Source organism: Sycon ciliatum, chromosome 4 (genome assembly GCF_964019385.1).
Source record: "Sycon ciliatum chromosome 4, ocSycCili1.1, whole genome shotgun sequence".
Taxonomy (NCBI): Eukaryota; Metazoa; Porifera; class Calcarea; order Leucosolenida; family Sycettidae; genus Sycon; species Sycon ciliatum.
This window is the reverse complement of record NC_088646.1, coordinates 28,558,715-28,678,387: the sequence shown is the minus strand read 5'-3', so window position 1 is coordinate 28,678,387 and position 119,673 is coordinate 28,558,715. Positions and strand designations below refer to the sequence as shown.

Sequence of the window (119,673 nt, the reverse complement as noted above, 5' to 3'; positions counted from 1 at the left end):
CTTACACATCAGAAGTAACTCGTACAGCAGACTCCCCTTTCACTGTTTGAACAGGTTCAGAAAAGAATGAATCCACTATCCTGTGAGTGTGAGCGTCCATCTGCCTCTACTGGCTCTACCTCTCTGAGTCTCAGTCTCACCTTCATCACTTCGGTCATAGTGAAACTGGGTGTGCATCGGTGCCAGTTTTCGCACCCTTCACGAGTCCTCCACCATGTACCACCACATGAGCTGAGTGATGTGGCAAAGCGGGGGGCAAGTGTCACGATGACCTTGCGCAGTTGCCTATCACCACACTCGGCGGGACCACAGTTGCTGTAAAGACGTGCAGGCTGCTCAGTGGCAGTGCAACTAACTTACTTGTAGTAACATTGACGGCTTACTGTATCTGTGTGGACAGAGAGCCTGGGGGGTATCCCTGTAATTTAGTGTAAAGGCTATACTAGCTACTTTCAAGTGGCGAGCAGCTCACTCCTTCCGGTCACAACGCTACATTTACTGGTATGCCTGTTCAATAATGGTGAAGGAAAACAACAACACCCCCGACCAGTGTGTCGTTAGCGCTATGTTTGTAGTTGTAGCACTCGATTGTATCCAGAAGCACAGGAATAGGCATCTCAACTTCTCAAGCCATGACACGTCTGTATGCAGCTTATCATATCAAAGCACAAGAACAATAATGTAGCCGCTACTATTACTAGTATTAGGCTTCGTGCTGCAGAAGTTCATTTTTTTATAACACATCGCACTCTTGCAGTCTTGGAGAGCGGTAAACTACTACTGTACTACTAGTATCTTGTCTCACACTCACAGCCGCGGAGCAGATACTGGTATCCTGGCACATGTATGACTCTGACAGTATGAGGTGTGATTGAGATTTGAGGAGACTGTAGACTGTAGATTTACACTCCCTATCCAGGGCAGGGTCCTTTCAGTTTCACACTGTCTGGCACGCAACGCGGTTGGTGTGACTTGGTGTGACTGTGTAGACCATGGCAGACGCCTCGTCCGTGTTTGTACTCGACTCGTACTGCGCTACATAGCTACATCAAGTACATACTCATTGTAGATCTACATCGGTGTTAGCATGTTGCATCGATGATAATGATGATTATACGAGTACAATCATAATGTCCAGAGGTAAGGCAGATGTAGCGTTTCCGGATGATGTCGAGACTTCTGAAGTAACTAATACTTAGTTACTCCCTCGGTTACCCGGTGCGTTTCCTCCCGGATATTGTTTGTTGCTACTGTAGCTAACTTCATCCACACTACTCGATATCCGGTACGTGCGTCTACTAGCATGCCAAGGGTGTTGGGAGGTTCTTGTAGGTAGCGGTATCACCATGTTTGAATGGCCTTGGAAGCACCCCGACTAATGTTGACATGGGCGGATGACAGATTGACCGTTGCCACTGCATTCCTCTCTCTTGTTTGACGCACTTGGAGTCGACTCGGCTGCTGAGACTTTGAGCAGCAGCCTTGTATCCGCCTGGCCGCTACCCGCCCCCTAGCTAGAATAAGAAAATCTTTCGAACACACCTTGACTTTGAGTTGTCACAGGCAGGACCAACTACTACAGACTCTGTGTTATGTAGCAGATCAAGCTTGCGCGTGCGGGCCCACCACGTGCATTTTCCGAGACTGCATGCGAGAGGTGCGTCTGCTACGTTCTATGCCAATGGTGAATGGGCTTGCGTTTGTTGCGCGCCGAGTGTCCTTGCAGCACGCTTTGCAGTGGCGTTCTTTGCCACGCGGGACAAGCTGCGAGCGCAGTTGTAGAGAGTGGTTGCAAATAATTCTTCTCTGCTGGTAATCTCCGCTCCGTGTTTTTCGTCGTGATCTGGTGACTCCGGAGTACTGCAGGTAAGGACATTTTTAGGGATTATGGTTTTCAATCATGAATGGGTAGATAATGTGCAGAAAGACTGGCGGGCATTCGCCTGGTCGTGTACTATAAAATAGTATTATAATGTTGCTAAGTATATAGCGTGCCTATGTAGCATTGCCCGCTAGCCTTTAGTGAAATGCTAAGCGTGATGGAATTGGCTGAAATGTATGTTTGCCGCTCATGTACTAGTGACGGTACATGTACATGCACCGCATTTATACTGTGCCGCGTGCGTTGTAATTCTAAGGGGCTGTTCTGCTGTGAGTTGAGGTACCGACGAAAGTCAGAAGTTCGATCATTGTCATCGTGTGGCTGTGTACTGTTCGCACTCAGTAATTGTACATGAGTCATTCACTAATGCCGTAATGATTGCTGTAGAGGAGAAGGCAACCACAAAGCTGTAACAGAATGAAATGATTGTGTCATGAACAGATATGAGGATTGAGGACCTTGCACTGTGTCAATGATGCCTACATTGTATTCTAAGGGATTTATGTGTGTCTGTCTGTGTACATGTGTGTTTGTGCATGCATACATCTCCGTGTATGCTTGTCTTTCTCGGTCTGTCTATCTGCACATGTAACTCCGTGTGTATCTGTGTGTGTGTGCGAGTGTGTGTGTGTGTGTGTGTGTGTGTGTGTGAATTTATGTACGTGACTGCAACCACCAAGTAGGCCACATTGGCTGGTGGCCTCACTCCGTGATTCGTCATGGTGGACATCGTGGAAACCGACGCGGCTGGTCAGGCGCTAGCGCAGACGGCACGCATCGACGACTACCTCACACTATTCTGTGACGATGGGCCGGGATTTGTGTTTGCGCAAGTCACCAGGTAATAACAACATCGGCAGAAGACATTGCCGCACTCTTTAAACACACATGCACAGACACGAACACATACACGCACTCGGTGTTTGACGTGTTTTCACATTGTTCCCGCGTAGTTGTGGTCGTGAATCAAACTACCGTGATCACGGTCAGTGTAATCCGAGCACTGTGATACAGCTAACTTTAGTACCAGGTGCTGTGCAGTCCCAGGCCTACCAGCACTGGGCTGTTCATGATCCTGGATATCATTGTGCACAAATGCACTGTAGGAAACGAGCGTCAAGGAGAATGTTGGTAACCCAACACATAGTGTGTACCAGGTACCTAGGCTCTGATATTCACTGCGCATTGCTCAAGATCACTTTTTCCAGTGTGGAGTTGAGAATACTATATCCTCTAGGCTTATGCGGCTGTGCCTCAGGTCTTATCCGGCCTTGACTTGTGCCTTTGAAAACCTCGCATCATTGTGCTGTGTAGAAGTCCATCTACTGTGGCACAAGTAACGTTAGGTAAGCACATCACTATGTGGCATACCGAATGAATTGACATGGCCGTTGTGTTTTGTTGTGTACCTTGCAGTAAAGCTCATGCCAAATTGTCGGTGGCCCGGCAAGGTGACAAGGATGTTCAGAATGCTAACCTACCCGACATCCATGGTCAGTGCTGGCGATACTTCATTGTTAGATATAATGTTTACTCTCTCTCTCTCTCTCTCTCTCTCTCTCTCTCTCTCTCTCTCTCTCTCTCTCTCTCTCTCTCTCTCTCTCTCTCTCTCTCTCTCTCTCTCTCTCTCTCTCTCTCTCTCTCTATTTCTCTCTCTCTCTCCATCTCTCTCTCTCTCTCTCTCTCTCTCTCTCTCTCTCTCTCTCTCTCTCTCTCTCTCTCTATTTCTCTCTCTCTCTCCATCTCTCTCTCTCTCTCTCTCTCTCTCTCTCTCTCTCTCTCTCTCTCTCTCTCCCCCTCTATCCGGTCCATCTCAGTGTAACTTTGTTGTTGTAGCTGGACTAGTCACTTGAGTGGAATGGTTGAGTTTTAGTCCATCAAAAGAGCAGCGCTATTCATTGTGTTCTCACGTCTCAGAGGTGTTTGGAACAGTGGCATCGTGGAGTATCAAGAAGGCGGAAAATTCCTTCTTAGATCACTCATGAGTCATTACACTCTAGGATCAGTAAAACCACTAGAAGTAGATCTGCCAGGATTTTTTGTTGATTTTACCGGTTTCCTATTTTGCTTACAGCTGCTACTTTTCAGGTCATGGGACCAACCAAGTACAAGGCTATCAAGAGTCTTCGCAAGGTCCAAAAGAAGCTGAGGTAAGCTCACCATTCCTTTACCAAAACTGGTCCTCCCCTTCAATGGCGTAGCTCGTTCACCTGTTAGAGGGTGCACAGCTGATTCTTGAATCAGTTGAAATGATATTGTACTGATGAGCAGTACAATAGTAGGTTTATTAGTAACCAGGGGCGTCGGAAGGTATTCAACATTGGCACGGCTATGAAAAGGTGTGGAGGGGGGGGGGGCTCCACCCGGTGATTTTTTTAAACTGGGTCCGAATAGCCCATATTTCTTTGCTTCAAAAATCACGAAATGAAATTATTGGCGGCGGCTTTGGCCGCGCCTGTCTCATCGGTAACCCTGGTAACGTAGTCTACATTATCTTACTGCTGTTATTCTTTCCGCAGTAAGAAGCCTGCAGATGAGTACACACCAGAGGAACACAAGGCATTGGCAAAGGAAGTGGTAAGTACCAGTGGGCATATGGCGTCATCTCCTAGCCCGGCGGCAACTGACCAACCAAACATGTTAGTTTCATGTCTTACTAGAGTAGCGTTGGATATGTTAGTTTGTCCATGGTGGGTTCCTAGAAGAATATGATGATTGCATTACATTGTCAAACATTAGTATAATTGGGGGCATTGGCTATGTTGAAGTATGTCCTTTGATCTTCATTCTGTTCCAGCAACGCTTGCGCATAGAGACAGAAGAGAACAAACAGGAGAGGGCGCGACAGAGTGGAAAAGCGATCGTCTATGGACAAATCATTCAGGTGAGACCCGGCAATGTTTACTACGTGCACGTGTGCCGTTTGAATAGTGGTTACCATAAGGCTTGAGCACACACTATGTGTGCATATACTTTCATCCGATGGAGAGTTTGTATTATGGTATCACGGTCTCACTGTGGCAGTGCACATCATCATTGCACTGCAGAATCCCATGCAATGCATGGTGGTAAGCCACACATCAACAATACGAAACAGTGAAACCTGTCTAAGACGACCGCTCAAGGGACCGTCAAAACGTGGTCTCCATTACCAGGTGGTCTCCTTATCCAGGGTCATTTGACTGGAAATAGCATTCCTTGATCCTGGTTTCAGTGGTCTTCTAGGACAGGTGGTCGTCTTATCCGAGTGGTTGCCTTGCCGGGTTTTACTGTATATTTTATTCCCACACCCCGGCACTAATACCATTCACTGGCTGGAGGGAAAGCCCCACACCCCACTAATACCATTCACTGGCTGGAGGGAAAGATGCAAATGGGAAAAGTCTGACGAAGAAAAAACCACTTATAACATTCATGCTTTGACCCAGCCTACACTCGGAGTACCCTAAATATAATAGAACCCTCTGCACAATTGCTTACTCAGTATCTCAAACCAACGTTCTTCCCTATTTTGTCTTGCATCTCAATCCGTAGATGCAACACACACTGTCAAAGTGCTTTCTGGCAGTGAGCACCACGCAAACATCTACGCTAGAGCCGTCCAACATGCAGGTAAGTGCAGAATGATAGCATTACAATGCTAAATATTGATCTCTGGCAGTTCAGTTCAGGGTTTTAGGGTGTTTACATCTATACTGCATACTAGTAGGTGAGGATCAATATCACCTAAACTAGTCACACAGCCTCCACCTGCTTCAGTGAAGGTGTTGACTGTAGCCTGATTGCAACCAACATTGAACCACTGCTCCTGTGCTCTGTGCATTCAACCCTAGCTCGACCTTGCCGAAGACGTCAGTCGCAAGAGCCAGTTTCGAGTATTGCCGCGCTACAAGGTGCGATCTGTCGGCGATCAAGTTCGCGTCGGTGATCAGATCCAGCTGGAAAGTGTGAAAACCGAAGGCCAGTTCCTTCACTGCAGCCGAAGCAGCTTTGGTGCGCAGTACGTGGAGAGTAACAGGTAAGATGTTTGTTGCAGCGGATGATGGTTCGTGGATCTTGCCTATGTTGTCATCACATTGTTTTCTGCCACCATACGGCTGATGAAATCGACCTGACAACCTACGTTGAGGATTCACTCTTCTCAGAATCGGAATCCATTCCACTTTATCTCCGGAATGGGAAGAATCGTTTCCAACCCCATTCCATTTTGAATGAAATATAAAGTGTTGAAGCATGGTCAGAAGGGAGAACCAATGCTCGTCAGATTCCCAATTACGGCTATGGAATGGCACTGAACGAACACAACCAAAGATAGGTGTCCTTCTTGCAAAATCTCTATTTCCACATCTTTCTGCAGCCGTGAACTGAACTTGTCAGCCACGCAGTCGGCACTAACCATCCACATGCAATTCTCACCGTTTGGAAAGGTCAATGTTGAGCGTATGCTGCGGGTAAGTTGTTTAATAGAACGTTCCAAACTTCCATCAGGTATCCACGAAAACTGCACACATAGACCCATTACGATGGGAGGTGATAATCCGTGAGTCTTTGTAGCAGATAAGCCTTAGCCGCACTCAACTTTAAGAGTCACGGTGCATGGGTACACATCCTGGTTTTGGCCGTTATACACGGGTACCTGCACAATAGAAGTGATTGTATCAGATGGTATGATTATATGCCTGGTGTATGCCTGGTGTCTCGGGCCTATTATGTATTGATGCTTCAATACAGGGAGGTTCAGTGATCCGTCTGTTCCACCGTGAACTGGAAGCCTACCTGACTGCGGAAGGATCTTTTTACTTGGACGAGCCAACGCAAGATGGTATGTCATGAGTGGCTAGGCCAGTGTGCGATGGTCGCAAGTACATGTTCTGTGTCCGTTACTATTGTTGTAATTCTCTGCACTGTCGGGACAGTCATGAACTGATAATGCATTATGATGGAACAAATATGTGACGCAGAAACAGTAATTTAATTTTTAAGGTTCTGAATAAGATGAGATGTGCCGTCATCACCAAACACGCATCACAAGGAAGCGCACCGTAGTGTATCAGAATGTTTTCTCGTGAACATCTTCAGTAGTTTCCATCACAAGGATCATCTCATTTTTGTCTCCTTTTTCTTCCCTTGCAGTTCACCTGCGTGTTCGGCCACAAGTTCAAGAGCGACCTCGCTCTCTGGAACCACCATCTTCTGGCATAACTTACTGGCAGGTGGAACTGGATGAGAACCCAACCAGTGGTGAGTGCCGAGTGTATCCTTGGTATAGCCTGTACATGTCTGATGGTCTGAACTCCAACAGCGTGCTATTCGGATGTACAAGTACATGTATAACAGTTCCCACACCAGGCCCATTCTATTAAACTTTTGTATGTACATGTACATGTTGTTACTGTGCTGACAACCAACTCGTAATGTATTCAGGGGCATTGGTGGGGATGCATTCGAAGTGATTACAGGCTATCTAGACTTCACACACATGCACCGGCTATCAGCCCTGCACACTAGTTAAACACTGTGCTCCGTCAATCTTGTTCCTGGGCATGTCATGAAACAGCCTGCCAATATCCATGTGTATGGTGTGGTATGGGGTTGTCACTTGTCACATTGAAAAACTCTGCACAGTTGTTCTCTGCTTGTTCACATTGAAAAACTCCCGCGTACATAGTGGTATGGCAAATTGCTTGCACTGCTTTCGAGTATGCAACCCGCATGGCCCTGACATCTGTTTTCTCTTGGTTTTCTAAAAGGTTCTCTGATCCAGTGGGGACAGCGTGTTCGCTTGAAGCACATGGCAACGCGCAAGTACCTCGGCCTTGTAACCCTGGAAAGCGAACCAGGCACAAAAGAGCGTTATCAGGTATGGTGGAATACAAGTTTGTCCCTTTCTTGCAGCCGTGACCTTGTCATTGTACCAACTATAAATTTCATTTTTTGAATTTTTCACTTTATGCCTCCATGGGTTTGAATCCCATCTTCGTCACCATTTGTTATGTAGTATCCAAAACCAACCTACTAGTATGCATGACATTCACCAGACACGAAATACCGTGTTGTTACTCATGCGCAATATGAAAGAGAATAGCAAACGAGTGACTTAGTCGTAATAGTATAGCTACATATTACTTCAGTGAACATGGCGAAATGCATATACATAAGTCACATGTAGCTGCATGTTCTTATCCTGAGCTGTGATTTTGATGTAATGTGCTGTGTGGTGCTTTTGTCTTCAGCTAACTCTCTCCGACTGCGAGACCAAAACTGAACGTCTTCAATCGGCGTTTCGCCTGCATCCCGTCATTCAGGTCAGATCCGTGATCAACATTACCAGAATGCTGCATTATAAAATACCATGCGTGACTATGTGGAATACGTACACGGGAAAATACAGGGTTTGAACGCCATTGCCACTACAGTACATGCAGCGTGCACACTCATGTACCCTGTTGTGATGCCCATTATCGCTATGGCAACCATGTTGCAGGGCAGGGAGTGCCCACATGCATGCCAGCATGGGCAGATGTCCTTAGCACCTCTTTGTATTGTAGTGGAGTATTAGCATGCCACTATAGCAAAAAGCCCTGCAGTAAGATCGGATGCCGAAGACGGGGGATGGGGTCTCCAGTCCAGGCTAGCGATTTCCTATTTTCGAGTTTTCAGCAGTTCTTTACCCATTCCGTTCTTGCACATTCACACAGTGCAGGTACACTGTGCATGCACTGCATGTGTGCCGTGTGTGTGTGTGTTCCTAATTGTTTGCTTCCAACTTGGCACTTTCTAACATTTTGGTGACTTTCTAGCCGGGATATTCTTCGGTGCCCAATGTTACTAAAGAGACGCAGTCAGACTTCGGTATTTATCTCAGAATGTACCGATCTTGTCATGTTTGTATTTTACTGTGACCACTGGGGTTAACACGTGTGTGCAATGGATGTGTTCATTTAACAGGAGGCTGGTGCAGTCAAGCTCGAGTCTTACTGTCGCATTGATCATCCACGCAGCAAACAATGGCTGCATGCATTGCCTGGTAAGAGAGGGAGAAAGGGAGAGACAGACAACGAGAGAGAGAGACTGCTTTGCCTTTATAACGTGCTATAAATTTTACATCATACAGATGTTGTATGTTGGACACTGCAAGAAGCAGGACTACTGATATCACGTGACGTGGCTAAGGATTAGCTAGTATGGCCTCTGCTGGCAGGTGACGGTGAAAGTGTATGCTCTTGAGATTGTTATGTATTTATGTATTGTCCACCTGTTGCTGAACAGACAGTGCACCGGACAGTGAGGTGCGGCGCACGGAAAGCAAAGCTAGCTCTCAAACTGACAGCATGTCCTTGACAGGCCTACAGTGGGACAAGGCGAAGCTGAGAAAGGTACTAGCGACTGTACTAATCAGCTCTGTAATGATTCATGTCCTCCTCTTTGATGGATGAGATCAAGTAATCACAACGCCCCCCCCCCCCTACCTACACACATATGCGCAAACTATCCCCTCCACTGCCTTCGTTGTCACAGTGGAAACTGGTATTGTCAGTTTCAAAATGTCGTGTGATTACTGTATGTGTTGTTTCCTTTGCGGATCAGATCCATGTGTCAGAGGAGATGAACTACAACGATGCATTCACTTTGCAGGAGGTAAGTTTATTTTAAGTCACGCTTACCGGTACATGTTTCACCAAAAGTCATCTTCGAAGTCCTTTCACTATGTTTTTGAGATATTGTTTATCCTACGCAAGGCACGCCTTGATGGCATTTGCACTACTGTTGGCTTGCAGATGCATTCAATCAGCCTACCTTTCCATGAGTTTCATTTCTATAGTTCCATGTTTCAAATGGTGCTATTTTGCCCTCCAGGTAACGCCAGATTTTGCTGACAAGTTCAACTTTGTCGCTGGCATGGTTCCCATCATCAGAGATTTCCGAGACAAGGTGAGCAAGCTTCCGATGGGCTTCGACTGGCATGTTCTGAGCTTTCCCTTTAGCAGACTGTCACGATCTTTGCATGAATTATATGCTGAGAAAATCCGGAAGCAATCATCATCATCCTCAGCCTTTTCGCGTTGACATCGCCAAGCAAGCTTGGCTAGTCTTCACTTAGGCCAAATCACACTGGCTATATAGGGCAGTTAGAGAAAATGGCAGGCTATTTGGCAGTGCACATTTTCCTCTTTGGGCCTCCCTGCCGGCTGCAGAGAAGTGTACTTACTAGGCACTGATTGTGCACAATGCATGGTGTGTGTGTTTGCCCTATGGTTTGTTGCAGCTGAGGAAAGGAGTGCAACTGAATGCCAAAGTTTCAGATCGCTTCAAGAAGGTAAGCATGGCCTATTCTAGCATGAATACACACACACACACACACGCGCACGCGCGCACACACACGCGCGTGCACACACACACGCGCGCGCACACACACACACACACACACACGTGCGCGCGCACACGCTCACGCACACACATACACACACACACACATACACACACACACACACATACACACACACACACATACACACACAGGGTGAATACTATATGCTCCAAGAAAATGCACACTATGTACACCATCACGTTACAGATGAGCATAACATGTCGATGTGAAATTGACCACCTGACAATATTCTTCTATTCTGTACTACCCGCCTGCAGTTGTTGGAGCAGCTCTCCAACTTTCAGGTCGTGAATGGTGAGCCGGTGAAAGACCATCAGAAATTGCTGCGCAACCTCCAGGTAAGAATGCCTTGTGCAGATCAACGCCACCATCATGTTCAAACCTCATTGTCAGTATGTGGTGCTTGCATAGGTTATAACTGGCATGCAAGGTGTTTACCACATATGCTGTGCAGCAGCCCAATGACGCTAACAGCTAGCTCCTACAATCCACACAGTTCTTCTGCCCACTGGGATGCTCCAACTTCTAGGCTTTTTATTATAATTTTAAGTTCTTAAAACCCATACATAGCCTATCAAAAATGACAGCCACCAGTCCAGAAATGTTGACTCCCAGCCACTCAGTTCTCCAGCCTTGGTACTGAGTGCCCAGGCACTGAATAATCCCCAGTGTGGTATGCCGTGTGTTTCCATGGTGTCCGTCAGGTCATTGATATTCTGGTGGAAATCCTCAAGCTGCATGGAATGTCCTTCATCGTCCAGGCTGGTGGCAAAGAGTAAGTGACTCCTGTGCCCTGCTCTAGATGTGATTGCTATGAATATCTACGTCAGTCTGAGGACATGACTGTACTCTCTGTTCACATTGCATGTATTGTATGCGATTATGTTACCAGGGATATCGATGATTCGAATGATTTTGATAAGCAGCTCATTCGATGAACCAGTGTTTTATATAGACTATGTAAGGGCATCTAATGCCACCTATGTTATGACTGTGGAAGAGTTCGACCACAACATGTATTGACTGGCATTAAAATACCCTTGAAAGTGTTGTGCAATCCTCTCATCTCTGACCTTGGTAAATACATGTACATGTACATGTACATGCATGTGTGTAGCGCAGCCAGCATACGGAGTTGTATTTCAAAAATAATGAAACTGATCAAGTTAGTTGGCTGTCAAGGCGTTATTGTTGACTTCACCTGCCTGTCTTCAAAGTATATGCATGTAAGAAGTCTGAACTCAATAACCGTTGTGATTCTGGTGTTTACCATGTGTTTGCCTCGCAGTCACTTGGGTGACGTGTGTGCAGAGATCTACAACTGTCTGGAGACCTATTTGCTCGGAAATAGCAGGTCAGTCGCCCAGTTCATGCACAATGTACATGCAAGCTTGCGTCATATTATGCGGTTTTTGTTCCTCCTCCTCCTCCTCTTCCTCCTCCTCCTCCTCCTCTTCCTCCTCCTCCTCCTACTCCTCCTCTTCCTCCTCCTCCTCCTCCTCCTCCTACTCCTCCTCTTCCTCCTCCTCCTCCTCCTCCTCCTCCTCCTCTTCCTCCTCCTCTTCCTCCTCCTCCTCCTCCTCCTCCTCCTCCTCCTCCTCCTCCTCCTCCTTCTCCTCCTTCTCCTCCTTCTCCTCCTTCTCCTCCTTCTCCTCCTTCTCCTCCTTCTCCTCCTTCTCCTCTTCCTCCTCTTTCTCCTCCTTCTCCTCTTTCTCCTCCTTCTCCTCCTTCTCCTCCTTCTCCTCCTTCTCCTCTTTCTCCTCTTTCTCCTCCTTCTCCTCCTTCTCCTCCTCCTGCTACTTCTGCTACTTCTGCTCCGCCTCTTCAGTGAAATGATTTCTCCACCTGTTGTGTGTTTGCTTTGTTTGGGTACAGAAAGAATGAGTTGTATGCTGCCGGCTATATCCCATTTTTCCAAAGCCAGGTAAGTTTTAGAATTGTGTGTTCTCACTACTCTTTGGTCGTTTGATTTCTATATTTTGCCTGTGCTGTGTGTGCAACAACATGACATTTCGCAGTGTGTACAGTCAAACTACAGCGTGACAGGGTCATATCACCTGTCAAAAAGGTCACTTCCGGGTCAACGTTGTGCTTGAACAAAGCCCCCCCCCTGTCCCTCATCTCTACTATTTAGAACATAGGTCTACTTAGCACTGCGGTGGGACACTTGTTGTTGTGAAGCCCAGTGGTGTGATCCTGCACGGGGGTCTGTGACATGCCGAAGCATTGATATACCTTTCATGGTTGCTCTATACCCTTCTGTGTAGATTGGAAAAGGTTTGAATGCAGAGAGAATGGCTATGGAGCTGGCTCGTGACAACCGGTAAGTTACTCACCCTAGCGGAAACACGCTTTTCTTGGCGGCAGTTGTTCGTAATTGAGGAGCAAGAGAAGACCAATACATCTGGCAGTGGCCAACTACCCCTCAATTTGTGTGCTGTTGCCATTGTTGTCTATGTTTCTCTGTATGCCAGTATATGCGGAGCAAGAATGCCATTAGATACATGCATGCATACATGTACAGGCCTATCCTCGTTAGTACGACACCGGTTATGTTATAGATTGCATTCATGTAATCTTAACTGTGATGTTGCACATAACATACATGTAATCTATTACAGGTTACAAGACAAACCTCATTAGTAGACAACGATTCAAAATCCCCTGACAACTAAAACACGTACACTCACGTCCGGATAGTAGATACTACTCGCCATAAGACAAACAAGTTGAACCCCCGGCGTTATCTACTAACGAGGATAGACCTGTAGTTGCATGTACAGTAAAACCTGGTTTAAGCGACCACCCCACGGTGCAAGCAAAAGCTGTCGTTAAAGCCAGGTGGTCTTTAGAACCAGGTCCCACCGTGTCCGTGTAGAGTTGTCGGTGCATGGAAAAAACGGTCGTTAAGAGCAGGTGGTCGCTAAACCCAGAGGTTGCTTACACCGGGTTTTACTGTAGTTACCATTTCGGGAAATTCCCCGGTAGTCACATGATGTACAGTCATTCTAGTATTCAGGTCTTATGTCATTCAGCACTGTCCTCTACTTTCCACTCACTCATCTATCTATTTGTGCACAGTGACATCATTGATCGGCTACCTCACAGTCAGATTGACTCATTTGTAAAATTGCTCATGGAGAGGAAGGTAAGGAGCGCTGTATGTAGTCGTTGCGCACTCAGTGCTGGCCATTTGGACATCTTGATCCAGGATTTCCTCGACATGACCGTTGCCGTTGACTCATGGAAACTATGCATTGGTCATATTGAATACAAGATAGTGGTAATGACTTCGGCAATGGTTACACAGGAAAAGTGTTCGCTCCCCACACCTGAGCTAGCGCTTTCTGCCGACTTGACTTGACACTTTACTGACTCACGAGTCACGACATATTGAATTTGGTCATATTGAGTTTCCTAATAACAGAATAGGATGTATGACATACTACCCCATCCCAATCCAATGCACTTTTTCTATGATGTTGAATCGCTGTGTGTTTTCTTTCTGGTTAACAGGATGGGCGGTACCTGGACTTTCTCGGTGTTCTTTGCGTATGTGACGGCATCGCTATTCCAGAAAACCAGGGTAAGTACGTCAATCACACATTGAGAGCATGATATTCCGGTGCTTCAACACACTCGATACAAGTGATTTGTGCGGTAACTTATGTGACTGAGGATGCCCTTTAAAACACTGACCTAGACACATAATATTCTATAGGCACATTGGGCACTCTGACCTGTCGGCTTCAAGGCTATCCTAACATGTTATTATTGCTACCATCTGCATGGAATCACCTGCCTGCCAAAAGGGCCAAATTCCCAAGAGTTCAGGCTTGCACGTCAGGCGAAATTACTGGTCAGTCGGCGACACGCATTTTTCACAAAAATTTGCGTTTCACCTGCTGGGAGAGTATGCGTGTACTCGAGTCTCATCCTGAGCACGTTTTTTTCTTCTTTTTTTCAGCTCCAGTATAGCTGTATTTTTCATTGCAAAGCCGTCCTCGATTGTTGTGTTCGTTGTTCAAACGAAGTGGACATTCAATCATGAAGGCAGAGGACATAGGAGCCTGATTGGAGTTTCTCGTGGCATAGGACGGCCACACAGAGACACTTTGGGATTTTCTGAATATAAAATACCGTACGCACGATGCTGAGATCAATTTGTGCGATATCAAATTGTTTTGTGATCTACCACATCAAGCAGAACGGGATCCAAACACAAGCTTACCGACGGTTAGGCTGCCGACCTGACTGGACAAATGATCCCTGGCTTCACCAGACGCCAGAAGTCGGACACCATGTCCTTTGCCGCGACGTCCATCTCCAAAAAGAACTCCATCTTCGTCGTGAAAAGGCTTGCAATACTCAATATTCAACCGAGATTCGCGGTCTCACCCTTTCTCAGATCGTATCATTTTTTGTTGTAGCAGTTGCAGGGCAGATCCCCGCCACTACTTCAACAGAAGATGGCTCCAAAGCATGCCTGGAACAAGCCATATCGAGGTTGCAAGCCACCCCTCTCAGCGAAAAATTCGAAGAAATTCGAAATTTCAATGGTGGAAGATATACTATGAAGAGAATTTCAAAAAGTATGTTTCGCGGAGCGATCGCTCAACCTACGTCATTCAAACTTTGCAGGATGATTCAGACGTACATGCTAGGCATGGAACCACAGAAGATGATATAGCTGACACACAGAGTCACACACACAGCAGATTCGTGTGCACAGACACTAAATTAGTGGACGTCGTCATCTTCTTCCCGCTGATCTCAAATGTACTATGACGTGCTATTTCGCCTGACGGTTGAACAGAGAGGTCATACATGTAGATTTTGCTTGAACGTAGTAGGTGTTCACAGTGTGCTAAGGAATTCAAGTTTTGCTTTGGACTTGGGAGACCCTCCAACTTTGCCGTCCAGTAAGTGTGTTAGGCATTTAGATGTTGGTATGACAACCAGTCCGGTTTGATCATCCTTGTTTGTATTGCAAGCAGTTGTCTGGTCATCTTTAGGTAATATTCATCCTTGCCCTTTGTGCATGTTTGTTCATCCTTGCAGTGTACATTTGCCAAAAGCTTCTGGAGGAGCACAAGGACTCAGTAAGTTCTATCCTAACCTCGTCTACCGTGTTTTAAACAGTTGTCTAACTTGGGAATTTCCATCCATTGTACTGGGCCTCGAATTACAACACGATCCTGTTGTAGCTACTTTGCAGTGTGTGTATGTGCACCTGCCAGGTATGCATACCAGTATGGGTCAGTTTGGCTTCAACCCACAGTCGCCTCATGTTTCCACTGTTCTCTAAGTGTTGCCATCTCTCTTGTTCTGTGATTGTGTACAGAAAATCGTGTACTTGACTGAGCCCACAAAGGACAAGAAGAGAATGGAGGTCTCAGTGGACGGTGGTGCATCATGGAAGCCGCTGGCAAAGTTTGCCTCCAAGGTAATGCGTCACCTAGTCCGAACTTATACAATGTACATGTAGCTGCCCACCCCTGTGCTAAGCGGCTTCTCAACTGTCGATATGACTGTACTGTTTCCATCCTGGTGACAAAGCATCCTTACTTGTTCTACCAGCCTTGTGGTGACTGACTGTCAGCAGTGATATTCTGCAACCAGTTATTAGCCACCCATCAAACTAACAGTGATCGTGTTTATATCCATGGGACCAAAACGGAAATGCGCTACGATTAGTTTGTACAAGCAGAAACAGCTTGGGCCAAAGAAATCCGACACCCCCACCCCTCCCGTACCATGCGGCCGCCGCATGGAAAAGGAAAAGGTGCTGATGAATGCCCTTTGTGTGGGTGTACATGTGGATTGATGCTGCATCTGGGCCTGGATACAGCGCGGTTTGCTATGAAGGTGTCGGATTTCTTAAGCCTAAACTGTAGATGGTGATGTGCATGGCACTGGATTCATTTAATACGATTCTCTTCCATGTGATCCCTGCAGGGTGGAGATGACGAAAGGAATCCGTACATTTACCTAGAGCACCAACTGGACCTATTTGGAAAGATGTGTTATGTGAGTATCGCATGTACGGTCGATGGGTGGCAGTGAGCACGATGCATCTGTACATGTACAGTGTCAGTATTTCCACCGGGCTGAATATGCCATTGTCGCTGTGCGTGAAGATGATGTCATGGTGGTGAGTCATCGGATTTGCTTATGGGCGTCAAGTGTTTAGTGGCAAGGCAGTAGTAGCGCATCGCTATGCCTTGGCCTTGCAACTTTATACTGTGCATCTCAACTGATAATGTACTTGTGTAACCTCTATTTTGAATACAAGTGTAGTGCATGCCTGTTGATTGTATTTGCTGAGAAGTTCTTCTGCTTCTTTGTGTCTACAGGGTCGCAACGAGTATGTGATCGATGTCATTACAAATGTAAGGAGTAGGCCATTTAGTCGTTTACTTTGGGCTGTTGGTTCGTCAAGGAAGCCTCCCATGCAATTGTGGATTACATGGCATTCGGAAACGAGCCAAGCCAGCTTACTTACTTATCCACCGTGGCGTTTAACATTCTCTTCTTTTCCATAGAAACTGCGCTATCTCACCTGGGCGGAAGTTTTCATTTGCCTGAAGGACGAAGACCTTCCTGACCACCTGCGAGCCAAATACTGCGAACTCATTGTTGGTAAGTCTTGCCTTTGTGTACGATACCGATCGAAGACTGGACTACTAGCGTACAAGCCCATTCTCGGCTTGCTCTTGGTGTTTGACTCAGGCGTATCATGCCTGTGTCAAGGAAGGCTATGGATTGCACTAGAGCATTGCAGCTATGAATGGTTGAGTGCGCGTGTGTGCTTGTGTTTGATACAGGAATGTGTGTGTGTGTGTGTGTATGTGTGTGTGTGTGTGTGTGTGCTTGGGTGCTCGTGTGCCCATGTGTTTGTGTGCTTGTGTGCGATGCAGGAATGTTCGTAGACGTCTCTCCAAACTACTCTGCTCTGGAGACTCTGGAGCTGTCGTTTGTAAGTGCAAGTCCTATGATATCAGCAATGCCCAGTTCTACAGTGCATGGTGCTGTCATTCCTCGTACATCAACACACTTACTTGTACAGGCGCATGTGTTAACCAGCCCTGCGACTAGAGAATAATCCACTTCTGTCATGCCTAGCACTCTTGTGAACCCAAATGTATGTATGTATGTATGTATGTATGTATGTATGTATGTATGTATGTATGTATGTATGTATGTATGTATGAACCTTGTTTTAGCACAGTATTTGTGTATGCCTCATGTTCTTCTGCCACCGCCACCCTCTAGATCTTTAACGAGGTCCGTGAAGAGCCTGCCGGTGACAGCATTCAGGTTGCTGACCAAGTAAGTGATCTTGTGTGCTGCTTACTTTACTATAAGTACATACTGCTTAGCCCCATCAACGACACACTACTTGCATGCCGGTGCTGGTCAGCACAATGGAATTATAACGGCACACGGCTCCAGAACATGTTGCTATAGCCGCAGTGCAGTTCTTTGCTGACTTGGCACTGCCAATACGAACACTATATGACCACATGCATAGCATATCTACTGGAACTGGAGTATCGTGCACACTTTAGATACCCTATTTGAGGCACTTGATTCCACTACTACTAGCATATATGTACTCGTGATGTGAAAGGCTTGTACCAAATACATATGGCTTCGATCCTATTAAAGATGGATTCAACGTTGTGTGATATGTTTTGTTTGATCAGAGCATCACTGGTGCCACTTTGCCATTCTTCCCTGAGCTGCGCAAGTGGATTGCCAGCTTCATGGCGAAGAACACAGTAAGTTCACTGCTACTGGTATTCAATAGGAGCAGGATTAATGATCATGTGCATGGCATTGGAGGCGTGCAGGAATGAACACAGTTGCGTCGTAACTTTAGGTTCCAAAGTGACTAGGCGGGGCACTGGATGTTGTTGAATATTGTCTTCCTTTTTTCAAGAGAAGACAACAAGACTTCAGGCAGTGCACAGAAGCTATCCCATGAATAAATGGAACGCCTGAGAGTCGGGACACAGTGGAAGGGGTGCGACAAATCCAGCCATTGTTTTCAATTAAGCTGACTCCCCAACACCACAGTATGCTACCTACATGACTTTCCCACCACCTACACGATAAGGGTGCGTCTGTATTAAAAGGGAACTTCAAGACATCCACGTTCACTCCGTTGAAGCTCACCAGTAGTTATAGATAGATATGTAGATGGTTTGAAGGACATGGACAATTAGCCCAGCGAGTAATATGGTTGGGTGGAGTGAGCAAGCATCGCAGTGTATTGCATACTGTGTGTATCTAAAAGGACACTTGCATCTGTTATCATTGTCTTTGCCCACTAGGACATGACAGCATCAAACATTGGCGAAAATGAGCTGCTTGGTGAAGTGTTCCGCTTGCTCTACTATCTTGTTAGCTTCGGCTATTACTCGGCAGCCACCGATATCGAGGAGTTGCTGAAGCCTCTGCTTGGTGTGCTGGATGGCCGTAATGACAAGCCATTTGACAAAGGTACAGGAGGGCAACTCCCAGCCGTTCAGTGTATATATGCACACAGCATAATGCAGTGAATACACTGTTCTGCTTTATACACTCGGTAGTAGTGCTGCTCGTTGACCAGTCAATGGTGAAATGCAGTGTAATCCCATCTTGTCTAACTTGTTGCAGATGTTCTCTTCTGTTGGTGTGCACATTATAATGAACACATCACTGAAAGACCCATCATGGCGGTGCACAAAGACAAAGCGCATAGTATGGTAGAAAGAGAACATGGCAAATCCTCGTGAAAGTGTCTGACTGTTAGCCTATGGTTTCCAGCGGCAAGGTGCCTTCGCAATGCGAAAACCGGATCTCCACTTTGCCACACAACCTGCGGGATGATGCAAAGACATTACAAAACCTTAGGTACGAGCAGGTGTACCTGTTCATATTCGTTGTCGGCTTTTGTGACTTTACCCATTTCTTTGCAGCTCGAGGCGATCCTCTAAAGGACTTCCGACAGCGCGGCCGCTATGAGCAAAGCCCCCAGAACAAAGCCATAATTGATGCCAAATTCCGGTAAGGAGAATTTAGACGAACTTGGTATGTTAATTCTCACGTGACTGCCCGGTTAGCTCAGTTGGTAGAGCATCAGACTTTTAATCTGAGGGTCAAGGGTTCAAGTCCCTTATCGGGCGTCTTCCTTTTTTCTTTTCTTTTCTCTTTTTCTTTTAGTTTTACCATCAAGATTGAAGAGCGCCCACTACATGTGATCAAGAGTACATAACCCTCAAGAGTGTGCAACTCATGCGTACCCTACCTAGCAGAATTTTATGGTGACGTCGTTTTTTATAATGCAATGCTCCTCGCGCCAGTGATTTTCGACGCTTGTACTGGGTATCGAAGCATCACACGTGTTTTCTTGCGCAAGTTGGTACAGGATCAAGTGGAGATTTTTACACCACAGGTCCAGAATACCAGTATGTCTGATAATACATTTCAAAGTGCTTTGCGGCATCGTTAAAATGTCACAGTATTGACTTGAAATTCTGCCGGGACAACACTGATCGTGGAGCTGCACAGTGTTGGGTTTTATGTACTCTTGGTTTGAGCACGCACACATGCAATGCAGAGCCTACAGTACAGAGAGACAATGCTGTGACAATCACTATACACTACACTCTTGATGTGATTGATCTGTGCTAGCGACATGGTTGGGGTTGGGGATCCTAGATCAGTGGCATTGATTTTGTTTTGCAACTACTTTTCCTGTGGCAACATGATGTGATATTTTATCCTCCTTTTTTCGGTGCTTGCAGTGCGATGGAAGTGCTGGATGTCTTTTTCAATTTTGGCTTCAACGTCCGTCTGGAGGTAAGGGAGGCCCCGTATTGGGCATGCCAGGGGATAGGCGCTGTATGATATTCCACTACCACTCAAGAATCCAGCTCCCTTTTCTGACCCACTAGGGTACTTGTCCTAAAGAATGCCATGGTGTGAAGCACAAATATTTTTTTCCTTGGCTCATGTTAGTGTCAAGCAGCCTGACTGCTTCACATCCGCCTAGGTAACAGTTACACCGCTATCTTCAACAATCTAGACACTTTTAAAACTGCTAGAAGCCAGCCAACCATTTCCGTACGTGACATATATCCATACCACTGGATCATTGCTGCAGGTGGACTGGTGCGGACGAGTTGTCTCGCAAGTGTTAGCCAATCTCTCGTGGTTACTCGTCTGAACACCTTCTCAGTGCACGCACACATCCAGAGGTACCTTGTCTGTGCAGCCTCAGCTTGGGAGTCTAGGGTTGCTTTGTAGTTGAAAGCCTTGATAGGGCTAGATTCATTCACATGGCTCTGTAACATAGTGCATGTATACGCATGGGGTCGTATGTTATGTTTGATGACTGCAGTCGCTGATCTACGAATTCAAGGCCACCGTCGAAGGAATGAACCGTGATGGGCCCTCCGGCCCAACGTCATCATTCCACCACCTGCAGAGTAAAATCAAAGGCGGATTAACCAGTGTCAGGATGGGCGGCAACGTTGGAATTGACCCGGTAATGCTCTACGGTTCCTCTCTGATCATCATTATCTGCTGTTGTGCATGGAAGGATACTTGAAAGTGTGACTGTATGTCGATGCATCATTGAAAGTGTGACTGTATGTCGATGCATCATTGAAAGTGTGACTGTATGTCGATGCATCATTGAAAGTGTGACTGTATGTCAGTGTTACCAACCGCCCGTATTTGTCCGTATTTTTACGGAAATACAGCCATTTGTCCGCAGCACGGAAGTGATCCAGATTCTCCCGGAAAATCCAAAAAAAATCGGTAGCACCAAGAACGGCAGATTCGGTAGTATACAGAGTAGAATCTGGTCCCTGGATCTACGTAACTCTCCAGAGTGCGCCGCGACTTTATCAGATCTGGGACGCGTCGATCGACGGCGCAATCCGTGATACACGTTTGACATTTTCATGATTATTTTTTGTTTTGTTTCCTCGTGGTGCGCAGGTCGATTTTCACAACAAGTAATTTTTAGTTGACTGTTGACATCAGTTGAGCGGTTCACTTCACTTTCAATGTTGGATTTCATTTGACGATTATCAAAATTATAGTGACTATGGCGGATTCTGACCCAGATTCTGCTTCTGACCCTCGGCCGCTTGTGGGGGCGAAGAAGAAACCGAAGTCCCTTGCCCAATTCAAGGCGACATGGGTGTTGCCACCTGGAATTGCTGCGAGTAAGAAGAAGGGCATTCACTTTGCTTTCTGTAAATACTGCAACATCGATTTTAGCGTCTCCCATGGTGGATTCAACGATGTCACCAGGCACGTGGATAATCAAACCCACAAAAAGAATGCTCGAGTAGTAGCTGGCAATACATGTACCAGTTTGGAATCGTTTGGCCCGGTTGTTCGAGACAGTTGGCGACGAAAGTAATTACTGCTGAGATTGCCGTGTCTCTAGGTGACCTTATAATAAGTATTACGAATATGTTATGCTGGAAATCATTCTGCCCTTGCGGCAATTCATCAAAAACTCGAACGAAAATGACCGAAAAAATGTGGAACATTTGGATGAGGGGATACCAAAAAATGGTTGGAGTACGCAACAGAGCAAAATATTCCGCAAAATGAGATCTGGTTGCACGCTTTCCAGGTAGAAGCAGTTGGTAACACTGGTATGTCGATGCATCATTGAAAGTGTGACTGTATGTCGATGCATCATTGAAAGTGTGACTGTATGTCGATGCATCATTGAAAGTGTGACTGTATGTCGATGCATCATTGAAAGTGTGACTGTATGTCGATGCATCATTGAAAGTGTGACTGTATGTCGATGCATCATTGAAAGTGTGACTGTATGTCGATGCATCATTGAAAGTGTGACTGTATGTCGATGACATCATTGAAAGTGTGGCTGTATGTCGATGACATCATTGAAAGTGTGGCTGTATGTCGATGACATTCCTGCCTGGATTGAGATGTGTGTGATTACTGATTAGGAAATCTTGACAACAGTTCATGGTTGAGGGACTGGGTGGCCTGTGTGTTCTGCCCATTCTTCATTGTACTCCTGCTTGACTCGGATTTGCTGTGAATACAGCTTATGCGAGGCGTGTGCGTGTGTGTGTGTGTTAGACTCACGTCACATCGTTGGTGCATGCTCAGGGACGTGTCACACAGTTGGAGATATGCTTTATTTGAAAGTAGTCTTAACAGGAAGCACTCATTTGTGACAACTGACGAAAGAACCGATGTCTGTCTAGAGCATGCGCTCTGCAGTTCTGCCCAACTTGCCATCCGTTTGTGGTAGCTCAACAGCGTAGTCTGATATGTGGTCCCGCCCGTTTGTGACCATGGCGTGCCTCGACTTATTCTAGGACTTTTCTGGTGTGCGCAAACAGAGATACAATGTGGCTGGAGTGGGCGACAGCAGCGATGGAATCGTGAGTTGGATCTGGCATAGTGCCTAATTGTTATTACTCACTTTAGTGTGTATACACTGGTCTTGGTCTTACCCAAGTGTGTTTGAATACTCTGATTACCCAGGTGTGTCTGCGCGCGCATGTTCACGTGAAAATACTGGCGAGGTTCAATTGCTTGCTGCATTGTTAACATTGAGTATGCATGACATCCAATCCTGCCGAGCTTGATGCTGACATTGTCTAGCCTACACTACTGGTCTCTGTCAATAGTAGATTTGCTTTGCTCTGTACACAAAGGTCTAATGTCTATTATCCTCCTGTGTGCTACTCTTTCCCCCAGGTTCAAATCCTCATGGGCAGAGCTTCTGATGAAACCATCTTCTCTAGCGATGCGTAAGTACCATCAAGAAGAGATACTGTGCGATTTGGACTGTTCAATACTGTGAAGTGGTGGCAGTGTCAGTCATTGCAAGCTGGTTTTTTTCTGAACTTTCCATCCTGTTAACTCGGCGCCATGCCAAACACATTACTGTGTTTTTGTCTAATCCAGTTTGGACTATGCCCGCTATCGGCTGCAAGAGCATGTCTTCAAGAAAGTGAGGCTGTTCCGAGGCACGAACCTGGAGAAGATTCTTCTTGTAAGCACATTTTATAAAGGTTGTTGGCCAGTCAAAACGTCCGCAGTAGCTGGAGTATAGTAGGACCTGTCCTATCCGCGCACCTCGGGTCCGAAGGGTGTCCGTATCTCAGAATCTTCCTTAACTCGGACATGAAATGTACACTACATCCATACCGGACGTGACATATTATCTTCAACAGTACCGACTGAAACTAGAGTCCCAGACTGATACCCCCGCTCCCAAGCATGCATACTAATAGCTAAGGAAAAGGATTATTGCTGGGTTGAAGTGCCGGTAGTAGTCAGCTGACTGCTATGGAAAGGAAGATCATTTCCAGAATTGACTACATGTACATGCAGGCGCGTCGCACCGACTTTGGAGGTGGGGCGGCCATGGAAGGGGGGTCGTCCCCCGGGAAAAATTTCAAAAATTGAAGCCAATTGCAAGCATTTCCGGGCATTTGGTGCCATTTCAGTGTACGGTAACTACAATGAAAGACTTTTTGATTCTGCAAAAAAAACCAAGAAGATGCTACGATCGGGGACAAACATTACCCTCCCCCGGGAAACAAATTCAAAAATTGAAGCCAATTGCAAGCATTCCCAGGCATTTGGTGCCATTTCAGTGTACATGGACTTTTGATTCTGCAACAAACCACGATCGGGGACAAGGATTTACCACGTTTGCGCTGAGATCATCGCGCTTTGTTGCAGTGTGCTCAAAAAACAAAAACAAAAAAAAACAGCCGAAAAAGTGGGGCGGCCATGCGGTTCCGACACCCTTGACATGCCCTTGACATGTATATGTCTGCAGAGGATGCCAAGCTGAGTAAGGTGTTCTGGTGTAAGAAGTCACTGAATAAGAGAGGTTCAACTGTTTTGCCAACCCTTTTAAAACTCGGGCTGTCAACTTCCATCATGTGCCGAGTATTGATGAGGTAGTTCATGTCCACCTGATTCAGATACTTTGTGTGGATAACAGAGCATGAAACGGCTGACGATTGTTGGCGTGTGAGCTTCTAACGTTACTTGACGTGGGATCTCTAACATTCTTCCTGGCCATTTGGTGTGACTAATGTGTGTCCTACTGTCAATGTGTTCTGTTCACACTGGCGCACAGGATCTTGGTGAATACCAGTATGACAAAATGGTGGTGAAGTCAGTGTACCTACTCGACCGCTACTACAGTACCCATGCAACCCTGTTCGAGAAGGCAGTCCAGGGTCAGGTATGTTGTCACCCGGTTTCTGTATGGGTGTGTGGGTGGTCGGGGGGGGGGGGGGGGGTGTTGCAGGACAGCTGAACATCAGTGTTTGTATGGGTGTGTGGGTGGTCGGAGGGGGGGGGGGGGTGTTGCAGGACAGCTGAACATCAGTGTTTGTATGGGTGTGTGGGTGGTCGGGGGGGGGGGGGGATGTTGCAGGACAGCTGAACATCAGTGTTTGTATGGGTGTGTGGGTGGTCGGGGGGGGGGGGGGGTGTTGCAGGACAGCTGAACATCAGTGTTTGTATGGGTGTGTGGGTGGTCGGGGGGGGGGGGGGGGTGTTGCAGGACAGCTGAACATCAGAAGCATCCCCGGTTTGTGGTTGCTCCAACAAATACGGTCGACTTTGCCGTTTTCTCACAACATAGACATGGTGTGGTAGGGTTCACAATCATGCATGGTCAGACCCAGGTTTTTGGTTCCTAGATGCCCAACACATGGGAGAGAGAAGTTCTCCTCTGAATTCTGAATTCATCTCAGACTCAGTGACAGCGTTCTTTCTCCGGCTTGCATTGTGTTGTAACGTTACTGGTGATGTGTGTGTGTGTGTGTGTGTGTGTGTGTGTGTGTGTGTGTATGTGTGTGTGTGTGTGTGTATGTGTGTGTGTGTGTGTGTATGTGTGTGTGTTCTTCCAGGTGCTGATTACTGACTCCTCTGTAGAAACCTTCAAGAGAGTGAGTGCAAGACCTAGTGACATTGGGCAATGTAGTCACTTGTGTGCTGACCTGTATCACACTGTGCGTGTTGTGGAGGAGACTAGCAGCTTGTCGTTTCCTAGTTGAGGCAGTGCCACTTTCCTGTTCCATTGTTATGTCAGGTAGCAGGTGGATAAAGAGAGTGGGGGTAGGAGTTATACAGCAAAGTGAACACGCATGCGTTGAGTGAAGGCAGCATGCTAGTTATTTGTAAAAGGGGGACATGTGTGTCTGTGTTTGGTGCCATGCAGGTGAGGAAACTTGTTCCTGAGCTACGGCGCTTGACAACTGCCAAGCTGACCCCAGACATGGAGGCACGCATGAGCGAGATTATCACGGTCTTGTCTAAGTGAGTCTAGCGCCACCACAGTCAAAGTATAAAGGCAACGGTGGTTGTTAGTAAGCCCTAATAAGGGGTATAGTCATCGTTTTCAAGCCCGTTTTACACTTCACTCCATGCACGGCAAACAAGTCACACGTCTGTCGTAATCCATAACACGAATCTGATAAATCACCCTAGGCTATTCGGCGCTTTTTCACCGCATTTTCACATTTAGCACGGCACAAGCTCCAGCGATTTGTCGGAATTTTGTTGGTATTGACCGCATTGAATCGGCTTTCAACTTGGCAGTGAAAGGTGTCATTTAAACTAGGGTGTGCACGGGTAGTCTGGTACTCGTGCTACCCGTGAGGACCTCGGGTAGACGGGTACCGAATAGTACCCGAAAACCCGAAGACGCAGATGACATCATGCACAGTGCACGTGTACAAATTCATGTAATACCCCGCATGTCGGTCCACCCAGTGTGTAAGGGAAGGGGTGCAGTGTGGCATTAACATGGAAACATTACCCGATCGGGTACCCGTGCTACCCGTGGAAACCTACCCGAACCCGATACCCGAAGAAAACGCTACCCGACTCAGCACTAATTTAAACCTGTCTTCTGCCAAGCGTTGAACCCCGCCAGGCATGGTTTATTGCACCGTCCTGAACTTAATCAAAACATAAAGATCACCTTGGCTGTCCTGTCATTGTATGTCACAGTTGTCACTCCACAGGCCGTGGCTGTGAGCAGAGAAGACTTTAATAGCACGAAACTTTTCATCACCTGCTCGTGTGTTGGTTTCTGTGCAGTTATTGCAGTCTGTCACGGCGCGTCAGTGGAGAGCAGACTGAGGAGCCACATCCCATGAACCAGAAGATTCTGCTGAATTTTGGTAAGGGACCATTCAAGATCGTATCTGCCTTTGCCGACCATTTCGATGTAGTCAAAGTACTTGTAGCAATGTTAGAATAGGTACTTGCTGGGACGATATTGCCAACTCTGTGTCCGTTTGCTGATAGGTATTGTGGATGACATCTTCAATGTTTTGGACAAGCGTATCGACGTGAAGTTAATTGATGTAAGCCTATACGATACACATGACTGGAGACCTTAGTGCGTGTACTCGTCCATCACCTTGGCGCTATTCATGTATTTTTGGTTTGTGCCTCCATACCTAAGCTCATTTTTGTCACTTTCTCTCTTTCCTGCTTGCTTGCTTTTTTTCTTGTGTTAATACTATCATACTTTCAAGTGTCACTAGAATTTTGTTGAATGAGGCCTCACTATTAGGTAATTGCTTTTCTTTTCCCTTGTGAAATAATTTCTTTTCCCTTGTGAAATAATTGCTTTTCCCTTGTGAAATAATTTCTTTTCCCTTGTGAAATAATTTCTTTTCCCTTGTGAAATAATTTCCGCTGCAGACTCAGTACGCTGGTCTCAGAGCTATCTTTCAGAAGTGTTTCTGCTTCTTACAAGTCATGGCGAGGTAAGTGTAGTGTGGTGTAGTGCAGTGCAGTGTAGTGTTTACAGAATTGTCCATGCTGTGCATCCGGTGTGTTGTTTGATATGTTTTACTATGCTGTTGTTTGTGCCCTCCTTTCGTTTTACAGAGCTAATGCTCCAGTTCAAGAAAGGATCTTTGAGAGAATGGACAAGCTGTTGGAGGTGCCTGGCTGTCCGCAGGAGCTTGGTATCTGCATGGCGGAAGTAAGGTTCCCTGTGCATACATATTCATGCCTGCATACATTCTGCCCAAGCTGTGGATGTATAGCTGTTGTTTGCTTTTTAACATGTGTGCTTCTGTACCTGTACAACTCAAGCAGTGTTTGGAACGATTCAATGTGATTCAGCATGTGCTCTTCATGTTATACTATGTGACGAGGATAAGTTGGTATATTGCAAGATATTGCCTGCTGGCGACTATGGCATAGCTGAAAGACAGAGGGGAGCGAGTAACATGGACTTGCAGGAACTAGAATCGCAAGTCTGATAGTGTCTTTTGTCATTCTGGGAATGTGCAAAGTGAGTTCAGGTTGCGGGAATGGAACTGGTGCAGCACATCTATCACATGACCATACACGGCAGCCATGTTGGCTCCAGTGTCCACTCAACCCGTGTATCAATGGGTCACATGATGTCGGCCATGTTGGTTCCACTGTCCACAGTACACGCTATGATCATGTGCTGCACACAATTTAGTCACATAACAAAGATGTGACACCACTTTATTCCTTACCAATGATTTCCTGCTTTCTTGCTCACGTACCATTGATTTCCTGCTTTCTTGCTTCCAGGTGTTCACTGGAAACCAGTCGCTTTGCTTGGCAATCAAACCTGCTCAAGTAAGCGGACATGGCGGCATCGGATTGTGACTGAGTTGTTTCCTAGTGATGTAATCCAGCGAGGTCATCGAATACCCGCAGGGGTGTCACAGGATAGTGGGGAGTGGCACATCCAGGGAGGGGGGGGGGGGGTGTTCCCTGGAGAAGCAAAGTTGGATTTTTTCGACCAACAGGGCGCGTTTTAGCGCTCTTTTTATTTATTGCCTTTGGACGAATTGGGCGGACCATTGATATAACCTGGATGAAAAGTGGTACGACCATGGCCGTACCGTATGTGTGATGCCCCTGAACCAAATAGTCGAATTGCTGTGCTTCAGGCATGGATCAGGCCCTTAGCTCTTGACTTGTACAATCCTGTGCATGCTCAGTGTTGGACACATGTTATTCTCACATGGCACCTCTCACTGTGCGCCCGTCCTTCCCTTGTGCTGACAGGTCAAGCATATAGTGGAGCTAGTTGCTACGCATCGCGAGGAGGGCAGTGAGCTGCTCGAAGCACTCAATGCGATTGTCAAGGTAGGTCTGGCTACACAAGTCTTTTAAGACCCTGTAACCAGCTGTGGTAGCGATACGCCTCATTGAATGTAATAATTATCATAACCACTATTTTGAACATCCTAGTTGAGATAGTGTGGAGTAATGATACTTTCCAAGGCATTCCGCAAGATATATTATATGTCCACGTGGCGGTTTAACCTGTGCGGCTTCTGTACACTGTGCAGGTCGAGGAGCTTGACTTGCCTCTGAAGCGCAACCAAGCGGCGGTCGTTACGTACATCAACCAGAACCGCTCCCGTGTTGCTTGGATATTGGAACCCGGCAAGAAGAGGGACAGGTAACAGTGCTACTTGAGGCATGACGACACATATTCCCAACGAGCTATTTCTATAAGATTATAGTTGTCAAATAAAAAGGGGTTTGTCAACTGACAACCGCTCTATTTAGTTGCTATTCACTCTTTAGATGAAAATTCTTTTATTAATGATGTTGAAAAATTATCGATGCTTCGGGCCAGTCACCCATTGTCAGAATAGTTTTCAGGCATTGTATTGTACCATTTCCCCTAGTATCCGATTCATAAAGTAAGTCGGCTGTGCACATGGCTGCCACTGTGGTAGCAAGTGTGGTTCTTAGGCTGGTAGACCACTACCCCATGTGCTGAACAGTTGCTCTAGACCACTACCCCATGTGCTGAACAGTTGCTCTAGACCACTACCCCATGTGCTGAACAGTTGCTCTGTCGGTGAAAAGGCTACATTTCAAGTGTTGATGTTGTGTGGCTTTGTTGCACGGTTTCTCTCACAGAATGGATCTTCTACATGACGGGCAGGAGAGCAATGCAATGCTGGTCTACCTGGTCAAACTTGTCGATGTGCTTGCCACTTGTGCTGAGGTATGGAGTAACTGCATCGCACAGGGTACCAAGGTGTAGGATGAATCATTGGCTAGTTTTGGGATTTTAATCTCCGAATTGCACGAGGGTTAGAGAGATTCAGGCCATGGCGTTCTCAGGGTTCTCAACATGGTGTGCTGTGATATGCTTGGTCTTGTCTGTGGCTCAGGGTGAGAATCGCTTTATTGAGTCGATGTGCCAGAACATCTTCAGCCTTGAGGAGATCATCGAGGTAGGTGTTGATACATTGTCAGGAATAAGTACTTGCTCCGTTGTTTCAGTTGGTTTGGCAATACCTGTCCTTATGCATTGGCATTATGTTTCCACATCCTGATAGTAAGTCCCTGGACATGATCTTGTTCTCTGCTCAGGTTATCAATGACGAGATGATTCCGATTTGGTGCAAGCGACCGTACCTGCGATTCTTTGTCTGGTGCTATCTGAACACGGCCGGTGGACCAATTGAGAGTGGCTGCGGTGATTTGGACCATGACGAGTTAGTAGAGAAATTTCCCCATGCATACATCCTTCTTCACACAAACTGAGTGCTTTGTTCCCAACATCTAGGTATTAGTAAATTAATGGGAGGGGGGGGGGGGTATGCTTCTTATACTTGACATCTGAGCATATGACTAAGATTTTAAGGGGAGGATTACGTTGCTAGTCAATTTATGGTACACCTGTGCCATATTGTGTGGAAGCCGCATGCACTGCCATTGGTTGTACTTGCCGGCTTCATTATCTACACCAAGCGGCAGCAGCTCTAGTGCAGCTCCTCTTTTAGTGCGATGCCAGCCATAGCGTAAACAGCTGTATGTGTTGTGAATACAGATTTGTTGGGATGAAAGCTGTGTGTTTCTTTCTGTGTGCTCCTGCAGCGAGATGTGGCGTTTCATGGCCTCGTCCCGAGACACCCTCAAGTCATTGTGCCACGGATTCAACAGCTTCAACCGTAGCCGTGCTGCAGATCTGCGACAGACCATGCAAAGGCGGCGTGGAACCACCAGTGCAAAGTAAGTCACATTGGACTGTAGCATTGGCTGATTTTTTTAAGAAACATGCTGCACTCTTGACAAGGAGCTACTGAACGGAAGGATTGCTTGTACAGTATTCCTTTAGCGCCGGTAAAGCCTGTGTTATGTGTGCAGTACAATAAGGGACCGGCCATCTCAGACTACTGACTATGTTAGCATGATTCCACCATACCTGTGCAGAAATACCACGTTTCTCTCAAGACTAACTTTAGTTTCTCTTCATAGGGGCATGATCGCAGAAGGCCCATTCCACTGTGTCGGCTACCATTCAAGCGTTCCCACCCGATTGTTGGATATCATTCAGGTCAATGCAAGCTGGTCATGGTCATCTTCTCTTCCACAATGAGCGCTAAAATCTTGTTTTAAGCCGTGCACGCTGTTATCTTCCTCTATCTCTTGCTGTGTGATCAGGTCACGAGTTGCGGCGGAAAAGTCTAAAGAGGTCACTCTAAGCACTCCTGGAGTTTTGAAGTATGTGTTTGAAGGACTTCTACCATTCCTACAGGTAAGCGCATGCCGCAACCAGTCAACCAGTCTAATCTGTTCATTGCAAACAACTTCAAGCTAGCTAGTCCGCAATGGGTGGGTGTGGATAATTCGTGTACGGTCTAGATTCTGGGCCCGTGGCGAGAGGTGTCGTTCACTGCAGGCGTTGCGTGCTACGAGGCATTGAACCGACTCGCACACATTATGTCCTATGTTCTACTATGTAGCAGTGCATGGTGCATGCTTGTTGCTGTGCTGCTGTGTGCAAGTACATTTGTATGTCTTTTATAAACAAGGAATCAGGCAAACTAAATAAACTAGTAACAATATGTTTATGTTTTTAAGTGTACATCTGTTTGTTTGGATAAGTGATAACTTGAATGACATCTGCCTTTTCTTGCTGTTCTTTTGATGTGATGTGCTCATGTCTACAGGTGTTCTACTCATCATTCTTCAAGCCAGACAGCAGGCTGTCCAAATATGACAACGAGATTCAAACGTCACAGCTGATAGCCGTCCCACTGCTGGTGAGAATCAGCATCAGCCCTGGCTACACTAGCTCTGTTCTTCATGCAGTGTGTGTGGGTGGGTGGGTGCGTGCGTGCGTGCGCGTGCGTGTGTGTGCGTGTGTGCATGTGTGTGTGTGTGTGTGTGTGTGTGTGTGTGTGTGTGTGTGTGTGTGTGTGCATGTGTGTGTGTGTGTGTGCGTGTGTGCGTGCGTGCGTGCATGTGCGTGCGAGCGTGCAGCAACCAGCGTTTGTTTCATCAGAGAAGCAGGTCCTTTTCCTGACCAAACTACATGTATTAGGTGCACTGTAATGCAGACTCCGTCAGCGTAGTGACCGGTGAGAGATAGGTGCTCTGTTCACTAGTTGTTGATGATCCGCTATTGTGTGTGTGTGTGCGTGATGAGCCTGGTCCCCCTTCCTGAATCCCTGCTCTCTGCCTTGTACAGACGCTGTATGATTCGATAACAACGGTCATCTCCAACGTCAACCAGTACACACTGCTGAAGAGCACCATTGCAACCATCATCTCCTTCACCGAGATCACTGTGCCGGAACAGGTATGTGTCTTGTAGTCTAGCATCACAATCACCCTTGTGTGTGTGTGTGTGTGTGTGTGTGTGTGTGTGTGTGTGTGTGTGTGTGTGTGTGTGTGTGTGTGTGTGTGTGTGTGTGTGTGTGTCATGGCCACAATCCTTGCTGGCATGTCATTGCCTGAACTGCCGCCATGCGTGTTAGGATGACACCACCGTTTGCAGAACAGTTTCAAGATCATTTCATTCAGCAGCCAGAGGTGTTCACAAATTATGCATACCGCCTCTCTTGTGTGATATATGCAGCTTGTGACCAAGTTCGAGAGAGATGCTTTCCAAGTCAGTCCAGACCTGCGCTCTGATGCACAGAAGGTAAGCATAGCTCAATCTTTATTCGCCATCCTAATTGAATGACTTCAAATTATACCACATTGTACTGTGAAGTACTGCCCGAGCGATCCACCTTGATGTATAGCCAGTGTGTATGACCGGGGAAAGAATAGCTGTGGCCAGGTGCAACACACAGCACGAACCTGTGTGCACCAGCGTAACACAAGCCACACACCAGCTCCCTGTTCTTGTTTGGAGCTTACTGCCGCTTGAAGGAGAAACGCATATAGATTGACTGCACGCGGCGGTGCTGTGTGCGCAGATATAATGTACATGTTGTACTGCCTACTGCCAGGACTAACTCATCCGTCCTACCTCAAAAAAACACAACCATGAAGAGGTCCATCCAGGTTGTAGGGCACAAGGTTTGCTCTTCTTTTATCAACTTGCATTTTCACTCGTCATTGGGTGGTGTGATTACCATGAGCCATCTGTTTTCCTGTCCCTTTCAGGAGTATACAGAAGATTTCTTCGAAGAGGAAGATCTGAACAGCCGGCTCAACCTGTTTGTGGGAAACTTTGAAACAGCGTATGAAGGCAGGAACACACTCAGGGAGCAGATCAATGAGCCATATGATATGGGTATGTGAGCTATGGTGTGGAGGTGATACCAGCTAGAGTTGTTGTTTTTTAATCTGCAGGTCTCATTCACAGAGTAACTAGCCGCTTCATGTTTTTACCGCATAAATAGAGCAATCTGAATTCCCTGACTCGTTTCCTCTCTTCTGTCGTGTGATGAGTTGGACCGAAAGCATTTTTCAAAGGATGTTTTGCAACAAACCCATGATCGTTATTGTGAATTTGCAAATTGCTCTACTTGTTGTGTTGATTTCTTCAAAGTTTCATGATAAAAAAATCCCCAGACCTCATCATTGTAGTCTGATGATTGTCCTAAACTGCACGGTGCACCGTAATGGGTTTGCTGTTCTGTTTCACAGCTTATTCTGAAGATGGTGGAGACGAAGATCTGCCCCGAGGCCGGGAATTTCAGCGCTTCCTTCTTCTGTTGTAAGCATGTTTGAAATGTTTATACCCGAGGTATTAGCTACATAAATTCACTGGGGTTCGCACAGTCTGTTAGGGATAAGATTGAAACTTACAGGCAACGGATACATACATGTACGTGTGATGCATACTATCTTCAACAATATGGAAGGGGGTTCTGTCGACGATGCAGATTCGTTGACTTTAGTTATTAATTGATGCACCAGTGCTGCGTTATGGTCGTTAGTGGTGCCAAAGGAACCACGTTTTGTGTGTGTGTGTGTGTGTGTGTGCTGGAGGGTGGTGGCCGTACAGTAGTTGATAGTTATCACACTACCTTAGACCTGTGTATTCAATCTGTTGGTGTATCTCGGTCTTTCCTTGCAGCCAAGATGGTGATGGAGTGTCTGAGCAACACGTGTCCAAGCTCATTGGCCACATCTAGTGAGTCGTCCATTGTCAACCTCCTTGGAGAATACACACTGGTATATGTGCAGGGCCCCGATCCAGTTGGTGTTGCTTTCAGCCAAGCAGGTTTCATTATACCATGCCAAATTATTTGTCATGCTGATGTAACCCCGACCTGGAGACTGGCAAGATCTGTAGCTGCCATGCCCATGAAGTTCGTAATCCAAGCCATCTAGGATGTGTTGCACACCTATTGCAGTTGAGGAGTATCCGAAACACACTGCCACTTTTAAAGGTACTGTCCATCAATGTGTGAGTGTGCACAATTCAGTGGTTGATCTTCTGTTGTCTTTGCTGGATGGTTGTCTGTGCACAGCATCTCGTTTCACAGTCCCGAGTATCGATCCGTGTCCTCGGTGGAACGCATTGCTCTTGACAATGTCAACGTCAAGTGCCTGCAGGTGAGTTTTGCTAGACCTTACCAGGACTAACCGCATTACCACTGAATTCTACTTTAGTCCTGATTTACTCTGGTGTACAGTCAAACTATGCTTGTTCCCACTAAGAGTTGATCATCAGCACGACTTTGAAGATTCCAAAAAGCCTTCTAGTATGCATACAGTATTGTCGGTCGCCGAAGAACTGGGGTCAGCATCCTAGCCTAGACCGTTCCTATTTTCATGTATTAACATCTATGCGCAGTTGAGTCACCGTGTATACATTGGTATGCTGTGCTTGATTAAATTCTAGCCTGGTCGTTCTTCGGCACCCGACAGTACTGTACTTCTTCAAAAAATGTTATCAGTTTAATGGGACCCACCACACTTGTTTTGATGCAGCGCTTTTGAAACTTTTTGTTGAAACCAAGACAAAGTAGGCAGGAGGACAGATCCCTCAACCAAGATTCAAGAACGCTGAAGTCTTAGGAATCATTCAAGTAGAGTGGGAAGCCGACTTTCAGTTTGTGGAGCGGCGCCTGATGATGCCAAAGGAATGTGTGTGGAGCTTGGGACATCAATGAGACAGGCACTGCCTTGCGTTCACTGGGCGCTATAATGCTCTATCGCATGTAACATTACTCTATGGTGTGTGCTCTATGGTGTGTGCTATTGCAGCTTTTACGTGCCCTGATCCACAACAAAGTGGTCACTCGCGCGGCCCTGGAGCTAACTGGTGGCACCACCGCTGCAATTCAAAGGTATGTTTTTACTGTGCCACAACCTGTTCTGTTGTCAAACATTGGTAGTGTTTTGAAGCGCACATTGCATCATATCAGAGAACCTTGCTCATTGCCATTCTAAACTTCAAGCCAGCGGATCACGAGCACGGACCTGTGTGTGTGTGTGTGTGTGCACGTGCATGCGTGTGTACGTGAGGAAGAAGGAAAGAGAAGATAAGCAGGGGTCTTGACTGTAATACTTCACACTAGAACGGCAGACACTGTCCACCTGAAGCAGATAATGTTTCTGCGGCAACTTAAGAGAGCATGTCTGAGAATACCAAAGTATGTGTGCAAGTGGATCTCTCCGATTTCGCTCAAAATTTGCAGGTAGGTTCCCTTTGGGGTGTGGATCGCTCGTGCAAAGCCCTTGAAAAAGTTTCTGAAGGGAACCTTGAAATTTGCATACCCCTCAAAAATGGCCGAAATATCACATTATTTATGGGTCTAGAAACGAGTCACGCCACAGCGTATACGAACAAGCTATGAACAAAACTCCATCAAGCCAACATTGCCTCACCTTAGAAGAGTTCCTGGAGCAGTACCGCTTAGCCACGCCAGCATCCCAGAAGACGAGGTCCATCACCCCCTGACGCCACAAATGATCGTCTTGAAAATAGCCAATTTACAAGCGCTGGCAAAACAGCCAGCTACGTCCTCAATTGGCCAGAACTATACACCGGCAGATAGTAGAACACCTCTTCTAGCGCTGAGGACATGTCCCCCATCTTCCTTTTGGGGTTTTCTTGAAATAAACTTTTTTGAATTTTTCCACTCGACCATGCTGAAATACGGCCAAAGTCATACCTGCGCAGGAAAGCTCGCCCCTCCGCGACGTCTCCTCAGCAATTTCTACTCCAACACTACTCCCAAGGCCGCAGAACAAAGTGTAGTGTTGACTCTGATAAGGAAAAGCAGCGGTGATCACTTGTCACTCCAAACGACAAGCTTCTCCTTGCGCCACCAATAAATTTTTGTGCGACTGTTGATGCAAAAGTGACTGAAGGCCTGAGCGCAGTTTTTGAATCTTATTGCAAGATGCACGATGAGATCGCGTGCTCTGTGACGTAGGATGACGCTTCCTGCATCACGATACGCGGCCATCGATCGCGAATGTGCCTGGAACGCTACTCGGAACAGACCATGGTGGCAGAGGTAAGATGAGCTTCATTTCCTGCTTGAACTGCTGAGAACCCCCACAAACTGTCCTAGGAGTGTTGCAATGGCAGCAAGCCGTTGAAATATGCCCCTCGTACAGCATGGAGAGTTATTCGTCTTTCACACTTACCTCCTGCAATCCCGAATATAGTCCAACAGTAAAGTCCCTTGTTTTCATGTCGATGCTCGACAAAAGCGGCTAGCTCGGTCCCTTTGTGTTGACTGGCACGCGAGTAGCACTGGCTGCACGCACTTGTTGCGTGAACTGCATGAGAGATTTCTTACGTCATAAAGAATGTGATATCATCATCATTTCACTGGTCTTCGACCTACATGGTCAGGGAAAGTCCCGGTTCGTAGGCCTACAACACGGTCAGCGTGTTCTTGAGCGCAGTAACAACACAAGTGTGATCACTTCCAGACCAACGGGCGTTCAAGGCGAGTAACAAGCGCACTTGACAAAGGTGACTCTGAAATCTCGTGAGCCGTGATCCACGCGACTTGGCATTCTTGCGTCACAAGGCACGTGATTTCACCGTGCATCTTGCAATAAAATTCAAAAACTGCGCTCAGGCCTTCAGTCACTTTTGCATCAACAGTCGCACAAAAATTTATTGGTGGCGCAAGGAGAAGCTTGTCGTTTGGAGTGACAAGTGATCACCGCTGCTTTTCCTTGTCAGAGTCAACACTACACTTTGTTCTGCGGCCTTGGGAGTAGTGTTGGAGTAGAAATTGCTGAGGAGACGTCGCGGAGGGGCGAGCTTTCCTGCGCAGGTATGACTTTGGCCGTAGTTCAGCATGGTCGAGTGGAAAAATTCAAAAAAGTTTATTTCAAGAAAACCCCAAAAGGAAGATGGGGGACATGTCCTCAGCGCTAGAAGAGGTGTTCTACTATCTGCCGGTGTATAGTTCTGGCCAATTGAGGACGTAGCTGGCTGTTTGCCAGCGCTTGTAAATTGGCTATTTTCAAGACGATCATTTGTGGCGTCAGGGGGTGATGGACCTCGTCTTCTGGGATGCTGGCGTGGCTAAGCGGTACTGCTCCAGGAACTCTTCTAAGGTGAGGCAATGTTGGCTTGATGGAGTTTTGTTCATAGCTTGTTCGTATACGCTGTGGCGTGACTCGTTTCTAGACCCATAAATAATGTGATATTTCGGCCATTTTTGAGGGGTATGCAAATTTCAAGGTTCCCTTCAGAAACTTTTTCAAGGGCTTTGCACGAGCGATCCACACCCCAAAGGGAACCTACCTGCAAATTTTGAGTGAAATCGGAGAGATCCACTTGCACACATACTTTGGTATTCTCAGACATGCTCTCTTAATGTTTGTTCCGCTTCTGTACTTCTAGATATGATACCATGATTGATGAAGTTCAGCGACAAATCAATGGCCACGGCACAACAGAGAAGGTAAGAGAACATGCATACGCCTTGCACACAGCATAATCTGCCAGGGGAAGTGGACATGATAATCACATGTATCCACGACTAGTAGTGTAGTGGTTTGGGCTCAGTTTATGTGCAGCAGCAGCTAACCAAAATCCTCCATTTTTAGCTGCACTCATACCTGTCAACCCTCCCTCAGTCACGTGAGTGACTGCATTAGAGTTCGGGTATGTTCCCGCAAAACGTTTGCCGATACCTGTTTTTGTTGTACTCTGCAAATGCCTGTGTACATGTGTTGTAGGTGGTTCCGATGCTCTCTCACCCGTGCGATGAAGTGGTGCGCGAGACCCTGGCATTGCTGGGACTACTGGTCTTCAACGCACAGAAAGATGTGCAGGTTAGTGACCACTAGTCCGGTTTGGACTGGCGTGATTGTGTTGCATCCTCGTTTATCAGTGCCACACTGGTGTAGTCCACGTTGTCAAGTAGAGTACTTGCTACACTCTTCCAGCGTCCGGTAAGGCAACCACTTTCTGCGGAATGTGTGCCTACCTTGACCCTGTTATGGTAGTACCTAAAACTGGAGGGGTGCTATCGATACAACATGTAGTATTCAAGTTCGTACTTGATGCGTATCGTGTCGGAGAAAGGTCTTCTGGGGTGTCGTCGAGATCTCGTTGCGACCGTGACTCCTGCTTGTCTCCCTGGCTAGGTGCTGCTTGCTTTGCTTTTGTGCGTAGTGTTTTTGATTATTGTTTACTATTGCGTATTGTTAGTGTTCGTTGTGATTTGGTACAGTACTTGTTACGAGATACGACACATTGTGTAGTGTGTGTTTGCAGCACGAAGAAGACTGCTCACCAGAACGGTTAGCTCAGGAGCTTGGGCTTACCTTGTGCAATCACAGTTCATCAGCTTGGACATTGCGCTTGGTCCCATGCGAATAACCGACTAGAATAGTAATTATTTCTTCGTTGCATTTTTGAATTGTGTTCTTGCTAGCTCGTTGATTTATTTAGTTGATGTGTTGATTTGTGTTTGATTACTTATTTATTTGATGCGCGATTTATGTGCGCTGATTGCGTGATGGCATGCAATTATGATCATGCTTGCGCCAGCTAGCTAGATGCCTGCGCCGCGCACTGATGTTGAATGAGTTAGCATGCGCCCCGCGCTGTTCATGCATATATGGTACATGGTGTGTAATGTTTGCCGCACACGCGTATAGGTGCCGCGCCTCGTACTGCTCATGTGCCTCGCGCCGTACTATTGCTGTCGCTTTGCCAAATTTAGCTTCCGCTTTCCGAGCGCTGTACGCTCTTCTGTACGCTCATGCCAAAGTTGGACGCACGTTGTGGCTGGCCAGCGCTTTACCCCTCATGCGTTGTTCTTTTCCTTGATGCTGTGGTTTGTTTTCTTTAGTGTTCTAGAGTTCTCTTTCCGATGTAGTTCGTATTTTTCCAGTCTCTTCTTCTCAATGTATTCTACTGTTCATTCATTATAGTCCGTAAAGAATTACGTGACCTTTTGTCTTGTGGCGTCTGTGCGATCCTGAAACTTTTGAGGTGTTAGTAGTGAACACAACATTTTGGCGACCACGCCAGGATAGAGACGCGTGAACATGGATGAGGTAGAAGCGAAGCTGATCGAAAATGGTCAAGCTTATGGCTACACTGGAGAGGCATTGCGTACTTACGTAGAGGAGCGTATCGAGAAGCACGAGGAGAAAGTGCGTGCAGACAGAGAGCGCGACGAACGAGCAGGAAGTAGATTGGAAAGGAAAGATGACGAGCAGCTGCTTGCGAGGATTGCAGATTTGGAGTTGCAAGTCCAGCACACACGAGAGACTCAGAGTGATGAGAGCACTTTGTTGAATACGACGAATGGCAGTTTAGGGAGCAAGAGGGCTGCCATCAAGATGCCGAAGTTCGACGGTAAGCAGACTGTTGAGACCTATCTCGAACTGTTCGAGGATGTGGCAAAGCAAAATGAGTTCAGCGACGACGAGTACCTGATCCGCTTGCGCGTGGCTGTTGCTGGCAGCAAGTTGGAAGGTGCATGCTATGGCTGCAACACCTTTGCCGAAGCGAAGCGCGAGCTGCTGATGGCGCATGGGAAGACCGCCGACAAAGCGTGGCAAGCCCTGATGGCCATACAGCAGAAAAGTGATGAGAGTTTCTACCAGTTTGTGGTACGAGTGACGCGCGAGACGGAGAAGTGGGCAAAACTCGCCAGGCCTAGCCGTACCTCTAGCCGCGGACAAATCGGTGAGCTGGACGACACTGAATTGTTCGGATGTGTCGTACGTCAAGTCCTGCTAGAAGCTGTGTCGGCAGAAACTAAGGCCTTCTTGATCGAGAAGAGATGTTACACGAAGGACTTGAAGGCGTTTGCGGAGGATGGTATGGCTTACCAAACAGCCCACGGACGTAGCAAGCTGAAGCCTGCCAAGTCTAGCACCAGCGACAAACGTATACCGTTTGCGTCGGCAGAGTGTTTGACGGTCAGCGTTGATGAGGCTAACAAGAAATTGTCAGCTATGGCGTCTGAGCACCGAAACGCGTACGTCAAGGCAGAGGGACTGTGTTTCAACTGCCTGAGACCAGGACATCGAGTGATGAATTGTCAGAACAAGGGTCGTTGCAAGCACTGCAACAAGCGACACCACAGTCTACTGCACAGAGAGGACAAACAGGTAACATCCGAACCGATAGCCGAATCGAAAGTCGGTACGTATGAATGTAGTGCAAACAGCGTGCACTTGATGACCGGCGTGGCTGAGGTACAAGGACCTAGCCGAAAGGCCAGTGTACGCATATTCATCGACCCAGGTGCGCAGGCATCGTTCATCACCGCACCACTGGTGAACTCGCTGCAACCGGCACACCTTGGATCGCAAACTGTCAGGCTGAAGGCGTTTGACGTGGAGCCGAAGTTTGAAAAGATGGACAGGTACCGTGTCACCATCAAGGGTGCAACGAAGTCCATTTCCGTCAATGCCTGGCAAAAGAAGTCGCTAGGTCTCCGATTCGATCCGCTAGCAGACAGCACAATTGCACGTTGGCAGTCACAGGGATTGCAGCTGTCTGATGACTCGACAAAGGCCGGATCAAGCGAAGTGCACATGCTGATTGGAGCTGACTACTGCAATGAGTTCCTTCTCCGCAAGGAGCAAATCAATGGAGAGACGGCCTGGCACACTGAAATAGGCTGGGTGCTGTCAGGACCGGCTAATAGTGAAACCAAGTCAGCGACCGTCAGTGTGAGTTGTATTGAACTTGACCGACTGTGGAAGATGGAAGAGGTGCCGGAAATAGCTGAGACGTTACCGGACTTCCCGATAGAACGGCAAGGCCCTCATTACCAAGTGGGATTGCTATGGCGATCTGAGAAGCGTCCGCCAGCCAACCTCAACCAAGCGATGGCAGCGGCACAATCACTGCTGAAGCAGCTACAGAGACGAGGTCAACGTCCAGCGTATGATGACGTCCTCATCACTGAGTACTTGAAGCTGGATGCCATTGAAAAGGAACCGCATCCGGAGGAAGCCGGCTATTACATGCCGCATCATGCCGTATTCCGTAGCGACGCCTCAACGACAAAGACACGGGTCGTCTTCAATGCATCCGCCGCCTGCACCGGAGCACCATCCCTAAACGACATGGTCGATCCCGGGCCATCACTCCTACCGGATCTCACTGGTATCCTCCTCAGGTTCCGTGAGTATGAATGTGCTGTACAAGCCGATATTCGCAAGGCTTTTTTTATGATCGGAATGCGTGAAGAAGATAGGCCATATCTGCGTTTTGTTTGGCCTGAGATAGGTAGCGAAGAAATGTGTATCTGGCGTTTAAAGAAGCTGCCTTTTGGAGTGAATTGTTCTCCTTTCATACTTAGTGCTGTGCTGCGCTTTCATCTCGATAGTGCATTCGAGTCTGCTTCTGCTGCTGAGCGTGATATCATAGAGCTGCTGCTGCGTAGTTTTTATGTTGATGATTGCGTTTCTAGCTTGCCATGCTGTGCGGATGCTGAAAAGCTGCAGGAGTATAGCGTTAATGTTTTGCAGGGAGCAGGCATGGAGTTGCGGAAGTGGCGAGGGAACACGATGACCTCAGACCCCGAGGCTGGTTCCAAGGCACTGGGTATTGTGTGGAACACCGAGTCAGATTGTATTTCGGTGGCTGCGCTCGGTGATGTTGAGTGTCCCAAGGAAGTGTCTGGTTGGTCTCGTCGTGCGTTGTTGCGTTGTGTTGCCGCTGTGTTCGATCCGCTAGGTTGGGCGTCACCCGCAGTTGTGCCAGGCAAGATGATGTTGCAAGAGAGTTGGAAGCTCGGCGGTGGTTGGGATGACTCATTCCCTATTGATTTGGCTGTCCGATGTGCTTCATGGTGGGGAGAGCTCGCAGCGCTTTCTTCCGTTAAAATCCCCAGATGGATCGGGTGTACTCCAGATGCTCCAGTCACGTTGCATGTATTCTCAGATGCATCCGAGAAGGGCTATGGCTGTTGTTTCTATGTTGTGTCCGGTTTGACGTCTTCTTTGTTGTGTGCGAAGGCGAAGGTTGCACCTGTTGTACGTCCCACTCTTGCGCGTCTGGAATTGTCGGCTGTGTGTCTTGGCGTGAAGATGTTGTCCTTTGTCGTCAATGAATTGAGAGTGCCAATTGAAAGGATTGTGGGGTGGACAGACAGCCTAACCACATGGCACTGGATCTCAAAGCCGTCGTATCACTGGAAGACGTATGTTGCTAATCGAGTTGCTGCAGTGCAAGAAGTTTTGCAGAAGCTGCAAGTAGAATGGCGTCACTGTCCAGGAGTTAGCAACCCTGCAGATCTTGTCTCGCGTGGTGTCTCAGTGTGTGACTTGCAGAAGGAGATGTGGCTGCATGGTCCGTCATGGTTGAGCGATGAGTCTCAGTGGCCACCAGTCATCTCGTTTCAGAGCACCAATGAGTCCGTCACCGAAGCACGCGTGTCGGCTGTGGAGGTTGACACTCCAGTTGTTTGGCCGTGGGAGAAGTTCTCCAAGTGGCAACAAGCTCGCGGTTTGGTCGCAAGTATGCTGTCATGGCGACACAAGGGTGTTTCGCGTGCAGAATTGATTCCATCTGCTGAGTCTGTGATGTTTCGCGCCATCCAAGAGCAATGCTTCCCCAAGGAGTTGTCCCAGTTGCGGAGCAAGGAGCCACTGAAGAAGGGTTCGAAGCTGTTCAAGTTGTCTCCGTTTCTGGATGAAGCTGGTTTGCTCAGAGTTCGTGGTCGTCTGCAGGAGAGCGATCTGTCCTACGAGGTTCAGCATCCGATCATCTTGGGCAGATGTCATCTAAGTGAGTTGTTTCTGCGTGATGCTCACCTTCAGCGAATGCACCAGGGTGTAGAGAGCGTGCTTGCGTTTCTACAACAGCAGTTCTGGATTCTCGGAGCTCGTCGGTTTCTTCGTAGCGTGTCGGAGAAGTGCATTGTTTGCCGCAGATTTCGCGCACAGACTGCTGCTGAGGAGATGCCGCCGTTACCCTCAGACAGGGTGAAGCACCACCAGCCATTCGGTCTCACAGGTATTGATTATGCAGGTCCGTTGTACGTGCGCAGTTCATCAAATGTTCAGAAAGTGTGGGTCGCACTCTTCGTGTGCGGTACTACTCGCGCAGTGCACCTAGAGCTCGTGGATAGCCTGTCGACAGAGGTGTTCCTGCTAGCATTGCGTCGTTTCATCGCCCGTCGTGGGAAGCCGCTGCGTATACGTTCAGATAATGCTACGACGTTCAAGTCCGCCGCAGACAAGGTGGCAATCCCGTGGTTCTTCAATCCGCCATCTGCCCCGTGGCATGGAGGGTTCTATGAGCGTCTGGTGGCATGTGTGAAAGCTCCCTTGAAGAAGGTTCTCGGTCGAGCGTCATTGAGTCGAGACGAGCTGTTCACTGTCTTGACGGAGATCGAGAGAGTCGTCAACTCTCGACCCCTCACTCCGGTTTCTACGGATGTAGCTGACAAGTCGCCGCTGACTCCAGCCATGATGTTGGGAGACATCTTTGCAACCGGTATTGCCTCGTCTGACAGACCACTCGATCCACGGCAGTTGTCCGCTCGAGTCAAGTATGTCCACACCGTCTACGAGCACCTCAACCAGCGTTGGTCGTCTGAGTATCTCATTCGTCTCAGTGAGTATCATCGGTCGAAGTCAACTCCGATTGTCGTGAACGACGTTGTGTTTATTGCCGACGACAACCGGAAGCGGCAATCATGGCGCTTGGGTAGGGTCGCAGAGCTGTATCCTGGAAGAGATGGCAGGTGCAGGGTGGCCAAAGTCCAAGTTGGCCAATCGTCCATGCTACGGCCCATTCAACGCTTGGTTCCGTTGGAAGTAGCGAAGGAGCATGTTGAGCCGCCTGCTGTGGACGCTGAGCCGCAGCCGCAGACACCCGCGAGCGCTGATCCAGTCAACGTCGTCGATGATGTTGAAATACCTTCGACGACCGTTGAACCGCAAGTTACGCGTCGATCTCGTCGTACCGTTCGACCACCACCTCGTCTTGATTTGTGATCAGTGTGGTTGAAGCCCTTTGGTGGGGAGAATGTTGTGTATCGTGTCGGAGAAAGGTCTTCTGGGGTGTCGTCGAGATCTCGTTGCGACCGTGACTCCTGCTTGTCTCCCTGGCTAGGTGCTGCTTGCTTTGCTTTTGTGCGTAGTGTTTTTGATTATTGTTTACTATTGCGTATTGTTAGTGTTCGTTGTGATTTGGTACAGTACTTGTTACGAGATACGACACATTGTGTAGTGTGTGTTTGCAGCACGAAGAAGACTGCTCACCAGAACGGTTAGCTCAGGAGCTTGGGCTTACCTTGTGCAATCACAGTTCATCAGCTTGGACATTGCGCTTGGTCCCATGCGAATAACCGACTAGAATAGTAATTATTTCTTCGTTGCATTTTTGAATTGTGTTCTTGCTAGCTCGTTGATTTATTTAGTTGATGTGTTGATTTGTGTTTGATTACTTATTTATTTGATGCGCGATTTATGTGCGCTGATTGCGTGATGGCATGCAATTATGATCATGCTTGCGCCAGCTAGCTAGATGCCTGCGCCGCGCACTGATGTTGAATGAGTTAGCATGCGCCCCGCGCTGTTCATGCATATATGGTACATGGTGTGTAATGTTTGCCGCACACGCGTATAGGTGCCGCGCCTCGTACTGCTCATGTGCCTCGCGCCGTACTATTGCTGTCGCTTTGCCAAATTTAGCTTCCGCTTTCCGAGCGCTGTACGCTCTTCTGTACGCTCATGCCAAAGTTGGACGCACGTTGTGGCTGGCCAGCGCTTTACCCCTCATGCGTTGTTCTTTTCCTTGATGCTGTGGTTTGTTTTCTTTAGTGTTCTAGAGTTCTCTTTCCGATGTAGTTCGTATTTTTCCAGTCTCTTCTTCTCAATGTATTCTACTGTTCATTCATTATAGTCCGTAAAGAATTACGTGACCTTTTGTCTTGTGGCGTCTGTGCGATCCTGAAACTTTTGAGGTGTTAGTAGTGAACACAACAATGCTCTTTGTGTATTCCTGATAGATGTCATTCGTGGACTACTGCCTTGGCACACGAGAGGAGCAGTTCTTCCGTGACCTCGAGCTGCGCTTGGCCCGCTCTACCGTGGCCCTGCGAGAAAGGTTAGTACTGGCAGTAGTGCTTGCAAGCACATACCTGTCAGAGTGTATGGAGCACAGTTTGAAACTTGGAAACACAGTTTTTATCCTAACCCACAGTGGCAGTAGTGATTCTGCGGCTAAGAGATTGGGTAAATCGATTGCAGTGGAGCCTCTGAATATTGAAGACTGGTGGAATGTGGTGCAGTTGCTTAGTGGGGATTTTTGTGTTTATCTCAGGCGAGCACTTCAGTCTCAGTTCCAAGCCAAGCTGGAAAAGGACAAAGAACTGGTAAGAATTCCTTGCGGTCCGTTTCTGTAGTCACTGTGCAAGGAGATATGCTGTGAATTGTTACTATTAGATGGTTTGCTTACAGCCACTCCATCGCTCTCGTATTCTAGGATAATCCATATCCGTTTATTGAAATTCAACGACGACAACGGCGACATTGACGATGACAACAGGAACAGAAACAGCAGCAACAACAACAGCAAGGAACATCTGTAAAAGAGTGAACATGTGTGCTTATATGCTATTCGTGTGTAGCTGGCCAGCACGGAAACACACAACTGTCGGGTACCATAACATGAAATATTCACTGGTTTGAGGGAGTGATACAAACGGACACCATAACATGCTTTTACTTTTCATGCATTGATCCTGTGCTCAGGCCAAGTCTGTGCGGGCACGGACAACTACTGCAAAGGTAAGGGATGTCCAGTGCATGATGCCTGCTACTTGCTGGAATCATCGGCTGCGTTATTGAGGAGGCAAATGCAATCTTCCAAGTATTGCTTGTTTAATACCGGGTCTGGAATTGGAACCATTATAGAAGTCATGTGACTAGGTCATGTGATTGCATGTATATCATTCGTTTTGTAATAGGCAGCCTGTGTTGTCACGGCCACTACCGATCTTTATCTTGTGGCACAGTATGGCCACTAATCGAGGGACTGTCGTGTTGCATATTCAGGCATGGCTGCAGATGAGTCAAGGAGTTCTTACCTCAGGCATGTTTGCAGTCAACTTGTGTGACGTTCCATGTTTGTGTATCATACTGTGTGTGTGATGTGGAGCAGGGAGAAGGCCAGACTATGCTACGGGCCGGTGGCGCTAGGAATGAGTTTGAAATGCAGGAGATCATGCGGCAGGAGGAAGGGGTAAGATTACACGGAGATTCACAGACAACAGCAGCATATTGTACTCTCAAGTGAAGGTTTTGCCCCAAGCTACATGTACTAGATAGGGGTGGCAACCTCAGCGATACATGACTGTACTAGTTGACAAACTGCTGCAGTGCATGCGCATCTACTTCAACAAGTGTGTACTACATGATCACATGATCACATCACCCGCTGTGCAGTCCACTAATGATAACCATGGCATGAATGCATGCATTGTACACGCACTCACTACAACCGTCATTGGAGGTGCTGGATGTACACGTGTAACTTCCCATGCCGTGCACTACTTGTGCTCGTGTTGTCGTTGCAGACGGAAAGGGACACTAGCGCGGAGGACGGTATCAGCGTAACGAAGGACGATGGCTACATCGAGTTGGTCTTGCGGATTATTGGAGGTCTGTGCAACGGGCAGCAACATACCATACAGGTCAGTGCTCGTATATGTGTGCCTCGCTGCTTGCAATGGACATGCTCTGCCGTAACCAGGACACTGGGGACATGCTCTGCCGTAACCAGGACACTGGGGACATGCTCTGCCGTAACCAGGACACTGTGGCTGTGAAAGGTTGAACTGAATCTTGTGCAACTTAGCTTGTGGATGACGAAAATAAATATGTAAGAATGGACTGGGCCTCCACAAGTTCATGTACATAATTCGGCCAATAGTTGCATGAAGTACCGTGCATACGGAATTGCTTAGTGTCACAGAGCTGCAAAGCCGGATTTCCGAAGGCTATTTTTCACATAGTGCTTGTTGTACTACAGCCATTGCCATAATCTTATTTCGCAATCTGCCTGCCTGGCTTTGCGATGTAACGAAACAAGCCTCAACAATAACAACTGTGATGCTCGAGTCAGTGCTTGCTGCGGGTCTTCTGGATGCCAAGATGTTGGTCACCTGGGTACAGCCGTTGTAATGCATTTCACGCCCAGATTGTGGAGTGTTGCACAAGGATGAAGGTAGTTGTCATATTCTTCGCCAGTTACAGCAGCCATCCTACCACGTGACTAAAATTTAGTTGATTGTGCTTTGCTCTCCCTGCGCTTCTTTGTTCAGAACTACTTGCGTGAGCAGCCGGACAACATCAAGTCAATCAATCTGGTTGCAGCGACTGTCGACTATCTGCAGCTATTCAAGGATGATGTCAATGTGGATAACGTGGAGCTGGTTGTTCAGCTGCTGCAAACCCTGGTGGAGTTCACCGGCGTAAGTCACCAGTTTATGGTCGTTATCACAGTACCATAAAATAACGTTGATTCCGCTCTCCGATTTCCGCCCCATATTGATTTCTACCTGTGAAGCGACTGCAATGTATACGTCTCAAGTACGGTGTTGAACTGGCACATTCATTGCAGTACCCAATGCATGTTAGTGCTGGCATTGCAGTGGATGGAACTGTGCACAATCCAGCACAGCAGATCTGACTTTGTGCGCTTGTGTTCATCGTAACGTACTTGGCAGCCTGGTTCAAATTCCCACCCCGGGCTGAAAAATCCGCTGGGAAGCGACATAGCGTGTGTGTGTGTGGGGGGGGGGGGAGGGGGAACGGTACTTTACAGTATTGCTACAGCACACTTGTCCCACCAGCCCATGTAGCATGTGGAGACTACACACCAGCCCATGTAGGACTTGGAGACTAGACACCGTCCCATGTAGAATGTGGAAACTATACACCAGCCCATGTAGAATGTGGAAACTACACACCAGCCCATGTAGAATGTGGAAACTACACACCAGCCCATGTAGAATGTGGAAACTACACACCAGCCCATGTAGAATGTGGAAACTACACACCAGCCCATGTAGAATGTGGAAACTACACACCAGCCCATGTAGAATGTGGAAACTACACACCAGCCCATGTAGAATGTGGAAACTACACACCAGCCCATGTAGAATGTGGAGACTACGCACACCAGCCCATGTGGAATGTGGAGACTACGCACACCAGCCCATGTAGGATGTGTAGAAGCATCGGGTTGGGCAATGGATTGACAAATTCCAATCTGCTTCCACGGGTCTGGGAGTGTGCAGCTAGTCGGTGTGCCATTGCAGATTGCCGTTGTTGTGTATGACAAACTAACACATAGAGTAGGTGATGTTACAGCATGGGCAACAGACTCACTGTGCTACTCATGCTTGAGCTGGTCAGCTGGACCATGTGCCACATTGCTTGCTCCCTCCCTACTCCAGTTACTATGCTAACAATTATTTTAGTGGTCCAATACTGTAAATTCCGTAAATAAGCCCACCCTAAATAACGCCCATGTCCGATAATAAGCCCAGTTTTAGGCGGTGTACACTTCAAGTCCGTTTTAGCGCCCATGCCCGAAATAAGCCCAGGGCGTAAAGTGGACTCAAAATGACCAGCGCGGGAGCGTGCATTCGCGTACAAACTGTAGAACAGATCAAGTGGTTTACCTATCAAATCTGTAATTTATCGCTACATTCTTTGTTACGACCAAATTTCCAGCTGTGGTTTGATGTACCTGTACCGCGCTCAGTGTGAATGGTGGTTCACTGAAACTAGTGGGTTGCTGATAGATTGATCTTCTGCAGATCTTCTGCAGATTGCGTTCGAAATAACGCCCATGCCCTAAAATAAGCCCATGCCCAAATATACGCCCGGTTTTGACGCTCTGCAAAGTATACGCCCGGGGCTTATTAACGGAATTTTACGGTAGCTAACACATGAACATTCGGGTGCAAACTTATCACTGATTGTGGCTCTCTCTTCTTTTCTCTCTCCGTCTGTTCTATTGCACTTTGGCTATGTCCTATAGGGTAACACGGACAACCAGGCATGTGTGTTTGATGCACAAGTGATCGAGGCACTCAACTCAATCATGCGCACTGACTGGAAGAACGTTGAAATGGTAGGATTACATCCGAGCACCCAATGGCCGTGCTGGACACAGCGCATGCACATATCAAAATACTATGAGTAGTTTGTTGCATGTCTTGGACAAGGTGTGTCTTAGCCAGGGACTCTGTGTGCATGCACGTGGTGTCATTGAGTACTCTTAGCTCCATTGAGTACTCTTAGCTCCATTGGGTGAACACTTTGGTCGTGCAGATCTGTCCCGGCGGATACGTACAATAGCATGTAAGTGATCAGATGAACCGGAATGAGCGCAATTATACAAGGTATTGCAGATTTGCAATGCTCTAGTCTGTAACTGACAGTGTAATGCCTTACGTGATGATGTCCTTGTCATTCTGCTTCCCGGCGCTTCGCAGTTGGTGGCTGTGATGGGCCCGGTTACAGATCTCCTACGCAACATGGTGGAGCTGAGTGTACCGGCTACCAAAGCTTTGGCTCAGGTAAGTAGTTATATTTATTATGACTCTGTTCATTCCACTGGTAACAAAAAGGATTGTGATTGACTTCTAAGTACTGGTGCATCCAAAATTGTTTCAACTGCAGGTTCATTCAGTATGGTAGTCTAGCTGTTCTTGTATTGCCACGTATATGCTAATGATAGCAGACAAAAATTAATATGAGCAAGAAAAGTAGTAGGCTTCACTCTGTCAACTGATGCCATTAGTAAAATGTAAATTGTAGTCCGAGTTAACAGTGGACTTGTCATTGGAAGAATCTTGCTATGGAATGCAGTGCGAGTACCGGAGTCCGCTTTTTTAAGCAGATTTGCACCATGTGTGTGTGCGTGTGTGTGTATGTGTATGTGTGTGTGTGTGTGTGTGTGTGTGTGTGTGTGTGTGTGTGTGTGTGTGTGTGTGTGTATGTATGTGTGTGTGTGTGTCCTATCCCGTAGCTTGTTGGTGATACAATCCACTATGAGAGTCTGTATGTGTGCCTGGAGGAGGTTCACAAGCACCGGCATGATCCGGTAAGACCACCTAGCCACCTTTCTGTTCATGCACTGCACACCGTAGGCTGCGCATTGCTCATTGCTTATGGTTCTGGCATGCACAGTGGATTATGCTTTGGAAGCTAGTACGAATGTGCATATTGAAGATTTTACAGTGCACTCCTTGTGTATTATGTGGGTAATCATCTTTTCTTTGTTTCTGCACGGCAGTCTAGATTACATGATGTACAAGAAGCAAGTTGTCTCCCCTGTCCTTCCTTCTATGCTCCAGGATCCCATGGTCAATGTTGTTGGTTATCGCATTGTGCACTTCCTCATGCGTCTCAATGACTTCCAGCCCAAGACTAGGAAGTGTAAGTGGAAGGATTACATTAGAATTACGCACGAAATCAAGGTCATCTTGTTACCGTGAAAATGGCGCTTTGTATCTGATCTCCACCAACACATCCACCTGCCTTTTTTCAGGGTCAGAGCCCTCAACCCACCCGACCCAGCCTCTTATAGGCAAAGTGTCACATTCCAGTTTGTATGTGTTTGTTTGTATGGCATTGAATGCTCAGGTATAAGTTGCAGGGGCCATTTTGGCCACGCTTTTTGTACAATAGAGAGAGAAGGGAAGAGAGAGAGAGAGAGAGAGAGAGAGAGAGAGAGAGAGAGAGAGAGAGAGAGAGAGAGAGAGAGAGAGAGAGAGAGAGAGAGAGAGAGAGGGGAGAGAGAGAGAGGGAGAGAGAGAGAGAGAGAGAGAGAGAGAGAGAGAGAGAGAGAGAGAGAGAGAGAGAGAGAGAGAGAGAGAGAGAGAGAGAGGGAGAGAACCACGGTTTTGACCCCAGAAAACACGGTGTAATGTTTTCTTCTGGATGTGTCGCAATATGTGCGAATGCCGGAAAGTGAAGTGTTTTACCACAGGATGTACATGTATGCTGTTTGTTCAGGGACTGGCATGCCTGATTTCCGCAGCATTCAAAACAAGCACAGTGAAGACTGGGAAGCTGCATGGAAGTACTACTGCAAGGCTACTCTCAGTGTGGAAGTACTCCATGCTGATGCACTACAGAGGGTCTACTTTGCCGCTGAATTCCAGGTAAACGGATGTCGGATAGAAAGCAAATGTGTTTGCACGAGCCAGGATTGCCAGAAAGACTGTGATCCTGAAACATTCAGTCTTTTCCCCCCGTTTCTTTACCCACACATGCTAATACACAGACTTCCAAGGCAGTGGAACTTGGGGAGGGGATATTTCTAATGGAAACCTAAGTAAACGTGTATGGAGGAGAGTATTGATACTGTGTTACCCTCGCATTGTGCTTATAGGAATAGTGCTGTTCTGGGCTTCAGTGATAATCTTCCTTTGGATACTAAGTTCACCATGCTTAGCCTAGCGCTATATTGTCATTCAGAGTAATCTCTGTGCGGCCTATAGCATGCAGTGATCCGATAGTGGCATTAGTCTCTTTCAATGGAGCCGCAATTGTTTTCTGAAGATTGGCCGGATAGCCATGAAATTCGGAGTAACAACAAAATTATAACTTTAGCCTTGTTGCATTGCAAACTAGAGTCATAGTGGATGTGAATAATGTGAGAGTATTGAGTACTTTTGACTCTGAGTTAGCTCGTGCTGAAGGCCGGTGCGAAATACGTTACTTCATCTCCCGCTGCTGCCCCGGTTTGTGTTCCCCAGGATGACCTGCGCGAGGAAGTCAAGGAGCAGCTGAAGTGGAACATCCAGCGGGACTCAGCCGCCAACAAGCTGCGTGACTTCTTGAAGTGGTCCGAGGATATCCGTGAAGACATGGAATATCAAGTAAGCAGATACAATCGCAATGTCTACCAACAGTTGTACAGGACTGCAAGTCTCAAGTTCAACTTATATTCACCTCTAAAGCTGGTTGGTACAGGGGTGCCATGTAAAACTCAACCCCTGGTAGCGTGTAAAGCTGCGATCCAGGTGTTGGATTTCACCTTGAAACACTGTACGTGTACATGTGTATACAATGGTGCCAGGTATTATCCAGCCCCTCGGAGCTAATATAGCTGAGGTCCAGTTGTTGGATTTCACCTGCCACCACTGTACATGTACATGTATGCAGTGGTACTACATGAAATCCAACCCCTGCGACCTTGTGAAGCTAGGATCAAGGGGTGGGTTTTCACCAGGCAACACTGTACATTACAAGATCACAGTCATATCTTCTCCCCGTTTAATGCTCGTACAATTAAGTCTTGTATGCCCTCTCCCTCTTCCTCTCCCCCTGCTTCAAGTCAATATGGGTAGTCCCCTGGTGGTCTCCAGTGTATTTGCTGGACATATTCTACAGTAACCCGTTTGTCTTTCCTTCTACAATGTGCCTCAGGGGCAGCTAACACGCAACAAAATTGCTAGCTTCTTTGTCAAGAACAGGTAAGTACTCAAAAATCATTGCTGCAGCGCTTAGCAGAAAGTTTGTTCCTGATTGTCATGCTTGTGAATTACGAGTGACTTCGTGTGCAGCGCTTGACCGTGTGTGCATGAGGCAAATGACCAGTGTCAATAATTGTGATGTGCTGCCGCACATAGCTTGGGCTGCTGCGAGATTTCAACGCTTGGTCTTTGCGAAGAGCATACGTTGGTTACTGTAGACAAACCTATTGTCCATATTGGATCTTGTAAGCCACTTCTTGTCCGGAAATAATGCTTTTCTACAAAGCTGCCAGTGTTCCCATGCCCTTACCCCTCACTTCCTTAGCCGGGAATATTTTACCCAGCTGTACACCATGCAGATACTTTCTGTCACACAGTTTTTCCAACGGTGAATTGCTCAATTTGTTCTGCTGCTTGCCTGTGTAGTCGCTGGTGGGCGATCGGCATGCTGCTGCTGACGTTCATACTCAACATCTTCATGCTGGCCACTTGGGACGCTCCTGTCCACCTCTGGGAGTAAGTGCAGCTGTGTAGCCTATAAGAACAGCTGGCAGATGTCTTTTGTTCACCGTGCATGAAGTTAATGCAAACATTCTCACGGCAGGCTAACAGAGAAGTGTGTGCTTCTGGATAAGCATACCATGCCACTGCCCTATGGCTTGTTTATCTACAGCACAGTGGTTTGTTTACCTTTGGATCTGGTGTATCACAGCACAATCCTGGCGGTGTTACCAGGATTGACTAAGACAGGGGCGTAGCAGCCGCTCCGGCCGGTCCGGCTTTGGCCGGACCACTTTTTCGCCCGACCTTGACCACCATAGTCTATGTCATTCGGATCTTCCCAAGTTGTACATTGTACTGTTGAGATACTGAATTCAAATAAATCAATACCATACCATACCATAGTAAAACAATGCCAAAAGTGCCCAGAATGCAGGATTTTGCACCCTAATTTTAAAAAAAGGGAGATCCCCCTTCCCCCCCCCCCCCCCCCCCCCCCGGCCGGACCACCGCCAACGGCGGTGCTACGCGCCTGTAAGAGCATTAAAAAAATCCTTCTTACCCACTATGCTTGCCCGTGGTGTTGACTGTGTGTGTGTGTGCTACAGGGAGCTTCCTGAAACCCCATCCTACTATAATCTGGTCATCTACGTCCTTGGCTCGATACACCTGTTCTTTGCGGTGTGCGTAGCCATCACCTTCTTCATTGCCAACCTGAAGAACTTCACCGTGCCCGGAGTGATAAACCATATTGTGTAAGTGGGTGCAACACCAGCTCATGGTTTATCTCTCTGTTACCCAGTGTAAGCCATGGTGAGCTGGTTGCTACAAAGTGGATGATGGATATCCCTCTATCGTACGGTCTGCTGCAGTTGATGCTGCATTTCCTAACACGTCATGCACCAAGCAACGGTTTCGTTAGGTATACTGGCCGCCTATTCCAGGAGTCAATGTGACAGCACACATTCACAATCGGAGAACTGCTACACTGAATAACGGTCTGATGACTATCTTTACTGTGGCATGAAGCTATGGGCATCTCTAAACCATGCCCACTCATCTATCCACTGCTACATTTCGACTGTATGGCTGTTCAATCTTGGCTGTCACTTCATTGCTGCCTCTGCGTGTGTGCATGCGTGCGTGCATGTATGCATGTGCGCCTACGTGCGTGTATACGTGTGCTGGGTATACGTGTGCTGGGTATACGTGTGCTGGGTATACGTGCTGTGTATACGTGTGCTGGGTATACGTGTGCTGTGTATACGTGTGCTGGGTATACGTGTGCTGGGTATACGTGTGCTGGGTATACGTGTGCTGGGTATACGTGTGCTGGGTATACGTGTGCTGGGTATACGTGTGCTGGGTATACGTGTGCTGGGTATACGTGTGCTGGGTATACGTGTGCTGGGTATACGTGTGCTGGGTATACGTGTGCTGGGTATACGTGTGCTGGGTATACGTGTGCTGGGTATACGTGTGCTGGGTATACGTGTGCTGGGTATACGTGTGCTGGGTATACGTGTGCTGGGTATACGTGTGCTGGGTATACGTGTGCTGGGTATACGTGTGCTGGGTATACGTGTGCTGGGTATACGTGTGCTGGGTATACGTGTGCTGGGTATACGTGTGCTGGGTATACGTGTGCTGGGTATACGTGTGCTGGGTGTACGTGTGCTGGGTGTACGTGTGCTGGGTGTACGTGTGCTGGGTGTACGTGTGCTGGGTGTACGTGTGCTGGGTGTACGTGTGCTGGGTATACGTGTGCTGGGTATACGTGTGCTGGGTATACGTGTGCTGGGTATACGTGTGCTGGGTATACGTGTGCTGGGTATACGTGTGCTGGGTATACGTGTGCTGGGTATACGTGTGCTGGGTGTACGTGTGCTGGGTATACGTGTGCTGGGTATACGTGTGCTGGGTATACGTGTGCTGGGTATACTGCTACAGGTACAAGTTCACTAACTACAGCTTCAACGGCAGTGGGGATATTGAAAAGCACAATCAACTGAATATCGTTGGCTTGGCTTCAATTTATCACCTGGTATGTACATGTTCCACTAGCCAGTGAATAATACCATAGCCGCTAGCTGATTATGATGGAGGCATTAATACGGAAACAGTTGTCACTCTCCCGAAGCATCACTATCACTATGGAGGTGGGAGGGTTGCAGTTTTGGCAGCCACACATACATGTACGTGTGTGCGTGTGTGTGTGTGTGCTCTGTACTTGCATTTACATTGCGGCATATCAGTCCGCGTCACTTTTCAGCATCTTGTGCTAAATTTGTGCGTGTGTGTGTGTGTGTGTGTGTGTGTGTGTGTGTGTGTGTGTGTGTGTGTGTGTGTGTGTATGTGCATGCGTGCGCGCGGGTGAATTTCAGTGCTTGGTGGGGTTCTCTGCCGCATCCATACCGTTCAAAGGCTACTTCTTCTGCTTCCATCTCCTTCACATTGTTGTGAACAATGACACACTGACTCGTGTGCTGCAATCTGTTATCAGACCAGGTAAGCACATGCTTGAAAATAGATCAAAATACACGTTTTTTTAAGTGTCATGGATGTTTCTATTATCAACGCATGCTCCGGACGCGGCCACGCACAGACACAGCAAGTGTTGGTTGGCACTACAGGGTAACTGGGCGAAGGAGCTGGCACTGTGTATAACCATGGAGACGGCCGATCCGACAGGGGCAGGGACTGAGAGTGAGACCGAAATGGCGGCTGACCTGCCAAGGGCAGTAACCGAATAGAGTGATCCGGGAGAGTAGAGAGAATGCTGCCAGCTACTGAGAGTTCAGTGCCCAATCCCTGCTTGTTCGTTTACCAGAGTGAGTTTGGAAGAAGAATGAGGTGAGTAGTATAGACAGAACAGGGTGCTTCAGAATGAGAATTGTAACACATTGAAATCGGTGTGGGTGGGTGAAAGGATGCATCCAGTGATAACATTACGTCACCGCGTTAATGCGGTGGCGTCTTTTGCCGCACTGCGAATCTTCTAATAGCTAAGCGAAACTTGCACTAAATTATTCACAGGTTTGAGGGAAAGATGCAAAATAAAGCCTGAAGAATTTGTTTGACTCATCACCAGGACTCAACCAGTATTAGCCTCACTTTCAGAAAGGAACTGACGAAAATATGCCCAAATATGGAAGTTCTCAGTACTATTGAATGAAATCCGATCTCGTGATGAAGTCATTGAAGATCGCAGTAGTTTCCCTTAGGTGTGCTTCTCGGCTGGTTCGATCTATAGACGCCTATGTTCTGCAGTAGGAGTATGCAATGGGGTAGTGAATTGCTGAATGATAGCCAAGTTGAAAACTCCATGACTGCATGCATGCTGCCATGTGTGCACTGCAGGTCGTCAACTGATCTACGTCACCATCCTGGCACTCTTCATCATCTACATCTACGCCGTGGCGTCCTTTGCCGCGCTGCGAATCTTCTTTGACCGCGACGAGGGCCTGTTTTGCGAGACGCTTGGTGAATGCTATGCCACGAGTATTCGCTTTGGACTACTGGCAACACTAGGCGACGTAAGTGCACACCTAGGCAGGCATGGCAGAGATCTTCAATGAACTGATAATTTTTCTGGCCATTGACATTCTGAAATTGTTATATCATAACTGAATCAGCTTATCAGTGGGACAGTGGGGCTGTGAAGAGAGATGATGGCATTGGATTCACATGTGTGTATGTCGCTTATCCTCTCATGTATTTTTTGTGCACAGGTGATCCCTGGACACAACTACACCTTTCAGGCGGTCGGCATTCGTGTGCTGTTCGACCTCACGTTCTTCATCGTCATCACCACCATCGGCTTGAACATTGTGTTTGGTCTGATTGTCGACTCATTCTCGTCTCTCAGAGATGAAAAGGTAAATGAAAGTATCACTAATCATTACTGGTAGTGGAATTGCATGACCATTCATTATTGAGAGGCTGCTGGCACATTTGTATGAATGTGCCACTGGAGAAACCCAATTTGAACCCATATGATGTCATTGCTGTGACTGCAGTCGAGCGAGGCAGTGCAGGGAGTGACCACATGTCCATTGCGTATTCAATCTGCACATGTGTTTGTGTATGTGTATGTATGTATGCCGAGCCATGTCTCCTTTCCGTGCAAAATCCCGTCCGCATACCGTACATACCACTCGGGGCGGAGGCTCAGGCGCATTGTCAGGCTCTTGGTAGGTGCTGCGCCACTCCGCGCGGGACTCACATGCAACATCATACCATGATGCCTCCACGCCACGGGCACGTAGATCCCGGACAGCACAGTCCTTCTATCTGCGGCGTGGGCCATATGCTGGGGGACGCTGCAAGAAGGAGCCAAACAGTACCTGTTTCGGGATGCGGTTGTCCGGCATCCGCGCCACATGCCCCAACCACTCCAACGGTGGATGCCACAGTGCCACCTGGAGCTACCGGAACGTCGGCACCGGCGGAGGGATGTTGTGCCGTGCATTGTGACAGGTGTGGTCGCTGCTTTCGCGGTGTCCGGGGACGGGGCAGGCATCGCTGTTCAAGGGTGGCGCATAGACCAACAGCAGAGGAGCGCTCAGTCTTCCAGCACGTGTGCATATGCGGCAAGCGGATGCGACTACCCGTGCACCTGGAGCGTCATCGAGCGTCGTGTCCTCTCTCTCTCTCTCTCTCTTCTCAAGTTTCCCAGTGATGGGATCACGTGACCCTTTTGCGGCAGTGACTCTACAGGACAGGACAGGATGTATGTATGTGTGCGTGTGTGTGTGTGTGTGTGTGTGTGTTTGTGTGTGTGTGTGTGTGTGTGTGTGTGTGTGTGTGAGTGTGTGTATGTGTGTTTGTGTGTGCGCGCATGTGTGTGTGTGCCTGTTCTGTAGAATGATGCCCTGGAGGACATGTCCAGCGTGTGCTTCATGTGCTCCTTATCCAGTCATGAGTTTGACAAGTATGCACAGGTAGGCTTCATAATGCCTTTGTAACGACAGGCTCTCCGATGATTACTGGACTGATGCACATAAACAACCTCTACCTTCCCAATATAAGCGGGCTGATCCACCGTGATAGGCCGTGCATCCTCTACTTTGATTTGAACAATGTAGATATTCATCGCTGTTGTTGGAAATGTTCTCAAAGTCAGTTGGGCTATCGATGCCTCGTGCCAAGCAGTATTATTAATATACATGTACAAGTTTGATGCTGTCCGCACTTACTTGGATCTGTGTATTGGTTATAGTTGTGTGTTGAAAGTGCTGAATAGCAGCTCTGGAGTGAAAGTAATGTTGTCTTTCTGATATGTGTCTTGGTTTTACCAGGGTTTTGAGCATCATGTCAAGCATGATCACAATATGTGGTCCTACCTCTTCTACTTCATCTTCCTTCACAAACTGGAGGCTAACGATATGACAGCTACCGAGGACTTTGTGTTCCGCAAGGTAAACACCTGTCAGTAGGGTGTTGCTGAACCACTGTGGCTACTCTGTATGTGGTTATCGTGCATTTGAGAATGTAGTAGATGCCGGCCCTCAACTCGTGCAAGTCTCTTGCATGCCTCCAGTTGTATTACAGGGCAGCTGAGCTAAGCTGGCAGACAGAAACAGTCGACATTGCTGCCCGGTAGTCCAGTACATGCACTAACATCTGATTAGATCAAATGTTTTCGGCTGTCCAGCAAACCTGCCGAATGTTACCTCTGTGTGCTTGTTGCTTGCTGCAGCTCAAGGCACAAGACATTGACTTCTTCCCCACCAACAAAGCGCTGTGCCTGGAGAATGTTGAGGTTGGCAATGAGGAGCAACTGGATAATCTAAAGGAGATGGTGGCACGGCTCGTGCATCGTATTGAAAGAGAGGTACGTAACGATTAAATGTATTCCCCGATTGTAAGCCGCAACCCCATTTTCAGGTCTGAACAAAATTGTTTCAGTACATTCATATCAGTAGGGAGTCACACTCGATTGTAAGTCACACTCTCTTTTTGCCCTTGAATTTTAGTGTATTCAGGGAAACAAGGTATACTAAAACGTATACTAAAACGAATACTAAAACGCCCGGCTTCCATGACACTCAGTGTACTGTGTGCATGGCTCGCATGCCTCAAGGATGCACTACCAGATAGATGTGCAAGATGTGCAGCATGGAAAAACAGATCACATCGGATGGCTTGAAGCAAAGCTCACAGGAAAGCGGGGGCAGTTTAATGCGCCGCTGGAACCACCACCAATATAACAATCATTAGCGGACAGTACTCAACTACATGTACTGGTGACGAAGTCTTGTGTACCGACTGCCTCTACCTTCTTGTGAACATACGAGTAGATGACGTTAAACTCGAGAATGCAAGCACTATACACCTACGCCTCACAGTCTATACACCTACGCCTCACAGTCTTTGGAAGTACTAAGTTAGTACTCAGAGGACTTTGGAAGTACTAAGTTAGTACTCAGGGGACTTTCAGGCGCGTACGCAGGGGGGTTTCCCGTTGCCCGGAAACCCCCCAAATGTTCCAAACGAGCAACGTTTTTGGGCATTTTTGGTAGGGCGCACGATCGATCTGGCAAGAATACAAAACTTCAACAGATCGCAACTCAGTCAAATCTCGCTCAAATCCAACGATCCAAATATCCAGGTCGAATAGAAAACTCTCAGCTGTCGGTTGAAAGAATTTTCGACGCGCTGCGAGCAATGTCTCTTGAGATAAATCGTTCGTGAGTTGAGCCGCGATCTCGCATTTTCAAAAGCGCGCAGTGCGCGCAGTATCGAGAATTTGAGACTTTTCGTCACGCGTACGCGGACTTGCTCAAATCTGCAGGGGCTTCACTTGTGATTTTTCAAGAGTACACAGCAAAAAAAATCGAAACTCTGCAATCAAGAAAACGAAATCGCTGGAGCAGGACGCGTTTGGGCCTTTGGCCCGGTTTGGGGCATTTTTTCGCTCCGTCGCTGCACTCTACAGCAGATAGCGCTGGATATGTACATGGCTGAACTGTGTCCTGGCTATCATGGTCGACCTCATTCTCTCCAGGGTACCTTTCCACTTCCAGGAAGCCCAAGATAATAGACACCCTTTAATAGCAAACAACGGTAACGCTAGTTTTTACGGTACTCGTACCTTGATCACCCAAATAGCGTTGAAGCTGCAGCGTATAAACGTTATGGGGGCTGATTTATCGTTGTGACCAACGGTACGTGTTTTGGCCAAATATTGCATAGTTCGTACGCATTTCACCTTGTATCGCGTATATGGTGACAAAAATGGTTGTACCACGTGATATCAAAGCTCAATAGCGTACTAAAATAGCGTGCATCTTGCTAAAGGTCGAACCCAAATCACGGTATTTTCCCCCTTACGATAATACCGTTACAACATGACGTTTTTTGCTAAGGGTGTCTAATGAAGATTGAGTGAGTAGAACTGAAGTTATGATCCAAAGAACACGAACAAATGCATAATTTTGAAAATTTCCTAGGGCTCTTTACACAAAGGCACACAATGAAAACCTTGGCAAATTTTATTCCGTTGTGACTCAGAGTTTCATGGCTGAACCAATCATCAGACAACGTTGTCTGATGATGCTGAACCAATCATCAGACAACGTTGTCTGATGATTGGTTCAGCCATGAAACTCTGAGTCACAACGGAATAAAATTTGCCAAGGTTTTCATTGTGTGCCTTTGTGGACGCCGCTCTGCCTGAATCAGGCATTGAGCACTCTTGCAGAACCAAAGCATTATTGCCTCTGTCCTAGTGCTCTTTAGAAATACAAAGTATACAAAATACAAAGGGTTAAAACGAGTCATTGTTTGCGATTCGGTTGGAAACCCCCCTAGAGGTGACCCTGCGTACGCGCCTGACTTTATGCAGTTGATGCTTGACTGAATCCTCTCCTCCGTGTGTTGTTATGAATGTACTTTTTCTTTTTGTAAGTGACTGCTAGGTGGTTGACTTCAATGCTGTGTTTGTGTGGGCTTCAATGCAGTATTTGTTTTGACTTCAAAGCAGTGTTGTGTTGACTTCAATGCAGTGGTTGTGTTGAGTGAAGAAGTCATTTGCACACCGAGCCACACCACTGTCTTTCTTTGCTTCTATCCTCTCCGCATGTGTCTGCAGGAAGATGAAGAGAGGCGGAAGAAAGCGCGCGATGAGCAGCGCCAGTGGGAGAAGAGAGCACAAACGTTTGATGCAGGTAAGCACAGCATTGGTCTGGTGTATCCTCTTCTTTCACATCCCACTTAGGTCACGACCATTGTCCATTGTCTGCATTTTATTATGTGCTGTCCTTCTTCAGAGGATCGGCGCGCTAGCGGTGTATCGTATTCTGGACATCGTAAAACAAGTGGAGCTACTGGAGCCACTGGAGCAAGTCCTCCTGCCCTACGGCTCATTGACGATGTACTGGAAGACGAGGACGACGATGATGAACATCGTCGTGGTGTCTAGTTCAGCCATCATGACTGTGTTTCATGGGCTGTACATGTTGTACCTCAGCTGCCTTCATCGTCGTCCCAAGTCTGGTTTTGCTGGAGATTTGGCGTTGAGTAGTCAGTTATCCACCTTGGCCCACAGTACTACGTGGTCAACTATTATTGTATGGAAATATAAAAATAATGTGTATCGACTTTTTCAAGCTCAATGGTGCTGAACAAACTATTTTGCGCTCTTATGGTTATTGAATAACTAGTGTGTTAGTTAGTGGCGACAACAGCTGCTGGAATTGGTTGTACAATGGACAGATAGGCCGTATGTATCAAATTGACTGAATATCAATGTAATGACATAGTGCAAAGTACACTGATATGCAATGTCTTCCCCTGCATTTAATCCTGCATGTTTAGCTGACACGGAATTAGTACTACACGGAATCCACGCATCTCCAAGAGATCACCAGGGTCTCCTTTGGAGCACATGTACACTGTCACCACACATCGAATCCCAATCCTATAGCTAACTTGTATTTGCCATAGGCTATTGTTTTCTTCTTCTAGTGCTGCATTAGGGGCAGGGTTCCCCTAATGCCACTGCAGTATTTCCAGACGTTTTTGAATCATCATTTTGTTTAAAAAGCTGTGTCATCATGTTTAATTACTATCGTATTTTAGTTTGCCTACAATGGTTTTCGATTTGGGATGGATGAATTCATTCTCTAAGGAGGTGTTTCAATTTTGTCTGCCGCCTGTTGTGCATGCAAATGTGCATGTGGGTGATGATCCCGGCTCCTTCCATCGTTGGTCTCACTGTGGCAATAGCTTTAGTGCTAAGAGACCTGCCGCGGGAGTGGGAGTATGATGCTCATGAGCGGAGCTAGAGGGACATCTGCCCTTGTTTTTCGGATGCCATTTTATGCTTGTTCTCAAAAAGGCCCTGATTATGCGAAACATTATGCCGGCATAATCATGATAATCCGCTTATCCCTCTGAGGGAGTGCTATAAAATACGGAACTTGAGTGCCATTTTGATCCACTCCAAGCACAGAGCATGGTAGATCTACCAAGAGTCCGGTGAACTGAAACGTACTACAGTCCATTCCCTATAAGTGCGCACTGTTATTACATGCTCCCATCATACGACTGTGTACAAATACAAGGCAATTTTTTCTGAGTGAATGCACGCTTGCTTGCTGCTCCTTTTAAAAGAAACCGGATCAAAATCTGTCCAAATTTGAGAGAGAAAATAGAAAATTGATTTTTTTTAGCTCGCTTTGCTGCCTGATTTCCGTGCATTTTCTTGCGCCGCTGCTTTGTCTTTGAAGAAGTCATGAACCTTATTGATCTTCTCAACGCATCCACGTGGGGTATTCCCATGTCAGGCTGGCGCTGGCCTACAATGTAGAATCCATGGGGCATACACAATGGCCCTTTGACTGGATGGAAAAGAGGGCACACTTATATTGGCCCTTTGACTGGAAAAGAGTGCACACTTAAGTTATATGGAATGGACATGTAGTAGATCTACTAGTAGAGATATCAACAAAAGTGCGAAAGCCAAGGTTCGTTCATATCATGTAACTACTACATGTACAATTATAGTACTACTACATGACATTGTATTCCTTTTCAATAAAAGGTTTGCTGTCCCCACACTGGAGCTCGCGCTATTCCGCCGACTTGACTTGACACTTGACTGACTCACGACTGCCATCCAGAGCACACGAGAATTCCATCGAACCTTCGACTCGGCAAACCTGCCAGTCAGTCAAGTGTCAAGTCGGCGGAATAGCGCGAGCGGAGCTCCAGTGTGGGGACAGCAAACCTTTTCTTACAAATCATCGCCGAAGTAGCAACCACCATTCCTTTTCACACAATGGTCATGATAATACCATGGTATTATCATTGAGTAACTCTGGGGACCTGGAGAGGCTAAGGAGGATGGCAAGCAATCGGAAGGAGTGGGCTCGAGTCAACCTACCAGATGTATCTTCGGAGATACTCTCAATCACTGTTTTTTTTTTTTTGCTTGGATTAAGAATAAAGGAGGAACGGAGCGTCTCAGCTTCCTCGGACCAAGACCATTCGACTCAGCACCCCGAAGACTACAACTGGTGAAAAATTGATTTTGTAGGCTAAACTTCCTTTTATAACTAAGTTACTTAGAACCTTCCAAGTTCAGTTGGAAGCAGGGAGTAGTACAATACCATTATTGTACTACTCCCTGGTTGGAAGGCTGTCGGAGTGCGCGTCCGAGATGTGCTAGAGCTGATAGCCAGTTAGTTGTAGAACGTCAGTACCGTCGGTCGGTGCAATGTTATCGCATGAGCTGTTTGTTTGGAAACTGGTGGTGTTAGTGTACATTATAGCGCAACTAACTTGTACAATATGTCATGTACGAGTAGTTCCTTGATCCTTTTTCTTTCCTACAAACTTATCCTTGGCTCTCCATCCGAGTCCATACTAACACCACATGTAGTAGTACAAAGTAATGTACCGGTAACAATAACACACGTCAACTGGGGTAGACTGGGGATGTTGGGTGCCCTGCCAGCTAGCTCGGAACCTGTGCATGTGGCTGGTCTAAAGTAGATTCAGCAGGACTGTAATTATGTAGACCTACATGATCGTCATTAAATTTTGTTTCTAGTTTCTACCCTGTTACCAATGCAATGGTTACCGGAAGGTCTCATCAGCGGAGCTCAGACGGAGTCACTGGCCGAACCAAGTCCAGTGCTAGTGAACAAATAAAGCGCTCAAAGCATCAAAGTCAGACAGTTCTCCAGTGTCACTCATGTGATAACTGCGAGAAACCCAGGCCAGACGGCTTTGCCTTTTTTACTTTTAGTTCTACCCTCGGCATCTACGTCACGATACTCTCTATCTCTAGCTCTGGTCAGTCTGGTGTGGGGTGGTATCATATCAACACCAGAGCTAACTGTTACTTGTTAGAGTAGGTGTTGACACTAGGAAATGCAGTAAGGTAACTGTTTGTTAATTTTGTGGCTTCCTAGATCCTGTGACCTGGACGAACCCTTCTCACGCAAGGTGTGGCTGGCGAGACTTGTTCTTTGCAAACCACCCAGCGTCCAGCTCCAGAGCTAGAGTCCAGTTGTTTAGCGATACCGCTTCCCAATCTTCTATCATTGCGACATTACTAGTCAGACTTTGGTGTGAGCCTGGTCTCGTTGGCGGGTGGGCGACTGACATACGTAAATGAACATGTAGTTTATGAAGTGCACAATCAATTTTTCGGCGCTTGGATTCGCGTTAGCACTTTACGCAACGTCAAGGACGCATCGAGTAGCGCGTGCTGTCTGGCAGTACGAGCGTAGGTCTACATGGTCTACGAAGTACAAGAGACCATGTACCATGGTGGACCATGTGGACTGTGCCTTGTCAGCTCGCGTAGACAACGAGTCGGAGAACACCAGTTCTATTCGTCCTTCACTTCAGTCTTCACCACATTGCGTTTGATCTCGGAAGTGTACATCTACAAGACTAATGGATGAACTCGTCAACTGCTGTTGCACATGTACGTCAGGATCGGGACCGTCACTGGCGTCAGCAGCAGGGAGTCTTGAACATCTCCTGGTCGCTACAAGATACAGAAGACTGAATCGGATACACAACTCCCTATCAGTATCAGGCCTAGCGCCTATGATTAGAATCCCTGAGAAAGAGCTATTACAGCCCAAAGGGCCATGTGCGAGGATAATGACTACAGTTGCTTGCCATCACCCTTGCCATCGCCCTTGTTAAAAGTTGCCCTATCCAAAATTTGATATTACTAATAAGAAATAAGATGCTGAAATCGGCGTGCGTGAGATTGGCACGATCCTCCAAAATACCAACACGAGAGAAATTGTACACCAGAACATGTAGCAAGTTCTTGTACTGCCTACGACAGTTTCACGGTGAAGGAACGCCATCATCTTTGGCCTTAGATCGCAGCTTGAAACTGTCATTGTGGAACAGGAATTACACGACACACGCGGCGCTCTCGTCCCCGGCCAGTGCAATCTTTTTGTGTGATATACTTCAAGTAGTAGCGAATCGCAGTGATTGTCCTGGTTCTACCCAACACTTTTAGCACTGATTGCCACTTGAGCAAGTTGAGGAAAGCTCGAGCAGTCGAGGGTTCGGGCCGTCATTCGTCAGGCGTACATGTAGTTCTAGATCAGAGGAGGTTAGTCACTGCAGTGACACCCCTTTGGCTTTGATATACAGTACTTTCTAATAAAGTATTGTCGTGTGATGATTGCACAGTTTGCTCATGAAGCTCATAATCACCACCTACGCAATTGCTTTGGTGCATTGTTTTGCTGTATGACACAGCCTTCTGACTGAGGGAAAAGGATGGGAGTTTGGCAATTGTGTCTGTTTCAACATGAAGACAAGACACAGAAGCATACACTTCCAAACGCAATACCCCATACACAATTCTTCCTTCCTTCTTTTCAAGTCTGTGTTTATTTTGATTGTTTCCTCTCTTCTCTTTCTTCGGACATACATGTACACTGTACAAGTACATGTACATGTGTTTGTTTGCAGAGAGAACAGACCATGCTCCAAGTCAATGTCTGTTTGTTTCTTTTTCTTGCTCAGCCAAAGTACATTGTATTGTATTGTATTGTATTGATCTATTTGAATTCGGTATCTCAGCAGTACAAGTATACAACTTGGGAAGATCCAAACATCGAAGTAAGGGTGAGGCTTCTTGCAGTTTCATTTAATACATCGACTTCGAAGTACTAGTATTCGCCATGCATCATATTAGCAGTGCTATTATTTACTTCAAAGTATGTTTTCCCTTACCACCTCCCTCAAAATAATAATGATGTGTATTCATGTCTTAGATTAAATGAACGTATGGCATCATGCTGAGTCGATTTCATTTTTTTTTCTTTACAAAAACCACACACCATTTGATGGCACAAAGCAGCAAGGCAGCGATGAGACATATGGAATGGCAGGAGTGGGGGAGAGGCAGGGGCAGCTTGACCGACCATAGGGTCTCGGCCTCATTGCAACCCAAGCGCTCCACAAAAACGAAAGATTACAGAAAATACGCAGGGGGGGTCATATGCATGTAAGAAGGCACATTACCTGTTTTTTGTTCGACTCTATGTACACCAATCAAATAAACTAACAACAGCAGCAGCAAAACAAAAGTTACTTCAACTTCAAGGTACACTATATGACAACAATACATAATAATATTATACTGTATGTGTTCAGGTTCAAAGGAAGAAGGAGAAACTCAATACCCTGCGTGTTGAGTTGGAAGCTGGTCTTTCTTGCACGTTTGACGAGTGGAATTTTAATTCCATGCACTTGACAACCCTTCCTGAAAGGCGAGAAGCATGTCGAACCTTAAAAACCTTTTAAAACGGTTCGACATACCATCCGTGTGCTCCCAGGCAGTTTCTTTTATAACAATAGCAATGTGTTGATAGATTTTCTTTCCTCGATTTTTATTGAATACGATCATTAGCTTGATCACATGAGCAAAATACCTCAACGTGTATGACTGTGTTGCAACCAGAACTCTCTATTTGTGTGCTGACTAGGACGATGACTTCGTGAAAGTAGCTCGTTTGTTTTGTTTCCGCTATTTGCTTTCCTCCTCTTTTCCGTGGAATCCAAGTGTTGTGCGTTTCGCATGGCACCCGACAATAAAGTTAGGCAGCCTGACAAAAAAAAGGTGATAAAGTTATGAGTTTCAAACGTCGCTTAGCGATTTCGGCACAGCTCTCCCAGTTGGCTAAGTACACATTCTCATTATATACCGCCTTGATGTCGCTAAGCGTGCCGACCTGGTCTCGTTTCACGCTGCATGATTACTAACGCGCTGCTCTTTTCAACACAGCTCTCTGCTGGCTAGTAGTACCGTCCACTAGCATGCCTTGGTGTCAACTCTGCAATACAATCATGTACAGTACTGGATGGCTTCACTCCACATCTCACACTATTGCATGCACGGCGCTGCCGTTTCACTGTAGGTCTACCACCACCGTACGAGGGCAAGATCATGTCACTTTGTCAGTAAAGGGTTTGGGTGGGGGCTTTTCGGGCTTGGAATCTTGCGACACGATCGTGGGCAATTCGCGTTTGATGTGACCAGGTCGAACCTTGCCAACTCTGCGGCGAGAGCAATGCTGCGGAAAACGAAGTATTCATCTTCTCGCGTCAGCACTGATGGCCAACATGGCGCGTAATGCTAATACTAGTAATAGCGGAGGGGAGGTTAAATATGCTAACACCATTAGTGGATGCTTTCATTCCTCCTGTGACGACGGTGGCCAGCATTTTAGCCAAGTATCCCTTTCGGCGATTCGCCTCTTCTTCTCCTCCGCTTAGCGTTTCCCCACCACACGTAACGTTTGTGATCATTGTTCTAGAATAATTATTACAGTTGTTTGCAACATAGTCTTTATTGTAGTTGTGATAAAAGACCGGAAGAAAGACTGTACAGCAACAGAGGCGGTGGCGGCAACAGGGCAAACTGGTCCTCGCTCTCGGTCCTAGTCTTACAACTGCAGCTGATACTCTATACTCGTGCTCATGGAGCTGGAGGAGCGACAACTACGCGTCACCTCACGGACAGCAAGAGTCAGCATGGTAAGCCACCAAAGTGTACCTATTTTTAGTTCACCGACCCAAGAGGCCACTCGAGCCAAGTGAGTGAGTCTGTTTCAGAGAGAGAGAGAGCGAGTGGGTGAGAAGGCCAAGGCTGCAGAGACGATCGTAAGATTGTAGCGTGTCCTGTGGCTGTCCCTGATCTAAACATCTGTGTTGCCCCAGAATCTTGTTTTTTGCTTATCCCGACTCCTGGTCTCATGATCCGGCGATATGATGAATTAGACTCTTCCCCGGATGTACACATCGATAACAGCAACAGTGCTGGGTGAAACGTTGCGACTGAGCCACATGCACAATGCACGCATTACTGAGCGGCCCACAGCTCTCGCTTTCGATCCCACATGACATACTGATTTGGACCAGGCGCGCCATATTTGGGCAGCTTTCGCTCTCTAGATTTTGCGGCACCCCTCGAACCAAGTTCTTGCCTTGAATTACTGTATTCCCTTGCAACTAACTTACTTGGTGCACAGTTAGTCACTACTAGTATGCCAGTTGTCCTTGGCATGGCAAGAGGAAATGGGATGGTGTCACAGACTATTGTTGACTGTACAGCAGATGTGCAGAAACGGCAAAGTACCAGTACATGTCCGCGGCCATGTATTCAGCACGTTGACTGTCGACATGTCGTGTTGTGAGTCGCGCCCCGCAGTTCGGAAATGAACGGCGAGTGGCCACAGGCCATGTTCGGAAGAGGAGCAGATACACTGGGACACGCGTCCCTCTTCCATGGGGATTTTCCAACTTGACCGTGCATTGTGCTGTATGCGTGAATGGTGGTGACTATAGATCTTTCCAGTCGGGGCAAAAGTGCAGGTGGAGACATGTACTCTTGGTTAAAGGTCGAAAGCAGTTTTCATCATGTTCGATTCCATTCGGGCACATGACTACTGCAGCATACTAAAGTAATCTGGACAATCCAACAACCGTGATCCGTGTCCATACCCGTGACAGTAAAAGAAAAGAAGGCTTGCAACATTGGTGCAGGTCGTATAATACAACTAAGTTACTTACCGGTACAGTCATGTACATGTACATGTTATCAGTGGTAGGAACTGACTGTGCGATATAATCTCATTTCAAGCTTATAGTACTGTTATAGGCAGTTTTTGAGCAGGGAAGACCCCCGGGGCGGCTTTTCAGTGGAGAGACGTGTCCATCTGCTCAGGTTGCTGGGGAGGTCAAATAGTCTCATGCAGACAAAAAGCCCCAGCACATTGCGGGAATGTCTACTTCATGTCTGACGGTAGCACCGTGCTCCGCATGGCGAACAAATCTACGTAAGAGCGGGTCGCATGATGACACCGTGTACTGAAAGGCTTGCGAAGCCAATTGTCCAAACTGATTTGTAGTTACCAGTACACGTGGATCTGTATCGATGTTACAGAGGTCGTGAGCGCCTGCTTAGCGTGATCATGGTACATGGTGATGCTTGTTTCAAAACTGTGAGAAGACATGCAGACGAGGCGTGGCCAGTAACACAAGAACATGATGCACCGAGAAATCCCCCAGACGATTTGCTGGAGTCTGGTGAGAAACTGGCACAGGGCAACCAATTGACCGTTGAGAATGCGGTCCCAATCAGTCCTCGAGGCACACTTTCACTAGGATAACTCCTCGAGCTACATATTATAATTATAAGTCATTGTGCATGTACATGTACATGTAGTTCTGAATGGATTCGAGCCACTCCGTTCGTTAGTGGATCGTACACTGATCTACAATTTAATCTTATGGCAGTAGGTTCTCTTGTGGAGAGGTACAGTATTAGTCTCCTCTAGATACATGTATGTACGGTACAAAGCGTTGGACTTCGAGCTTCTTGTCAACACGTTCGTGACCGCAGCATGTGCTCAGTAGTTCGTGCGACGTTTGCGCACATGGCTGTTGCAAAGGCAAAGTTGGGAGTGGGGGATAAACTCGAGTTGTTTTCTTCCATCGGCGGTATCAAATCCCCAGGAGTCCAAAAGGCGGAGTGTGCAGTCGATTCGCTTTGCGGCTTATTTTCTTTCGTAGTTCTGTGCCAGACCTGGGGCGTAGTTCACTGAACTCTCACCTCTCTTCTCTTTGCCGACATCAGCACGAACGCGAAACCAAGACGTCGACTTCGTCGAATAACACGTCTAAATCTTGCAAGTCACCATTCCAAGATGAAGCGAAATCTTGTCAGCACTCGCCATGCTAGGCTAGCACAAGAGACTTAAAAATAAATAATTGCTTAGGACGACGTGGTTGACTCCCGAGTTGATCTTATCGGCATGCTGTCTACAATGTAGTGTACTATCCGCATTTACACAACCTATGATTTGCACCTGCAACCATCCTACATGTAGCTCAGCATAGCCCAGCCAGTGGATGTAGTGGAAAGATGTTTGTTGTTTGCTTCGTCGTAAGCAACCTGGAGCGCGGCAGGGCACGGGTTGAATTCGATCATTCCTCTCTGACAGGCCGTGAAGAAGTGTGCACTTCGTCTCTCACCGGCATACACGCAATTCTATGCTTGGAGATACTGTAACCCACAGAGCCCGCCCGCTGAGGTATCAGAAATCCAACGACCTACTTCTGTTCGGACATGTTAGGGGTGCGATGTTGTGCTTGCGCGTGTGCAAACGCGACTCTTCAATCACCGGCCAAAATAATGCGGGGTGTTGGGTGAGCCGCAAGATGGCCGACGCGTAATAGTTTCTGTTGCTCACCGCAGGCTGCCAGTCGCGGCGCTTGCGCCCTCCACACGTCACAAAATCCGCAGTCCAACAAAGACAGTGGACAGACTAGACACGCAGCCTAGCCATGCATGACCATCATGACAGCATCGACCAAGCAGAGCATGCTAGGGACACAACATTATAATAATCCAAGACCGCATTACGAATCACACCCATCCATCCATCCATCCATCCATCGTCCACAAAGCCGCATTCTTCGCGTATGTCACATCCACGTTCGGCTGTTACAGACCAAGATTATCGAATGTCTAAAACGACTAGTCCGATCTGGAATATCGAGGGGGGGGGGTGGAGAGGGACCGTAGTACCATAGTGTAGCGTTGGCACGCTTACTGCTTAGTGCTGGCTGCAGTTGTCGATTGGGTCGTCGCTGCGGGATTAGCAGCTGTATTTCCGACTATCAATGGTTTCTCTTCGTAACAAACACGAACACCCCGTCCAGTTTTATCTCACCAGGTGCATGCTTTGCGACGGGAATTGTTGACATGCCTATAAATTCCCGGCTCGTTCTACTTGTCGCAGAATGGATATTTCCTCTAAACGAAGAAATGCTTTGTGCAAAGACTTGTCGCTGATGCCTGTCTGTCCAGTATTCCTGACAGTTTGGATGCGTTTGGCCTTGTGTGTGTTCATTCTCGGCACTTTAGGAGATCGTAATGCGGACGACGTCGCTTTTGCTGGCCTTGTATGTTGTTGCAATACTGACAACGCCGCCTGGCACAACTGCTGCCGTCATCCCTCAATCAGTGCTACCACGACAAGCAACTGGATCAGTCCGTGAGAAGCGCTTCCAGGAAGACAACATCAACAGCAACATGCTTGAGCTGCACAATACTACAGGCGTTGAGCAGCATAGATCTGTGGTGGAGACGACCTTTCGACTTCCCACACTCGAGCCTCGATTGCCACCCGTGCATGAGAATGCCAGCGAGAGGAGAGCAGAACTTGCCACAGAAGACGAACCATCGTCACTGCAACCGCGCACGTCCACCAGTTCAAGGGTCGCCAGTTCAGGGGTCAGAGTTCACAAGTCACTGTTAGCTCGCACAACGAGCGCAAGTGTCAAGGTTCGCTTACCACCCGGGGCCAGCGTACACAGCGATCCATCTCAGATTTCTGTCGACCCAATCACCATGTCCATGACGACTACAAGCAAGCCAAGGACAGGGGCATGCAAACCTGTACCATACAGTCGACTGCTCGGGAAATTCAAGAAAAAACTCCATCGCCAGGCAGAGTTCTTGGATACATTCTGCATGTTCGGCGCTGCCTGCTCAAAAGTTGCACAGAACCGCAAATGCCTGTGCGAATCGACAGGTTTCTGGCAGTACGATCCCAATCGGTTTCCTGCGTACATCTATTCTGTCAAGTGCCACGGTCAGACGTGTCCGCCTGATAAAAGTTGCATGCCCAAGAGGGATCAGCTATGGGTGCTGCGACGAATACCTGGCTCCTGCGGCGGTGCACGTGGCAAACGTGAGAAGTGGAAATGGACGAGAGAGCCAATTTTCGCATCGTGCATGTGTGCATAGAGTCCCGGACCAATCTCCCACCATGTACCGGACCTGAAATCTCAACAATGCCAATGGTCTAAACTGAATCAACGAAGCAACATTGCAATGCTGGTGGTGCCTCGATGTCTGGCCAGTCACTGACTGAGTTTAGACAACCAAGCACCATACTCAACTTGCTACGTCTAACGGCTATCTCAGCCACTTCAGCAGCTTGTGCAAGCCAAGAAGCTCCGAGTGAACACTATCATTCTTGTCAGGACTGTACCATGGCCGTTACTGTGTTTACTGTGACATGTACATGACTGTATAGTTTACTATGTTATACTATGCCATGGCTTGCTTAGTGCGCTATGGCTTACAGCACTACTATGTGCTGTTCAGTACCCTACACACTGTCTTTGTCACATCAAGATATTTTAAAAAACAATTCTTCGAAGTAGAACACTGCAACAGGTGGAGACGAATGATTTCCACATTGAATTGCTCTTGAGGTTTCCCAAATTTTTAAGAACTTTATTCACCTGGATGAAGCATGTAACCGGAGAGATTATTATATCTGTATTCTAATGTTGAACTCAAGTTTTTGAGAGTGTGTGCGTGACTGAGTTTTTCAGCAATACCCGATTACATTTACATGTAGTTTTTAGTTCTTCTAATACCAGCAAGACTATACATGTATAAGCGTATTTTACTCTTGATACAAGTAATGGGCAAAAGAGCGAATTTTTCGAATGCATTTTCTGGGCCGCACACAGAATATAATTTAGATATCTCCTGTCCGGACAAGGTATCATTTAAAAATTGTAAAATATGGCACTAATATGCAAAGATTTTATCTTCTTCTAGTTCTAATTTTAGATATAAAAGGCCAGTAAGCTCATGTTGATGTCTTGAATTGTTATAAAGATGTATTTACAAATTACATGTATACGAGTATGCTATGACAATGACAGCATGTGACAGGGCCTAGCTTATCGAGCAAGGCTTGCAATACTACAAGTACAATCATGTACATACACTGTAGGCTACGTACTCACTGAAACATTGATCCATGCAGCAGGTGGGATTTTCAGTCATTGACCACTTTGCTGGTGCCGTGGTGGGCTTTATCTACTCACCCCCCTCACCCCCCCCCCCACCGCTTTTAGTGGTTGCATCTGCGCCTTGACGGATCTTTGCAGGGTCGTCTACCATCACGGCATCAGGTACCGAAGTAGGCATGAAGTAGGCATACCGATAGAATCTGTTCCATTAGTTTTGCTATGCAGGGGAGAAGGGACATGTACATGTACATGTAGGTCTGTAATTAGCAGGCTCTTTGGCGCAACCTCTATTCTTGTACACTGGTAGACGGATTTCTAAGAGGATGGAAACACACCTTCCTCCAAGGCCGCGGTAGCAATACTGATAGTGAGTGTGAGAGCATTGGCAAGCCAGTATTCCCCGCAACCAGCACTGCGAGTCGATTGATAGCACCACCAGTAATGTACACTGTACATGTAGCTGTTGGTGCTATCAATGATTCTCTAATACATGATTGTACTACACATTGTGTAGTACATACATGTACTTCAATCATATGTAGCCACTAACACAATGCCATTGCAGGGTGGTTTATCGTACAATACAATAATGTCATTGTATTAGTGGCTATTAGTACTTGAAAATATTAGAGAATTTGGAAAGTAGTGTCCATAATCTCCAGAAAGTGCCCCGGGCCAGGCCCAAACATTTGGAGGAATAGAATGTGAAGCTATTCGCAGTGAGTGAAGACTGAAGAGGTCGACTTTTGTAGGTATCCATGGCATCAAGAGTACATAAGGGGTTATGTACTCTTGATGGCAAGGGGAAATGAAGAAAAAAAGCATCTCCGCTGGCCTCAAGCGAAGGTTCCTGGTAATACTCTCATGTAATATTTCTTTCCTTTCTTCGTCTTTTTGTGAGAGCTTGGAAAATCCACTTGTCCAGGCAAGAAGGCAGCAATGCCTGTTCATTCTGGCGAAGTAAAATAAAATATACCAACCAGCCAACCAACCAACCAACATGGTGGTTAGAGTCCTGGTGGTGACAGTCAGCCCGGAGCCAGAGGTGCAGGCATGCATAGTGGGATCAACGGGTCAGAGAAACAAGTCTGTCAGAGGGTGATCTACAAAGACAAGCCACAAGGTTCACCGGCTTCAAGTCCTGCTTGGAAGCGGAACTGGAAGGATTTCGACTTCCTGCAGAAAACCTTTCTTATTCCTCCCACATGGGTAGGGTCCAGCGGATAATGCGCCGAAAATGTTCGTATAATGCTAACCATAATGCTCCAAAAACTGCCTTATAATGCTGATTATAATGCTTCAGCAATGGATATAATGCTCTTGGTTTGGGACAAAAATGGAAAAAAAGTCTGCACATTGTCAAACTTCCAGGAAATTGTGCATATCGTCGATCTGCATCTGAAGTTGCCACCTTATCTCACACGCGCTCCACTGCTTCTTAGCACTATAAGACATGATCGCTTCTCCATTGATTGCTCTCCATTCCAACTTTGATGCAGGGTTGTGGCAGAATAGTCGGTGTATCAAATATCTCCCCTAATTATCCATGTAGTGAGAGATGAAACCATTATTGCAGGTAGTCATTCATTGTTGGGATGAAGTTAATCTTGGCAAACAGTATTCCTGCCCGCAGACAAGCTGTCACTGCGTCCACTCTGTGAATGTCTTCATCTGAAACACCAGACGTGAGGCCAGCTCCTGAGATCCGATCTCGGATGGAGAGCCCTCCCATTTGCGGAAATCCTGAAAACACGTGGGCAGAAGTTATTTTGCCACTCTACATCCTTTGCTTGTGCTCTCATCTTCTCCTTGAGATTGTGTGTAGACGTATGGCTTGCCACAATACTCTTCCTTTCTGATAGCATTTGACTGTAGGCCTGGCATTACAACCGCCCACAACTAACTGTGCGTGCTTCATCAGGAAAGTAAGACAGGCGCTGCTGAGCAATCGACTTGGTACTGAGTCCATGAGAAATTCTAGTTCTTTTCGAGCCTCCTGAGCTGGACTCGGCTTAGGCAGTTCTTTTGGAACGAGCTCTTTCTGTTTATAGCCGCTCCTTCATCCTGGTCCAAATTTAGCAATGCATCAGTGTCTACTTCAGTATCGCTAGAGATGCTATCAAGAGTCCATAACCCTCTTGATGCTATCGCCAGAGCCTCTGGCACAACTAGAAAACTCGTCTTCGTCTGTTTGATATTCACTTCGCGTATGTCTCCTCCATAGCTCTCCATTATTCTAAAAGTAAAAGAAACCTCGTAAATAATTTCTCCGGATTTGTGTCACTTGAACTGCCTCGGCCTCGGTTGGGCATGCTTCCACAATCGTAGTCATTTACCTGACCACAATGCTACAATCATAACGTTTTTATGTAGCAATAGTTATGTAGCGTTAGTGCTAAAGGTGTTACGTGTCTACAAGGTGTTACGTGCTAAAGGTGTTACGTGTCTCCACACAATCACAAAGTCATGCGCCGGTACAATGCATAGTGCTCAAATGCCCGGAATGGGCGGAGCGTACTACGCAAGAGGTACACAAAAGGAGTAAAATAGGGCTGTTTCGTTTTTACTCAGAGTTTCAGGGCAAAAACCAATCATCAGACAACATCTCATGATGATGATCATGATTGTGGCCGATTGTTGCCAAAAACCTGGGATTTCCCGATGATATTATCCACTATGAAACTCGGTATGCCGCTCAAACCTCACCGGTAATGCTCGTTTTGTTCCTAAATGCTCCATAATGCTCTGATGCTCGGATAGTCCAATGCCGAATATAATGCCGGCATTTAAAGGGGAAGTCCGGTGAAAAATTTAAATTTCACAGTCCGTAGAGTTCGGGTCGCTGAGTCGAATGGTCTTTGTCCGATGAGGCTGCGGCTTATGGTTCGTCAGATACGCCCAATCGAACATGTGCGAATTTGAGCGCGCATCACCCAGATCCAGGTGATGACGTCACAGCGTGCAGCCAGGTAGCCACACCATCTAGTTGTGTACAAAAATGGCCATATTCGGAGCGCGTTCGATTGGGGAACCGTTTGTCGCAGCTTCTTCGGACCAAGACCATTCGATTCAGTGTTACAAACACTACGTACCCTGTGATTTTCAGCTCGGTAACCCTGGAGGTTATACCGTATTATAGCCGTTTCCGAGTTGGACTTTTCCGTCAGCCTCTACCGTCTACGCGCTCTGCGCTGCGTGCATGCAGTGCGTGCAGTGTGTTATCTAGCTGTAGTGCAGTCAACAAACTCATCACAGACGGAACTACTCCCGCACTGCCGTGCTGGGGTAGTATGTACAAGACTCGAGTCACAACTGACACAAGACTCAGAAAACTAGTCAACACACGGACTTGTCATGTACTACACTCGTATCAGTCGTATTGTTCGGTCATGTAGTCAGAGAACGATTACGTGCGTTTCTCCTTGCCGGTGCCGGTGGTTGTGCTTTGAGAAAGAAAATTTTAGTTTTCCGCACCCGCCTCATTATTTTATGTTACAGCGATGAGTGCACAACCGTGACAAGTGACAAAACAGCGAACAGCTCTCGGACCTAGAACTTTCAGATTCCATAGCGTTGCGAGCGAAGAGTCGTGCCCGTGGTTCAAAGAGCCTGCACTGTTCTCCAATTGAGTAGTCCGAAATATTCCAAGTTCGCACCAAAACATCACCATGTGGCAGGCTACTGGAGTCTAAGCGAATGTAATCGGTATGGAACAACATTTAGAGCACTCGCATCACTCTTCTCCATTTTGGCGACCCTGCTCTCCAGCGATCTGATCAGCCTCGTCTGCAATAGCTGCTGCTTCTTCATCAGTCGGAAACTCAGTAGCGCTCACTCTTGACCGGCCCGCGTGGCCATTTCTTCAGCTGCCGAGGTTCTCAGCCCCAGACCGAACTCATGAAGGTCAGCCATGGCTGCATCCTCACTCTCACAAGGAGTTACAGGTCTTCGGGGTCGCTTGCACCAAACTATCAGTCGCCAAATCATTTGAAATAGCACTGACACTATTGCTTTCACGCACTCCTTTTGACCTAGCTGCACGCTATGACGTTGCAGAGGGTGTGGCGCGGCCGCATGACGTCATGGCGCAGCCCCCGAAACTCAGTTTTTCAAACGGAAATATCTCGAGAACGCTTTGTCGGAGACACGTGGGACCAACACCATTCGACTCAGCGCCCGAAACTCTACCGACCCTGAAATTTAAATTTTTCACCGGACTTCCCCTTTAAGGTAGCAGTACTGGAAAACGGGTGTCAGATTTAGCCAAAATATCAATTTCACGGGAACTGCTTCAAGTGTGATTTTTCTGAAAGAAGAAATACCAAAGGGTCTACAAATGAAATTTTTTGGCATTCGAACCAGCTTTAGGGTTTTACGTCGGGCCCTACAGTCCATTCATAAAAAAATGGGTCCTGGCTCTGGCGAGCTCCCGTATTTGGCGATTTTTCGTGATTTCATCGTACACAGTGCAGTGCTGCGAACTTTGAAATTTGAAAAGGGTCCAAAAAGGGTGCCTGAACTGGGGTTCGAACCACAGAATGCACTGTTGCAGGCGGGGTCAAACGGCCTGGATTTTGATGGTTTTTCCCAATTCAGTGCTTTTGGGGCAAAACCTGGCCGAAATCCTATTCTTGCTATGGCTTGCTTTTTGGACAAAAAAACTTCAGAAACATAATTGGAAGAGGATTCCATATGGGATTGCAGAAAAAAATTAATAAAAAACTCAACGTTTGACCCATTTATGGCCAAAAGCTAGAAGTTCATTTTTTTTCTGAATGGACTGTAGACGACGGCTACTTTGGCCAACCGGACAACGAAGAAGTTGTGACCAAAGAGAATGATTTTATTTCTTGCGCATGCGTATGTAGAATGACGTAATACTCTGTGAGTCAGGTCGCTACAGTACTCCCCCGCCAGTGGTGAGGTCGGGAGGAGCGAAGCACGATAAACAAGAAACAAGAAAGAGAAGAGAAAGGAAAGCGCAGCATGTACAAGGCGGAAAGGCAAAAATATAATAATATGATACATATGTACAAGCGAGAGCGCTGCGTGTGTGAAATTTGTTAAACAACGTGGCAAAAATGCCGAAACAAAAATCAGAAAAGCAGGAAAGAGAGAGATGCATGACAGAGGCGGGTTAACATGTCAGAGGTGTGTTAACGTGACAGAGGTGGAGAGCATGTCAGAGGCAGAAAGAAAGAAAAGAGGAAATGTACAAGTGACAGAGGAGTGTTATCGTGTCAGAGGCGGCTGCATGTTGCAGGCTTGGCGGGGTACCAGCAGGAGCGCTGCACTGGGGCGAGGCGTGCCGACTGAGGCGGGGACAGATGGAGGCGAGCGCAGCTCCATGGGGTCCGGTGCCGGGCGTGTGCCTGCGTGCACGGTGAGTGAGCTGGTACGACGGGTGGAGGTGGCCAATTTCCAGCTTGAGGCCAGGACGAATATGGACGAATACGAACGACTGGACAATGCCGTGGCAGGATAGCGGGGTATCCAGGTGGGCCGGGGAGGGTGGCAGGGGCCACAGCAGCTCCGAGGCGGATCCAGTGACGAGTGGTGGTGAGGCTCAAGTTTTACGTCAACAGCCGGCGATTGACGGGATCCCGAGAGTTGAGGCGAGCAGGAAACTGCGGCGGGCCGAGCTCAGGGATGGCATGCTCAAAACTCCGAAGAGCGCAGCGTCAGGGGTCACCAATTTAGGGTTTTACGTCGGGCCCTAGACGACGGCTACTTTGGCCAACCGGACAACGAAGAAGTTGTGACCAAAGAGAATGATTTTATTTCTTGCGCATGCGTATGTAGAATGACGTAATACTCTGTGAGTCAGGTCGCTACACAGCCAAAGCAGAGATATGGCCCTTCAAAAACTGAAAATACCCGTCAAAATTTCAAAATTGCACTGATCAGCTGATCGATGTCAATCTATTTCGAGAGGGTTTCTGTACAATATCAGCGCATCCTGGCCAATCTCGGCCTGATTCACACTATCTGTCCAGCTAAAACCAGTTTAGAGCTGGGCTGAGTGTCGCGATCGCCACATGCAGCGCCTGCATGCCTGGCCCTAGCTAGCTGGCCTGACTGGCCTGCACTCAACCCACGCAATTGTATTTTCAAAAATGATAAACTGAAAAATTCTTTGTTCTCAAACTGTTTGCCAATGCGACGAGCGTTTGTCATCGACGTTGGAGCTCTGCGCTTGAGTTGTTGTGCTGGTGCTACTTGGTCAGGAGACGGGTGATGAACACAAACGAAGGTCGCTCAGCAGGCCAAGGAAAAGCAAATTTCCTAGAGTTACGTCCAAGCTCGTTTCAAGTCCCGAAGTATTTGAGCCAATTGAGGGGAGTGAAAGCGAACACGAGTCGCAGGCTGATGGAGCTGGTGAGGGCGTAGAAGATGACTCTGATCTTCCAGCAGATTTTTATCCAGTGATGCCTCGTGTGATAACGATGGAGATTAGTCTGAAGAGGATTGCGATGATATTCCATCAGGAATTCGAATTGTTCACATGGAGAGCTTACAGCAATTGGTGACGTCAGCGTGTGTATGTAGTAATTATCAAGAGGGCAACCTGACTATCAAAGATAATTTTCGTCATGGCCTCGCCTCAACAATTAGTTTGCAGTGCGAATCGTGCTGCTCATCAACCAGTGTAGCCCTGGCAGAAAGACACCCACTTGCTAAATTGTACGATATAAACCGCCGCCGCAGTGTGCTTGCCATGCGCCTTATTGGTAGTGGACGAGAAGGTCTGAACAGTATCTGTGGGATATTGGATATGCCGCCTCCTGTTAGCAAGTCCAATTCTGGGCACAGCGATGCACTACACACTGCTGTGGAAACTGATGCTAGGGACAGCATGAAGAGTGCTGCACAGCGTCTTCTTGTTCGGCGAACAAGAGAACAGCATTCCCACCCGGAGCATGTTGCAGTTAGCACCGATGGAACGTGGATGAAGCGCGGATTCTCATCAATGTTTGGTATGCCAACTGTTGTGTCCTATGAGACAGAAAAGGTTCTGGACGCGGAGGTGCTATCAAAACACTGCAGTGGATGTGAAACTTGGAAGAACAGATGGCAAGCAAGAAAGATTTCTAATGCTGAGTACGAACAATGGAAATGTTTTCGGCTGTGCTGGAAATGATGAGCTGCTCTAAGGGTTCACTTGCCAGCTCTGGTCTTCTCAAGTTGGATGAAGAGAAGCAGTATCACAGGAGGAGAAGGTCCAGTGAGGAGCAATAGTCAGCCAGGAAGAGAAGAAGAGCCATTCGAAAGGGATTTGCTGACACGATACAGCAAGCAGAGGTAGTCACATACATTGCTGGAGGGTTCTCAGAGTGCCAAAAGTTAGTGTTTTTTGGCCTTCCGACCAAACTTTGGTACACTATATCTCCAGACTGGCTCATCACAGCCCAATAAACCTTATATGTAGATTGATCAGTGGAAAATTTCCCAGATGCTGAATATATTTATAAAGCCATAGTTTTTTGTTTGGCGGATGTTAGCTGCCTCAGTAGTAATAATCTTTTTCGACGGTGACGGGCGTCTTCACAGATGATGTTGACTGGGTGGTGCTATTTGTGTCCTATCTCCAATCTGTTCTATTCAGCATCTGCTACTGTTGTAGACTGTCGCTTGTGATGCATTTTTAACACTTCAGCTGATATTATGTTGCTGCTAGCATGTACCAAAAATCTGAGATGACGGCATTTTTTTACTCTCCAGTGCAGTGAACGTTTGGGACGATGCGAAGTAAATAAGTTCAAGGTAGTACTTTTATTAGGTGATGGCGTGAATCATGAATCTGTGTTCAAAATTTTGTGGGAAAAGATTCACAGACACCGAAGTAATACCCGATTTTAGTTGTGTGTATTTGCGAACGGCATATTCCAGTACTGCTACCTTAATATCCGCTGGACCCTACAGCCTAGCCGGCTATTCTTGCGCGCGGCACGGGCATGCCGCGCGCTAGCGCTGCGCGCAATGATGATTGCTGTTTTTTCGTAAAACATGCAAAATAGCAAAACGGCAAAAAAAAGGTTCATTTTCAAGCAAGGGAATCCCTGGTTTCAAAGGAAGGAGGTCTAGCCAATGTCTTGTAATGTGTGGGGAAGTGAAGGTTCTTTTGTGAAATGGAAGCGAAGTAATTGCCGGCATTGTCTGTATTGTACCAAAACTGTGCTACAATTTGGTTGTGGGTTTGCGGAAGGCCACAGAATTTATTAGCTTTGGGATTTGCGGATTCGGCGTTATGAGGCAGCAGTGATTTTCGCAACATCTGACCTTGAATTATGTACTTCTCAGTCGGATGGCCTGATGTTTTCAAGCCCCAAGATAGTGATGGCGGGGATCTCATACTCGTTAGAGCCAATGACTCCCAGTCCCTGTTTGCCGTGTTGTCAGCGCGGTCTCTGTATATCTGGTCTAGCAAGGTGCGTGCTGTTCACTGATTTCTGATTTATTTATCCGGCAATACCGATTCAATCAGCCTTCATATTCTTTCCCCGGCATTTCAAGTACTGCAGCAGAATTTATCACATCTTGGGACCATCACAGTCGTTTAGGTGGTCGAGTTTTGGAGCTTTGATACGTTAATTGTAGCAGCCACAGGAATTGCACTGTGCAACTTGACAAATCTTTAAAAAAAAAAGGATTCTGGACTAAAGTGAAGTACCGTACTGGCAATATATGTTGCCGCGTAACGCGTAACGCAGGGGGGTGCGGCGTAACGCGCGACCAGGCTAGTGCGACAAATTTTCGTTGCGTTCGTAACGCGCGTCCGGCGGGGTGCGGCGATCTTTTCATTGCAAAAAAGGCTGAAAACTGTGAAAGCACGTGTACCGCGTGGTGAAAAGTTCAAAACTGGACGCAGCAGGAAGTCCTGCAATAGCAAAAAAAGGACTGCGGCAATATAGAAACCTGTGTAACGGCTCCTGTGCGACTTTGCATGTAACGCCCTGCGTGCGGTAAACATGTGCCAATGTAACGCTTCATGGCCTCACTGCGACCATATATATTGCCAGTACGGTAGATACACTATGTTAGTATGTACTGAAAATCAGAAATACGTTTCTCTCATTGTTGAAGTGATCATATGGATGTGGCATGGTATGGTTAAATCATAAGGCTCCACAGTGTGTCGTTGACGGTTGGCATTTACAGGTTTGTGGTTTGGGTGGCACGATTGCAAATTATGGGGCTGCGTGAGCAAGAATATGCATGTGTTGTGGCGTAGATATTGTTTGATGCAGTTACGATGCATCTGGAAGTCCGACACACAATTGCTTTTCGCGAACATAGGACGGCTCGATTGTACATGTATATTCTGCTGACCACTGGCAGTTGATGAGCAGATACTGGAGTGAAGAATGCTTCACCCCAATGACACTGCGGTGCACAGCGGGCAGTGCGACTAGTGCATGAAAGTGCGTATCCGCGAACGGTGCAGGCTCGCTGTGTGTATTAGTTTCCTCGTTGCCTTCACTGCATTACAAGTACACATGTGTATACCGGTAAAACCTTTGAAGAATGGAGTTGGGTCAGTTGGGTTACCCCAACCATATGCAGCTTTTGAGTGTGGCTTTCTGCTAGCCCATATTGTAGTAACTAGAATTGCTGCAGGATACAGTAATACAGTGCTAGCAAGTGAAATCCGACACTTGGCATAAGGGAATACACCATGCAGTCTGCAGTCCTGCATACATAGTACAGTCATGACTGTGTCACATACAACTTTTATCTGTCTCATGACAGAACTCCTACTCATCACAGTCAAGGTTCACAAGAAAGGTTCAAAGGTGCTGGCAAAAAAATGAATGGGGACTGGATACCAATACTCCTTAGGGGTCGTCGCAAAAGTTTTCTGTCGTCCCTGAAACGAACATCGTTCATTTCGTACTTGGACCCCTCCCCTCCCTCTGAAACGAACACAGCTTGCTATGCTGGACGACGAAAATCGCATGCATGTACATGTCATATGTACAGTGTCGGTCGACTTGCGATTTTGGCTCTCGCCCCCCCCCAAATGAATCCTGTTCGTTTCAGGGACGACAAAAAACTTTTGCGACGACCCCTTATGTGTACCATGTCGGTGAACCGTGTGTATCTACGCTGTGACCTTTCGACCTGTGTGGGATGCATACGGCTCTAATGTACAAATCAGGTACAGCTCATTACATCATTGATGTCCATTTGTGGCGCTGTCCCCTATGGCAAGTGTCAGATTTCACTTGCCACGACTGTAGCACGTGTACACTCGGAAAGACAGCAGTAGTAAATGTGGGGCCACTTTGTACCTCGCCAACACATGTGCTCTCTGGGCGATCTCGTTCACCGCACCAGCAACACATTTCCGGGGCTCCAAGGTGTAGTAGATGCCGGTATCAACTCCAGCTGTCTCGATTATACAGATCTCATCAGTGAAGGTTATGGGAGTACTGAATGGTTAGAATTTGTGAATAGCACTCATTTATGCAGAGAACTACTGTGAAAATGAAGTGGCGAAATCGCTCTCTTTGAGGTAACATAGGTGCAAACACACGGAGAATACGTGCAAGATCACACTGATACGCTTAAGGTACTGCGGACATACATATCATACTGTAGGCGCAAGAGATCATAACACACAGAACTAATATGCCGAGCAATGTGAGGTGACAGTTCAGGCTTTTTTTGGGAGGCTGCAGCACAGCATTGCCAAGTAGTCGCTCGAGAAGCCCCTGGGGCATTCACTCCGTTCGCTCACTCGCCACCACACTGCGCTGTTGTCACATGTCTACAGTATGACATTGTATCTATGTCCGCAGTGCCTTACGCGTCATCAGCGTGATCTTGCACTTCTTCTGCGTGTGTGTTTCACTATTGTTACCTCAAAGCGCTCGGTTGCGCTGCTTCATCTTCACAGTAGTTCTCACCGTATAAAGGAGTGCTATCCACAAGTTCACCTTCCCAATTGAGACCTGTATGATTGAGACCGCTGTGTGGAGGACTTGCTACTATTGGCACCTTGGAGTCATGTTGTTGGTGTGGTGAACGCCGGACAGCGCATGCGGTGGCAGTTTGGGCTAAGTGATGAACAAGGCGAAAGCCACTCACTGCCTATCCTCCTGACTACAGTACTGACGGGTGCCGAAGAACTGGGGGGGGGGGGGGGGGTCAGGGTTCTAGCCTAGCCCGTTCTGATTTTTAGCGAACACAGCGGTTTCGTTCTTTGATGGTACAGTCTTACATGTACATGTACATTTATGCAGAGTTATACGTCTTGAGTGTACATTATAGTGTACATTACGGTTTCCGTTCTTATCTGCAAAACATCCAGCCTAGACCGTTCTTAAAAATTGGTGAAATTCTAGCCTGGCCGTTCTTCGGCGCCCGGCAGTACTGTGGCACGTTGTAGTACTTCAAGTACTTTTAACCTCTTGCATTTCTGTATTTACAGCCATTTATCTCCTTTCTTCCTGTTTAATTAATGGCCGGCGTGTTTTTACCGCCATATTGCCAGGTGTGTGTTTACCACCATAATTATGAATAAAGTTTTGTGTCTTTGCGTTTCTGTATGTTACACTCCATAGTATTTCCGTATTATAAATGGTACTTGTACTGTACGCACGTGATATCTGGCTGGCACGGGGAGCTACTAGAAAGTCCAGAATTGGCTAGCCGGCACCGATTTCACATCAGCATCTTTGCATAACCCTGAAAGAAGCCGGAGAAAATTCCTCTTTCTACCTTCCTAGTTCGCTGCTAATGAATAGCTTTGCCACTTGCCTTTTCACTCTTCAAGGGTACGTTTGGATGTACGTCCGAAGTATGAACATTGGCAAGTGTGTTTGTATGCGTGCATTTGTCTGTTACTACAGCCGCGCGTATTGTCATCTGTCTACTCGCGTTGTGAGAAGTCAATAAGCGACCATGGCACCAATGCCGATCTTGTGTGGGCTGCCAGTGGAGATCGTCTTGTTGTTTCCGTAAGTTGCCGCTCACGTGAAATTTTCTTGTGGAAATATTCAGTGTGTTTGCCAGGCAGTATGTATGCCTTTGCCTTTCTTTCGACTCTTTGTTGACAGGATTAATGATGCTGGTGTGCACTGGATGTCCACTTTGATGTCATCCATACACATTCTACTGGGTGCATTGGAAATTATTATTTGCCAATAATATTTGGATCTAAAACAGTACAGGCATGCATTCCTGTCCGCATGCTTATTATGCATGCATTCCTGTCCGCATGCTTATAATGCATGTTTCATCGTTGTGCATGCAGCCTATATGATGTCACAGCATGTTGTGTGGAGAGAGGACTTACCCTACTGTGATATCACCGCATCTGGGAACGATCCAGCGTGGCTGTTATCGTACTTGTCGTAAATAGCCGGTGGAGGTATTTTAACCCAAGCAAAGACATTCAGTCAGTCGATTTTGCATGAGTGGCCAGTTTCCTGTGTGCCCTCTTTGTTGTTCTACAATGCAGACGTCCAGTGGACGGTTGCTGTTCTTCCACGTTGAAAACGATACGTCAGAGACAGCGTTCCCCAACGAAGCACACCATGGGTACGTATACACTTATGCCTACATGTAGTACATGATGTGTTGATCTTTTGCGTGTTGTACATGTGTGTCGGTCTTCTATTGCACACTTGTAAAGCAAATTTTGTTTAACCTTTTGAGCACGACGCTACCTGAATGCCGCCCCACGTCAACACCTGCAAAAATCGCGTTTTTCCTATGAAAGTAGTAGCTGTTCAAGGATCTATAACTTTACCTTTCTTTGGACGAATTCCACGATCTTGAGCTTCCTGCAAAGGTCTTGAGGCGAGGAACAAAATAGTTCCAAGCTCAGCTCGGAGCGACACCAAAAGCCCATGCTACAGTCTGGCAAACTTCACGCACGCGCTCGACAGACTTGAGCACGGCCAGAGATCAAATCCTCAGCTGCCATTTCACTCTCCTTGCTCGCATCGAGCTCAAATTTTTTTGAGGACTCCCCAGATCCGCTGCCATCATTTGAATCTAGTTTCCATGGCAGCAGATAGCGCGAAAATGATCGAAAATGGAAAATACGCGTTCTGCAGAGTTCGCAAAAAAATCGATTTGAATTTGCCGTGTCGAGTCGCATATCTCAACAACCCGGGGTCGTATCGCTTCGGCGATTGTTTCTATCGCAAGCTGAGAGTTTTCTCTTGCAGATACATATTTCGATCGTGAGAATCGGCCAAGAATTGACCGAGTTACGATAGTTTGAACTCACGCGGTTCATGCAAATCGCGTTTGTACGCTATGTACACTCACGACGTAATAATACGTCATGCGTGGGTGCAGTGACACTGTACGTGACGTATTAATACGTCATGCGTGCTCAAAGGGTTAACGGCTTGGGTGAATTCAGTCAGACTGAATTTTCCACGTCCGTAGGAATGTCACTACCCTGAGGATCAAGGCGCAGATGCAGCTCCTAAAGCGGTGAGAGGTGAATCGATCAGACCCACCACAAAGTGGTCAAAGATTGAAAATACGAGTTGCTGCATCCATGTTACCCTCGTGGCCTGGTACGAGTTCCTAATTAACTGTGGGTCGCAGCACGGTTGGATACGTCATTCCGCTTACCAAAGCAGGGCTTGAACCGGGTGCCCTCTGTTTCTCAGTCCTTGTCCTCTTCCTACGTTAGCTGCTCAGAGGCGAGTTTCGTATCGTATGCATTTTGTCCTGAAGTGCGAAATGAATGCTTTCAACTTTCTCACAGTCTGATCATCGTTGACGCTAATGCCTACTTCAGATGGAAAAGACTTCCATACTGTACATTCACCATTTTGAGCCGTTGTATTTTCTTTTCTTGTGTCTGGTGTAAAGGTTGCATAGGGCAAGACGGGCAGAACTCTTGCTCCATTGGCTAATGGTCTGTTTGTTGTTTTGTTTGCAGGATTGTGTCTTCTGTTACCCTTACTCACACTAACGTTGTGCCAGTGGCTGGAGAAATAACATGGTGCGTTGTTTTAGTTCTATGGTGTTCGGCTATGGTGGCTCACCTTCTCTCTCTCTCTCTCTCTCTCTCTCTCTCTCTCTCTCTCTCTCTCTCTCTCTCTCTCTCTCTCTCTCTCTCTCTCTCTCTCTGTCTCTCTCTCTCTCTCTCTCTCTCTCTCTCTCTCTCTCTCTCTCTCTCTCTCTCTCTCTCTCTCTCTCTCTCTCTCTCTCTCTCTCACTCACTCACACACACTCACTCACTCACTCTCTTTTCTCTTTCTCGTTCCTTGTCTCTCAGGTTTAGTTGCAAAATCTGTAGCTTAAAACTCTTCCTTTGTGGTTAATCGTTTGTTCTTTGTTGTGTTGCTCCGTATACCATAGCCTTCATCGTATTGATGGTCCATGTGTTGTGACGAAGACGCACATCCTTCGCTACAAGTGGAATGGCTCGCTAATGTATGCTCTGACAATGCCACCTCTAGTTAATCCCGATGGTAGGTGTGAGCTCTTTGCAATGTGCCCTGTTTTCCTGGCCCTTCTTTTTGCATTCTTTGTGTACTTACTATGTTATGTGCGTGCCCCTATCAGCTTCACCACCCAATCACCCTGCCTATAGCCTAATTCTTTTTTCGCGTACGGGAAACACATGGTTTAAGTCTGTCACCGAATGTCTATGTTGTACAGTAAAACCTGGTTTAAGCGACCACCCCACGGTTCAAGGAAAAGCGGTCGTTAAAGTCAGGTGTTCTTTAGAACCAGGTCTCACAGTGTCTGTGTAGAACTGTCCGTGCATGGAAAAACGGTCGTTGAGAGCAGGTGGTCGCTAAAACGAGAGGTCGCTTACACCAGGTTTTACTGTATTTTGGGTATTTTCTGTAATCGTTTTCCATGGATAAAGATCTATAATCACTGCTATCATAGTGTCATGCACCATTTTGGTCATGCCTGTTCGGCTCGCCTGGCTAGTCCAGCAAGCAGACATGCTTCATACATGTACATGAAGTACTTGATTCACTGTATTATTAGTGCCGCACTAATCCCCACCAGTCCATGCCATTCAGTGTTCAGTGTCGAACCGTAGTTGGTACACTATAATCTAGCTCAGCTAAAGGTTAACCAGGTGGATCGGCTGCTTCACCCATGCTTGTATGGGTAAAGGCAGTATCATGGCTGCCCTCCACTGAGTTCATCTGTTCTAATTCTTCCCATTCTCGTATTGCCGTGTCCCGTGTCTTATTTAGCTGCAGCAGCGACCCCTTCCTCGGAAAACGTTGAGAAGTATGTTGTCCACTTGGAATTTCAGCCACTGATGCGTGGCATCGGCCTTGTCTTCAACACTGGCGAAGCAGCTTTCTGGCTGAATCCAGCGAAGAATGTGAGTCCATCAGTCATTGTATCCACCGTCCGCATGCGTATCAGCTAGCTGGCAGTACATGCAGATAGGTATTGTTACGTATTTTACTGTAATTGCTTGTTTTATTCCTACCAGTGGGGGACAACACAGTGACCTTGTGGCATTTCTAGGTCTGTTTAAAGCGACTGCGACTGTATCTGTTAAGGTTGTCTCTGCTTGATGGTGCTATTCTGCTTGGTGTATTATTATGACCAAGTCTGTGCAGTAGGACGCACTGACTTGCCGTCACAATTTCCTGTTCTCCTTGCATCTCATTTAGATGGCAGATGTCTTTATCTAGGGATTTTGATAATTCCTGGGTTGACATGATTGAGCATGTAGTCTAGATTGAGCGGGATGTTGTGTGTACTCTGGAATGCCTCTACAGCACACGGCACTCGCCTGGGCTCCCGGTGTGGAGGCTGCGAACCGGGTGGCGCTAAACGGGAAGTTTAGGCTGATGGCTGTTGGCACGCGGAGGTGAGTGTCCACATGACCAGATAAAGGTGTATCTCGTGTGCCATTGCCTTGTGAAGGGTGCCAGTGGCAGTTTTGTGAGCACGTCCAAGGGCTGTAGTTGGGTGGGGGCGTTGGCAGTGGTAGTTAATCACGGTGGCGGCGGTGGTGTAGTAGGTCTTTCTTCTTTATTTATTTTTATTTCTTCTTCACCAGGTTTGGCTTCAAACCGGTTGCAAGCATTCTTTCCTGGTCAATTAGGGAATGGCTCTTCCTTCACTGGTGGAACCTTTCATCGAATGTGACAGGATGCCTATTGGGCCTGGTCTTTAGCCTCATTTGTGTGTGTGTGTGTGTGTGTGTGCGTGCGCGGGTGTGTGTGTGTGCGCGCGTGTGTGCGTATGTCATTTGCTATTGCTTAGTGGCAAGTGTTTTGTCTTCACACTTGAGGATGAGTTGAACAAGTTGATGCTCTCTCACACACTGTTCCTGGCAAGCACCGACTACCCGAGTAAGTTTGGGGGGGGGGGGGGGGTCTTTTCCGGCTAAAAGTGAGGGTAGGAGCTCGTTCTGGTTTTCACTGGTTTCTGTAAAGGGAAAGCGTATTATGTTTTCTTTGGAAGGAGCTGGGTAACTGAAACATACCAAACCCTTTACTCCTTACTCTAAGAAAGTGCCCATCAGTTGGCGAGGGGACCAGATAAACAAGGTGTGACTGTATTCCTTAACTAGTTGTGCAAGCCTCAATGGGTTTCCCATGATTGTGCCTGGTAGGTACCCGTATCAGCTTGTGTCCTTGGTGTGTATGGCAGTTTTCAGGCATGCTATGTATTGAGCACTTTTCCAGCAGCTGTTACTACCCTCTTTGTTCCTTGTCATAGATACTTTGGCATCTTTCCCTCATGTTCACTATTACATGTACTTTGTTGTGTAGCAGTTACCACACTCTGCTGCCCTGTAACAGATCCAGTGAAGAAACTAATATCATTAGTGATCATGGTTGCTGTGGTTGTGTCGTCACCATGCAGACCTACACCTGGGCGCAGTCAAGTGCCTACAGTGGTCACCCGATGGCTACGCACTCGCCATGTCCTGGCACGGCTTTGGCTTGGCCGTGTGGAGCTGTTTCGGATCTTTGCTATATGCATCGGTTACCAACGATCACAAGTATGTCTGCAAGCTCAGAAGGAGCTGACGTTTTAGATTTGCTACTTGTAGGCCGTTGCACTCAATGAGAGTGAAGGTCACCCTGGTTACTTGTTGGTGGACTCTACTTTGGTTGACATGTCGCCTTTGTACTTCAAGTTGTAGTGAGATTGCTGTGCACTATGAACAGCTTTCAGCCTCTGATTCGCCTTTGTGCGTCATGTGTTGCTTTCACAGACTCCTGCCTTCCTGGCCGATGCATTGCCAGCTTGAGATATATTCATTGGTGAGTACAGGAACTCTGTGTGTGTGTGTGTGTGTGTGTGTGTGTGTGTGTGTGTATGTGTGCGTGCGTGGGTGTGTGGGTGTGCGTGCGTGCGTGTGTGCACATGTGTGTGTGTGCACATGTGTGTGTGTGCACATGTGTGTGTGTGTGGGGGGGATTAGGCAGTTATCTGGTGCTAGTCTTGATCTGTCTCATTCAGATCTTGTCCGCTATCGTTGCTATAAGGGAAAATCTGTGAGTGCACATCCAGTGCACTTGCATATTTGTGTGCTTCTCTTGCGACGGGCGTATCCATGGTACATGGTGTGGATGTGTGTGGGTGTGCTTACACATAACCACTCCCATGTTTTCCTTGTTGTTATGCTGGTTTATGTTCGGCCTGCGAGGTATCATTGTACTCTCAGACGCGCCAGCACTGGTTGGCACACGTATTATAGCACTTCTTATACAGGGTTCCTCTTTCTCTGTGATGGCGATCGTATGTTATTCCGCAGGCTTGGCTAGCTACTGGTTTCCAGCTGATGTTCTTGGCAAATTCCCTGCATCCAGATGCACCCCAAACGCAAGGTACAGTCAAATTCTGTCTTCACTCTTTTTACCAGACGAGTGCATGAATGATGCAGATGCTACATTCGCATTTGGTAGGTTTTACCCATGTATGCCGGCTCATTGAATAAGTGCAGCTTCATCCAGAATCTCACATGGGGTCTCCTAGATATGGCTTTGTTTCTGTCTCTATATTGTGCTTTGTTTGCCGTATGTATTCATTTTATTGATGTGATGCCTGGCTTCTATCTTTGTCTACCCTACAGGAAGCATCTTTACCATGAAGTTTGTGAAGAGTGCCCTGACATCAAATCCATGTTTTGTAAGCTTTGAATCCGTGTATAAGTTTGCATCAGTGGGACTATTGTTATTAGGCTGAAGCCTGTTTTCGAACTCCACTTTAAATAAAGTCGACAACATCAGAAGTCACCGAATTTCCGTCTCCGAGCCCTAAACTGAGATTTATATTTCGTAGCCTCACTCACCGGCGCAAAGCGCTTCCCTATGTCTTCACATGGGTGTTGCCAGTTTGACTGGCGGTGGCCTATCTCCATAGTAGAGGAAGATCGTGAAGGTGCTCCTCTAAGGCGCACGCCTAAGAACATCGCCCTTCGCTGTCACCAGCTGCCCCGTGGTCCACCTTCATACTCGGGTCACAACACATTGAAGGATTCCTGTCTGTGGTTCTTTTGGTTGCTTTTTATGCATGTTCTATTCTTCTGCTCTTCCTATGCATTGTACATGTATAGCGAAATATGGCTACTGTGTGTGCATGTGCGTGAATGTGGCTGTATGTGCACGTGTGTGTGTGTGTGTGTGTGTGTGTGTGTGTGTGTGTATGTGTGTGTACGTGCGGCATTGTTTTACTCATGTATTCGCTTGTATCTGCAACAGAGCAATCAGAAACATCTCGTTCTCTACGGCGACAACCAGGTTCTGCTGCAGCCCGGCGAGAGTATTCTAAGGAGCCGGGTCATGCCTCCTATGCCCAGCACACGACCTGAATCTTCTACGTCTCGAACCTCTCTGTAAGTATGGGTCGTGTCTGCAGTGACAATAGGCGAAAGCTATTTACTGGAGTATCTACCTCACCAGCGTCGGCAAAACATCGGAATATTCTTGCCATTGAAAACTTTAGGCTTTGTAGAATACGATAGCGTAACTCAACAATTACTGAAAGATCTTTTCTGGGAATGGCTCACTGACTGCAGGTGAATGTGTTTGGAAAGATTGTAAATTTTCATGCTGAGGCATTATGCACAAATGCACCATTGTGTCCACGTACTTAAAAATAAGCGTACCCTGCCTGCAAATGTGATCGCACGCCAACTGTTTGCGTCTGGGTGTCTCTAACTGAACATCATCCAACAACAGGCATGTGTCACTGAAGTAATCCTTTGTGACTGTGCGCATGAGTGTGTGTGTGTGTGTGTGTGTGTGTGTGTGTGTGTGTGTGTGTGTGTGTGTGTGTGTGTGTGTGTGTGTGTGTGTGTGTGTGTGTGTGTGTGTGTGTGTGTGCATATGTGTATGTGTGTGCATTTGTGTGTCTGCCTGTGCGTGATACCAATGTCCTGCTCGCAGAACAAGCTTTGACGATGACTTACGGCGATCAGTCGACCTGCCCATTCCCATCAACCTGGTGATTGGGCCCACGTCGAAACAGGTGTCCGTTTCATCTGTACAGGATGGTGTGCGTGGCAGTGACTTTGCTCACCAGCAACAACAATCCACCCAGCAACCTTGGATCACTCTGCAGGTGAGTGGCATTGCATTTGGCCAAGCAATGAGTCAAGGGAAATGGTTGTTTATGCCTATGGTATGACTACAATTAGACGGTGGCTCCTTGACACTGTTACCGTAAAGTCGCGTATGAAGGCCGGGCTTATTCCTGTAGAAGCCGATGTCAGGTTAGGCCTGTAATCAAATCAGGCTGTGTGCAAACCAGGTATTTCTAGTACAGTCAACTTCGCCAATAACGACATTCGGCGGGGCATCAGAAAAGTGTCCTTATTCGCGAAGTGTCCTTATAACCGAAGTCCCATTTGAATGTATGTGAACCCATATTTTGTATAGTATGACATGCATATCAAAATCAAGCTCTTTTCTTGCTCTATGTCAATGTGTACTTTATTTTCATATTGCAGTTGAAAGGAACTAAAAATTCAATATGCAAGGGAAATTAATTGAAAAAATTAATATTATGCCTTTTTGAGCCATCTACAGGGCCAGAGACATGTACATGTACATGTATGATGATTACTGTACAATCATGTACAACTACATGTACATTGTATACATATAGGTGTGCTGGTAAATCCAACAATTTTGAAGCCAACATAAAAAAGGAAGAAAAAGCCCTCTCCCCCTTGGCTGCATTTTCTTGCATGTGTACCTTTATAATAATTATTAATTATGAATAATATCCATCACCATAGGTTCTGGTACTTCTGCATGACAGGTACATGTACTTGACTGACAGGTACTTGAAATAGCTGTCAAAAGCCCAGAAAGTCGTTATTCAAGCAGTGAATATGACCTCGGGGCACTAAAAGCATGTCGCTATACGCGAATTGTCGTTATTCAGATAGTCGTTATATCCGAAGTTAAATGTATACAGTTAGATGGGACTTTGCTCTGGGCATGGAAATTCGGTCGTTACTCGCGAATTGTCGTTATATCCGCAGTCGTTATTAGCGAAGTTGACTGTATGTACTTGTCAACGCTAAAACCCCGTGCATGTGCCTACGGTCCACCTTGAAAATCAGGCTTGTGTTCAAAACAGGTTTCTTATGTACGAGACGGGTTATTTTACAAGACAGTACGGTGTTTTACTCGCGTGGTGTATGTCCTGTGTGACTCTTATACGTGGGTTGCTGTACTTCTGGACTGTTCTCTTGATCTCCTCATTCTCATCAGGTACCGGAGAAGTATATACAAGCGAACTGGCCACTACGGGTAAGAGCTCTCTGGTTTCCTCCTTTTTACAGTTGTTGCTGACTGAGTAGCTTCTTTTGTGGCAATGCCTACGCGTATAACAGTACTCGTGTGTGCTGCCATGGGTGTACTTGCAGGCGTCTGGACAGTGTATTCTCAGTACTGTGCTAGCGGTTATGGTCTGTCACCTTGATGTTTACTTGCCAACTGAGACTAATGCCATGTACATACCACCAACGTCTGTATCCGTGTGGATGTGATTGTTTGTATGTGGATGTGGATGTGGCTGGGTGTCCGTGTACACATGTGCATGTGTGCAGTATGTTGCAGTGAGTGATTCGGCACGCTATGTTGCCGTGGCTGGACAGTACGGCATAGCGCACTGTAATGTAGCAACGCAGCGTTGGAAAGTCTTCGGCAATGTCTCACAGGCAAGTTATCTTTTACAATCTTACTACAATGCCTTTCGTATAGCAACACACTGCGTACGGTAAGGAGCATGTGTATATGCGCACTTTGCTATTGCCTCCAATGTCGCAAGTTGATATTGCGATGTTGTAAGTTCATGGCAGTTCCCACTTGTATCTCAGCATCCCTGAGTGGTTATCTTCTTGCTAGCCCCATGAAGAAGCCGTACAGTTACTGTAACACACTGAATTGGCTTTATACATGTATTGTCTGCTCTGTCCATTGGTGTGCACGTCTGTCTGTCTGTCTGTCTATATGAAAAAAAGTACCTGGATCATTGCTCAGAAGGACAGAAGTAATCATGACTGAGTGACATTTCGACCATACTGGTCTTCTTGAGAAGGAAACGTCGCCAACTACCTCCCAGCTGTCTGTATGCTTGCCTGTGTGTGTCGGCGTGTCCATATGTTTACTGATCTTGATCCGTGTGCCCATGTGTCTGCACAGGAGACGAATATCACTGTGTGTGGTGGTCTGGCATGGTGGAAGGACATGATAGTGGTACCATGTCACAACTACAACGATGACAGTGATGAGGTGTGCACTGACTTTCATCTATTGTTTGTGGGTGGGTGGGCGGGCGGGTGTGGGTCCGTGGGTGGGTGTTCGCAATCCTTGCTATCGTTGTTTTGTTTGTTTGTAGCTTCGTGTAGCTGCTCCCTGTTGTAACATGTACCAGAGGGCTTGAAGGTAGTACGTCACAACCCCAAAAAGGTAGTAAAATTACTGATTTGATTTCCACTTAGGTCAAACTCTAGTATGGATGGATGCATGTTTCAAGGGCTTTGTCCAATGTGTGAGTACAGTAGGTACAGGGTCTGAACTGGGTAGCCTCTTAGGGCCAGTAATCATTGGGGTGACACATGTGCCGGTACAGACTGGACTGGGCGCTCCTGGCTGTGGACCCACTACCGGTAATGAACAACCACACCAGCATGTGACATAGAGGCCTACCCACTACATACTGTACAGTTGCCATGGTCAGAGTGGATGCAATGTGATGCAGAAGTTGTTATTTATTGACTTGTGACATCATCACTTTCAAGCCCCATTGGCTTTTTCCTCCTCAAAATCTCTCTCTCCCTATTGTGTGCTGGCAGATTCGGTTCTATCCCCAATCATCCAATCTCGACAACAGTAATGTAGCTCTGACATTACGGGTACCGTGCGTAATTCACCTCATCAACCTGCTAAGCAACTGCCTGTCGGTGGTGACGCGCGACAAGAAGCTGCACCTGTTTGGCCTGCGCCTGGACAAGAACGGCCCCAGCGGTGAGCTGATGCGCTTCCGCCGTAGCAACCTAGCTAGTGGGGAGCACGTGGTAAAGAGTGGTAGTAATATAACCATCACCAGTGAGCCTGGTGGCGATATGCTGGTCAGTGGCCGGGCGCCACGCTCACCGAAGAAGAGCGGTGGTTCAGGTCCTATGTCCAGCGTCATGTGTACAACCAAGCTGGCAGTGTGCAATCCAATGGGAGGAGGTGAGGATGGGCGAGAGAGGAACGACGGACAGTACTGCTATGGTGCATGTAGGCTGTCCTAGCGTCAATGTGGCGTTCAGATACTAGTATGCATGCTGATGCATGCCTTGGATCACGTGTGGCCATTGTCACTGCCATGTTTGGCTACGGCTTGTCCTCGTAGCACAGCCGCACTGCCCATGTCACAGTCACGTCCGCCTCCTCATCCTCCTTCTCATCCTCTTCTTGCTCCACATCCCATCTCCTCCTCGCCACTGCCAGCTTGCTTCTGTCACATGAACTGGTCAGATGTCCGGCTCATTTTGCACGGTCAGATGCATTTGTAGTGTTGCTCTAGATTATTTGTACCACTGTCGCACTGTCTACTGGTGCCGAAACCTATACATGACCCTAATAGCTATGCATGATGTACTGACAGAAATATGTAGATTGGCTCGTGTACCCATGCATGATGTACCTAGACCTTTTGCTTGCACGCCCATGATATCAAGAGTCCATAACCCAAGAGTATGCAACTGTGATTATGGGTGCATGCGTGGCGCGCTGCCTTCATTACGTAACTTGCCTTCATCACGCTCTGAAAGCATGCATTCAAACTCTCAATTTCTCGCACGAGCCCATCCGTTTTTGCTCGATTCGTTCCAGTACCTACACAATCTCTGAATTCTGGCGCGTGAACTCCAGTTCCGTACGAAAGTTCATTTCAAACTAGAGGGAAAGTGCGGTGTTTGATTTTCCGCAGTGCGCGGACTGCAGCTGAATGATGTAATGAAGGCAGCGCGCCGCGCGGTTGGCCCATAGAAAAGAGATCACAGTTGCATACTCTTGGGTTATGGACTCTTGATGATATGTATTACTAGTCTACTACGGGTAAAACAATGCTATAAAATACTGATAAGCGCGGGTCTCAATCTGTATAAAGGTCATGCACATGACACCACCGTATGCTTTAGTGGCAACCCAGAGGTTGTTGTGGCACTCTGTACAAACACCCCGACAGTGATAGAATTGCATATGCACCTTTATCGGCGTTGCGTAGCCTTGAGTCTGAATTGAACGCAATTGCATACACTTGTAAGAAATACTTTGATTCGATGTATACCCGTTTCTGTAGCTCTCGTCGTTGTAGCCGTTATGGTGGTGATGTGATAGTGATGTGTGTCTGTGTGTGTGTGTGTGTGTGTCCACACAATCCTGCATTAGGATCAGGCATGATTGTGCTGCACAGTATGCCAGAGTTATCGTTAGCGCAGTTCGTTCCGTCTATAGTACATCTCATCGCGCTGTTTCCCACCGAGATGTCAATGGAAGCGTCATCGGGTATGCTATTCTTTGTTGGTGGTTTTCTCTGAATTCACTCGTGCAAACTGCCTTGAATTGCTCAACACCATGCAATGTTCACATGTGCTTTGACTCTGTATATTTGGTAGATCTTCTCTAGCATACATAAGGGGCCGTCCGTAATTATCGAACGTTTTTCACCAAACAAATTATTTTAGTTTAGACCCAACCCCTCCCTCCCCCTCAGAACGTATAAAAAGGTTGACATATGCATGCATAATACAACAAAAGTTGCAGGTGTGCAACTGCTCCTGCGACCATGGACATGTATCAATATTTTCTGAAACGAAATTGGTCAACTCCCTCCCACCCCATAACGAAATTATTTCGTTTTGTAAAAAAAAGTTCGATATTTATGGACGACCCCTAAGCAAAGGCAGAATCTCTTGGTGATGTTGTGCACAGTGCACACAGCTAGCAGATTGCAGTTTTTTTTAAATTTTACTTAATTTTTAGTGCGTACAGCAAAGACCTACGGTAGTTTGATGTGGCTCTGACTTCCATGAGTGTGCAATCTTTGGCAGCTTTGTGCTGTAATATCTTACCACACTGTTCTCTGCCTTTGTATTGCCATGTGCTTCTCAGCCGACAGTGATAACAGTGCGAATCCGAAGGCGGAGGGAACGTTACCGAAGTCGCTGGTTGCGAATGTGTCCGGCCGAGTGCTGGTGCTGTCGCGTGACCTCGCATCTGCACCCTCCTCTCAACCGTCAACATCACAGTCAGCAAGCACTGTAAGTGATATCAGTGTTTAGCTTGTGCTGTGACCCGATGAGTAGCATCTCATGCAGCCTTACCTGTTGGCCTGCATGTAAAGACGATTTACTTAGGGGTATTGGGAAACTATTACTTGTATAATAACATATTATGCCACTCAGAATGATGGCATTCACACCCGTCTTGACTGCTTTTATGTCCATTCTTTTATGGGGTTTTTGCTCTCTACTATGTTGTACTGTAGGTACCGTACTGCCGGCCAGTTGCCCTGGCCTCGTCTGTAGAAATGATCTGGTCTGCTGCACACTCTACATCATGCCGCTACCTGCAGCAGGCGCTGTGGTTGGGCTGCGGTGCAAGCGGGATGAAGGTGAGCACGGCCTGGGTGATGTGTTACCCTTACATACTGAGCATTTCTTGTCAGCAACTTTCAGTGTTAGTTTCAGGCTGTAGAGCAGGCGTGTTGCATCAGTGTATCCCTGATGAAAATGAACGGCTATCTTTGCACCGCCTTGGCTGTTGAAACCCTTGCCGAGCTTGAGGGAGTGTATACATGTATTACACATGGATTACAAATGTGCATGACTTGTTGGTGTCATTGTGTGCGGCCACTGAAGCATTCTTGATTGCTGTACTTCTTCAGTGTGAGACGTTTCTTCATGAAGGTGTGTCCCTCTACTACAGCTCTTTCTTTCTCTTTCTCTCTCTCTCTCTATCTATCTATCTATCTCTATCTCTCTCTTTCTCTCGCTCTCTCTCTCTCTCTTTCTCTCTCTCTATCTCTCTCTCTCTCTCTCTCTCTCTCTCTCTCTCTCTCTCTCTCTCTCTTTCTCTCGCTCTCTTTCTCTCTCTTTCCCTCTCTCTCTCTCTCTCTCTCTCTCTCTCTCTCTCTCTCTCTCTCTCTCTCTCTCTCTCTCTCTCTCTCTCTCTCTCTGTGCGTGTGTGTCTCTCTCTCTCCCTCTCTCTCTCTCTCTCTCTCTCTCTCCCTCCCTCTCTCTCTCTTTCTCTCTCTCTCTCTCTCTCTCTCTCTCTCTCTCTCTCTCTCTCTCTCTCTCTCTCTCTTTCTCTCTTCCATTTTCTTGTACCCTGCTCCAGTTGCGGTTTTTTTGTGCCTGTTCTTTGTGTTGTGCATTAGGTGTGGCTACCTCTCTTCCCAACTAGTGACGACCCGCAGCCATCGTTTCTTTCTAAGCGCATCATGCTCACATTCCCACTTCGTATTTATCCATTAGGTATGCGTTTAAGAGTGTGTGGGTGTGTACTACTGTGGGGGGGGGGGGGGATGTCTGCAAATGAAATGCGACTGGGTAGCAACTGCCCCCTTATTATGAGCAATATGCTAACTGGTGATTTAGATGCAAAGTATAAGTTTGTCGTATTTGTGCAAAGCTAGTTAACAGCGTCATCCAATATTGAAGCAAACGAGCGTGGCTTCCAAATGAGCCTAAGTCTGCTGCAAGGGTTTATAGCATTTGTACTTTAAAAGTATGCGTAAACATGTTTGGCTTGTTTTGTTGCTACTCTCTGCCTACGTCAGCGATCTGCTTTGAGGATGCGGTGGTCATTGGTGTAGCGCAATCCTTCAAGGAGATTGTTGTCAACTCCGACTGCTCCTCTTCCAGTCAGCTGTTTCCTTTCGCAACGACAGAGCGCACAGTAAGTTGTTGTAGCTCCACTCGGCTGTCGAGTCACGCTGTAAAACCTTTTCCCGTATTGTGCTCAACCTGAAATTGAGCACCGGTGCATCAAATCAGATACTGTACACCAGCATCTTCCAACAAGATCTAATCAAACACTTATGCAGTACTTTGTATGAACTTTGCTGGAGTCATATCTGTTACGCGTGCCTAAGCCTCCCTAGTGGCATTGGGTCAACCTCCATGATCAATGGTGGGGTCAAAAGCAATCATTTGACATACAGAAAGCCAATATTGAGGGTGAAGTCATGTCAATAGAGCTTAGTCCAATGATTTACTTATGCCTAATATTCTGTTCTTGTGTTGCCTCTGGTCTTGTTACTTTTGTTTGACTGCATCAGGTTCAAATATATCTTCATCATATTTTACGTTCATTACTTCGTCGCAAGTAAGTCTTCCTAGCTTGCTTTCAGTTTATATTGCTGCTGTTGTGGTAGATATGGCCAGTGACTGCCTGCATGTAACGTTCTAGTGACACTTGTAGGACGCAAAGAAGGATTTAGTCCTGCTCTGATGTGTTAGTTGCAGGAAAACCGACATTTACACTAGTGCTGGTCATGAAATCCAATCTTGCGAGTCACCTAGTGCCGGGTGCCGTGCAGCCCCGGCCGGGCCCGCGGCCGCTTGGCTGTGCACTGATGCTGGGCTTTCAGTGTTTCACCTATTCACGAGATCATACTTCATTGAGCAGCACTGTAGTATGTTGACGTACTAGCAAGGAAGTTGTGATCCTTGATTGTAACTGGACGTGAGCCAATTCCTGAAGCGCTGAAGTGAAATGATACAACCTGGCATCGTTTTTGTGTTGCTTTTGGTTTTTCTGTTTTTGTTTTGTGTTTTTTTGCTTGTAATCCCATGTATTCATGATTATTTTCTATGTTGTGGTTTTGTGTGATATGTAGCACGGTAGTACATTGTGAAGAAATTGCACAGAGCTGCAGTTCATTACCGTACTTTGCACACGTGCTTGAGCTAATGCTTCACGAGGTGCTCGAGGAAGAGGCAGTCAAGCGACCGCAGGGTGAGTTGGTGACGGTGGCAACTTTTTGTCTCGTTCTCTGTGCGAATGTGTATGCCCCTCATCAGTTTTGATTGCCATTCTACCAATGGCAGGTCTTGTTTCTCTGTGCTTTAATAGTCGTTTCTACAATGACAGGGCTTGCTGTGTTGTGCTTTGATTGTCGTTTGTGAACAGATGCACTACTGCCAGCCATCATTGCATTCCTGAAGCTGTTTCCACAGTACCTAGAGGTGGTGGGTAGGTGTGCTCGCAAGACTGAAGTCGCACTATGGAGGCATCTCTTCCAGTACGTCGGCAGTCCGGAGGAGCTATTCGCTGTAAGTCGGCATGTTGTTGTGCGCTGCTTGACGACGATATTGCTAGTACAGTGCTGTTGAATGCAATCCGACCAAGCAAGTCAATGCCACCCGTGCTGTGCAGTGCTAGACCTGCCAGCGCTGGGACATAAACTGGTGCAGGGTGCTGTCGTAAAAGTTGGTGAGAATATCAAAAATGACACCCTTGATTTTTTTGTTCACAAGTCACTGCAAAGTTTCTTTCCACTGGACTCGCAGCCAAAAATTTCGAGGGCTTCATTTTCGCCTACTTTTAAGTTTTTATGAAAGCTCTAATGTTCGTTTTCGCTGAAAGGTTGGTGGGGAAATCTTGCTCTACTTGGTGGTGGGAAGGCAAGCTGGCCGGCCTTATTAAAAAACCTATTGTTTGGATATAACTTGAGACATAGGGTCCAAAGGAAATGGACTCACACATACACAATTGGTATCGTCTTGGCATACCAGTAGTCGAAACATGTGTATTATCTTTGTTGCAGGAATGCCTGGCTCACAACCAACTGGAAATGGCTGCCTCCTATCTCATCATCATTCAGAGTATTGAAGCACCGAAAGTCAGCCGACAGGTATGTGCCCTTGCTACATGTGTTTCCCTGTTCAAGCTATGGAGTTTGAGGCTGGGATGGTGATTCGTGCCAGTGTGCGTGTGTGTTTTGTGTGTCTGTGTGTCTGTGTTTTGTGCGTGTTGTGTGTGTGTGTGTTTTTGCATGAGTGTGTGTGTGTGCGTGCGTGTATGTGTGTGGGGTGTGTGTGGGGGGGGGGGGGGGGGATGTGCATGTGTGAGTGCCCATGCGGTTGCTTGCTTTGTTGAGCATGCAGTGCTCACATTAAACTGTCCAACATCTTACAAATCCTGGGTACCAAACATCTTGCACTGTAATAATTATTCTTACATTCTATGGATATATAGGCGTCTGGTGTGCATGTCTGGTATTTAGTATTTACCCCTGGGCAACCAGGATGAATTTGATTGTGAAGTGTGGAGTGCCTTTTGGTACTCATGTGCTTGAATTGTTCATACACATTTGTACATGGCTTGAATCACTCAATCTGAGTTTCAACTTTTCTTGTCCTCCCTCCTTTATCTATTTGTGGATTGTGTGGTGTGTACAGCACGCAACACGCCTACTGAATTCATCGCTGGAGCAGAGGCTGTGGCCGGTGAGTGTGCAATGTGTCAACAACGATGTGTGTGCGTATGTGTGTGTACATGGGTGTGAGTGCATGTGTGTGAGTGCATGTTTGTTTGGGGACGTGCGTGTGTTTCTAGTATTTCCTCCGGCTGTGTACTGCCGGCATGTAGTTGTAGTACTAGACTGTAGTACACTGTTGCTCATTTGATAGCACAAGTACACAGCATAGGTAATACGTATGCTAACGTTCTGCCATCACTGTACTCCTGTCATGTCTACTGCAGCTGGCCAAGGATTTAGTTCGCTTCCTCAGGACAATAGGTAGGGCAGGCACACAAGTGTCGTTTGGTTGACGTTCTTGGGCTGTGCTTGTGATGTATCGTACTTGTGCGATTAGTGCCCTGTCTTGAATAGCGAGGCTAATGAAAAAATTTATAGCCCCCTGCTTGAATAGTGTCCCGGGCTTGTGATCAAGCACACGTGCATGTTTGGTGTTGTTTTGCTCGTGTTCTTGTCATGTCGTTGCTCTGGTGATGTGGCCAAAATCGCAGTTCTTGATGCTGGATGCTGGATGGCGTAAATAATTGTACCAGCATTGAAAAATAGTGCCTTCTCTTGAATACTAGTAGTGCCCTGTCTGTGATAGACTGGAAAATAATATTGCCCCCGGGGGCACTAATCGTGCAAGTGTGGTATATGTACAGTGCACTGCTCAATGGATCATGCCGCTTCATCTCCGATGAATTTGGCCTCTTCATTATTGAATGGGTTTGCAATTTCAGCCGAGCCTTGACGATTTACCAAGGATTTCTCCTGCCTTTACCTGTCTTCCTGGCACAAGTGCCACATCAACCAGGGCAACTTACACCCTGTTCTTGTTGTTGCTCTTGTTTTCATTCTTGTCGTCTCATCATGGAGCAGCAGCATCATCAGAGCCTGCAACACCGACAGCGTCCGTACCGCCCGTAAGCATTGCAACATCACCGGTGACCGCTGAACGCCGACCTCTGGGCAGGATGTCCTCTGCTGACTCTACTGGCAAGGACGAACCAGAGATGAACTTTGTCCGGTAAGGAGAAGTTGGGTCACTATCTAAACCTAGCTGACAGTAGCTGTACTATACTGTATCACACTGTTTGAGCGTGCCTGTGTATTCTTTGTGGATCTTTCATTGTTTTCACGTGCAAGTACATGTTCTTCAGTATACTTATCACCCATTGTCTCTGTGCGACACTCACCTGTTTTGAGCCGCCGCCTGTATGAAACAGTGTCCCATTGTTTAACGTGATCTCTATTTCGCAAGCACGTCCTTGCTAGATCAGTTGCTTTTTCCCCGCTCCATGTGTAGTGTTGTGGTGCGCCGTAAATGATTGCAGCATTTTATTTTCTGTGTGCTTACATGTGTGTGTGTTTGTATGTGTGTGTGTGTGTGTGTGCATGCGCGTGCACGTGGGTGCGGATGCGGGTGTTTGCATTGCGACACTTGGTCTTTTGTACAGCCCTGTGTTCACCACTGGCGATATCCAGTCTTCAAGAGAGGAGGTGAGCATTTGTCTGATCAATGCTGGCCGAATAGTGAGAAAAGCCACTTCAAGCTGTGTTGTGTGAGACACTGGGCAGTGCTAGATGCCATAACTGGTGTCTAGCCCTGCCCAGCCTCTCATGTACAAATAATAAATTATAATAGTGGTGATCAGTTCCTCAGCCTTGCAAGCTGTTGAATGGTGCAGTGCCAACGCAGTACTATTAATGGATGACAGGGAATGAAAAGGAGAAATGCCAGTGACTTTGTGGAAAGCGGATACTCCTTCCTTACCCACTGGCCCTGGCTATGGTGTGTTGTCTAGAATGCACCTCAAGTACAAGTGTTTGTCTGTTTATGTGTATATCCTCTGTGTGTGTGTGTGTGTGTGTGTGTGTGTGTGTGTGTGTGTGTGCGTGTGCGTGTGCGTGCTAAAATGCTTGCCTGACTGCACAGTACTTCATTGACGTGATTTTGGCACGGCATGCTCGCAAGATGCTGGCGGAGGGAAACCTGCGGGACTTGGGTAGCTTCGTTGCCTATCTGGACTTTCCCTTGAAATCGTGGCTAACGAAGGAAAGGTATGCTATTATCGGCACATGAACAATTTTGTGTAAGCTTCACGTGGTGGTCTGTCATCTAGTTTGTGAGCAATAGTTTTGTCCCACGGTGTGGCAAGAGTTGGCTCGGTAGGATGGGCTTCGGGAAATACTTCAAAGTAGTTATGGTCGAATTGAAAACCCATCGGCGTATGCTGCACGGCTGAAACTCGCTGTGCATTGACCACTTATTGTGATGCGCAGTACGAAATGTCCATGCTACAGTATACCGGTGTTTTCCTCACTCCGAAGCCAAGCAAGTATCTCGCCTGTTTTTTTGGCTTATCCCTGCACTTCTTAATGTGCACTATCCCTGCGCTGCTGCATAATGCCTACATTATTTTGCAGGTTGTTTTTTAGGTTGTTTTTTAAAAATGTCTTGTACCTGTCGACATGTCCCCTCCGGTCAGCACTGGTAGTTCTTGTTGGGTATTGGAAATAGCGCTTGCCTATCTTTGTGCACGCGTAGCTATTGACCAGCAGTGGTATCAATGAGAGCAGTTGGATGATGGTATCGTTGGTTGAATTTTCACTGTTGCGGTTCGTGATTGTCTGTCTGTTTGCGCCTTGGGGATGCTTTTCTTTTCTTCCACGGCCTTTGCAGGTATCGAGTCGGGAAGGTTGAGAACTTCATGGCCTGCTTCCAGATGATTCACACTGACTTTGAATGGCCACTTCCCAACAGTGAGTGCAACTATCAGACGTGTATTTTTACAACAAGTAAACTAACTGAAGGACTACTGTTGACGATTCTCTGTAGTGTAACTATAATAATTGATGGCGGAATGTGTGTTTCTACATGCTTGAATAGGCTTGCAGTGCTATGCACACTGGCTAAAGATAGATGTGTACAGGTGCTGTATGCACCATGTGTTATGCCATGCTTGTATAGGCTTGCAGTGCTCCTAAAAAAAGAGAGGTGAATGTAGGAGTATCCAGGTGCTATGTGTCATGTGTTATTTGTCTGTACGTGTGTGCTTGTGCATCTGCCATGTTTTAGCTCCTGTTGAGTTCTCTGCGGTACGGCGCTCGGCTGCTGATGTCCAGTTGCTATCTCCACGCTTGTCATGCGGCTCTACAAGCAGTACGACTGCATCGGACTCGGCAAACGCCGCCTCTGCAAGCGCAGCTGCTGCCTCCATGTCGCCTCCAGACCAGTTCAAGACCAATCCGCCGTGGAGTAGTCTTGTGGCGTTGTCGTCAGCACTGCGTGACAACATCAGCATCAAAAGTGCCTCATCGCTGGATGCACTGAGTGATTTTGGTGGCGATGATGACACAATGGATGAAAGCGTGCTGGCAGAGATGAATGAGTCGCGTAAGGGCTCTCATCAGTCCGAACAAGAACTGAGGTGAGCCCATGCTGCAAATTGCAATACATGTGTTCTATTTTCTTGATCTTGTACAGATTTTATGTGCCACACACACACACACACACACACACACACACACTCACACACACACACACACACACACACACACACACACACACACACACGTACAGACGCAGACACGCACACGCACACACATGTCGAGCCTCTGCCTCGCCGGCGTAGTCTCCTTTGCGTAACATTTCGTTTCTTCTGTGTTTGGACTGTTCAGATACATGATGACGGTGATGCTGTCAGCAGGCTGCTTCGACTGGGCAATTCTCATAGCCGTGGTGTTGCGTGATAGCAGTCGAGTAAATACTGTACTACATGTGGCACGTGATGTGGCCACAAGCTTGACGGAATTCTCCGAGCGCAAGGAAGCGGCCTCAATGGCGGAGCGCATTCTTGTCGGCTTGGATTTGCTCTGCAAGTGGGCCCAGGATCGCTGGTGAGCGTCAGTTGAGTTGGGAATGTAGGCATGCTTTCAAGCTGTGCCAATCTGCTGATAAGAGGCAGTGACCTAGTTAGGAGAGAGTCATGGCTGCTCGCTAAAACGGGCCTGAAAGGAATGCTAGAGGCACGGATGATGCTTTCCAGCTGCCATGATGTGGAGCTAGTGCTCACAGTACCATTGCCTTGCACTGGACTTACTGTAGTGCTGGGTACTTTGAGTAGTATTAGCGCAAGCATTCGAGTACTACATGTCCTTGCAATCAGTTTCTGGGATTCCTTCTGCAGTACTACTACTTGATGTGCTTAGCGCAACCGCCATCACTACTGTTGAAGTCATGATGCTGTGAATTTTGCTTTTTTGCGTGTGCACTCTGTTCTGCTGCAGTGAGTTCTTCCTGCCCTTCTTGAACAGTGTCACGGACCAGTGGTCCTCCATCGTCCAGGCTCAAGTGGACGTTATGGAGAACCAAACGACGCCGACACAGGATGGCTGTGTGTTTGCCATCCCCTCGAGTTCTTCAACTGATGGTGCGCCTGCCGATGGTACTGCGCCGGGAAGTGATGAAGCTGCGACTGCGCGTCGTGATTCTTCAGTAAGTTTCATTGTCTGTGTGACAGATATTCTTGTTCATATTGAGCAGGCGAATTCTATGCTCGGACCTGCACATGCTGTGGTAGGGAGCATTTGGCTGCACGGCTGTTCTAATAGGTATGGGATGTTTGGCAATGCCTTTATGGACTGGTCATGTTTGAATGAGGGCGTATGCCGCTCGGTTTTGACCAACTGTTCTGTGTGTTGCTGCTGTTGCTTCCAGACGCTACGGACGCCGTCTTCGGGCTCTCGTGGAAGCGCATCTTCCGATGGTGGAGGTTGCGTCATATCTTGAAGGGAATGAAACGACACGCTTTCTTGTCACCGCAGTGCCCGACCCTGTTCTACTGTTCTGTTTTGCACCTGACTGCTAGCTGTTAGCTGTGCACGTGTGTGTGCGTGCGTCCTTCGGGTCTTGTCAAAGTCATCGCCAACTGCCAGATGAGGTACACAAACAGACACACACACTCTCTCTGTCACACATACACACTGTCTGGTAAGATGTGATATGCACAACTCTGAGCTTGCCAGGTGTCTCCTGAGAAGGGTCAGGGTACCTTTAGAGCGAGCAACCTCTTCAGTTGGTATGTTGTTGGGAACTGGAAGCTGATATTTATTTTTAGGCGCCAGTGGCAACTTGCCTTGGTCTCTCTCTCTCTATCTTTCTCTCTATCTCCTAAATATTTCCCTTTTATTATTCAACCTTCGCTTAGAATGTACCACTAGTACCTCCCTATCAAACTAGGGTTTAGCTGCACTTGCTTTCACTCATAGTTGTACCCTGTAAGGTATGTCGCCCTAACATGGCTTCAGTGTGTTCATGGCCGTCAGTGAATCTGTCCCCGGCCTGCAACCGTCAAGTCAAGATGCACTGCGCGCGCACACACACACAGACACGCCTAGTTGTTCGTCTGTGTGCCGCCAGGACTGCTCTTCTCCACCTAGCTCTAGTCATGTGATACCATAATTTGAAACTGCCAATGTTATAGTCTCACTTGTGTGGCAGCCTGCTGTCGATTACACGACACCAACAGCAACACATCCATCGATCAGCCATTCATCATCATCATCTTCATCATCAGCAACATCATCAGCAACATCGTATTCCACGAATATCATTATTATTTTACATTTCCTTGAATACATACATCATCATGATCATATCATCATCCATTGCCAAACGAATGAAAGTCATGAAAGTCAGCAGTCATGATAATGTTATCCTGCCACGTAACTACATGTACAGTACGTATCGTTAAAAGCAGGAGTGCTTGATAAACGAATTTTGATTCTGAAGTTATTTCCAATATCCTATGCATGATGGGCCCAGAGGCGGGAAGATCATCACACACGTAACCCAGTAATCATGGTAATAGTGCATGTGGCTGTTCTGCGTATAGTCCCGTAGGCTTGTCCGGTGGCGCTGTGTTACCTCGGTTGCCTGACCACGATAGTTGCACTTGCAGCACTATAACGCAACGCGGGTCGGATTATTGTTTTGCGTATGTACAGGGCACAGATGCTACTACTATGGGCAAGAGTTCATACCCCCCCCCGGGTTATGAACTCTTGCTATGGGCGATATCAAGAGTACATAAAGTTTATGTACTCTTGGCGATATGTTTTGCACTACTGTACGCTGGCGTGTTTTGCTACCCAGTCCATTGCTCTTAGGACCGACATATTCTATGTCGCAGCTGCTGCTTTCTCCTCTTGCAAATGAATTCCAGTTTCATGATTAGGGCAGCGTCATGCACCGATCCACAGCCCAGTATGCTCAGGATGCGGTGCTAGCCGACTCACAATGTCTATGTCTGCATTTCATTGAGTTGTGCCGCGTGCCGGTATATGTTGCTGTGACAGCAGCAGCAGCAGCAGAAGGAAGAGTCCATGGTTAACACCAACATTTGATACAGTACTTCAGTGGTGTGTCTTGCGCACACACACACACACACACGCACGCGCACACACACACCCAAACACACACACACACACACACACACACATATACACACACCCAAACACACACACACACACACACACACACACCATTATTTCCTCCACACCTCTTCCACGTGCAAATGTCGACTACAGCTCGACCCCAGGGGCGCTGCAATTGCTCGGACTCAGATAGAGACAGTGCAAGCACACTACAAGACTCACTTGATTATGATTGTACTATAATTGTAGTACTCTCCGGGAATACTCAATAATGCTGACACTGGTTATGGTTGACAATGAAGACGAATGGGCAAATATCAACAAGGTAAGCCTAAAAACATTTCAGAAATGGAAAATATCTGGCAAAAGTCAGACCACTAAAAAACCATGAAAATATATAGAATAAAATTGTATGCTGCCTACAGGGTGGAGGGAATACAAAACAGCAATAGCATCAGCATGTGCGGAAGCGACAGGTAGCGAACGCAACACAGTGTGTTTCATAATATTATTAGGTCGGTGATCAGTGTGGCTCTTGACACAGCCCTCTAGAACGGTGGAATGGCATGAATTGGCATTTGTGACTGTATACGGCTGGCTGAAGATAAAGTCAGTACTACTGCTCCGTCACAGGTTAGGAGGAAGAGAACAGAACATTAAATAGAATTTTATAAATCGCATACGATTATGAGAATGGAATTTTTTTGAAATATATTGACACGGGTTCTTGATGTATTCCTAGTTTTGTGCTTCGGCGGTCATAGTCGATGTGTTTGTGGCACTAGTGGCAACATGGCTGCGTATCGTCAGCGCAGCTCTGATACCGGTTTCTACAGCCGCCTGCACGCTGCTGGGCTGACGATGCGTCGCCTCTCCGGCGAATAGCAAGCGCTCGCCGTACACGGGCTCGGACAGGCATGGGCGCAGCGCTACACCACCCACGGCTGGTGCGCTGTAGCCGCCGAGGACGTGCGGATGTCTCGACCAGTTGCACACCAGAGCGGACTGAAAACAGCCACTGGCAGCCTTATCCTGCCTTGTACATGTTCTGAACACACAGATAAACAAGTACAAGCAATTGGTTGAGGACTACATAAAGTATCACTGCCTAGAGTTTGAGATACAGGGCAGAATGAGGTTGGGTCGTGAGCCCAGCACACAGCTTTGTCAGCAATAAAGCTGCGAGGTACGTCCAAACCACGAGAGATCAGCAGCAAATCATTTTAAATACTGATAGCCATGTACAGTGGAGCATAGGCTATCTAAACCCTTTGGGGCACGCACATGCTGTTCAGCAGGGGTCCGGATAGGGGAATTATTCAGATAATGTGAGAGTCACAGATACACATGCAGTATCTCTTAAACTGTCACCAACAAATCCTATAATGGATTTGCTTTCTGGCTAAAGGATTTTGATAAACAACCCGTTACAAACCTATACAAATTGATGAAATAAGTTTCATGAGGTGTTTGGAACTGTTTTCGATGCACTCCTATAAGTCAAGCGATAATACTGGCACTCTTGAAAACTTCTGAAGAGAGCCAACTGATGCTGCCCTAACACCTTACAATACAATTTAGAATTTAGGTACAGAACAGCGGTGTGCGTTGCATTCTCACCTGAAAGCGTCGTCGAGCTGTTTCAACACCTTCCGCACCAATGTCGGAGCTTCCAACTTGCTTGCCGCCTCTGCTACCTCTGCCGTAGCAAACCCACACAGCAACTGTACATCACGATCCTCATCACTATCCACATCGCTCTCAACCAGACAAGTAAAGCCATTCAGTCCTTGGACATCGGAGCGTTTCACCTTCTCCACGAAACCATCTTTGTTAGTTAGATCCAGTAAGTCGGCGTAGGGAAAATCGAGGGACGGTGTGTCGTTGAGCTGGGTGCTCAGCTTCGACCGACGGTTGCACCAGTATTGGCTGAGAACACCCGTGTTGCAAACCCAGTTGGTCAGCGTGTCCGGCCAGAAGTGACGTGTGAATCGCATGCATACCTTGACAGCCGAATACATCGGCAGTGAGTCGACGGCGTGCTGCACGCGATCGGGCAATGGCGGACGGAAGCTGATGGTGCGCTTCTGCAGCACGGTCAGTGGTACAGTGACCACAACGTGATCGCACTCCAGACGCTCCACCTTGTTACCTGCTGCGCGCCGCAAGTGCACCACCATGCCTGCTGGGCGACAGCACAAGAAACATGCACAATCACACAGACTGCAGAATGCCCGCATCGTGCGAAACATACAGACTCAGCGTGCATTGAACCATTCTACAGGACTGTACGAGCCTACAAACCTGGCACACACAAGATAGATAGATAGATTTTGGACTTTGGAGTGGCCGACCCGAGACAGGACGCAGAGAGCATGATGCCTCAGGGAAAAAACCCCACAGAAACATACACGTATACTGCTCAGCTAAAGGGAGTTTGAAGCAGAACACTGCAGGGATGAATTTATCCTGTATCGCATCGCAGTTTGCGATGCAAAATCAATCTACTGCTACTCAAAAGTCAACATGACTCGCAGAAAACTGCGATTCATACAGACTATCCATGCCTAGCCTGCGCTGTCAAGTAACATGCATACAGTGCAGTGTATGTGGTGCAGGCACTCAATCTGCGTGCACATGCATGATTCAGTCGTTTTTTTTTTGCAAATGGGCCTTCAGGCATCACTCTCAAGAAGGACAATGTGGTAAACACCCAACCTTCAAAGAAAAATGCTAATCAAAATCAAAGAGTGCTACACAATTGTGATTTTGTATGGCAGAAGCTGCTATGCAAAAATATGACAATAAATTCATCCCTGCTGGATGACAGGGCCTGAGGGGAACATGCTGATATCCTGTGCTACACCACCGCACTGCAGAGAAACATGATGATAATCACACATTCCAGTGACTCACCAGGGTGGTCTGCTTCAGACTCAGCCACCTCCACGGCGAACACGGGCGAAGAGACCTGTATTCTCCCGCCACCTTTATGAATTGTCGTTAGATAGTGCTTTAGCAAGACGTAATACGAGCCTACAAACCTGGCACACACAAGATAGATAGATAGAGAGATAGAGAGAGAGAGAAAGTATCAAGTCAAGCAGGATTCGTAAATTGCAATATGTGTAAATGTGTTTCAACCTGGCACCAACAGGTTTTCCCATGCAAAGTACGAAAAATATTCCGCCAAAGTGCATTTACTTTGAATACTGGTGCTGTTGCAAAGCAGAGCAGGTCATATTTACAAGCTGATGCAGTTCACTGAACCAGCGAATATTTGATGCAGTTTAAAAGAACTACTAGTATGTGGCAGAGAGGTGCAGGTGAGAAAGAACAACTCTCAATAATGAGTCAATATCCTACCTGGAGTCAATCTCTCCATACGGCCAGTCCTCGCAGAAGTCGGCTAGTCCAAAGTCATTCCAACAACCGCCGTCGGTCTGCGCTATAACACACTTCAGTATGGATCTTGCGCCTTCACTCACGCCAAGCTCATCACACTTATCGGCGATGGCGCAGTCTTCGGCCTCTTCAAACTCACTGTCCAAGTCACAACTTGATGTGCATTCGCCCGGGCATTGCCGCTGTATTCGCCGCTTGATTGTCTGGTTAGCACGCCAGCCGCACTCCTGGATCTCTTCCCATGCCTTGAGCGCTTCGGCCATGACCTCGTGTCTGGTGTCCCACAGAGGTACGAGCTCGTTGTCGAGGAACACGCCGTAGTCATCACGTTTTCTTATTACATTTCGTCCAATCTGTGCAGCCGGGGTCGGGGATAGATAGGATTAAGCATGCAAAAACACAGAACACGTCATCAAATACAAATGTGGCAATGCACCCAGCTACCCAGATATATACAGGCAAAGGCAGAGAACTATTACAGTCATGGCTTGAGACGATGCAGCACAGGTGACTACATGTATACACCGCCATATACAAACACACAGACACATACACCTCCACCTCCATATACATATGTCATGTACATACAGTATACATACTTCAAGTACATACATACACCTACACACACCCACACACACAGGCATACACAATGTATACACAGTTGCGTGCAGTGTATCGATATATACAAGGACTTCGGCAACACACAAACGGTCCCATACATGTAACGATATTCATACAGTATTAACCAGAAACATCAACACAAGCAGCACATGTTGTAGAAATTCGACAAGTACCAACAAACTACACAGATAATTATGACCCTGGGCAGTGAACAGTAAGAACACACAGCAAGAGCACACACGTACAACGACTACGAAGCTCGTATACCACACTGGTGACTACAAGCTCACAGCACACTGTAACAGGAAACTATTGATCTTTGCCGCACACTGTCATTCCCGAGCTTTGCCTTGAGTGAAATGAGGCTAGCATGTAGCCTCATCGTAACAAGCCCTCGCCCCACCCTTTCTTCGATTCCAAAGCCATTCCAGAGGTTCTTTTCACAGGACAGTACATGTACTGCAAGTACCGTATTTTACCGGTTATAAGTCGACCCCCCTATCTGGAGGTCTCAATTCTGCGTTTTAAAGTTTTCACCCAAAGAAGCACTACTAACCACCTCCTGCTAATAACACATCAACAAATCATGTAAACATTCCTCATTGGAGGATATAACGTCCCAATCCTTGAAAAAGGCCAATAAACTGGGAAAAATGTGTAAACATGGTGCACTCGTGCATGCAGTGCAGGTCATTTTTTTGTAAGATTCTGATAGTTCCCGGTTATAAGTCGAATCCCGGTTGTAAGTCGACCCCCACCCTTTCTCCTTCTATTTTAAGCCGTAAAAGGTCGACTTACAACCGGAAAAATACGGTACATTTTTTTCACAATCACCATAACAGACGTTTTGCTAGCCCATTCATTTAGCACTCACTTTCCCTTTATAACGGCAGTGTTCTACGCTAGACATCAGTGCCATCCGCCCGTGCCTTCATTTTTGCACACTGATTTTGGGGTATTGATTTCACCTAGCTACTTTACTGTATAACTCCATGCCCAACCTACGTACATGCTAGCAAGAAGGATTATTTAGCACTCTTTGTAGTCGTATTATTAAATTAAAGGAGTTGTGTTTTTTTTCTTTTCTTTGTCGAACCGGAAAAAAGTCTGTATAATTATAGTGTTCGCGACAAAAGCAGGCTCCCCGTCCGAGGAGGAAAAGAAGAAGAAAAGCGCATACGCACTACGAAGTCAAGCGACACATCCGTACAGCTCGGAATCATGTGTCATGGCAAGAGGCAGATGGAGCTACGGTGCTGGCAGTGGAGGTGCAGTGGGACGACGGGGAGGTGACGATGGAATTGACCAGTGACATTGGCTTGCACAGGCACTCTCATGGATTTGTGCACATTTAGTGGCATTAGAGTGTTAGGATTAGAGTGGCCAGTTGACAGGACATCATATCCCACCTGATAATTAACGGCACAGCCGTTTTTTCCCTACAAAAGAGGAAAGTTGGCAACAACAAGGAGCAGAGACCAGCAGAGGTTAGAACGTCCGTACATGTGTAACTAGTACACTGATCATAGCAAGAGAAAGAGCAAGAGCTTGCTAGTCCACACATGGTTTGGCTAACTAGTAACTACCGTTGTGAAATAGCGCTTTCACACACACACTCATGGCATGTGCTTGTACAGTAAATCGTGTCAAGGCGGCCATCTGTCCTAGAGAACCACTGCAACCAGGACTAAGGGATCTTATTTTCAGTCAAGTGACCCTGGCCTGGACAAGGGGACGACCTGTACACGGTGGCCGCATTTGGAAGGTCCCTTGCTTGGTCCCTTGCTTGGTCCCTTGCTTGGTCCCTTGCTTGGTCCCTTGCTTGGTCCCTTGCTTGGTCCCTTGCTTGGTCCCTTGCTTGGTCCCTTGCTTGGTCCCTTGCTTGGTCCCTTGCTTGGTCCCTTGCTTGGTCCCTTGCTTAGTCCCTTGCTTAGTCCCTTGCTTGGTCCCTTGCTTGGTCCCTTGCTTAGTCCCTTGCTTAGTCCCTTGCTTGGTCCCTTGCTTGGTCCCTTGCTTAGTCCCTTGCTTGGTCCCTTGCTTGGTCCCTTGCTTGGTCCCTTGCTTGGTCCCTTGCTTGGTCCCTTGCTTGGTCCCTTGCTTGGTCCCTTGCTTGGTCCCTTGCTTGGTCCCTTGCTTAGTCCCTTGCTTGGTCCCTTGCTTGGTCCCTTGCTTGGTCCCTTGCTTGGTCCCTTGCTTGGTCCCTTGCTTGGTCCCTTGCTTGGTCCCTTGCTTGGTCCCTTGCTTGGTCCCTTGCTTGGTCCCTTGCTTGGTCCCTTGCTTGGTCCCTTGCTTGGTCCCTTGCTTGGTCCCTTGCTTGGTCCCTTGCTTGGTCCCTTGCTTGGTCCCTTGCTTGGTCCCTTGCTTGGTCCCTTGCTTGGTCCCTTGCTTGGTCCCTTGCTTGGTCCCTTGCTTGGTCCCTTGCTTGGTCCCTTGCTTGGTCCCTTGCTTGGTCCCTTGCTTGGTCCCTTGCTTGGTCCCTTGCTTGGTCCCTTGCTTGGTCCCTTGCTTGGTCCCTTGCTTGGTCCCTTGCTTGGTCCCTTGCTTGGTCCCTTGCTTGGTCCCTTGCTTGGTCCCTTGCTTGGTCCCTTGCTTGGTCCCTTGCTTGGTCCCTTGCTTGGTCCCTTGCTTGGTCCCTTGCTTGGTCCCTTGCTTGGTCCCTTGCTTGGTCCCTTGCTTGGTCCCTTGCTTGGTCCCTTGCTTGGTCCCTTGCTTGGTCGGCTTTGACAGGTTTTACTGTACATGTAGATACGCACATGTCGTCTGATTTCTAATTGGTTGTAACATCTGCACCAGTCATAGCCATCAACCAAATAGGCAGGTGCGAAAGCGAACACAGAAGTTGGGCAGGGGCGACATGAAAGCTGTGCAGTGCAGCGCAGTGCAGGGTTACGTACCGCCAGTGTTTCCCAGTCGTGTTCCTTCGCCATTGTCATTAGGATGGAGTTCTCTCCGTGAATGAACTCGCCACCCATGTCGATAGGTCCAATGTCACTCCATTGGTGATCCACGCGCACTCGACCACCTGTTGTTGGAAAGCCAGACAAGGGGGCAGCACAAACAAATCGATGCAACAACTGAACATGGCTTACTCTGCACCCCACACCGGGATGTGCAACCTCCATACGGGTTCCTGTGCAAGTCCTTGGATTTCCAAAAGGACCAGGACAATGCCAGAATCGTGTGCTGATAAGAGTTATTGCCACAGGACACAACCCACCTGTAGCACATGTCAGCTGCTGGTCTGGAAGCCTACGATATTGCAGGCTGCTGCCGCCAAAGCCACAAGCTGCTTCAATACATGTGTGGTGGAAAACTGAAAAGTGCACTGCAATCCACAAGACCGGTGTACAGGCACAAGACCGGTCGGTGTACAGTCACAAGACCCGTGCACAGTATGTATATGCAGCATGCAGGGAAGGCACCGGACGGACAGGTGCTAACCTTTGAACTACTAATTAATAGGACAATTGATCACCAACTCGACAGCATGGAAGAGTGTGTGGAAGATACCCTGCACAGCTGCGTGTTCTATTGCAGCCCACATTCAATACACACTACCAATTTACCACCCTAGTACACATTACATATAAACAGTTAATGGTTGCCAGGGAAGAGATTAGCAATGCTGTGTGGAGCACTGGGGCAGGGCCGATTCATACCCGCTCGCATACAGCGTCGCTTGAGTCAGCAGGTTAAGACCACGCTCATGATCGCAGGTTGTATAGACCATGGATTACGTAACATTTCCAAATCTGGGGTTGAAACGCACATCGTTTCGGGTACTATGATCTCCCTGGCATAGATGCACGTCTTGTGTATCGCTGTGAGGCTATTAGACACTATAAGTTACACTGCAGGTGGCGGATAATCATGTAGTACCCATACAACCAACACTTCTTTCTTTGGGCCTCAATATCTGAGGAGGGCATAGCAAAGTAGTAATATTATTGATCTACATTCTTGACTAATTTGAGGGAAAGACACAAACGGGAAAAGTCTGAAGAAAAAATTGACTGTCACCACCAGGACTCGAACCAGGATCTACATTCATAAATTTCTTTTCCAGACCTCAAAGTAAAAGGTATCTGGGTCCACTGGGCAACAGTTTATTCTAAATCTCTCCAGGTTTTTTCGAAGTGATGCATAATGGTTGTCGAACATATTCACTTTGTGATACACAGACAGACAGACACATACACACACACACAGACGCACACACCGATGGGTGCACGTTCCGAGCTACGGATTCGCCGAGCTGTGGTCGCATCCTCATGGACAGCAAAACATTAAGTTAACGTACTGTACTGTAGGACTGTATCATGACTGTACATGACATTGTATCAAACTCAGCACACAACGTCGACAAACAATTTCAGATCTTGAGTAAGTTGAGAAAAGTTCTTAAAGGGGAAGTTAAGGCTAAAATCAAAATTTCACCAGTTGTAGTCTTCGGGGTGCTGAGTCGAATGGTCTTGGTCCGAGAAAGCTGAGACGCTCCCTTCCTACTTGAATCCCAATCGAACTCGCGCACTTCCACCGAAACTGGGTGACTGCGCCCTACTAGATGGGGATTTGTATGCAAAATGTCACTAAAAGCGCCTTTCGTTCTTATAAAAGCACGGATGACCGCGATTGGCCCATATGTTGGGCCAAGGTTCAACTCGAGTTCACCTCGAGTGACAGGACTACACCCAAAAAAGGTCAAACAGGCTAGTAAGTTGTACCCTGCAGGCACGGTGACCAGGTGACTGGTGTACGCAGGAGCACGTGACTGCTTGTTCAATCATGTTCGATTGGGAATAAAGGAGGAACGCTGCATCGCAGCCTTTTCGGACCAAAACCAGTCGACTCAGCGTCCAAAAGACTACAACATATGGGCCAATCGCGGTCATCCGTGCTTTTATAAGAACGAAATGGCGCTTTTAGTGACATTTTGCATACAAATCCCCATCTAGTAGGGCGCAGTCACCCAGTTTCGGTGGAAGTGCGCGAGTTCGATTGGGATTCAAGTAGGAAGGGAGCGTCTCAGCTTCCTCGGACCACGACCATTCGCCTCAGCACCCCGAAGACTACAACTGGTGAAATTTTGATTTTAGCCTTAACTTCCTCTTTAAGATTTTCAAAATCTTTTAGAACCCCAATACAAGAGTCATTCAGTTTCCCCATTTGTCATGATGACCTGCACGCATGTGACAGCCAAGCGTCATAAAATCTTTCCCAAAACTACAAAGGGGAAAACGTATAACCACACTCGTAAGTAGTCATGGTTGAGCAGAACTGGCAGGCCAAGTCTGCAATGCAGGAGACACTCACCCACATACGAGGAAGCCTCCACGATCGTCACATCGAAGTTAGCAGCGGAATCACTCTCTTCTACAAGTTTTGCCGCCGTGGCAAGGCCAGACATACCAGCGCCCACCACTACGACTCGTGTCGGAGGCATCCTTGACCTTCTGGACCTGGCTTCAAAATCTTTAATCCTTTCCAAGTTACAGATGTGTGAAGTTTGGCAAGAGAAGCAAGGAACACCTTGCTGAAGTAACAAAAAAGTTTTTGGTCTTACTGCTTGAATAGCTCCAATTATAGTTTCTGGAGTGCCACCAACGCATTTAGCCACGGCCGCAGCATAGAGCGAGCTGCGAATTACGGAAGTGCTTTTCACTCAGCCTAAACATTTGGTTGCACCCATTCGGGGCCGATGCACTTCAACTTTTCAAGAGCAGCTGACACCTCGTGCACAGGGAACATGTACTGTTGAATCAACTCAATCAAACTCAAGTCTTTGGCAGGGAACCATAGTCCATACCGAACACATGTGTCGGAGCTGCCTGATCAAAAGCCGGCCGACTTTCTCATCGGCGGAGGTGTAATGACGCACCATTACAAACAAAGTTTACCTGACGAACTGTAGTTTGGCACACGGCCAGTGCAGTGGCCAGGTGATCCATGGCTTGGCTTGCACAGTTACTACACACTTGCAGCTTGGCCGAAAGGCTTCAAACTCAAACTTCAAAGCAGTGTTTTTTTTGTGTTATTGTGTAGATCTACAGTGCATGCAAAGCATGATGCCCCTACAATGACTATGTAGGCCGGCCATGGGGGTGTGCGAGAGGTGTGTTTTGATCGTCTACTACTAGTACTAGTACTATACAGTATGTCTTTTGCACCAGTCTTCACCGCGCTATATACCCAGATGCAGAGGAACACCCGAAAACGCGTAAACTGTCTCCCTCGACTCACCCTGCCACTGAAACTTGGCGCTTGCCTTTCGACTTCGTCTGCATGGAAAGAAGAAGGACAACATGTTACGAGTTAAGACTAACTGTCCACCAACGTAACCAGATCTTATACAGTGTGACTGTCGCACTCGCTGACTGTAAAGATCTGGTTACGTTTATAAAATTGTTTGTTATTATTTTGATTACCAAGAGATAATCTTGACTCTACTACAAATATTGTAAGTGACTGTTTTGAAAAGCTAGTAGATAGCTCTCGAGCTCCGGCAAGCTACTTGTAATTGTAGGCTGTATCACTGTCAGTTTACGCACCATGCGTACATACCTACACTGTACTACAGCGTGCAAGCGTGACCATGGTGATCGACGAGCCATATTTGTTTTTGTTTTTGCGTGAGGTATTTTTAAGAACACGAAACGTATTACAGTATTATTATTAAAGAAAAAGCGGCCCAAAACTAGGCCCTAGCCCTAGGCCCTAGGCCCTGCCGGCTATCAGTATGTGGACTTACGGGGGTCGCCATGGCAAATAATAATAAAAAAACAATGAAAATCAATCACAGACAGGAAGCTATCTCAGGGCAAGTTTATGAGATCAGATGACACGGTCATTGACCGCTACGGAGCCAATGATTCCGCTACTCGGTTGCGCCGAGCACGTTGATCCACAGATCGACCACGGTGGCCTTGGAGGCTGGCGTTAGCTGAACG

At 47.2% G+C, this 119,673-nt stretch overlaps 4 protein-coding genes and 1 non-coding gene across 9 annotated transcripts; 4 read left to right on the top strand and 1 right to left on the bottom strand.

Moving 5' to 3' along the window:
* Positions 1 to 1,671: 1,671 nt before the first annotated feature.
* LOC135815473 (inositol 1,4,5-trisphosphate receptor type 1-like) lies at positions 1,672 to 62,106 on the top strand. Of its 3 annotated transcripts, none has more exons than XM_065328779.1 (89): positions 1,672 to 1,866; positions 2,566 to 2,723; positions 3,299 to 3,375; positions 3,957 to 4,032; positions 4,402 to 4,459; positions 4,680 to 4,766; positions 5,417 to 5,494; positions 5,716 to 5,900; positions 6,240 to 6,333; positions 6,614 to 6,704; positions 7,016 to 7,123; positions 7,633 to 7,742; positions 8,116 to 8,187; positions 8,831 to 8,909; positions 9,152 to 9,258; positions 9,470 to 9,520; positions 9,740 to 9,814; positions 10,149 to 10,199; positions 10,529 to 10,609; positions 10,976 to 11,046; positions 11,560 to 11,625; positions 12,147 to 12,195; positions 12,539 to 12,594; positions 13,353 to 13,419; positions 13,788 to 13,857; positions 15,333 to 15,373; positions 15,616 to 15,717; positions 16,230 to 16,301; positions 16,628 to 16,663; positions 16,817 to 16,913; positions 17,192 to 17,250; positions 17,547 to 17,603; positions 17,981 to 18,055; positions 18,611 to 18,779; positions 19,238 to 19,325; positions 20,066 to 20,120; positions 20,662 to 20,808; positions 22,664 to 22,705; positions 23,025 to 23,077; positions 23,235 to 23,322; positions 24,424 to 24,531; positions 25,205 to 25,243; positions 25,516 to 25,613; positions 26,400 to 26,482; positions 26,610 to 26,668; positions 27,012 to 27,076; positions 27,201 to 27,297; positions 27,885 to 27,932; positions 28,368 to 28,448; positions 28,655 to 28,767; positions 29,238 to 29,325; positions 29,495 to 29,557; positions 29,697 to 29,821; positions 30,204 to 30,338; positions 30,771 to 30,864; positions 31,280 to 31,372; positions 31,801 to 31,911; positions 32,191 to 32,256; positions 32,727 to 32,856; positions 33,213 to 33,282; positions 33,646 to 33,702; positions 34,043 to 34,127; positions 34,782 to 34,864; positions 37,393 to 37,453; positions 37,731 to 37,826; positions 44,987 to 45,084; positions 45,301 to 45,352; positions 45,732 to 45,767; positions 46,141 to 46,221; positions 46,556 to 46,672; positions 47,303 to 47,452; positions 49,030 to 49,122; positions 49,487 to 49,570; positions 50,023 to 50,097; positions 50,351 to 50,432; positions 51,012 to 51,160; positions 51,758 to 51,880; positions 52,431 to 52,477; positions 52,904 to 52,993; positions 53,587 to 53,733; positions 54,929 to 55,022; positions 55,363 to 55,486; positions 56,339 to 56,514; positions 56,710 to 56,856; positions 57,844 to 57,921; positions 58,279 to 58,398; positions 58,680 to 58,814; positions 61,074 to 61,149; positions 61,252 to 62,106. In XM_065328779.1, exons 2-89 carry the CDS (start codon positions 2,602 to 2,604, stop codon positions 61,401 to 61,403), a joined length of 7,836 nt encoding a protein of 2,611 aa, XP_065184851.1. In that variant the 5' UTR covers positions 1,672 to 1,866; positions 2,566 to 2,601; the 3' UTR covers positions 61,404 to 62,106. The 3 variants fall into 3 exon arrangements, with proteins under 3 accessions (XP_065184851.1, XP_065184849.1, XP_065184850.1); XM_065328777.1 differs by having other exon boundaries at positions 22,640 to 22,705; XM_065328778.1 differs by having other exon boundaries at positions 2,563 to 2,723; positions 22,640 to 22,705.
* Trnak-uuu (transfer RNA lysine (anticodon UUU)) lies at positions 19,372 to 19,444 on the top strand. Its single transcript has one exon. It is a non-coding gene; the product is annotated as a tRNA-Lys (tRNA).
* A 5,637-nt stretch (positions 62,107 to 67,743) lies between the features above and the next one.
* On the top strand, positions 67,744 to 72,690 carry LOC135815478 (uncharacterized). Its single transcript, XM_065328783.1, has 2 exons — positions 67,744 to 68,011; positions 71,406 to 72,690. Exons 1-2 carry the CDS (start codon positions 67,955 to 67,957, stop codon positions 72,288 to 72,290), a joined length of 942 nt encoding a protein of 313 aa, XP_065184855.1. The 5' UTR covers positions 67,744 to 67,954; the 3' UTR covers positions 72,291 to 72,690.
* An 8,682-nt stretch (positions 72,691 to 81,372) lies between these two features.
* LOC135815475 (guanine nucleotide exchange factor subunit RIC1-like) lies at positions 81,373 to 108,055 on the top strand. Its single transcript, XM_065328780.1, has 37 exons — positions 81,373 to 81,744; positions 85,171 to 85,278; positions 85,782 to 85,861; positions 87,228 to 87,290; positions 87,650 to 87,762; positions 88,510 to 88,643; positions 89,050 to 89,141; positions 89,540 to 89,628; positions 90,146 to 90,284; positions 90,501 to 90,549; positions 91,044 to 91,116; positions 91,362 to 91,417; positions 91,990 to 92,123; positions 92,677 to 92,851; positions 94,012 to 94,050; positions 94,350 to 94,460; positions 94,945 to 95,034; positions 95,598 to 95,769; positions 97,183 to 97,299; positions 97,906 to 98,054; positions 98,282 to 98,407; positions 99,173 to 99,269; positions 99,575 to 99,693; positions 100,076 to 100,122; positions 100,637 to 100,755; positions 100,930 to 101,072; positions 101,567 to 101,653; positions 102,201 to 102,248; positions 102,505 to 102,541; positions 103,142 to 103,289; positions 103,720 to 103,762; positions 104,199 to 104,323; positions 104,946 to 105,025; positions 105,342 to 105,693; positions 105,944 to 106,162; positions 106,553 to 106,760; positions 106,983 to 108,055. Exons 1-37 carry the CDS (start codon positions 81,604 to 81,606, stop codon positions 107,052 to 107,054), a joined length of 4,194 nt encoding a protein of 1,397 aa, XP_065184852.1. The 5' UTR covers positions 81,373 to 81,603; the 3' UTR covers positions 107,055 to 108,055.
* Positions 108,056 to 108,926: 871 nt separating this feature from the next.
* LOC135815472 (lysine-specific histone demethylase 2-like) lies at positions 108,927 to 118,667 on the bottom strand. Of its 3 annotated transcripts, none has more exons than XM_065328774.1 (7): positions 118,040 to 118,667; positions 115,621 to 115,748; positions 114,136 to 114,165; positions 112,067 to 112,458; positions 111,617 to 111,744; positions 110,321 to 110,885; positions 108,927 to 109,748 (listed from the first exon to the last, which is right to left on the bottom strand). In XM_065328774.1, the coding sequence occupies exons 1-7, from the start codon at positions 118,167 to 118,169 to the stop codon at positions 109,439 to 109,441; spliced, it is 1,683 nt and encodes a 560-aa protein (XP_065184846.1). In that variant the 5' UTR covers positions 118,170 to 118,667; the 3' UTR covers positions 108,927 to 109,438. The 3 variants fall into 3 exon arrangements, with proteins under 3 accessions (XP_065184846.1, XP_065184847.1, XP_065184848.1); XM_065328775.1 differs by having other exon boundaries at positions 110,321 to 110,882; positions 118,040 to 118,666; XM_065328776.1 differs by lacking the exon at positions 114,136 to 114,165 and having other exon boundaries at positions 118,040 to 118,666.
* Positions 118,668 to 119,673: the final 1,006 nt, after the last annotated feature.

Bases quoted from the DNA above. Each gene is read 5' to 3' on its own strand.
- LOC135815473 (XM_065328777.1), top strand. From the start codon at position 2,602: ATGGTGGACATCGTGGAAACCGACGCGGCTGGTCAGGCGCTAGCGCAG. The intron at 3,376-3,956 runs GTCAGTGCTGGC...TTTTGCTTACAG, and splicing joins TAACCTACCCGACATCCATG to CTGCTACTTTTCAGGTCATG. The intron at 4,767-5,416 runs GTGAGACCCGGC...CTCAATCCGTAG, and splicing joins TCTATGGACAAATCATTCAG to ATGCAACACACACTGTCAAA.
- LOC135815472 (XM_065328774.1), bottom strand. From the start codon at position 118,169: ATGCCTCCGACACGAGTCGTAGTGGTGGGCGCTGGTATGTCTGGCCTT. The intron at 115,749-118,039 runs GTGAGTGTCTCC...TTCCAACAACAG, and splicing joins GGAGGCTTCCTCGTATGTGG to GTGGTCGAGTGCGCGTGGAT. The intron at 114,166-115,620 runs GTACGTAACCCT...CCTCTTTTGTAG, and splicing joins ACGACTGGGAAACACTGGCG to GGAAAAAACGGCTGTGCCGT.
- LOC135815478 (XM_065328783.1), top strand. From the start codon at position 67,955: ATGGAGCTGGAGGAGCGACAACTACGCGTCACCTCACGGACAGCAAGA. The intron at 68,012-71,405 runs GTAAGCCACCAA...TCGGCACTTTAG, and splicing joins GGACAGCAAGAGTCAGCATG to GAGATCGTAATGCGGACGAC.
- LOC135815475 (XM_065328780.1), top strand. From the start codon at position 81,604: ATGTACTTCTCAGTCGGATGGCCTGATGTTTTCAAGCCCCAAGATAGT. The intron at 88,644-89,049 runs GTGAGTCCATCA...ATGCCTCTACAG, and splicing joins GGCTGAATCCAGCGAAGAAT to CACACGGCACTCGCCTGGGC. The intron at 99,270-99,574 runs GTATGCGTTTAA...TGCCTACGTCAG, and splicing joins ACTTCGTATTTATCCATTAG to CGATCTGCTTTGAGGATGCG.